General features: G+C 50.0%; 7 protein-coding genes across 17 annotated transcripts in view; 4 read left to right on the top strand and 3 right to left on the bottom strand.

Moving 5' to 3' along the window:
• The first annotated feature begins 12823 nt into the window (after positions 1 to 12823).
• Alas1 (5'-aminolevulinate synthase 1) lies at positions 12824 to 23679 on the top strand. Its single transcript, XM_090323511.1, has 11 exons — positions 12824 to 12905; positions 14148 to 14367; positions 16862 to 17095; positions 18302 to 18451; positions 19206 to 19428; positions 20186 to 20370; positions 21168 to 21347; positions 21939 to 22103; positions 22416 to 22684; positions 23097 to 23259; positions 23354 to 23679. The coding sequence occupies exons 2-11, from the start codon at positions 14169 to 14171 to the stop codon at positions 23512 to 23514; spliced, it is 1929 nt and encodes a 642-aa protein (XP_090179637.1). The 5' UTR covers positions 12824 to 12905; positions 14148 to 14168; the 3' UTR covers positions 23515 to 23679.
• Positions 23680 to 25904: 2225 nt separating this feature from the next.
• Tlr9 (toll like receptor 9) lies at positions 25905 to 31458 on the bottom strand. The gene is made up of 3 exons (XM_090323186.1): positions 31429 to 31458; positions 30370 to 30420; positions 25905 to 29126 (listed from the first exon to the last, which is right to left on the bottom strand). The coding sequence occupies exons 1-3, from the start codon at positions 31456 to 31458 to the stop codon at positions 26031 to 26033; spliced, it is 3177 nt and encodes a 1058-aa protein (XP_090179312.1). The 3' UTR covers positions 25905 to 26030.
• Positions 31459 to 31494: 36 nt separating this feature from the next.
• Twf2 (twinfilin actin binding protein 2) lies at positions 31495 to 41394 on the bottom strand. Its single transcript, XM_090323316.1, has 9 exons — positions 41236 to 41394; positions 36832 to 36909; positions 35118 to 35296; positions 34382 to 34477; positions 34105 to 34209; positions 33891 to 34016; positions 33060 to 33210; positions 32843 to 32964; positions 31495 to 32068 (listed from the first exon to the last, which is right to left on the bottom strand). Exons 1-9 carry the CDS (start codon positions 41258 to 41260, stop codon positions 31901 to 31903), a joined length of 1050 nt encoding a protein of 349 aa, XP_090179442.1. The 5' UTR covers positions 41261 to 41394; the 3' UTR covers positions 31495 to 31900.
• A 3931-nt stretch (positions 41395 to 45325) lies between these two features.
• Positions 45326 to 53604, top strand: Ppm1m (protein phosphatase, Mg2+/Mn2+ dependent 1M). Of its 3 annotated transcripts, none has more exons than XM_090323282.1 (10): positions 45326 to 45593; positions 46930 to 47053; positions 47477 to 47632; positions 48055 to 48167; positions 49110 to 49194; positions 49298 to 49416; positions 49736 to 49799; positions 49928 to 50035; positions 50176 to 50324; positions 53414 to 53604. In XM_090323282.1, the coding sequence occupies exons 1-10, from the start codon at positions 45370 to 45372 to the stop codon at positions 53583 to 53585; spliced, it is 1314 nt and encodes a 437-aa protein (XP_090179408.1). In that variant the 5' UTR covers positions 45326 to 45369; the 3' UTR covers positions 53586 to 53604. The 3 variants fall into 3 exon arrangements, with proteins under 3 accessions (XP_090179408.1, XP_090179405.1, XP_090179406.1); XM_090323279.1 differs by having other exon boundaries at positions 47378 to 47632; XM_090323280.1 differs by lacking the exon at positions 53414 to 53604 and adding an exon at positions 50885 to 51365 and having other exon boundaries at positions 45327 to 45593; positions 47378 to 47632.
• Wdr82 (WD repeat domain 82) lies at positions 53516 to 70339 on the bottom strand. The gene is made up of 9 exons (XM_090323283.1): positions 70175 to 70339; positions 66086 to 66183; positions 61981 to 62047; positions 59535 to 59634; positions 58562 to 58678; positions 58195 to 58350; positions 57768 to 57837; positions 56780 to 56922; positions 53516 to 56081 (listed from the first exon to the last, which is right to left on the bottom strand). The coding sequence occupies exons 1-9, from the start codon at positions 70333 to 70335 to the stop codon at positions 56052 to 56054; spliced, it is 942 nt and encodes a 313-aa protein (XP_090179409.1). The 5' UTR covers positions 70336 to 70339; the 3' UTR covers positions 53516 to 56051.
• On the top strand, positions 70182 to 83867 carry Glyctk (glycerate kinase). Of its 9 annotated transcripts, none has more exons than XM_090323272.1 (6): positions 78209 to 78299; positions 79141 to 79190; positions 80421 to 80840; positions 81078 to 81229; positions 81825 to 82000; positions 82438 to 83867. In XM_090323272.1, exons 3-6 carry the CDS (start codon positions 80431 to 80433, stop codon positions 83314 to 83316), a joined length of 1617 nt encoding a protein of 538 aa, XP_090179398.1. In that variant the 5' UTR covers positions 78209 to 78299; positions 79141 to 79190; positions 80421 to 80430; the 3' UTR covers positions 83317 to 83867. The 9 variants fall into 9 exon arrangements, with proteins under 9 accessions (XP_090179402.1, XP_090179400.1, XP_090179403.1 ...); XM_090323273.1 differs by lacking the exon at positions 78209 to 78299 and adding an exon at positions 78344 to 78416; XM_090323276.1 differs by lacking the exons at positions 78209 to 78299; positions 79141 to 79190 and adding an exon at positions 70182 to 70324.
• A 14052-nt stretch (positions 83868 to 97919) lies between these two features.
• Col6a6 (collagen type VI alpha 6 chain) overlaps positions 97920 to 128793 on the top strand; it is a 69953-nt gene continuing 39079 nt past the window's right edge. Inside the window, exons 1-5 of the mRNA XM_090323185.1 lie at positions 97920 to 97950; positions 122049 to 122645; positions 123349 to 123969; positions 125777 to 126337; positions 127874 to 128431. Of these exons, the coding sequence (XP_090179311.1) occupies positions 97920 to 97950; positions 122049 to 122645; positions 123349 to 123969; positions 125777 to 126337; positions 127874 to 128431 (2368 nt within the window). The remainder of the gene's footprint in view (positions 97951 to 122048; positions 122646 to 123348; positions 123970 to 125776; positions 126338 to 127873; positions 128432 to 128793) is intronic.

Raw genomic sequence — 128793 nt, 5'->3', positions numbered from 1 at the left:
ACATATGTCCAAAAGAAAGACAGCCAGGCGTGCCTGTAATCCCAGAAACTCAGGGGCTCAGGCAGGAGGATCTTTACTAAGAACAGCAGCAAAAAGTCAGTCCTGGGGCCTGGCCACCAGAGGTCGTGTCCACTCACTTCTCCTTGTCCTTAGCCCTTTCCTCCATCTGCCTTTCTTACCAGCATTTATTCAATAATTTATTAATTTATTTCCATTCTGCAGTTGACCTCCTGAACCAGATGTCTTGCCACAAGAACCTTCCATCCCCTCTCCTGGGCAAGCCGACTTGTCTACAACAGTGAGTAGCAGACTCTGACCAGGCCCTCCCTGAAGTGTCTTACCACACGCATACATACCTAAGCCTCAAACTGTGTTCCTGGATGGCCAAGCCCCAGGTAGGTTTGGTGAAATCCAAAACTGGGACGTGGGAAGAGCTGGCATGGAGATGGATATGTCTCTCGTGTGTGGAATTAAAATGTGGCCAGACCAATGCACACCAAGCCTGTTTAAATCGTGATTTGGTATATACAGTTGGCTCCTTTGTGTTACGAGTGTTCTGGATAATTTACCTTCCACGTTAGAGAATCCTTCAAACAGTCAGAACAGTGCATCAAACCTCACACGGTCTGCAGTTGCTCAACACTATTTATTCAAAGGATAATTTTCAAGTCTTGGCAACAACACTCCCAGCTTACTCAGTTGCTTGCTTGCTCACTCTTTTCTTTCTTTCTTTCTTTCTTTCTTTCTTTCTTTCTTTCTTTCTTTCTCTCTTTCAGGGCCTGGGCATTGTCCTTGGACACCTTTTGCTCCAGGCTAGCGCTCTGCCACTTGAGCCACACACAACACCACTTCTGGCTTTTTGTGTGTATGTGGTACCAAGGAATTGAACCCAGGGCTTCACGCACACTAGGCAAGCACTCTACAGCTAAGCCACACTCCTGGCCCCTGGCTCAGATATTTTGATAGGCCCATGAACCCATGTGTTTCTGATTTCATTTGATACATTCATAGTGGTAATCTTTTTCTTTTAATAATTTTTTTTTGCCAGTCATGGGCTTGAGCTCAGGGCCTGAGCACTGTCCTTGGACTTTCTCAAGGCCAGAGCTCTACCACTTGAGCCTCAGCACCACTTCTGGCTTTTTTCTATCTATGTGGTACCAAGGAATCGAACCTGGGTCTTTGTGCATGCTAGGCAAGCACTTTAACCACTAGGCCAAACTTCCGGCCCAATAGTGGTAATCTTTTATTTGTGTGGCTGTCTTTTTTCATTCTACCTCATGGTATATGCTGGACTGATGATGGTAGCTCCCGTACATAAACAAGATCCACAGTCGTTCTAGTGGCCCCTCATGCTGAAAGTTGCTGGAAGGGAAGCTGCTTTTTCCCCTGGGAGGTTCCTCTCCCATGGTATGTCCCCCAGTACTTGCACTCAAAGCACAGCACACAACATGGAGTTAGTTTGGTTCCAGGCACGGCCTCATCTCCACAAACATCCCTGGTCTCAGGAACTTCTACTTAGAAAACTGAATTTTAAGACAGGCACTGGTGGCTCACACCTGTCATCCTAGTTACCCAGGAAGCTGAGGTCTGAGGATTGTGGTTCAAAGCCAGCCCGGGCGGAAAAGTCCTTGAGACTCTTAACTCTAGTGAACCACCAGAAAAACCAGAAATGGCACTGTGGCTCAACGTAGTAAAGTGCTAACCTTGAGCAAAAGAAGCTCAGGGACAGAACCAGGCCCTGAGTTCAAGCCCCTGGACTGGCCCCCAAAAAACAAAAACAAAAGTCAGACCTGTCTGTTGCACAAATCCAGGAAGCAAACAAAGCACCATGGGTACTGAGTCAAGTGACTCCAAAATTCAATCTGATGCCCACCTGGCAGGGCCTCTCCAGGCTCCGGGAATGTCAAATTCCCATGTGGAAAGGCCACCAAGGTTAAACAAACTAACCCTTACGTAACAGAGAATTCTTGGTAACTTAAAGCAAGGCTATCTCTGACATCACATGTAAATTTTCGACAGTGTATCCTGAGTGTATCTTTGTACCCAAGGCTATTTACACCACAATTTTGGCGTCAAGGGGGAGGGCTTTTGGGATACAGCCAGAATAGTTACTTGTTGGGAGGGGGAGGGCTGGAATCAAGACACAGAATCAGATATGCTTAGGATCCTTCAGTGGAGATTGGGGGGGGGGGCACTCAGAAGAATGGGGAAGTCTGTCTGTTTATTTTTGTGCCAGTCCTAGGGTTGAACTGAGGACCTGGGCATGTTCCCTTAACGTTTGTGCTCAGGGTTAATGCTCTACCACTTGAGCCACAGCCCCACTTCCAGCTTTTTTGGTGTATGTGGAACTAAGGAATCGAACCCAAGGCTCCATGCATGCTAGGCAAGCACTCTACCACTAAGCCACACTCTCCACCCATCCACATGTGTTTCTTAAGATGAAGCAGCTATGTGTCACTGGGGTAAGATTAAACACCATGACTGGTGCTTAGGATCTCACTTTCTTCATATACATCCTTGTACCCTACCCAATAAATACCTTGTAAAATGGACCCTGGGGGTCTGAAGCCAGCCGAAGGCTTCGGGCCTCTGATACCTCCAAACCTCAATTCCACAGTCTGGTATCCATTGCTATCTTGTCCCCAGCGACAGTGGGTTGCAACAGGTAAGAATCTCATGTCTGGGTTACTGGTGGCTCAGGCCTATCATCCTAACCTTAAGTAAAAGACTCAGGGACAGTGCCCAGGCCTGGAGTTCAAGCCCCACAACTAACACACACGCACACACGCACACAAAGAACTTTCCTGCCTGGATCTGGCTTTGAACCTTGATGTGATTCTAACATCTCATCCTCCTGAGTGGCTAAGATTACGCTGATAGGCGTGAGCTACGGGCGCCTCGTGTCCTTTCTTCTAACTCTTAGGCATCTGGGAATCAGGCTCCTGCCTTTTTCTGAGCCTCTGGCTTCTGCCCCAAGAGAACCTATGTGTCCAGCAGAGTGGCTGTACAAAGCCGGGTGAGTTCAGTTCATCCGTTCTGCCTTGACCTCTCAATGGGGTACACGGCGTGCTCAGGGCAGGTGGCAGTTCAACGCTGATAAGGTTCTAGAAGCCCATCGGGCCACTCCCTCTGCTCTACTAAGGGTGCTGGGGCTGGCATGGGACCAAAATACTCCCCCCACCCAAACATACACACACACACACACACACACACACACACACACTTTTGCTTTGTTCTGTGCCATTATCCCAGCCACTCAAGCCTGAGAGGTCTGAGCTGCTTCTCTGCCAAGGCCTTGGGGCCTGTTCTGGCCTCCACCCATTGAAAAAGTATTTCTGGCCCCCACTGGGGATGGAACAGTGACCAAGATGAACTGGCCTTCGGCAGTGAACAGAGGGAAAGGCAGACGGGAGGGGGCTGGGCACGAGTGGGTCACCCCTAGAATACGAACGACTCACTAAGGCTATGATCTGAGGATCATGGTTCCAAGCCAGCTCAGGCAGACACATCTGAGAGACTTTTCTCTCCCAGTTAGCCCACAAAAAAAAAAATGCTGGAAGAAGTGTGATTCAAGGGCTAGAGAAAAAAAAAAAAAAAGGCAAGGGAGAATTCAAGGCCCTTGAGTTCAGGACTCAGTACCAGCACACACACACACACACACACACACACACACACACACACACACACAATGTGCCTCTGGCTGATCTGAAATACAATCAGTGATCTCTTGAGTGGAGAACAGAACAATCTGAGAAGTTTTCCTTGTGTGCTCTGCTAATCAACCCTATGAGAGGCACACAAAGCCTGTGTTTTAAGGATTCCCCCCTCCCCCAGAGATTGCTCAGAGAACATAGCAGCAGTACCCAAGTTGCTTCTGTGGTTTTTGTTTGTTTTTTGTTTGTTTGTCTTGTAGCGATAGAGACCCAGGCCATCATCACTCATGCATGCTCAACAAGTACCACTCAGCTTTCTCCCCAGCACACAAGTGCTTCTAGAAAACACAGACGCTGACAGGACCCACCATATGCTCTCAGAAGAACTGGTTTTGGAGACTGGGAGTGTGGTTTAGCAGTAGAGTGCTTGCCTAGCATACATGAAGCCCTAGGGTTCGATTCCTTAGAAAAAGCCCAAAGTGGCATTGTGGCTTACGTGGTAGAATGCCAGCCACAAGTAAAAAACAGGCTTTAATGAAAACACATAAAAGACAATGCTCAGGCTCTGAGTTCAAGCCCTAATACTGCCACATGCATGCTCACACCCCTCAAACAGGTTTTAAGGTCAGCTATATGTGGAAAGCCAGGCATATTCATTTTGCTTAGTCACACTCCCCTTAACCCCCCCCAAAAAAAACCCTCTAAATATTCCCTTGCACACAGCTTGCCAAAATGCACACAAATAAAACCGGCTCACCTTTGTGCAGCTCAGGTGCATATTATATAATGTACTTTCCTAACTAGCTTGACTGTAGAATGCTCGAGAACACTCTAGAAGCCTCTGATCACACTGAAAAAAATGCCAGCATGGAATATTTGGGTTTGTTTTCTCTGGCTCCGGCAACGTACCATATCGTGCCTGGCCTGGAGTCACCACTTTGCCACTGTCCTTTGAAGAATAGCCAAATCTCCCCCACAATATTGCAGAATGAACTTGGGTGTTTTTTCAAACCAACTGACCTTTCCCCAAAACTCTGAAGGGACTTGGCTACGGGCCCTGGAATGCTCACCCTTAAAACTGCCCTGGAATGAGAAAGATAGGACAACTGCTTTGATCTTACCAGACAGACACCATCTCACAAATTATAAATAGTTTTCTAGCGGCTGGGAGTTTAGCCTAGTGGTAGAGTGCGTGCCTAGCATGCACGAAGACCCGGGTTCGATTCCTCAGTACCACATACATAGAAAAAAAAGCCAGAAGTGGTGCTGTAGCTCAAGTGGTAGAGCTCTAGCCTTGAGAAAGCCCAAGGACAGTGCTCAGGCCCTGAGCTCAAGCCCAGGACTGGCAAAAAAAAAAAAAGTTTTCTACCACTCCCATATTATATATAGAGAGAGAGTGTGTGTGTGTGTGAATGAATGTGTATATGTGTGTATGTGTGTAATGTTCTGGGTCTGGCACTTGAACTCAAAGTGTGGGTACTGTCCCTGAGTTGTTTTTACTCAAAGCTGGTGCTCTACCACTTGCGCCATCACTCTTACTTGCCAGAATTTTTTTTTTTGTGCTTAATAAGAGGTGAGAGTCTCACAGACTTTCCTACCTAGCTGCCTTTTGACTGCGATCCTCAGATCTCAGCCTCTAATACAGCTTCTCTAGAAGGTATTTGTGTCTTGCCCTGAGACACCTCCTGCAGGCCCAGCTGATGAGTTCTTTATAGAGGCTTTGGGGGAGGGTCCTGAGGAATTAGGAATACTTGATCTCCTTTGCCCAGGAACACCTGGCTAGTGACCTGTTTTGGTGTCTTGGTATCTTGTGTCCCCCTCCTACAAATGCTGGAAGAATCCTGGAAACAACAGTTCCATGTCCCCTTTCACAGGTAGAGAAACTGAGGCCCAGAAAGGAGAAAGGTTATAAGGGCACATGGACTGACTACCAATATCTCTGGGTCTATACTATAATCAGTTTGAAAAGGTTTTGAACTCAGGACCTGGGCGCTGTCCCTGGGCTTTTTTGCTCAAGGCTAGGGCTCTACAACTTTGATGAGCCATAGCACCAGTTATTTTCTGGTAGCTCATTGGAGATTAAGAGTTTCACAGACTTTCCTCCCTACCCTGGCTTTGAACCTCAATCCTCAGAACTGAACCTCCTCAGTAGCTAGAATTACAGGCATGAGTCACTGATGCCCAGTAGTTTGGAAGTTTTCAGGGGTTTCCAATGCTATCCAGACAGCCCTGAGCCAGGGGGCTACAGAGCAGGCAGGCAGGGGGTTGACAGCCAGATTTTCTGATAGCATGGAGTCTGTGGGAGCTCAGGGACAACACCCAGGCCCAGGGGTAGGGTGGTAGCCTAACCCTTTGGAGCTGAAGAGCTCTGGGACAGCATCTAGGCTGAGTTCAAGCCCGATGACCCAGAAAAAAAAAGAATGAAAAAAAAAAAATCCCATGGAATTTTTCTTCTGCAGCTGACTTCAAAGCTGACCCTCAGATCTCAGCTAGGATTACAGGCCCAGCTTTTGCTAACACAACCTGCACACAGATTGCAGGAGGCCTGAAGGCTCATTTCCTTCTACATTTATCCCTACACATTCCCACAGCGAACTTTCCTGCATCTGCATATGCATTCAGTAAGTGCCCTTTGACCCCTTCCATGGGCTCACCAGCCCTATTCATCTCCCCTGTCCCCCAAGTCAGAGGGTCTCAATGGACCTCATATGGAATGGCTTCATCAACGAGGAACCAGAAGTGCAGTAGGCTGGTGGCCGTTAGCGGAGCTGATGTCACAACTCAGTAAGTGCCCCAAGCCGGATGGGCTCTCAAGTTGGGTAAGTCACCACTGAAAGAATCTCCAGCATGGGTCTTCGGCACAACCATTGCACCGCCAAGGCCCAGGAGTGAATCCAGACACAACAGAACATTCCCTACCTCTTCTCCCTTGGTCCCACATTTCCACCAGTCTCTCAAGACCACCATCTCTTGGAGACTTGGGCTTTGTTTTCTTCTTCATGCCTTCAGCCAAGCCTCCTCCAGAAATTTGGGGTACCCAGGAGCCTGCCACCTCCCCCTCCCCAACTTATGTTGATCCCTAATCCATGACTCAAAGGGTTTAGCTTGCTGAAGACTGCAGGGTTAAGGAAACCCTAAGGTTAAAGGTCATGATTTAGCTAATATGTCTTATTTTGTTTTGTGCTAGTACTGGGGCTTGAACTCAAGTCCTTGTGGCTCTTGCTTGGCTTTTTTTTTTTTTTTTTTTTTTGTGGGTCATGGGATTTGAATTCGGCCTGGGCGCTGCCCCTGAGCTCTTCAGCTCAAGGCTGCCACCCTACCCTTGAGCCAAGCCCCACTTCATGTTTTTCTAGAGGTTAATTGGAGATAAAAGTCTCAGGTCCTTTTGTGCCCAGGCTGGCTTTGAACCTTATCTTCAGATCTCAGCCTCCTGAGTAGCTAAGATTACAGGCTTGAGCCAAGTGCCCAGCTGCTTGGCTTTTTTTTTTTTTTTCTGCCCAAGGCTGGCACTCTATCCATTCACTTTCAGCTCTTTTGCTGGTTCATTGCAGATAAGAGTAGCTAGGACTTGTCTGCCTCAAGCTCTGAACCTCAGTCCTCAGATCTCAGCCTCCTGAGTAGCTAGGATGACAGATGCGAGCCACTGCACCCAATACATTAGCTACACTTCACTGTCCGTTTCCAAGATTGTTTCAAGACCATGATTCTCTGAGGACAGCTGGCATGTCTCAACCAACTGCTCTTGCACAAGCAGCATTAGCCCAACTGTGCCTCTGGTTTTGGGTCATGCTCCGGTGCCTAAACCAAAAAGAAACAGAGATGGGGGTTGGAGTGAGAGTCTTAGGAGGGAGAGAGATACCCATGGCCCATTGAATACTTGGGTAAGAAGGCAGGAAATAAGGATAAAATGAGTGATTTGAATGTGGGACAACAGGCCTGTCTGGAGTCCTGACTTTGCTCTGAAACCTTGCCAGATTCCTTTTTCTTTTCTTTTTTTTTCCTTGTTGGCTGTGTGGGGCTTGAACTCAGGACCTGGGTGCTTTTCCTAAGCCTCTTTGTGCTCAGGGCCAGTGCTCTGCTGTTTGAGCCACAGGGCCACTTCTGGTTTTTGAGTGGTTAATTGGAGATCAGAGTCTTAGGAGGACTTTTCTGCCTGGGCTGGCTTCAAATCGTGATCCTCAGACCTCAGCCTCCTGAGTAACGAGGATTACAGGTGTGAGCCACCAGTGCCCAGCAAGAGTCATTTTTCTGCGTTTCTGTTCTACCATATGCAGCCATCACGTAACACTGCCTGGCTGCCATGGTTCTCCTCTGTGTCTCAGTGAGACTTCCCTTCCACTCAGCAAGTGCCAGGGTCAGCCTGGCACTAGTGTCTCACACCTATAATCATAACTACTCAGGAGGTTAAGATCTGAGGATGGAGTAGTTTCGAAGCCACAGAGAAGTCCAGGAGACTCTTATCTCCAATGAAGCCCCTCCAGCACAGCTGGAAGTTGGGACTCAAGTGGTAGAGTATTATCTTTGAACACAAAAGCTCCGGGACAGAGCTTGGGTGGTTCAAATTTAAGTTCCAGGACTAGCATTTTAAAAAAATAACCATTTTCTATTCATCATAGGTCAATTCCAAATCCCTTCCCTGAGCCATCTAGACTAAGTATTTAAGCAAACAATCACATGGCCAAACCACATAATATCTGACCACCACAGAAAGTACCACTCCCTGTGTATGAGGAAGTTGAAGTTTGGAGAGGTTGTGCCTGCTGCTTCAGGGTAGAGGAAAGTACAGGTCCCTGAGACTAGACTACAGGTAATTGTTTCATAGGATGCTTGGGAGTTATATGTAAAACATGCACTCTGGCCTGATGCTAATGGCTCATGCCTGTCATCCTAGCTACTCAGGACGCTGTGCCCTGAGGATCAAGGTTCAAAGTCAGCCTGAGAGGGAAAGTCTGTGAGACTCTTATCTCCAGGGAATCACACACGTAACCAAAATCTGGAAATGGGGAGCTGTGGCTCCAATGGTAGAGTACTATCCTTGAATGAAAAAGCCAAGGGACAGAGCCCCAGTATGAACACACACACACACACACACACACACACACACACACACACACACAGCTAGAAATAGCTCCTGTGGAACAAGGCTTGACATTTTCCTACTGCCTTGACCCATGAGCTGGTACAATGTTCAGTGACCATGACGTGGACCGGATGAGAGGGAGAAAAAGCCACTGTGTCATTCCTATCAGAACAACCTTGATTGAACTCCAGGGGTTTGGGCTCCCTCTCCCAGGGCCAAGGAAGCGATCAGATGAGTTTATATACTCTAGCTCTGAGCAGGGAGGGAAGAAGGAAGGAATAGAGAGATGAAAAGCAAAAAAAAAAAAAAAAGAAGGGAGAGGGAAAGAAGAGGCAAGAAGACAGGAAGAGGAGGGGAAGCAACAGGCCTGGAGAGATTGCAGTGGGATCCCATAAACCTCTTCCCTTGCAGTCTCCTCTCCAAGAGATGAGGCACACAACTCTCACTCCGGAGATATGAGCCAGGCTTTTGCCAGGCATAACTAGTGGCTGTAGATCTTAGCTATTGAGGAGGCTGAGAGCTGAAGATTGCAGTGCGAAGCCATACCAGGCAGGAAAGTCTTTGCGACTTTTAACTCCAATGAACCTGCCCCCCCCCAAAAAAAAGCTAGACTCAAGTGGTAGAGATATCAGCCTTGAGCAAAAAAATAGATGAAGGACAGCACCCAGGTCCTGAGTTCAAGGCCCAGGACAGCAGGACAGCACACACACACACACACACACACACACACACACACACACACACACACACAGAACTCATGGCTTGACTGGGAATGTAGCTTAGTGGTAGAGTGCCTCTCTAGCATGCATGAAGCCTTGGGTTTGATTCCTCAGTACCACATACACAGGAAAAGCTGGAAGTGGCACTGTGACTCAAGTGGTAGAGTGCTACCATTGAGCAAAGAAGCTTAGGGATAATGCCTAGGCCCTGAGTTCAAGCCCCAGGACTAGCCAAAAAAAAAAAAAAAAAAAAAAGATACCCTGCCCTTACTATACCGAATGATATGACAAAAAATATACAGATTCCAAGGCCAGAATAAAAAATGTATGGCCCATGGAATCTGCATTTCTGTGTACTAGTACTAGGGCTTGACCTTAGAGCCTGGGCATTCTCCCTTTGCTTTTTTCATTCACCACTACTTGAGGCACAGTTCCACTTCTGGCTTTTAGTTGGTTAATTGGAGATAAAAGAGACTTACAGACTTTCCTGAACAGGCTGGCTTTGAACCACCATCCTCAGAACTCATTCTCCGGAGTAGCTAGGATACTGGTACCTTGGCTACATGTGCGCCCTCCTGCTGTGGGTTCAGGGCTAGCCTGGGATGCTCTGTGTGTGTGTTACTCCTATGTGGCCTCTCTGGTCTGACTTCCTGCCTCAACTCCTGGCTCAGTTCCTTGAACTCAGCTGTTGAGGCTGACTCACCGCCCCCCACCCCACCCCATACCCCACCCTCACAGACTTGGGCCTTTCCCATTGCACACTTTGCCCAGAAGTTTCCCAGTGTTATTTGGATCCACCCTTCCAGCCAGCCAGCACCCACATCTTTTCTGGACATCTTCCCAGTGGTGGCTGGGAATCTCTCTGGAGTGTGTGTGAGAGGAATAGCCTCCTTTTCCACCTGCAGTTGTTTAACCTCTTTCGACTTCATTTTCCTTCTGAGTCCAGCCTTTTTCCCAGCCTTTCCCTACAATTAAACAGGAAATTCCCAGTGGGTTGGAGCTATAAACAATAAGCCTCTGCAATCGATGACTTCATCCTGCCAGTGACAAGTGAGTGACAGGGCTGGGAGCGGTGGCCTGTCCAAGCACAATCTAGTGCTGGCTTTTCTACATTTCATGTTCCAGATCGCTTCAGTATTCAGTTCTTTTCTTTTTCTTTCGCCCGACCTAGGGCTTGAACTCAGGGACCTGTCCCTGAGCTTCTTTGGTCAAGGCTAGCACTCTACCCCTTGAGCCACAGCGCCACTTTCAGCTTTTTCTGTGTATGTGGTACTGAGGAATTGAACCCAGGGCTTCATGCTTGCTCGGCAGGCACTCCACCACTAGGCCACCTTCCCAGCCCTTTCTTCCTGTTTCTGTGTTGCCAATTATCACCCACAAACAGCCTTGTGAGGCAGAAAGACTTCATTGGCCAGATTAAAAGAGAAAAGAAAAGGAAAGAAAGAAAGCAGCTGGGCAGCCAGGCACCGTGGCTCATGCCTATAACCCTAGCTACTCAGGAGGCTGAGATCTGAGATCTTCGCTCAAAACCAGCCCTGATAGGAAAGTCTATGATATTCTTTTTTTGTTGTTGTTTGTTTGTTATGGGGCTTGAACTAGGCCTAGGCACTGTCCCTGAGCTCTTCAGCTCAAGGTTACCACCCTACCCTTGAGCCAAGCCCCACTGCTGTTTTCTAGAGGTTAATTGGAGATGAGTCTCAGGTCCTTTTGTGCCCTGGCTGGCTTTGAACCTTGATCCTCAGATCTCAGCCTCCAGAGTAGCTAGGATTACAGGTGGGAGCCACCTTGTCTGGCTCTATGAGATTCTTATTTCCAACAAACCACCAGAAAACCGGAAGTGGCACCGTGACTTCAATTGGTAGAGTACTAGCCTTGAGCACAGAGAGGCCCAGGGATAGAGCCCAGGCTCAGAGTTCAAGCCTCAGGACTGGCAAAAATAAAAAAAAAGAGCTCCTATTTGGTTCCCACTTCTACCTTCCCTTTGGTTGATGGCTACTGCATGTGAGTCTAGACTTCCACACCCCTTGTCCTGTACTGATCCCAGTGCCACTGTGAACTCAGATGCCTTCTCTGCAGGTGCCGACTCATCTTGGCAGCCTTTGTAGGTGCTGGAGTTCAGAGGGAGGGAATCAAGAAGGATTTGGGCACTCCTTGATCTCCATTACACTGGACTTTGTTCCTCTTATTAAATGCCTCGCTGAGGAAGGAGCAGTCCTTTAGGTGGAGGAAGGCACTTCTGAGCCTGGCACACAGGCCCAGTCTAGCCCAGTCTGGGCCAAGCGGAGAAGAGTGTGAAGCAAGAAGGCCCAAGTTGACATTCCTGAGAGGGGTTTGCCAGGCCCTGCTGTGTCAGGTATGATCATAGAAGACTCCTAAGAAGCAGAGCTCAATTGTGAACTCTGGGATGGTGTTCTAAGCCACCCAGGTGGCTGGTACCCGGGGTGGGCAGAGGCCAGTTTGGACCACAATTGATAGAAAATAAAAACAGGAATATATATATATATATGTATATATATGCTAAACTCTACAGATGTGTTAGAAGCTGCTGTGCTACCACCCCACCCCCAGCTCAGAGCACCATGGGTTCCATCCAGCCACCTTCCTTGATCTCTTCTGCATTGTTTCAGTTTTGGAACAAAAAGAACCAAGAGCTCCGGAACTCTTGGTTCTTCTTCCTCTTCAGTCTCTATTTCAGCTTTCATATTCCCACAAAGGATCAAACTACCAGGAAAGGGTGGGGGTGAGGGAGAAGCATGGAGGAAAGAAGAGTGAACAAATACAGTCATTCTATTCCATGTGCATCGTGGCCAAGTGGGCCTACATAACCTGAGGGTGTGGTTGGGGTGGGGAAAGGTAGGGGAGAAGGATGGAAGCGGTGACATTGATAGAGATGCATCGTATGTATCATTTGACCTGTAGAATTGAAACCTCTTGGTATACCTGAATTTTTAAAAGTTAAATAAGAGATTTAAAGGAAAAAAAAAACAAAACAACTACCAGGACCACTTCACTGTTGGTAGATGCAGCAGTACAAAAACCACACCTGCCGAATGTAACTGTAACCCCTCTATACATTATCCCCACAATCAAAATAAAATCCTGCAAAAGACCCTGGCCAGGGACCTTTTGCATGTCCGGGACATTCATTTTCATTAGTAGAGGCCCCCCCATACTCCACACTGGGGGGGGGGTTGCATGCAAGGTTCTGAAGCTTTCCCGCCCCGCCCACTCGGCCCGTGCGCGGTGCGCGTGCGCAGCGGGCGAAGCCACGCCCACCGCCGCCCCGAGGCCGCGCCCCCGCCGCGCATGCGCAGCTCGTCCCCCCCTCCCGCTGGTGGTATATCAAGGCGCCCGCGGGGTCGCGGCCTGAGAAGGCTCCTCGCGGCCAAGGACGACGGTTGGCGTGGCGAGCCCGCGGGTCGTGATTGTGGCCTCCACCTCCTCCCCGTGCAGGTGAGAGCCCGCTCCGCGACGCCGCTCCGACCGCAGCGGGAGAGGATGAGCCCGCGCGGCCGGCCCGGCCGGGACCCCTCGGTCCACCCCGGCCGGCCGGGGCGCCCGGGCCGCTCCGCCCCCGCTCCGCCCCCAGCCCCGGCGTCCCCTCCCCCCCCCCCCCCCCCCCGCCTCTCCTAACCGGCCATCCCAGGGGTTGGAGGGTCCCGTGTCCCCCCCACACCCCAGCCCCTCCATCCAGGCCCTGCCCCGAGTCCCGCAGGCTCTCCTCCCTCCCCTCTCTCCCCTCCGCCTCTTCCTGTAAAATGCTGGAGCTCAGGGGCATGACCTTTGGGGGGGGGCTTGGTGGCCTGGAGGGAAAGCCACCATTCCCTAAGAGTCTTCACTGGGAGCCTCCTGGGAAACTCCTACCCCTGTGTGTGTGTGTGTGTGAAGGAAGGGGGTCTTACCTGCACTGTGTGTCTCCTAGGATCCTCTGACTCCCAGACCTTCCACCTGCCCTGATGATTAAGTGGTCAATGTTTACTTGTATTGGGGTGTGCGTGTCCCAGGGACTCGAGCTCAGGACCTGGGTGCTGTCCCTGAGAGTTTGCATTCCCAGCTGGGTCTCTACGGCTTGAACCACCGCTTCACCTTGGCGATTAAGAGTCTCACAATCTCTCCTGCCCACCTGGCTGGATTCTCAGAATCTCAGCCCCCCTGATTAACTAGACGTGAACCATCACTCATGCCCAGCTATGGGTATTCATTCTCTTTTTAATAAGTATCGTGTAGTACACTATCCAGTGAAGAAGTTGATAGAACGGTGCCAGTTAACCCAGCTGCCCTGGTACTGTCCCTGAGCCTCTCTGTGCTAACGCTAGAGTTGTACCACATGAGCCACAGCACCATGTTCAACTTTTTCTGAGTAGTTCATCGGAGATCAAGTCTCACGAATGTTTCTGCCCAGGATGGCTTTGAACCATGATCCTCCAATCTCAACCTCCTGCGTAGATAAAGTGACAGGCCTGAGCCACCTGTGTCCCCCCATAGGTGTTTTTCTCTGTAGCAGGATAAATGAGGCTCTCCTCATTAAGGCTGACATCAGAGCTGTCCTTGATTGATGGATGGATTGATTTAAAGTGGCGTGTTGGTAACACAGGACACCCTTGCCAGTGCCATCAGAACCTTGGAAGCTCTCGTGGTTGTGCTGGCCTGGTTATTAATAAGCGTGGCTGTCACTCATCATCCATCTTCCTACAGGAACCAGCACATTTTCTGAACATGGAGACTGTAGTTCGCCGATGCCCTTTCTTATCTCGAGTCCCTCAGGCCTTTCTGCAGAAGGCAGGCAAATCTTTACTGTTCTATGCCCAAAATTGCCCTAAGATGATGGAAGTTGGGGTGCAGCCAGCCCAGAGGGCCCTGTCCACTTCAGCAGTACATGGCCAGCAGATCAAAGAGACCCCTCCGACGAATGAGAGTAAGTACGGTGGCTGGGAAGGATCAAGGGGAACGTTGGTTCTCATCCTTACCAGGTTTGCTGTGAGTCAGGCTGAGTTCCATGTATGGATTGTCTGGCACCATTGCCAGTCTCACCCCATAAGGAGGGCATTTTTTTGGTGTTCTTGGCTTGCAAGGTAAAAATGACTCAAGTGGTAGAGCACTTGCCCAACAAGGGCTAAGGCCCTCAGTTCAAATCCCACTAGGAACAAAAGTAAAATAGTGGCTGGCATTCCTCTCACGGGTTTCTGGGTTGAATGAATCAATTAACATGTCAATATTTCCTCCCAGTCTCATGAAAATACTCAGTAAACTTGTTCTAGTCCAGCTTTTCTCTAATAAGTATTTGGTCTTTGGCTTTTATTTTATTTTTTTGCAAGTACTTGGTTTGAACTCAGAACTTTGCACTTGCTAGGTGAGTACTCTACCTTTTTGATTATTGTGTAGCTAGGACTTGTAGTTTTTCCCCATTTAGTCTTCTGACTACAATCCTAACTCCTCCCAAATTGCTGAGATTATAGATAAGTGTCACCACACACACACACAACACACACACCCAGTTGGCTTTTTCTTGAGATAAGTCTCATCGACTTTTTTTGTTGTTGTTTTTTTCCCCCTGGCTGGCCTGTAGCCAAGATCTTTCTTTCAATTTCCATTTCACAAATATCTGGGATTATAGGCCGTCGCTGGGCCAGGCTAGGCCTGTGTTTTGATAGTTCTGTGGTAGTTGTTGTTCTTTTTTTTTTTCAGTACTGGAATTTGAACCCAGGGCTTCATAAAATTTTCTAGGCTGAGTGATTTATTCTGCTTTTCATTGCAGTAAAATGCACACAGTACAAAATGGATCATTTTGGCCATTTTTAAATATATAATTTAAATGGTATTGAGTGCATTTAAATTAATACACAACCACCACCAGCACCATCATCCCCAGCTCTGGAACTTTATCTTCCCAAACTAAGACTCCACATTAACCTGCATTTTCTTTCCTCAGTTCCTGGCAACCCCTCTTCCACTTTCTGTCTCTGTAATTCAGATGACTGGGGGAGGGGGTGATTCCTGTAAGTTGCCTCAGGAGCTGTTTGTTTGTTTTGTAAGTCTCCAGGATCAATTTCCTACATTAGTCCTTTTGTTTGTTTTTAATAAGCAGATCAGAGTGGAATTATCCCGATCTTGTTCTGCTATCCTGTTGTTCTGCTGGGAAAAGGAGGTGCTTTAGTTTCCACTTACTCCCAGAAAACAGTTTATATGACAAGGTTTGATTAGATGTGGGCCTGTCAGAAAGAAGTATCTTTTACTTTGATGTAGGAAAGATTTAATGGTGAGTGGGAGTGTGTTGTCTTCAGAGGCATGCTTGTAATGGTATTGCACTAAATCATAGGACTTTTTTTTTTTTTTTGGCAGTCCCTCAGGGCCTGGGCACTGTCCTGAGCTTCTTTTGCTCAAGGCTAGTGCTCTGCCATTTGAGCCACAGCGCTGCTTCTGGCTTTCCCTGTTTATGTGGCACTGAGGAATTGAACCCAGGGCTTCATGCATGCTAGGCAAGCATTCTATCACTAAGCCACATTCCCAGCCCCAAATTGTAAGACTCTTGTGCTAGTCTTTCTCCAGCAAAGAAGTATATAGTGACTATGGAATTTCCATTAGAAAATGAGGAAAAAAAATACTTCCTAGAAAATTATAATGAAAAACTGTGTTGAGTCACCTTGAAGAAAACTCCTGAGTACACATTTTAAGAAAGGCTGGCCAGTGACTCACAGGAGGATTCTAAAATGATGAAGACTTTTCCAGAAGAAAGGTGAACAAACCTGCTTCTTTGAGGGGAGACTCGTGGTGCTAGAAACGTAATTACTAGGCAACCTTGTTAGTAGAATTTAGGGAGAAAGTAGGGGAGGTTTGTGGATATGATTTACCTATATCTTCTCTCTCTCTCTCTCTCTCTCTCTCTCTCTCTCTCTCTCTCTCTCTCTCCATCTCCCTCTCCTCCTCCTCCTCCTCCTCTTCCTACTATTCTCTCTCTCTCTCTCTCTCTCTCTCTCTCTCTCTCTCTCTCTGTCTCCTCTATCTCCCCTCCTTCTCCCCCTCTCTCCTTCCCTCCCCTATACTAATAGCTTGAACTCTTATTAGCAATCTAAAGACCTAAGTATTCGTCTGATGTCTTTTGTTTAGAAGAAAACCTAGCTACTCAGGAGACTGAGATCTGAGGATTGCAGTTCAAAGACAGCCTGGGGACAAAAGTCCATGAGACTCTTACCTCCAATGAACCACCAGGAAACCAGAAGGAATACTTAGACATTAATAACCTGAATATTTCTATTAGGTTCCCAGGACCTAATGAAACTAAACATGAGGTGTGATTACGGATAGAATAGATGCAGACTTTATCCAAGAGGCAAGGGGAGAGGAAGCGTCGCTAGGTTTCTTGTGTACTGTTCAACCAGAACTATGGCTCATATTTTCCATTTCTTCCTCAGCTGCCAAAACCACCCAAGCCAAGGTCCAGCAGGCTCCTGAGGGATGCCAGCCGATTGCAGATGCTTCACAGCTGCCAGCTGGGCACCCTTCTTCACCAGCCCCAAACCAGGGCTCTACGAGCAAGTGCCCGTTCCTGGCAGCCCAGATGAAGCAGCAGGGCGGCAGCGGCGTGTTCCGCAGGGCCAGCCTGGAGCTCCAAGAGGACGTTCAGGAGATCCAGGCCGTGAGGAAAGGTGAGCAGAGACTCGAGCCCGCCAGGAAAGGCCCCACGGGGTTCCTGGGCCCTGAGACTTGTATGAGGAACTATTATTAGAGTGGTAGTTATATAAGTGTCTTCCCCTTTGAGGTCCAGTGAGAAAGATCCCCAAGGGAGAGAGCTGGATTGCAAAAGATAGGACTTCCCTTGTTCCCTGGGTAGAGTCACCCGACTTTCATGTCACTGCCCTGAGCTGCCCTCTCACCCTGGAATAAACCACCAAGTAAGGCAATCATGGCTGGGAATGTGGCTTAGTGGTAGAGTGCTTGCCTAGCATGCATGAAGCCCTGGGTTCCATTCCTCAGTCTACAGGAAAAGCCGGAGGTGGTGCTGTGGCTCAAGTGGTAGAGCGCTAGCCTTGCGCGCAGTGAGGCTCTGGGCCAGTGCCCAGGCCTTGAGTTCAAGCCTGGCAAAGGAAGGAAGCAAGGAAGGAAGGAAGGAAAGGAGAAAGAGGAGGAGAAAAAAAAAATGTAGCAGTCAGAAAACCAAAAGAAAACACTCAATTACAAATCACTTTAGTCATAATCAGATTTTCTTTTCTTTCTTTGAATTATATTATTTGCCTTTTTGTTTTTATTACCCTACCTTAGGTGGACAAGGAGGGTTTCGTTGTGACATTCCCATACCAGTGGCATCCAGCCCCTCCCAATCGGTCTTACCACGTTCCCTCTCTTCTCCCTTTTTTCTTGTGGGTCACAGGGCTTGAACTCGGTTTGAGTGCTATCCCTGAGCTCTTCAGCTCAAGGCTACTGCCCTACCCTTGAGCCAAGCCCCACTTCCCGTTTTCGAGAGGTTAATTGGAGATAAAAGTCTCAGGTCCTTTTGTGCCCTGGCTGGCTTTGAACCTTGATCCTCAGATCTCAGCCTCCTGAGTTGCTAGGATGACAGACATGAGCCACCGTGCCTGGCTTCAGTCATCTTTATTTCTATTCAAACACTTATTTGACCTGAGAGAGTTGTGAGTGCAACACATATTTTCAGTAGAAAGCCCAAGCGAGCCATCTGGTATCTGTATGAAGATCTAGCTATATGCCTGCAGGATCACCATTTACAAATAGAATTGGCAAAACCACTGCCACCTCGAGACTCGTAATAAGCTATTTTTGTACAATGTTCCTGGAAGGCATTGTGACCTTAGAACAGAAGGGTCCGTCCCATTCGCCTCTAATTATTTTGGTTACAGAAGTTGAACAAGCGTCAGCCAATGCCAACGTGGTCTCGGTGAAGAGTGAGGGAGAGGATCCGAACGGTCTGTTAAAGAACTTTCAAGATCTGATGCGAAAGCAGAGGCCAGAAAGAGTATCTCATCTCCTTCAGGACAACCTGCCCAAGTGTGAGTCTCCTTATCCCTTGCCCCCCCCAGGCAGGTGATTGGCTGTAAACAAGATGCATGATGAGTTAATGATTGAAAGAAAGCATGCTCCCTACATTAGCTAGTATGTGCTGTTAAGTCTTAGGTCTTAGTGACTGTAGGTTTCCTTCCTTCCTTCCTTCCTTCCTTTCTTTTTTTTTTGGTCTAAGATCAAGACTTGAACATGGTGCCTAGAACATGTTTTTGCTCATTGGCTGGCACTCTTCCATCTGAGCCACTCCTCCAGTCTCAGGCCTTTCTTTTAATACTGACTGTCTACATACTGGGCGTTGTGCCAGACATTTGACACACATAATATGAGGAAATCAAGAAACTAGTCCAAAGCCAGGCTCCAGTGGCTCATAGCTTCTCGGGAGACTGAGGTCTGAGGAACCAGTTAAGGCAGGAAAGTACCGGAGTGGGCCAGAAGTGTGGCCTAGTGGTAGAATACTTGCCTAGCATGCACAGAGTCCAGGGTTCGATTCCTCGATACCACAAATACAGAAAAAGCCAGAAATGGTGTTATGGCTCAAGTGGTAAACTACTAGCCCTGAACACAAAAGTGCCCTGACTCTGAGCTTAAAATCTGGGACCAACACACAGACACACAAAAGACAGAAAGAGAAAGAAACTCATCTGGACTCAACCCTGCTAAGAATTAAACATGAGCTGGTACTTTCCCAGCCCCCAGCTCTGCTTCCTAACCATCTATACCGCTCTTATGTTTGGTTTTCAGCCGTTTCTACTTTTCAGTATGATCATTTCTTCGAGAAGAAAATTGATGAGAAGAAAAACGACCACACCTATCGCGTCTTTAAGACCGTAAACCGGAGGGCACACACCTTCCCCATGGCCGATGACTATTCGGATTCCCTGATCACCAAAAAGCAAGTGTCGGTGTGGTGCAGTAACGACTACCTGGGCATGAGTCGCCACCCACGGGTGTGTGGGGCGGTTGTGTAAGTAGCATTCAGCCTTCACGTGTGACTACCACTGTTTGGCAAGGCACGGGTGATTTATTTGGATTGGATCCCCTACAGTGTTTATATTGAACAATGAAAGTTTGCTATCCCAGGGGTGAGAAGGTAGCTTAGAGGTAAAGTGCCTGCCCAACATTCATGAAGCCCTGGATTCGATTCCTCAGTACCCCGCACACAGAAAAAGCCAGAAGTGGAGCTGTGGCTCTAGTGGCAGAACGCTAGCCTTGAGCACAGGAAAAGAAGCTCAGGGACAGTGCCCAGGCCCTGAGTTCAAGCCCCACGACTGGCAAAAAAAAAGTATGGTATAGTAAAATGCCGTTGAACATGGCCACTGATGAGCTGAACTGATGTGCTGGCAGTTGGCAGAGCACTGGCTGGATGAGAAGTGGACCTGCAGGCTCATTCATGAAACGTGTCGCACGGTCCGCCATAAATGTGCTTGGCGCTTGTGGTGCTTAAAGGCTCAAGTGGTAGAAGGCTAACCCTGGTTTTTGTTTTTCGTTGGTCGTGGGTTTTTTGTTTTTTTTTTTTTTGCCAGTCCTGGGCCTTGAACTCAGGGCCTGAGCACTGTCTTTGGATTTTCTCAAGGCTAGAGCTCTACCACTTGAGCCTCAGCACCACTTCCAGCTTTTTTTATGTACGTGGTACTAAGGAATGGAACCCGGGTCTTTGTGCATGCTAGGCAAGCACTTGACCACTAGGCCAAACTCCCGGCCCTAACCTTGGTTTTTAACAGGGAGACTTTGAAGCAACATGGTGCTGGAGCAGGTGGCACTCGGAATATTTCTGGAACAAGTAAGTTCCATGTGGACCTAGAGCAGGAGCTGGCTGACCTCCACGGCAAAGACGCGGCCCTCCTTTTTTCCTCGTGCTTTGTGGCCAACGACTCCACCCTCTTCACCCTGGCCAAGATGATGCCAGGTAAGGAAGCTTGGATGTCTCAGGGGGCTTGGGATTTCTTTGTGGGAACCAGGAAGGCCAAATACAACGTCACCAGCTGAGAGTAGGGCCCAGGAGTGGAGTGTGGCCTCGTGGCAGGATGACAGGTGGAAGCCATCGAATGCAGCCTGGAACATTTTGTTCACCTCTGAGTATCAAGTCCTGACTGCGCATTCAGAGTCTAGAGCAGGAGGTCAGTGAAGATTCCAACATAGGAAATCATGTGTGGAAGCTAATTACCACCTTTGCAACAAATCCCTTAGGTATTTTTTGTAGCCCAGAGTCAGTGGCTTCCACCTATAGTCCTAGCTACTCCGGAGGCTAAAATCTGAGGATCACGGTTCAAAGCCAGCCCAGACACCAAAGCCCATGAGACTCTTATCTCCAATTAACCTTCAGAAAACCAGAAATGTCTCTGTGGCTCAAGGAGTAGGGTGGTAGCCTTGAGCTGAAGAGCTCAGGGACAACGCCCAGGCCCAGGGTTCAAGCCCCACAACTGACAAAAAAAAAAAAAAAAATGGCTGAGACAGGAAGATCAAGATTCTAAGCCAGACCAGGAAGAAAAGTCTGAGAGACTCTCCTCCTCTCCAGTTCACCAGCAAAAGGCTAGTAATGGAGGCCTGGCTCAAGTGGTAGAGCACCAGCCTGCAGCTTTGTTACGCGCGGACCCTTTCATTGTTCAATGTAGTGTTGTCAGAAAAATGGTCTGTTGTCTTGGTCAAGAAAACTCAGTTGTCTTTGGTGCAGATGGCAATAAAATTACATTTTCCTCACACCAGGGTGTGAAATTTATTCTGATTCTGGGAACCACGCCTCCATGATCCAAGGAATCCGGAACAGCCGCGTGCCAAAGTACATCTTCCGGCACAACGACGTGAGCCATCTCAGGGAGCTGCTGCAGAGATCCGACCCCGCGGTCCCCAAGATCGTTGCGTTCGAAACCGTCCATTCCATGGATGGTAAGTCTTCACCGAGGGTATATCTGTAATGCCTGCGCTGGGGAGACTGTGGCAGGAAAGTCTGTTGCAAGTTCCAGGCCAGCCAGAGCAAACTAAAAGCCTGGTGTTGGCAGGCTAGAAATGTAACTCAGTGACTGGACAATGTGTGCCTAGCATGCACGAAGCATACACACACACACACACACACACGCACACACGCAAACCAAATCATTGTGCTGTTTTTAGGTTTTTCAGTGTATTTTCTTTTTGCTCTCTGCTGAGAGAATTGGAATTGTAGATTTCTATTGTGGTTTTTGCATGGCTGGAAGACCCCAAGGTACACTAGAAATTGGGAGAAGTTCATTTTCTTCCCAACATTAAAAGTGACAGGCTGGGTATTGTGTAACTCACGCCTGTCATTCTAGCTACCCAGCAGGCTCTGAGGATCCTAGTTTGAATCCTGCCCACGTAGACGAGATCCTGAAAGAGACTCTGATCTCCAGCCAGCCAGCAAGAAGCTGGCGGGGCTGGGAGATGGGGGGTGAGACGGAACATGAATGAGTTCTTTCCTGAAGCGGTGAGTCCCTCACACAAGGCGTGGTTGGTCCTCAGGAGCCGTGTGTCCCCTGGAAGAGCTGTGCGACGTGGCTCATGAGTTTGGGGGGATCACGTTCGTGGATGAGGTTCATGCAGTTGGGCTGTACGGGGCTCGAGGTGGAGGAATCGGTGACCGGGATGGAATTATGCCAAAAATGGACATCATTTCCGGAACCCTCGGTAAGTATACTGTGTTCTCTTCACAGAGCCATAGAACTCACTCTTCTACTGTGGGGCTTGAACTCAGGGCCTGGGCGCTGTCCTTGGGCTTTCTCAAGGCTAGCACCCTACCACTTGAGCCACAGTACCGTTCTGGCTTTTTCTGTGTGTGTGTGGTATGGAGGAATGGAACCCAGGGCTTCACGCGTGCTAGGCAAGCACTCTACCACTAGCCCTCGCCTGGAGATGAGTCGCAGAGACTTTTGTGTCCGCGCTGGCTTTGAACCCGCAGCGCACGCTGGAGGCTGATGTGCTCTCTCTGTCTCCCTGCAGGCAAGGCGTTCGGCTGTGTCGGGGGGTACATCGCCAGCACCCGCGCTCTGGTGGACACGGTGCGCTCGTACGCGGCCGGCTTCATCTTCACCACGTCCCTGCCCCCCATGCTGCTGGCCGGAGCCCTGGAGTCCGTGCGGGTCCTGAAGAGCGCCGAGGGCCGGGCGCTCCGCCGCCAGCACCAGCGCAACGTCAAGCTCATGAGGCAGATGCTGATGGACGCCGGCCTCCCGGTCATCCACTGCCCCAGCCACATCATCCCTGTGCGGGTGAGGTCTGCGGGGCGGGGCGGGGCGGGCTGCGGGGGGGGGGTGCAGGGACGACAGGGCAAAGGAAGCCTTGGAACCCACCCCTTCCCCAGACACCAGCTCTAACCACACAGCCACACAGCCCAGGACTCTCCACATGCCTGAGCATCGCCACATTTGGTTTTGGTTTTGGTTTTGCCCATCCTGGGGCTTGAACTCAGGGCCTGAGCACTATCCTTGGACACTTAGCTCAAGGTTAGCGCTCCACCACTTGAGCCACAGCATCACTTCTGGCTTTTTCTGTGTAGGTGGTTCCAGGGAATCGAACCCAGGGCTTCACGCATGCTAGGCGAGCACTCTACCGCCAGGCCACACTCCCGGCCCTGGATCTTGATCTCGGTCTGATCTTTTCTCCTGCTGCCTTTGCTTTTAGGTCGCGGACGCAGCTAAAAACACCCAAGTGTGTGATGAATTAATGAGCAGACACAACATCTACGTCCAGGCCATCAATTACCCCACGGTGCCCAGGGGGGAGGAGCTGCTGCGAATCGCCCCCACCCCCCACCACACACCGCAGATGATGAACTACTTCCTGGGTGAGTCCTGTGCCGCTCAGTTGCCGGGGCCTCCCTGGCTGGCTCTGAACCTGGACGGAGCCTCGTAACATCTGGAAACTCTTTCTCCTCGCAGAGAATCTTCTGGCCACATGGAAGCGAGTGGGACTGGAACTAAAGCCGCATTCCTCGGCCGAGTGCAACTTCTGCAGGAGGCCACTGCATTTCGAAGTGATGAGCGAAAGAGAGAAAGCCTATTTCTCAGGCATGAGCAAGATGGTGTCTGCCCAGGCCTGACTACGACCCCATCGTTCTCCCTGAGTCCCAGCCCCCTCCCCCGCCCCCACGCCATTACCATAGCCACGTAGTCTCCACAAGTTGTCTCTGTATGTGAATTAAATTATATTAAATGTTAATCTATAGTTCAAACACGGTCCCTGAAATAAACTCTTGTTTAATTGATGGCTGTTTCTGCTCTTGCCTACTGAATGAGAAAATGGTGACGATTATGGTGTAGGGATGTATAAAGTAGAACCGGCAGGACCCCTGAGCCCAGAGCAGCCTCCCCGTAGCACCCCTATAATTGAACGGGGTCATATATTCCCCAACTCTACATTTATTTCTTAAATTCCTATTACTTTCTGGTGGTGCTGGGGGTTCAAACTCAGGGCCTTGCACTCGCCAGGCAAGCGATACAACTGCTAGAGCTGAACAAATGAAAGGGGACCCCCCCCCCAGTGAACCCCCTCCAAGCCTACTGGAGAACAAGCAGGCCACAGAAGCACCCAGCAGCTGGCGTGAAGGAGACTCAGGGCAGTTATATGCTTGGGCTGGCTGGAACTATAAGCATGGCCACTGTAGGTAGTTGATGGAGATAGGGCGTCTTGATCACTTTCCTTTTGGGAATGGTATTGAGAAAGACTCACCCGAGCTTTGTTCCCATCAGATAAAAGTGCTCATGGGGGCCTTCGGTGGTGGGGTGGAAATCACGTCACCTGGGAACTTTCCTGCTCGGTTCCCTCCTGCACAGCTTGCCCGGCTCCCATTCCCACACCTGGAACACCCTCTGCCTCCTCCTCCAAATGGCATGATGGCTTCCCGTGGGGACAATGTTTGGATGCTGGTGCTCTGCCCTGGGTTCTTCCTTTCCTGTCCTGGCGTGTCAACCGCCAATGGCATGTTAGATAGAATGGCTGCATGCATGCATGGGTGTACAGACGAAGGCATGTATACACACATGCATTAATGGATGCATAGAGGGCTAGATGGATGGGTAGATGCATGGATGAATGGATGGATACATGGATGGATGGGTGGGTGTATGCATGCATGGATAGATGCATGGATGGATAAATGCATGGAGAGAAGGATGGATGGATGGATGGATGGATGGATGGATGGATGGATGCAGGGGTGAAAGATGCATGGACGGATGGTTGCATGCATGCATGGCTTGATAAGTGGGTGCACAGATGGATATATGGATGAATGAACAGATGTGTGGATTGACAGGTGGATGGACAGAGATTCTACTTAGAGTTGCCCCAAAGGTAGACTTGTGGTCCCGAGGAACGGTCCAGTTGTGTCCAAAGATACAGTGCACTGGCCAGAGTCCAACTTCCTGCTTTTGCTTGTGGGCCTGAACAGTCTCACAGAGCTCATTCTCTACCCCTCCCCTGGGCCTCTTTTCTTGCTTGCTTTGATTTCCAAGGTGATCCAAGGAATTCAACAGGTCACTTCCTGTGATTCCTAGGTTGGACAGAACTTCCTATGATTCCTAGGTTGGGTGGGACTTCCTGTGGTTTCCTAGGTTGGGCGGGACTTCCTGTGATTTCCTAGGTTGGGCGGGACTTCCTGTGATTCCTAGGTTGGAGAGCATCCGCCTGCTTTTCATCTGAAAATAAAAGTCACGCTTCATGTTCATGAGCGGAACTTCCAGTGCCTAAGACAGAAAGAGGAAGGAGGCTACTGTTTCCCTCTCAACTGCATCCTCAGAAGAGGGAGGGAGAAAATATCACACACACACACACACACACACACACACACACACACACACAGCTACCAGCATCCAAGCTGCACCATAAGCAGATGGCTGCAGATCGCTGTGGTCAACGCCAGCCCTCCAGGCCCTTAAGCAAGCCCTGGAGGCAAGCCCTGAGCTTGCCTGGTCCAGACAAACTGGTTTGACTCTCCTGCCCTGCTAGACAGAGGACCTGTTTACCCTCTGCTGCCCAAAGGGAAGGTCTGGTTGTGGCCTTACCAAGACAGCCAGACCAGAATGAAGTATCTTCAGGACCCAGGCATGACATGGTCGACTAGAGGCCTTATGGCAGGATGCCTCTGCCCAGCATGGCCAGCAGAGGGCTCAGTGATCCCTCTAAATTCACTCTCACCCACCTCCCTCCCCCATTCCCTTCCCACCCTTCTCTCTTTCTCTTCCTCCTTCCTTTCCCTCCCTCCCTCCTTTCTTCCTTTCTTTTTGGTTCTGGCCTTGGGGCACCCAGCCTATCCATGAGACTCACCTCCAATTACCCCCTAGAAAACCAGAAGTGATGCTGCGGCTCACGTAGTGGAGGGGCTAGCCTTAACAAAAGAAGCCCAGGGACAGTGCCCACGCCCTGAGTTCAAGTCCCATAACACACATACACCCAGCTCTCCGTGAAGCTTAGAGCTAGTCGTCTGGGAGTATTTATTGAGCTCCTGCTGTATATCCAGAATGGGCAGGGGCAGGGAAAGGAAAAGCAGTAGGCTTGGGCAGGTGGCCAAGCATGACAATGTGGCTGTCCCTCCACTGACCGGTCACTTGCCCTGAACTACTCAGCTGTGGGTCCACGACAGAAATTCCTGTTATAGAAATGGTGATTGTCCCTGGTCAGTGCTATGCCCAGCTGGGCCCAGAAACTTCTCTGACCGCTGGGCCGGTGGGGCCAGAAGAGGACACTCTGGCGACACAGGCGCCGGCGCAGCTGCACGTAGCGGGAGCGGTGGACATCGGGACGCAGGAGGACCAGGACGAGGACATCTTTGCGCTCCTCTAACAGGCGCTGCTGGACCAACAGGAAACCAGTACGCAGGAGGCCACTGACGCGATCGGTGTGGTCCAGAACAAGCAGGGTCTTGCGGCTGCCATAGATAGAGGCCCAGAGGTTCTCAAAGAGAGTTTTGCCAGGGAGCCAGTCCCGTTCCTCCAGGCACAGGCGCAGTGCCCGCCGTCCACGGCGTTCTTCCAGCTGGACCCGCAGTTCATTGTACACCCAGTCAGCCACGGCGTGCTGGCTCTTGTCAAACACCACAAAGGCGTCATAGGGTAAGTCGTGGACACTGTGTCGTCTCCTCCAGGGAAGCCATGCCTGGCACAGGTAAAAACAATACCAGATATCCCAGCCATAAATATTCTGAAGGATAGGGACTGTGAGACCCAGGGCCACAGCCAACAGGGAGAAACCAAAACAAGTCCAAGAGAGAATCTCATCCAGGCAGAGACGCAGATCCTGGGCAAAAATGCTGAGACCTTGGAGCTGGTTGGGACTGCCACATTTTACTTGATTGGACAGGCCCGGAACAGCATGTTGAATCTCTAGTAAGAACTCCACAAAGGAAGCACCACAGGCACAGTGCAGAGGGTTGGTGCGTACGTCGAGGATTTGGAGGGTGCTCGCCAATGGACCGAACCAGGAAGCTTCCACCGTCTTGAGCCAGTTGTCACTGAGATTGAGTTCTCGAAGTTCTACAGCCAGGACAAAGAAACCCGGTTCTACAGAAGTGATGCAGTTGTCACTGAGGTCTAACGTTTGGAGGTGGGTACCATTAGGCAATGTATCATTCGTTAAAGCTTTCAATTGGTTCCCTGCTAGATCTAGAACTGTCAGACTGGGCATGTAGACCAGTCCCGTCCAGTTGAAAAATGCCAAGGAATTATCACGAAGATGCAACGCTTTTAGGCTTTTGGGGAGATTGTCCAAGGTGTGGGGCAGAAGGGTATGTAAACGGTTCTTAGATAGATCTAGCTCCTGCAGGACTTCCAGGCCTTGAAAAAAATGGAGGTACAGGTCTCCTTCAGCCCACATGCGGCTCACGTCATTGCCACTGAAATCCAGGATCTGCAGGGAGGTGCTGTGAAGCCGGGGGGACACTCGGCTGTTGATATTGTTGTATGCCAGGCTGAGGCGGCGCAGTTTGGGCAGGAAGGCCACAAAGCTGAGATTGTGGCCTATGCCTTGCATGCCAAAAGCCTGGCTGTTATAGCTCAGGTCCAGGGCCTCCAATCGGGGCAGCTCCGTGAACGGGTGGCTGTAATATAGGTCCAGCTTGTTATAGGACAGGTCTAGAACGCGTAGATTGGTGAGATTCGTGAACTGAGAGCCGTTGACTGCCTGGGAGATGGAATTGTGACTCAGGCTCAGGCATTGGAGATGAGACAAGCGCAGAAACATTTCCTGTTTGATTATCATCAGGTTGTTCCGAGATAGATCTAACGTGAACTGGAGCTTCTTACAGCTGGACATAAAGTCTTTAGGTGTGGGGGTGTCCAGCGGGGCTGGGAGGAAGTCCTCGTGGTCAGGTGCCAGCCGTAACCGCTCTCCTTCATTTTCTCCTCCACTGGGGGCCACCATCTTGGAAATGCCGCTAATGCGATTGTTGGATAGGTCGACAAAGCGCAGACTAGGGAAGGGCCCGAAGATGCTGAGTTGAGCCTCGTTGATGAAATTCATTTGCAGATTCAGAGTGTGGAGATGGGGTAGCCGGGCCAGAGACTTGAGCGTGTGTTCGTTGAGCGAGCGAAAGAAGATTCCATTCATATGTAGTTCCCTCAACGACGTGAGGTTCTCAAAAGAAGGTGCCAGCCATAAGTGGGCAAAGGACACCCTCTTCCGGTAATTAAAGGACAGGTTGAGCTTACGAAGTCTTGTCAGGCCCCGAAAAGCCACGGTATTGGTGATACATTCATAGAGAAAATTCTCACTCAGATCCAGCACGGAGAGGTGAGTTAGCGCCTCGAACCATTTGGGGTTCAATGTATAAAGAGAGCTGTCCTTCAGGACGAGGCCTTCGAGGCGACTCAGGTGGGTGAAAGTTTCAGGGAGCAGGTGGAGAGAGCGGTGAGGGCATTCCACGCAAGGGTTCTGGGCATGGTCGCAACGGCGGCAATTGCCCCCCACATCTAGGACACGCAAGGCGGTCAGATTAGCCAGATCTTGGGGTCCCAGCTTGGTGATGTGGTTGTAAGACAACAGGAGGTATTTCAAGCTGGAGGGCAGTTGACCAGGGAACTGGGTGAGGTTGTTGTACTTGAGTGACAGGTGAGTGAGATTGTGCAGGCCCGAGAAGGCACCCGGGGCTACGTTCAGCCGCTTACTGCAAGGATTCTTATAATAACAGTTGCCATCCATGTAGAAGAAGCGTAAGGCTGGCAGGCTGGCAAGGCTGGTAGAATCCAATACCAGGATGTTGGTATGGCTCAAAGTCAGATTCACGAGGGAGCTGGGAAGGGGAGGCACCGTGGTGATGGCATTGTAGCTGAGGTTCAACTCTTCCAGGGTGGGCACAGCCAGGAAGGTGTTGTGTTCGATGGTCAGGTGGCAGGAGAAGTGTTCAGGGCTCAGGCTGCGGGGCGGACAATTCCATTTGAGGTTGAGCCGTCTCAGTCTGGGAAAGTGAATGAAATCAGAGCTGTGCAGGTGGTGAATCCGATTGGACAGCAAGGAGAAGCTGGTCACATTGGCTCGGGGGGCGGCTTCGGAGAAGTGGGGGACAGACTTCAGAACGAGCCAGTTGCAATTCACTAGGCCATCCTGGGGCTGGAACACACAGGGCAGGAAAGCTGGCAGGGACTCCAAGCCCAGCACCTCTGCCAGCACCACAGCCTGGATAAGGAGAGACAAGGGGTGCAGGGCCCAAGAGCAGGGACCCTGACAGGGCCAAGGGAGTGTGAGTACCTACCCTGTGCCATCTTAGGGTGGGGGGCTTCAAGTCTTGTTCCTCCTCACTGAGCCTTCTGGCTGCTGAAACATCCCCTCCTCCCCCTTTTTTGTTAACCAGTCCTTGGGGCTTGAACTCAGGGCCCGGGCACTGTCCTTGAGCTTTGTCAAGGCTAGCAGTCTCTCACTTTTGAACCACAGCACCACTTCTGGCTTAGACTATGTACGAGATACCGAGGAATGGAACCTGGGTCTTTGTGCATGCTGTGGCAAGCACTCTACCACTAAGCTACACTCCCGGCTGTTGCTGAAGCCCTTTCCCGTGCTTTAAGATCTATACAGGAAGTTCAGCTTGGAGGCAGGCCAGCCTTGGCCTGAGCAAGTGGTCTTAGAACCAGAACTGAGTCTGGAAACACCCTCTTCCCACTAAACTCCAATGCTGGGCATTAGTGGCTCATGGGTTCAAGCCCTGACTCTGGCACCAAAGTTCCCCCTCCAAAAAACCCAACAACAACAACAACAAAAACCAGCAACTAGTCCTCAGCCTGACAGCAGAACTAGAGAGGTCTCTCCTAGGGTCCTTTCTCTTCTCAAGACTGCTTCTCTTTCCTCCGGAGCAGAGTCACCAGATTCCCCTCTCCCTCTTCCTCTAGGGCCTCCCTGAAATCTCCCCTCTGCCCCCACCAGCCCCCTTCCCCTCTGCCTTCCTCTAGCTAGTTCTCGAGAGGACAGCACTACCCCGGCTCTTTTCTCCCTGGCCTGGCCAGGTCTCAGCCTAACCTATAGGTCACAGCAGACCGGGGGGTTCAATGGACAGCAAAGGAGCAGCCAGAGATCCCCAGTGCTCACAGCCACGCCTAGCCAGGGAACCCTAAATCCATCATGAACTAAAATCCCAGGCGTTTTGCTTTCTTTTTCTTTTTTTGCCAATCCTGGGGACTGAACTCAGGATGTAGGCACTCTTACCCTGGAGCCGCAGCACCACTTTGGGCTTTTTCTGTGTATGTGGGTTCCGAGGAATCAAACCCAGGGCTTCGTGCATGCTAGGCGAGCACTCTACCACTAGGCCACGCTCCTGGCCCCCCAGACATTTTGCCTATCTCACTATCTCAGTGCTCACAGCTTCTGAGAGCAGGGAAACGACAGTCACTAATATCCGTGTCCTCCATGCCAGCTCCCACCACCTCGCGTCTGCCCCGCCCCCACCGTCTCCCCACGGTGCAGTGCCACCTACCATGTCCGTGGTTGCCGCGGGGGACTGTCTCCAGTGGGTCTGGCAGGCTGGCTGATGGTGAAAGCAAAGTTTGCACCTTACTGGGGTCCTTTAGACAAGGGAGGAAGTGAGACTTTCTCTCAAGGCCTAGACGCCGCTAGCTTTCCCCTCCGCAACCTGACCACACACACAGACACAGACACACGACAGGTGTCCTGCGATGAATCACAGGCCGTTTGCATACTCAGATGGCAGGGGCTGCCCCGTACCCCTTCCTCTTTCTACCCACACCCCCTACCTCCCCTCGGATAGCCTGTGACCCATGAGGGCCTCACATCTGGTGTATGTGCAGAGGTTTGAGATTCAGATTTCAGGGGTGACTGAGTGCTGTCGCCCTCCCCCCAACCCCAAACTACGCCTCTCTCCTGCCCTTCCTGTCTCTGTTACAGGACATTTGCTATTTCCTGCTCCCTGAAGGCTCCATGTTCTCACTCTGTGGGGGTTTTTTTGTTGTTGTTGGTTGGTTGTGGTCATGGGGTTTGAACTCATGGCCTAGGCACTGTCCTGGACTCTTTTGCTTATCTAGTGCTCTGCCACTTTGAGCCACAACTTCCTGGTCCAAATCCTTCCGTGACTTGTCTCCAGAGTCAGCTCCAGTTGATTGGTTGCTGGTCCTGGGGCTTGAACTCAGATCCTGGGCACTATCTCTGAGCTTCTTTTGCTCAAGATTAGCATTCTACTACTTGAACCAAAGCACCACTTCCAGCTTCTTTCTTCTTTTTCTTTTGCCAGTCCTGGGGCCTGAATTCAGGGCCTGGGCTCTGTCCTTGGACACTTTTGCTCAAGGCTAGTGCTTTGCCACTTGAGCTACAGCACCACTTCTGACTTTTTCTGAGTATGTGCTACCTGGGAACCGAATCTAGGGTTTTGTGCATGCTAGGCGAGCACTCTACCACTAGGCTATGCCCCTGGCCCATTCTAGCCTTTTCTATTTATGTGGTACGAGGAATTGAAGCCAGGGCTTCATGCGTGCCAGGCAATCACTCTACCACTAAGTCACATCCTCAGCTTCTCAGCTACCCAATTCTCAGGGCCAGAGGCACAATCCATTACTCCGAGCCAGGCAAAGATGTTGATTTAAAAATACTTTATTCTTTAGAAAATACAGCATTCAATCAATCATCCTGTCTTGAGGACAACTTTACCCAGTCCTTAAGTGACCCCGCCCACTGTAGCCAAAGGCTTCCAGCCTGGGTTGGGACCCCAGACTCCATTTCCCAGGATGCCAGTCTCACCCCACCCCCACCCCATCTTCCTTGAATCAAGCCAGATGGGCAGGGTTCCTGGGCACACAGATGATAAGCAGGGACAGTGTAGACAGAGAAGGGGCACAGAATGCCAGCCCAGTGACGTTCAGAAGTTGGGAGAAATGACCCCCAGCCCTCCTGTCCCTGTCCACAAAGGAGGGACTTCCTGAAAGCCAGGCTAGGAAGAGGGAGGTGACCAAGGGATGGGAACAGACAACCCCAGAGTCTACAGAAGGCCCAGCCTTCTAGCTGTCTTCTCCGTTCTCTCCCGGGCCTCGGATGAGGCGCTTGTGGCCCCGTTTGCCTCCAGGACCCCTGGGTTTGGCGAAGGCCTGCTTGAAGGCATGTTGCTTCGGGTGTACTTCATCATACAGGAACTCGGCCGTCAGCTCTGCCCCGTCGCCGATTTCAATCTACAGGAAGGCAGGGATAGGGAGCACCCCCCCATTATTGACCACTCTGGGGGCGACCTCCTTCTGACCTCTCCCACCACAGCCCGGGGGAGGGGAGGGGGACATTTCTGTTTTCCTGCATGCCTGGATTACTCCTTCCCCATCCTCCAGACCCAAGACCTGACGGGACAGGATAGAGTATGGACTCCATTGATGGCTGAGATCCATGGGGTATGTGGTGGGCCTGGGCTTCAGGTCCCCCCGCACCCCAACAGCAGGACCAAACTCTGCACAAAATTTGTGTGTGGGGGGCTGGAATTCAGTGCCTAGGTGATGTCCCTGGGCTCTTTTGCTCTACCACTTGAGCCACAGCTCCATTTCTAGCTTTTTTTTTTTTTTCTGGTAGTTCATTGGAGATAAGGATTTCAGGGATTTTCCTGCCTGGGACTGGCTTTGAACCAGGATCCTCAGGTTTCTTTTTCTTTTTTTTTTTTAGGTCTGTCATGGGGCTTGAACTCTGGACTTGGACGCAGTTCCTGAGCTCCTCTGCTCAAGACTAGCACTCTACGAGGCTCTTTGAGCCATAGCGCCACTTCTGGTTTCCTGATGGTTCACCGGAGACAAGAGTCTCCCAGACTTTTGTGCCCGGCTGGTTTTGAACCATGAGCCTCAGCTCTCAGCCTCCTGAGGAGCCAGGATGACAGGCGTGAGCCACCGGTGCCTGACTGTCTCCACTGGATTGAGGACTACAGCAGGTCCTACCAAGATCAGGAAGCCCAGGGGAGAGCAGAGTACCTTCTTGGAGATCTCCAGTTGAAAGTCCTGTTCTACGGAGTCCAGGAGACGGCTCTTGCAGCTGGAGTAGAGCATGCGCTCTTTGATACTGCACTTATACCCAGGCATGGAGTAGATGAACACTGAGGGGTGGGGGTGGGAGGTGAGTGAGTCTGCACACCTCCCCGCCCCCACCACAGTGGGTCCAGTTCCCACCAACGCTCTGCCCAACACTCACCCACAGACTCCAGGAAGTCACCCTCGTGGGTGTGCTTATAGAGGAAGAAGTGATAGCGAGCTGCATCTCGGGGTACCCTCGACGGCAGCTGGGCCACATCTGTGGGCTGGGTGTGCACTAACTCGATGGTCTCCCGCTCCAAGTCCAGTTTCTGCACAGGGCGGGAGAAAGGGTGGCATGAGCAGGGTGCTACCCACCGGAAGGCCGGAAATAGGACTGGCCTGGGAAGTAGCAGCCTGGATATGATCTCCCTTCCTAAGGAAGCCCCTTACTCTGTCCCTTTACGCCTGCTACAGGAGGTGGGCACTGGCTCTCTTCTCTAATCCTAGCTACTCAGGAGGTTGAGATCTGAGGATTGGGTTTCAAAGCCAGCCTGGGCAAGAAAGCTGGTAAGACTCTGATGTCCAAATCAGAAGTGATGCGGTGGTTCAAAGTAGTAGAGTGCTAGCTTTGAGGAAAAGAGCTCAGGGGACAGTGCTCAGGCCCCAACTTCAAGTCTCATGACCACCGTCGACAACAAAAATAATAATAACAAATGATGTCTGTGAGACTTTGAAAAAGCCACACCAGAGTGAAAGGCTCAGTGAAGCCTGGATCAGAGTGAGCGGTAAGGAGGCTACGGACGGGAGGATGGGAGAAGGAGGCTGGGCCTTTCGAAGGGTTTCAGGACTGGACTGGTGCTGTGGTTCACACAGACACAGGGCTTGCCCTGAATGCAGGGGCAGGGATAGGGCGTGTTTCCCTAGCACAGGGATGGGCTGAAGAGCTGAGGAGATGGAGGTGACGCAGAAGGGGCGGAGCCTGGGCAGGTGTGGGGGGCTGAGAACCCACCAGCTGGATGTAGTTGACCGTCTTCTGCTTGAGTTGCTGTAGGGCCCGCTGAGCCTCAGGCTGCAGGGGGAAGGCGAGGCCCTGGAGGGTCTGGTGCTTGCTTTCCACACTGATCTCTGTCTTTACCTGGGATGAGAGAGGACAACCATGATGCCAGAGTCACGTGATCAACCTGGACACCTCAGCCCCACCCCCGCCCGCCACACCCACCCACCTCATTGATTCGGATCTGCTGCAGTTCCCTCTCGGCTGAAGTGAGCGGGGCAGGCGCTGCACAAGAGGACAGGTGCTTCTGGTACCCGGCGAAGGACAGGTCTTCCTAGAGGAGGAGATATAAATGGACATGGCGGGGGGGCCTGAGCTTCTGGATTCCCAGAATGCCCATTTTATATCCACCCCCCCCCAAGCCTGGCACACCTAGGGGTGCCCTGCCTCCTATGGGTTCACAAATCCCCGCCTCCACCCTGTCACCCTGGCCTGGGGCGAGCTACCTTCACCGTCCCAAACAGTTCGTCCTTGATGTGACCCCCCCCAAACTCCTTCTTCACAGTGGCCCGTGTGGCTGCATACAGCATCTTCAGCCGCACCTGAGGTTGAGGATCAAAGAGGAGGGGAGGGGGGGCTGTGAGACCCATTCCAACCCTCCAATACGCCCCCCCAATAGGATAAACTCCCCCAAAGCAAGCAGAAGCCCTGCGAGGGTAAAGCCGGTTGTTGCACTGTGTTTGTACCACCAGCAAGGGGCAGGGGCGGGAGGGGGGTGAGGGAGGCACACGCAGGGTGATGAAGCTGCTGCAGGGTGGCCCCTGCCCACAAGGGGGAGCCCTTGCCCAGCCCAACCTCAGCCTCTTAAGAGCCAGATGGACTGGAATTCAGGAGGCACTGGGCTCCAGAGAAGTCTCTCCGACTTGTTAATTAATCAATTAATTTACTTATTTATTTTGGTCCATCATAGGGCTTGAACTCAGGGGATTAGGCCCCATCCCTGAACATTTTTTTCAAAGCTAGTGCTCTACCGCTTTGAGCCACAGTGCCACGTTCAGTCTTCTGGGTGGCTGACTGGAGGCAAGAGTCTCATGGACTTTCCTGCCTTGGCTGGCTTTGAATCATGATCCTCAGATCTCAGCCTCCTGGATAGCTAGGATGACAGGCGTGAGCCCGCTGGTGGCCTGGTGTGGGGCCATTAGCTCTGAACCCTGGGCTGGATAGAGGTTCCTAAAGACTTACAGGGGAATTATCAGGTGACCAGGCGAGAAAGAGCCACTCGAAGCCCTGAGCATTCTGGGAGTCGAGGCGGAACAGCAGGTAGCAGGGGTGCTGGGCATCTAGCAGCGGCAGCACACCTCGGTCGTAGTCCTGGTCCCAGCGACCCACGGGTTCCTGCGAGGCACCCAGCACAAGCTGTTCTGGGGGACAGAGGCCGGGTGAGCTGGGGTGACTACCTCCCACCCTCCCTTTTTGTGTGTGTGTCTGCCTTGGGGCTTGAACTCAGGGCCTGGGCACTGTCCCTAAGCTTTGGTGCTCAAGCCTAACTGAGCGACAGCGCCACATCTAGCTTTTTTGGGGGGTCATTAATTGGAGATAAAGAGTCTCATGGACTTTCCTTCCCAGGCTCGCTTTGAACTATGATCCTCAGATCTCAGCCTCCTGAGTAGCTAGGATGAGAGGTGTGAGCCACCAGCACCCTGTTATTCATATTTTTAAGCCAGAATGTTTACATAAGCAGAACTCATAGCTTCCCTAGAAAAATCAGCATCTTTGGTCTTATTCTGTTACATAGAGGATACCCCAATAATTGTCATGCAGAAAGAGCCTGTCCATAGATTGCTCCTGCTTAAATCCTTCTGGTTGGAAGAGCACAGGGAAGGCTGAGCACTAGAGCCAAGGGGAAGAAGGTCTTACTTATGACCTACCAGTGTGACCCCTATCCAGCCTGGAAGGGCATCTGAATTTGGGGACCCAGAACCAAACCCAGCACTCAACTGTGATTCTAAAAACTGCAGTGAGGGGCCGGGAGTTTCAATTCCTCGGTGTACCATGTACATAGAAAAAGCTGGAAGTGGCTCAAAGGGTAGAGCTCTAGCCTTAAGAAAGTCCAAGGACAGTGCCCAGGCCCTCAGTTCAAGCTCTAAAACTGGCAAGACAAAACAAAACCAAATCCTGCAGTGAACTCTTGGCTGAGCAGCCCCAGATATATGCCGACCACCAAAACCACGGCTACTGAAGGGCTGGAAGGGCCCCTTGGGGGGGGCAGTTAGCCCACCCCCATTCCAGTATCTGTGCCCTCGATTGGAGCGACAGTCCGTTAGCATGGAGAGAAAGAAGGAAGAGAGAAGTCGTTCTTTCTCAGTCTTCCAAGCTTGCCTTGGGAGAACCCTAATCCTCAACCCCTCCCCAATCCAAATCTCAGCTCAAGCCCCACACCCTAAATACCATGCTGTATGACTCATAGGTCCCTAGGTTGAAGGCCAAAGTCCTGCCAGGCCTAAAAGTTCCCCCTATCCTGTTCTTAGAAGGAACTAACTACCAACCCTTCTCCCCACCTTATAAGGTATTTTCCCAAAGGAAGGTTTGCCTCATCTCCTTATGTCACACCACATCTGTCACCCACAAACACATGCACAGCCTATATGTGGCAGTGAGCTGGCTACTCTCTGCCCTGCCCACTGCCTGTCCAACCAGGAATCCTGACAAAATCCATCTCTAGTTTAAGGGGAAAGCTGGAGAGAACCCCAGAACGAGACTGTGCAGGACAGGGTTACCAACAAGCATACACAATTCCTCAATAAACATCCCTCTCTGAGTAGCCCCTGTTGCAACCCCAGATGGGGAAACTGAGTCTTCAGTGGAATAGAAGACAATACCCACATTTCCTCCAATATCCAGAAGCCACAGGGTCCAATCTCTAACATTATGTCCCAAGCCCATGGAAGACACTCACCGTTCTCAATGACAACTTTAATGAGTCGGACGGAGCCAGCCCGGGCCTTGGCAAAGAATTCCTTCAATTCCTCAGTAGCTACGAGAACAAGAAACATGGTGAGGGAAGCCAATGAGTGAGCAGAGTGAACAGGAACGAGTGTGAGGTCTTACTCTGTCCTGTGGGTTCTGGGAGCTGAGCTGGGAAAGCTGGTTAAAAACGATCTGCCCATGTGACTGGGAACCTGAGCCACTGAACACAAGCTCCCAAATTAGCCAGCAGGAGTGGCAGGCGGAGGGGACAGGATGGAACTGGTGCTAGGACAAGCCAGGCCAGGCCAGAGTAGATAAACCCCTCTAGCCTCTGCCTCTGTGAGGAACCGGGGGGCGACGGGGGGGGGGGGGGTGGAAGGCTGATTCAGTAATGTCATATCTATACAGAAACAGAAAAATACTCCAATTGTACACTGCGTCCAATCACACACATATACACAAACACACCCAGTTAAGTCTCACATGATGGTAACACACAACAGTGGGAGGCAGAGAAAAGTAGAAATGTGAACGCCCTCGTTAATAAACACTTACCCTATAGATCAACATAAATATTGTTTTGTTTTGTTTCTTCTGTGCCAGTCCTGGGGCTTGAACTCAGGGCCTAGGTGCAGTCCTTGAGCTTTTATGCTCATGGCTAACGCTCTACCACTTGAGTCACAACTCCATTTCTGGCTTTTTTTTTTTTTTTTCTGATTAATTGGAGGTAAGACTTTCATGGACTTTCTGGTTGGGGTTGGCTTTGAACCAGCTATGAGATTCTCAGATCTCACAGCTAGATTATAAGTGTGAGCCACTGACACCTGGCTGCAGGCGTTTTCATTTAAAGACAGGACCATACAGACAGGTACAATCTTGATAACGCACATTCACATACACACACATACAATGTAAACACAGAAACACACAGATCAGAGTCTCAGGATACAGAGGTGTAAACATAGACTCAGCCATACCCAGCCCAGCCAAACAGGGGGCAACAAGTTCTAGAACAGGGAAAAATAGGGGAGATTTTTTTCTGGAAAGAAGAGGGGCTCTTAAGAGATCTTGAACTTTGAGCCACAGAACTGGGAGATGACAGCTAATGACCAAGGAAGGACCCGAGTGAAGGTAAGTGAAGACTGTGGTCAGATTTTAGGGACCCTTGGAGATTCTCCAATCTACTAGTGGTGACAGGCGAGAAACCATGATCCAGCAAAGTGCTGGTGGCTCACGCCTGTCATCCTAGCTATTCAGGAGGCTGAGATCTGAGGATCATAGTTCAAAGCCAGCCTGGGCAAGAAAGTCTGTAAGACTCTTATCTCCAGTGAACCAACAGAAAACCGGAAGCGGCGCTGTGGCTCAAAGTGGTAGAGCGCTAGCCTTGAGCTGAAGAGCTCAGGAACAGCACTCTGGGCTTGAGTTCAAGCCCCGCCACTGGATAATCAATGGATACAAAGAAAACTATGACCCAAGTGGGGAAGGGCTCTCCCTGGATCTCTGGGTGAACAGAAGTCAGGCCAGCATGACCTTGAGGCTGTCTAGGGGTCAGGAGGATTCCAACGGGAACACAGCTGGAGGAGAGCTGAGGTCAGAGAATATTTATAGGGCTTGCAGTGGACAGCTCAGGAGCTAGGAGGAGGGGGGGTGGGGACTTCAAGTAAATAAACTCTGGTCCTGACCTCAGGTGTCCCCCTGTGGCTGAGTGACCCTGAGGCTTCGGGCAGTGCACCACCCTCCATGGCCACGAGGTGGCCAGGGACTCACTGAGCCCAACAGTTTGTGTGCGTGTGTGTGTGTGTGTGTGTGTGTGTGTGTGTGTGTGTGTGTGTGTGTGTGTGTGTGTGTGTGTGTGTGTGTGTGTGTGTGTGTGTGTGTGTGTGTGTGTGTGTGTGTGTGTGTGTGTGTGTGTGTGTGTGTGTGTGTGTGTGTGTGTGTGTGTGTGTGTGTGTGTGTTGGAGACTGAGAAGTCTCTCTAAAGCTTCAGGCCTGGGCGCTAGGACTTTCCCTTGGTTGTATGACCCTTGATCTCTGAACCCCAACCTCCCCTATAAACAAAAGAGATAAGAAGCTGGACTCTAGTAATCATAACTACTCAGGAGACTGAGCATCAACAGTTCAAAGCCAGCCCAGGCAGGAAAATTCATGAGACTCAACTATAAAGAAGCCGGAAATGGAAGTGTGACTCACCTTGTAGAGTGCTAGCCTTGAGCAAAAGAGCTAAGAGACACCATCTAAGCCCTAAAGTCAAGTCAAATAGGGTAACACACAGGGCCCCTGTCATCCTAGCTACCGAGGACGCTGAGATCTGAGGATCATGGCTCAAAGTGGGGCTAGAGAAGAAAGTCTGTGAGACTCGAACCTCCACAAAACTACCAAAGTAGGAAGGAGAGCTGTGGCTCACGTGGTAGAATGCTCGCCTTGAGCGGGGACAGCACCAGGCCTTGAGTTCAAGCCTTAGGACCAGCACACATCAAAAAAAAAAAAAAGGGAACTAAAGCTGGAAGCTGGCGGCTCACACCTGCCATCCTAGCTACCCAGGAGGCTGAGAGCACAGCTAGCCTGGGCAGCAAAGTCCCTGTGAGACTCTGACTTCGAATTAACCACTAAAAAAACCGGAAGTGGCACTTTGGCTTAAGTGGCAGAGCACTAACCTTGAGCAAAATGTGTTCAAGGACAAGTGCCCAGGTCCTAAGTTCAAGCCCCAAGACTGACAAAACCAAACCAAACAAACCAGAAAACCAACAAGGCAAAGCCACGCTAAGCTCTCTCTTCTTAGCTGTCTAGACCTGGGAGGGAGGCTAAGAAATCCCCCTTGGGACAGACAGACAGACAAGCTCCTTCTAATGTTACGAGGGCAAACTGACCCCTGAGCAGAGGAAAAGACATCCCCTCCCCGATGCCTCTCCAGCCACCATCAATAATCCAAAGCTAAGCCTGGGACATCTGAGCCTCCAGCATCAAAAATTCATGACATCCCCCCCACACCCCTTTTCCCCCTGTACCCACCCTCCCAACTCAGGTTTCAGTCCTTCCCCTGCCCCCCTCTGAGGTCAACACTTCCACTTCTGTGTCCAGAGAAAGGCTGGTGTGTGATCCTCTTGTTGCTCCACAAACAAACAAACAAACAAACAAGGAAATAGGAAACAGCTTTGTTCATAGGCAGGAGAGCCGGGGCCAATGCCTTAGGCAGACTAGTCTCTCTGCCCAAGAAATAAGGAAGGGGATGGAGTTCTGCTCACAATGTGGGGGGGTGGAGGGGTGGGAGGAGACAAAAAGTGGGGGGAGAGGGAGGAAGAGGCCTCTTGATGGAGCTCACCCGTCTAGTTCCTAACCCAAGCCTCTCCATTACCTGGGTTCAGCAGGGTGGTGGAGGGAGGGGGGGTTGGGAGGGCAGGCAGGAGGTGAGGAAAACCCTGGCCACTAAGTGGCCACAAACACCAAGCTGAGACTCAGGAGGTGTAGCAGCAGGTCGATGGTGGTGTCCCTGGGCAGGGGATCACCATGTGGTCACGGGTGTGGCTGGAGTCCAAACCAGCCAGCTGTCTGGGCCAGAGGCCAAGAAAACCCTCCTGGTGTGGTGATGGCCTGAGACACTAAGGTTATGGTAGGCCAGGCCTCCTGGCCTCAGGACATTGCCTCTCTCTGCCTCCAGGGGAAGGAGTGCTGGGTGCGAAGATGCTCTGGGCTGTAGAGTGCAGGGCCTAGACTTTCCGCACAACCCCTTTATCTAGGCCAACCCCCCCCTTCACTTCCACCCCTTTTCCAATGCCAGCCAGGGCAGGTTCAAGGGATCACAGAGGAAAAGAGAAGGGAGCTCAGAGGCCAAGGTGAGACGGGCTTGACTTAGGGAGTGGGGGAAATCCCTGGTTTCACCCCCGCCCCCCAGGACCCCTAAGGAGAAAGCAAAAGTGTGGGATCCCTAGGCCCCATACATCCACAGCCTCCATAGCATCCCAAGACGTGGCGTGCGTGCAGCCATGGTAACCTGCACACCCGGGAATCCGGGCACACATGCACATCCCACAGACATGTGCCCACTGCCAGAAAGCAGGCGGCCCCAGGCAGCCAGGGGGGGACACCGAGGGTCCTGAGACACGGGGAGGTGCGGGCACACCGGAGTGTCCTCCCCCCAGTCACCCCAGAGGTGCACATCCGGGTCACACCCACACCCCAGAAAGGAACAAAAACACAAAGCCACTGGCACAGCCGCCCCCGTGGCTGTGCACACACACACATGGGCACCTCCGGGCACCCCACCCCCCCGGGCGGGCCCACCCCAGGCTAGAAAAGGAGAAACAGGAAGCTTCCCCCCCCCCTCCGCCCCGGATGCAGCGAGGAGGAGGAGGAGGAGGAGGAAGGGGGCCTGACAAGCCCCGTCGCCGGCCCTCACCGTGGATGCCCGTCTGGTGCGCCATGGCTCGACGTTCCTCCCGGTGCTGAACCACTTGGTCCTGGCCCGGCAGGAGCAGGAGCAGGAGGAGCAGGAGGAGCAGGAGGAGCAGGAGGAGGAGGAGGATGTGGCGGCGGCCGCCCAGCCTCGCGCAGCTTCCCTGGGCGGTGCCGCAGGACACGCCCCCTACGCGGAGCCCCGCCTCCGGGGTGGGCGTGGCCTCCGAATGGGGCGGGGCGGCATGCGCGCGTGCGCACAACCTACACCTAGAGGGGGGCGCGAGATGGGCGTGGAGGATGGGTGATCCGCCTCCGCGGCGGGCCTGGGTCCCCTCCCCGCCGGGGCTGGGAGCTGGAGGGGTGGCCTGGGCATCCGCGCACCGCGATCCTGGTGGCAGGGTTGCAGGGGTGAGCGTGCATGTGGGGGGAAGGCTGTGCGCCCCTTTCCTAGATGGGTTTGCCAGGTACAGAGGCACCCCAGTTTGTGACAGGGAGGGGGGTGGCAGGGATGGGGAATGTCTGCCTGCGTTTTTGGTTTTTTTTTCTTTTTCTGCCGGTCCTGGGGTTTGAACTCAGGGTCTGGGCTCTGTCCCTGAGCCTCTCTGTGCTCCTGGCTAGTGCTCCACCACTTGAGCCACAGCATCACTTTTGGTCTTTTTTCTTTCTTTTCTTCTTTGGTGAGGGTTCATTGGAATAAGAGTCTCATAGATTTCCCCCTGCCCAGACTGGCTTTGAACCCCCATCCTTAGGTCACAGCCTCCAGAGTTGCTAGGATTACAGGGGAGAGGTCTCCCTCGCCAGGCTGGGATGGATGCCTGTGTGTAGATTTCTTGCCCAGGGGCCATTTCCTGGACACCAGTTCAGAAAGGTGCAGCCCCTTCTCTCATTGATGGGGGACTAGATGGACCTTTCAAAGGGTAGTCTGGTATCAGTGGAGGCAGGAGCCCTATTCAGAGACTACAAGAGGACATTGGGAGGTGGTACATTTGGGTGGAATCTGGGAGGAGTGGTAGAATGACTCAACAGAACAGAAGTTGTGTTTTGCTTTGTGTTTTGTTTTGCTGTGCTTTGTTTCTAGAAGAGAGAACTGCATATGCAAATAGCCAAGGGTTGTTGAAGCTGGGCCAGGTGAGACAAGTTTCTCAGCCCCTAATGAACTTGGCTCCTTCGTGTTTCTCTCCAGTAGCAGGATCAGGCTGGCGCCAGCCAATCAGCACAGTGTTTTCTCCTTCTGGCCACTGTGACTGAACCATGTAGTTTGTCCAATCAGACTCTGGCCTGAGACTTTGGATGGAAAATTGGAGAGGAAGCCACTGTTTCCTGTTGGGGTTGTTCTGACATGATAGGAGTGTACATGGCCTGTATCTAAGGCAAGTGTGCCTCTGTGCTTTGTACACGCTAAGCACATTTATTTCATCTGATGACAGCCACTCAGGTAAGACATAAAGATCATCTCCCCATCGTATGCATGAAAACTGAAGCTGACAGAGGTGAAGTGACTGGGTCACAAAACCTGAGTCTCCTTTTCTTAAGAAGTTGGAACAAGCCAGGCGTGGTGGCTCAGGCCTGTAATCCCACCTACTGAGATCTGAGGATCCAAGTTCAAAGCCAACCTGGGCACTAAAGTCCCTGAGACTCTTATCTCCAATTAACTACCAGAAAATGGGTAGTGGCGCTGTCTCAACGGGTAGCTGAAGAGCTCAGGGACAATGCCTAGGCCCAGGGTTCAAGGAAGAATAAGAAGAAAAAGAAGGAGGAGGAGGAAGAGGAGGAGGAGGAAGTTGTGAGCTGTTTTGTTGTTGGGGGTTTGGCCTCAGGACCTTGTGTTTGTAGGACAGAGGCTCTAAACATTTGACACCCTTCCTGTTTTATTTTTTCAGACAGGATCTCAGGTTTTTAAACCCAGTTTAGCCTCTAACCAGGATCTTCCTGCCTCTGCCTCCTCCCCCTGCTTTCTCCTTCATAGCTGGAATTACAGGTATGAACTACTCCACCCAGCCAGTGATGAAGGTTTTACCTAGAAAAGAGAATTCCCAGGAGCACCAAAGCTGGTGCCCAGTCGGTCCTGCTCAACTTTTCATTCTGAGGTTGGGCAAGGAGCCCAGGCGACAGCAGGGTACCAAAACAAACTCCATCTCCCAGTCAGATCTGGTTGCAGGCAGAAAGGTGAGTGGATTGCCTGTCCACTGCTTTTCCAATGTGTCCACGGGTGAACAGAGAGCACTGAGGGGACAGACTGGTTGACCCCTTGTATCTGATGTTTCTCAATAAAAAGAGGCATTGAAATTGTTTTGGCAGGAGGATCAAAGGCATTGTGTGTGTTTGGGGGTGGGGAGTGCCAATCTTACGACTTGAACTCAGTGCCTGGGCATTGTACCTGAGCTTCTCTTTTCCCTCTCTCTCTCAAGGTGAGCATTTTACTACTTGAGCCATAGCTCCCCTGCAAGGTTTTCCTTGGTCAGCTGGAGATAGAGTCTCATGGATTTTCTTGCCCAGGCTGGCTTTGAACCTCAGTTCTCAGATCTCAGCCTGCTGAGTCGTTAGGATTATAGGCCTGAGCTATCAGTGCCCAGCTAAACAGATTTTAAACCCGGAAAAGTAAGTAGTGAGGGCTAAGAATGCGGCTTAGTAGTAGACTGCTTGCCTAGCATGCATGACACCCTGGGTTTGATTCCTCAGTATCACATTCACAGAAAAACCCAGAAGTGGCGCTGTGGCTCAAGTGGTAGAGTGAGAGCTTTGGAGAAAAGAAGCTCATGGACAGTGCCCAGGCCCTGAGTTCAAGCCCCAGGACTGGCAAAACAAAATAAAACAAAACAAAAGACAGTTCAATAGACTGTCAACACAGGTGTCCTTGGAAGGAAACTTTCTCTGAGCTTTGACTCTTTCCCCTGACAGCTGGCTCAAGCATTATGGAGCAAGACTTCTATTTGGGGAAGGAGGGTACTGGGTTAATCAGGCTTGTTCAGCTGGTGTTCTATCACTTGAGTCACACCGCCAGCCCTGCTTTTTGTGGTCAGTCATAGGGCTTGAACTGAGGGATGTGGCACTGTTCCTGAGCTTTTTCTCACTCGAGGCTAGCACTCCACCTCTGGTGCCACTTGCAACATCCACGTTCTACCAGGACTTCTGTTGCTGATTTGAAAGAAGTGCTAGTGTCTGCTCCTATAGGGCCTTTGAGTTGGCTTCTTGGAGGCGGAAAGGGGAAGAAGGGGTAGTGGGACTGGGTAGTTTTGAGTCAACTACAGTCATAAATGGAAACAAGGGAGCCATGTCAAACTTCCCCTCCATGGGTGAGAGTGCTCCATTATGAAACGGAAGTCATCTTGCAATAGAACCTACACTGATCCAAGAGTGCGGGTGTGACAGGGGACTACGGCTGAGATCCTCATGAAAAGTAGCCAGAAGAGGGCTTGGGGGAGTGTGGCCTAGTGGAAGAGTGCTCGCCTAACGTGCAGGAAACCCTGGGTTCCATTCCTCAGTACCACACACACAGAGAAAGCCGCAAGCAGCGCTGTGGCTCAAAGGGTAGGGACAGTGCCCACCAGGCCCTGAGTTCAAGGCCCAGGAGTGGCAAAATAAAGAAAAGAAAGACCATCTCGTAAGTTCGAGGTGGGTATCCGCGAGGCCGGCCTCTGATCCTAGCTACTCAGGGAGCTGAGATCTGGGCAGGAAAGTTTGAACCACCCAAAAAGTGTCGCCGTGGCACAGGTGGGACAGTGAGCAAAATGACATGAAAAGCTCAGGGACAGAGCCCAGGCCCTGACTTCAAGGCCCATGGAGGTTGGGGAGGGTCGCCCACGGATGGAGCATGAGTGTGGGGGACAGGGCGGGTGCGGTGACAGGCGCTTACCCCACACTCCGGGACAGACAGCGTGTCCCCACCTTTCCCTTGCAGGGCCCCGCGGGGGGGGAGGTCGAGGGGCAGTCCACGCGCAGTGCTTAGGGTGGGGGGGTCTGGGGAGGGGCGGGGGAGGGGGAGGCTGGGGAGGGGCGGGAGGCGGGGCGGGAGGCTGGGGAGGGGCGGGGGGAGGCGTCGCCGCTCCGCCCCTCTCCCCGCCGCTTCCTCCTCCCTGCTCCCCGACCCCGGGGCGGGCTGCGGGCCCCCCGCGCGCTCCGAGCGCCCCGCCGCGCCATGTCCGCCGGCTGGTTCCGGCGCCGCTTCCTGCCGGGGGCGCCGCTGCCTTCGCCGCGGCCTCCCGGGCCACGCGCCAGCCCCGTGCCCTACCGACGGCCTCGCTTCCTGCGCGGCTCCGGTTCCAGCTCCGGCCTCGCCGACGCCTCCCACCGCCCGGACGCCCGGCCCGTGCGCAGCCCCGCGCGGGGCCGCGTGCTGCCCTGGAACGCGGGCTACGCCGAGTGAGTGTGTCCCCCCCCCCCCCGTCACTGCACCCCTGAACCCCCCGGCCCCGCCCTGCACCCCAGATCCCCCGGCGCCCGGGCCCCGCCCCTCGCCCCTGCACCCCAGATCCCCCCAGCACCCTGGGCCCCATCCCTGCGCCCGGGCCCCGCCCCCTGTACCCCAGATCCCCCAGCACCCTGACCCAGCCCCCTGCGCCCGGGCCCCGCCCTTGCGCCCTGGCCCCGCCCCGCGCCCTGAACCCGCCCCTGCGCCCGGGCCCCGCCCTTGCGCCCTGGCCCCGCCCCGCGACCTGACCCCGCCCCCTGCGCCCGGGCTCCGCCCTTGTGCCCTGGCCCCGCCCTGCGCCCTGGCCACGCCCCGCGACATGACCACGCCCCTGCGCCCGGGCCCCGCCCTTGCGCCCGGGCCCCGCCCCGCGCCCTGACCCCGCCCCCTGCACCCGGGCCCCGCCCCGCGACCTGACCCCGCCCCCTGCGCCCGGGCCCCGCCCTCGCGCCCTGGCCCCGCCCCCTGCGTCCCTGGTTATGCTCCCACCCCATTCCTCTGGTCCCCATACCCCTGTGCCTTTCAAATCTGGGGTTCTGGGCAGATCTAGAAAACTGTCCCAGTAATCAAATGACACCCCCTTCCCGCCGGCGGCTCACCCCTGCTTGTGCTCACCTTGGACCCCCCTGAGCCCACCCTTCCTTTTCTTTTTTTTTTTTTTTTTTGTTGGTCATAGGGCTTGAACTCAGGGCCTGGGTGAGGTCTCTAAGCTCTTCAGCTTAAGTCTACCTCTTGAGCCACAGTGTCACTTCCTGATAGTCCTTTTTTCTTCTTTTTGCCAGTCCTGGGGATTGAACTCAGGGCCTTGGCACTGTTCTTGAGCTTTCTCAAGGCAAGGGCTCTACCATGTGAACCACAGCACCACTTTCAACTTTTTTCTGTGAGATAGGAAGGAATCAAACCCAGGGCTTCGTGCATGCTAGGCAAGCACTGTACCCGTAGGTCACGCCCCCAACCCCCCTACAGTCCTTTCTTTGTCTCACCTAGCGCTGTCCGAACCTCCCTAAGAAGGTTGGGCTTTTCTGCCTAGGCTGGCTTTGAACCAGGATCCTAAGATCTGTTTCCTGATGAGCTAGGATTACTGGAGTGTAGAAGGTTATCCCCTCCCCTATCTCATCCTGGGGGGTTGGCCTCCTACAAAGCAGGTTTAGGAAGAAGACAGGAATGGCAGATCTAACCTGCCCCTTACCTCCCAGCTCTGAGTTCAAATTTGGGTTCCAGAGGGCACTGTCCCTGTGTCCATAGATCCATAGAGACATAGATGAGTTCCCATTTCCCTGACCTCAGAATCATCAACGCAGAGAAATCGGAGTTCAACGAGGATCAAGCCGCCTGTGGCAAGCTGTGCATTCGTCGTTGTGAGTTGGAGACAGAAGAAAATCAAGAGTGGCTGATGTTGTGCCCAGAGGAGGTGAGGAGAGCCTAATGACTAGATCCCTCTTTTTTTTTTTTTTGGTCCATCATGGGGCTTGAACTCAGGGCCTGGGCACCGTCCTTGAGCCTTTTTTTTTTGGTCTAGGTTAGAGCTCTACCACTTGAGCCACAGCACCATTTCCGGCTTTCTCTGTGTATGTGGTAGCGAGGAATGGAACCCGGGGCTTCGAGCGTGCTAGGCAGCCCTCTACCACTAGGCCAGCCCTCTTACCTTGTTGTTTGCATCCACATTTGGGGCCGGGCAAGAGAATAGCTGGGCTTAACGCCAGGCAGAAGCTGATATGGACTTCTTCTCGTGCAGTTCCTGACTGGTCATTACTGGGCACTGTTTGATGGGCACGGGGGTCCTGCGGCCGCCATTCTGGCTGCCAACACCCTCCACTCCTGTCTGCGTCGGCAGCTGGAGGCCGTGGTGGAAGGCATGCTGGCACCTCAGCCACCCATGCACCTCAGCGGCTGCTGCGTCTGCTCCAGTGACCCCCAGTTTGTGGAAGAAAAGGGGATCAGGGCAGAAGATTTGGTGATTGGGGCTCTGGAGAACGCCTTCCAGGAATGTGTGAGTGTGACAATTAGGGAAGCACAGGAGGCTTTGTCCCTCCTCTCCTCCCCCTCCCTCCTCCTTTTCTTGCCGGTCCCTAGGCTTGAACTCAGGACCTTCACACTGTCCCTGAGGCTCTTTTGCTCAAGTCTAGCGCTCTACCACTGAGCCACATTCCTAGCCCATCACTGTCATTCTTACCTCCGCCATAGCTTCAGGCCCTGTTAGGAGCCGATTGCCTCCCATCCTGGCATTCACTGAACAAGCTTTGACCCTGGTGCAGGGAGGGAGTGGGGAACTGGTTTCTCTTCCTCTGTTTTGCGTAGCACTTCCTTTGTCTAGGTCTTCCAGCGGTGGGGGGGGGGGGGCTGCAGGAAGAGATTTGTAGGGGTGAGGGGTGGTGGTGCGGTAACAGCTGAGAGAGTCTCGCTTTGCATCAGGATGAGGTTATCGGAAGGGAGCTGCAGGCGTCAGGCCAGGTGGGTGGCTGCACTGCCCTGGTGGCTGTGGTTCTGCAGGGAAAGCTGTACGTGGCCAACGCTGGGGACAGCAGGTGAGTGAACCCTTGGAAGGGGGGCGGGCAGGATGGAGTCGGAGTCAGGCAGCTGTGAGGGCACCAGAGGCAGTGGGGAAGTGCCGGGGCCAGCCGGCAGCAAACCAGGGTTCGCGGATTGGGATTCCTGAAATAGGGGCAAGGACTAGGAAAAAATAGAAGAGAGACAAACAGATGGAGTTCGGGAGGACTACAGCCCAAGTCAGCAGTCCAAGAAGACTGTGAGCTCCAGACTGCCGCCTAAGACTCTCCCATTTATTTTAAGTTCCGACCTTAAATACTCTTCTTAAAACTAGGGAGTTGCCAGAGGCTACATTCATACAAAATAGTAAACAAATCACATATAGGATAATTGAGAAAGGATTAACATTGCTTAAAGTCATCATGATAAGAACTGATTGACATAGCTTAAAGTCATCCTGATAAGAGCTGATTGGCATTGCTTAAAGTCATCATGATAAGAGTTACTTCCTTGTGTAGGTCCAAGGTCAGGTCCAAGGTCATTGACCCCACAGTCGGTCCCCAACAGGGAAGATTAGAAACGAGAAACGTGGGGCCGGGTAGGTGGCTTAGTGAGAAAGTGTGGGCCTGGCACGCATGAAGCCCTGGGTTTGAATCCTCAGAGAAAAAGCCAGAAGTGGTGCTGGGGCTCTTGTGGTAGAGCTCTAAGGCCCAGGCCTTAGCACTAGCTCAAGCCCTGAGTTCAAGCCTCAGTCCTGGCACAATGAAGAAAAAAAAAAAAAAGATATGGGAAACATGGGCTGAGTGTGGACAGTCGATGCCAGGGACCTTCTACCAAGCTAAAGGGTTGAATTGTCACCCTGCAGGTCCTAAGCAGTCACGGAGGGCTTTGAGCAGGGCAGGCTGCTGGTGGTGTGGACAGCTGGCATGGTTTAGGAGACTGCCTCATCACCCTCCTCCTTCCCTTCAACCCCATCTCAGGGCCATCTTGGTAAGGAGAGATGAGATCCGGCCTCTGAGCTTCGAGTTCACGCCTGAGACAGAACGGCAGCGGATCCAGCAGCTGGTAGGTTCTCTTGGTAAGGGGAGACCCTAGGACTCCGTCCTCTAAAATCCAGGGCCACAAAGAAGGAGCCACGCTTACCTGAGCATAATCTTCCTCACTCTAGGCCTTTGTGTACCCCGAGCTCCTGGCTGGCGAATTCACCCGCTTGGAGTTTCCACGGCGGCTGAAAGGAGACGACTTGGGGCAGAAAGTTTTGTTTAGAGACCACCACATGAGTGGGTGGTGAGTAGGATGGGGGGTGGGGGGGTGGACATAGTGGGGGAGGGAGAGGGCCTATACAGATGGAGCCGGGGACAATGAACTTTTGGTTGTTGTGGGACTTGAACTCAGGGCCTGGGCACTGTCTCTGAGCTTGCTGAAGTCTAGCGCTCTACACTTTTGAGCCACAGCTCCCTTCCGGTTTTCAGATGGTTCTATGGAGATAAAAAGACTTTAATGCCGGGGCTGGCTGTGAAGCTTCATCCTCAGATCTCAACCTCCTGAGCAGCTAGGGTTACAGGCGTGGGTCACCAGCTCAAGGCGTTGCATTTACTTTTGACAGGAGCTATAAACGAGTGGAGCAATCGGATCTGAAGTACCCGCTGATTCACGGACAGGGTAGGCAGGTAAGTGCCTGGACCCCAAGAATTTCCTCTTCAGTCACTCCCTAAATGGACTCGGCCCCCCCAGGATCTGTCACTCTGTGGAACTGTGGAACCATGCGCCATCCCCTCCTGCCTTTTGTTGCCACCAGGCACGGTTACTGGGAACACTGGCTGTGTCCCGGGGCTTCGGGGACCATCACCTTAGAGTCCTGGACACAGACATTCATCTGAAGCCCTTCTTGCTTTCCACTCCACAGGTAAGGGGAGACAGGGGCCACGGGGGGTGAGGGGGAGAAGAGGCCCCCCTATGATGATAGTTCAAGATCTTCAGGGCGGTCTCAAAACTAGAGGGAGCTGGGGAGGGGAGCACAGAGGGTTCCTCAGGCTTGTCTCACAGGTGACAGTACTGGATGTGGACCAGTTGGCCTTGCAGGAGGAGGATGTGGTTGTCATGGCAACCGATGGGCTCTGGGATGTCCTGTCCAATGAGCAGGTAGCACGGCTGGTACGAAGCTTTCTCCCTGGGAACCGTGAAGACCCACACAGGTATTGTAGCTGCTTGGGAGGTTTTCCTGGGTCTAGGATGGTGCTAGCAGCAAAGCCAAGGAATCATAGATGAGGAGACAGAGTGCTATATGGAGTTCAACTTAGGTCAGGTGGCCAGGCTGAAGGATGTAAGTTTCACAGGGGATTGAAAGAAGTTGCAGTCAGGTTCCAGTGGCCTCACGCATACGATCCTAGCTACTCAGGCGGCTGAGATCTGAGGATCACAGTTCAAAGCCAATTGGGGCAGCAAAGTCCCCTTGAGATTATCTCCAATGAAGCACCAGAAAAATCTAAAGTGGAGCTGTGGCTCAACGTGGTACGAGCACTAGCTTTCAGCAAAAGAGCTCTGGGACAGTGCCCAGGCTCTGAGTTCAAGCCCAATGACTCCCAAAACAAACCAAACAAAAAAATGGGGTTTAGATTCCAATAACCCAGCTTCTGGGCCTCCCACTCTGGTTGCTTGCTTGGCCTGCAGTTGGGAGTGAATTTGTGTGTGTGTGTGTGGGGGGGTCTCGCTGTAAAGTGTCCAGCTGTTTACATCTGTTGGTCGGTCTTCACAGGTTCTCAGAGTTGGCCCGAATCCTGATCCATAGCACACAGGGGACAGACGATGGCGCCCCAGGGGAGGTGTCGTACGATGACATCTCCGTGTTTGTGATTCCCTTACACGGCCAGGGCTGAGGGGGTAGTGGCTCGTGAGCATGCAGACTCTGTGGTGTAGAACTTCTTCAGAGCCAGCCGACATCTTTTTAACACTCCTCCACAGCTGTATGCTCTTGGCGTCTACCTCTGCTGTCTTGGAATACAAGTCAGAAATGGGAGAAGTCCTGCCTTTTTTGCAGTAACATTGTCCTCTGGCAGGGGAGACTTTTGAGGGCACTCTTCAGCAGACTGAAATGCTGAGTTTCAGGCAAAGGGCTTAAACTCAGGGCCTTAGGTGCTGTCCTTGAGCTACTTTTTTTGTGGCTTTTTTTGAGTAGTTTGTTGAAGAGTTTCATGGAGTTTCCTGCCCGGGCTGGTTTCGAAGTGTGATTCTCAGATCTCAGCTCCTACTGAGTAGCTGGGATTATAGGTATGAGCCACCAATGCCTGGCTGAACAGCCATCTTGAGGACAGCTTCTGAGAACCAGCCCAGCTCCTGTTTTGCCACTGGAGGGCACAGACCCTAGGGAAGTTGTGTGGAAGAAAAAGGAGGCACTTTCCAGCTGGTGAGGGTGGATGCTCACCTTATCTCTTGCCTGGCCTTACTGTAGCTCCCTAACCCAGCTCTCTCCACCCTTTATTAAAAAAGGTCTGCCCTGCAGAAGAGCTTGCGTGAGTTGTGTGTACAGCATGGCTAAACATGTATATGATTTTTTTTTTTTTGCTAGTTCTTGTGGCTTTCTGGTGGATTCCTCTTAACCTCTCTTACATACACATAGGCTGGAAAGGTGGTCTAGCCATAGAGTGCTTCCTAACATCCACGAGGCCATGGGTTCCATTCCTCAGTACCACATACACAGAAAAAGCCATCGGAGGTGCTGTGGCTCAAATGGTTGAGTGCTAATCTTAAAAGAAGCTCAGGGACAGTGCCCAGGCCCTGAGTTCAAGCCCCAGGATGGACAAAAACAAACGTGTATATAAAAGTGTATATAATTAGGCTTGTCCATTTTTTTCATCTCTCCTACTCCACCTCCCGTTGGCAGGAAACTCAGAAAACACAAAGCCTTTACCAGCCTCTGTGAGCTGGAGGTACTACCAGAAGGACTGCTGTTTCACTTGCTTTTGAATGTTTTTTGTTAGGTGATGCTAGTTTAAATGCAGGGTGTTGCATGCTTGCTAGCAGCCCCAGCTCCAAGCCTGATACCAATGTCTATAAAATTATTAGATTTAGCTGTTAACTCTGGTTTGTCTTCACCATTTCCGTTTTCCAGCTTTATCTGACTGTCCTTGACTCCTACAGTGGCGGTAGTCAGGCATTAGCATCTCATGGCTGACATCCTAGCTGCTCAGGAAGCTGAGATCTGAGGGTCATGGTTTGAAGCCAGCCAGGGTAGGGAAAGTCTATGAGACTATCTCTAGTGAACCACCAAAAAGCTCCAAGTGGAACTGTGTGTGGCTCAAGTGGCAGAGCACTAGAAGCTCTCATCCCTCCCCTTTTCATCCCCTCCCCCCATAACCTGTCCAGGGAAGAAAAATTGTAGCAGCGAGGCCTGGCTTTTCATATAGTTGGGGATCAGTCTAGAATGTGTGGGTTGGAACCTGTCTCCAGTTGAGCCCCAAACTGCTGTTCCCCTGGAGCTATGGGCTGGTAAGGCTGGCGTACTCCCCTTGCAGGCTGTAGTGTGCTTTCCTCCTTTCTCAGCAAGCCCACCTGACCTTCACAGAGCAAAGCATGGCGCATCCTGTGCCTGCCTCTTAGCCACAGGCCTACCGCTCATCTCCCTGTTCCTGCTCCTCCTTACACAAGGATAAAGGACTGTGGCCTGCCTGCCTACAAGGTTGTGTGTGTGTGCACGTGCCAGTCCTAGAGTCTGAATTCAGGGCTGTGCTCAAGGCTAGCACTCTTTATCATTTGAGCCATAGTTCCACTCTGGCATTTTGGTGATTAACTGGAGATGAACCTTATGGACTTACCTGTCCTGGGGTGGCTTTGAACCGCATGCCTCAAGATCTCAGCTTCTAGTTGCTAGGATTAAAGGTGTGAGCCACTGGGGCCTGGCTAGAGGGAGTCAGAGAACCTATGAATGGACCAACATATCCTATCCAAAGTTTCTCTGTGTTACCCCCATCAGTTCTTAGCCAAACTCTGGTGGCAAGTCCAAGGTTTTCGGGTCCTATCTGGGGTCACAGGTGGCAAACAGGTCCTGCAGCTTTGGGGATGCTGACAGAAAAATAGGCTCCAAGAACTTGCCAACTCCTTACCCAAGCAATGAGCTATCACATAACTGGCTAGGCCTTCTGCTAGACCACTCTTCTTGCTTCCCATAAGCCAGGGCTTAACAGGAGAAAAGTGAACTTCACAGTTGCCAATCTGATCAGTAATGGGGTCAGATTTGCTTTTCCCCACTCACTCACTTCTGCTCTTATGGCTGTTTATTAATATACAGGGAGGCACCATCTATCCAAGCCATCCCTCTGGAAACCAAGCAAACAATGCTACAGAAACTCAATGGAAGAGGCCACAATCAGAAAATTCTGATTAAGACTGATAACATGGAAAAGAAAATGTTTATTATATGTTTTAAGTACAAAAAGGACATAAAATTGTATGTACAGTAGAATAACAACCATGTAAACACGGCAAAAATCTCTGCACAGAAATGTCTAGTGAAACATTTAACACCAAAAGATTAACAGTGGTAATATGTGGGTTGCCGATTTTTTAATTCTCAAATTTTCCTTAGTAAGCAATAATTGTGATCACAACAGGGAATCATTTAAAAATTAAAAACAAATTAAAAGGGTGGAGACCCCACTTGCCTAGCAAGTGTCAACATCCTGGGTTCAATTTCCAGTACCTTAAAAAAAAAAAAAAGGAGGGGGGAAGATTAAAACCAAACGGGCATGATAGCGAATGCCTAGGATTTTGCACTTGGGCAAGCCAGCCTGAGCTTATAGAGACCTTGCCTGTACACACACACACACACACACACACACACACACACACACACACACACACACCCCCACTAGCGCAGTATCAGCCATTGCATAGAAGCAGTGGCTACCTGCGGCTACTTCTAGCTTGTCCCCCCAACTCAAGGCCAGCCAGCTGTGCAGTTTCAGGGCCAGGGCTTGTGGAGATGGCATGTTTCTGGAAGACACGGCACCTCCATTTTTGGACACACAGGAAGTCAGATACAAATGATTTTCTTTCTTGATGCTGGGTAAAGTCAAGTCCTTTCTCTGAAAAGACTCGGAAGTGTTGTGCCGGTGTGCAGGCAGCACCTCCGTGCCGGGAGAGGCACAAATCTCCTCTACTAAGCGGGCACCACACCACACCACAGGCAGATTGCAGTCTGCTGTAACCAGGGTGTGTGTCTTTTCAGCGTAAACACAAAAATAATTGCTTTAAAAAAAAAAAGAAAAAGTGCTAGTGATTCATAGCCTATGATTGCCACTCAACATAAGCACTCATGGCATAACTCCTGGCAGTTGTGTACCCCAGGGTGATTTACAACCTCAGTTTCTCCATGTGCAGGGAGTGCTACCCCTCTCCCCCCGCCAAACATTCTGGGTGGGAACTTAGCCACTGACTCTGCTACAGCTCTTCTCAACCTGGCCCTTTTTCAAAAGAAAGTGAGAAAGTATGAAGAATCTACCAGCGAATGGGAGTAACCTATTAAGTTGGCAAAGAAGCTCCAGACAAACGAAGAACACTGGTTCTAGCACCCTGTCTCCAAATGTGGCAAGCCAGGCACGGAAGCCATGCAAAAGTGACCGACACACAGACACAGGCGCACAAGGAGCACAACCAGGAGAAAAAGAGACTAATACTGTAGAGAGGGCCCGAAGTGTGGGCTGACGCCCACGAGGGCCACCCTCAGTTAGCTGCCGAGGAAAACAGCAAACACTAGAAGCTTTGCTTCATCCAGTCTCCCGAAGGGAACACGGAAGGGAAGGAAGGGAAGAAAGAGGGAGGACTAACACTGGTGGGAAACACTTTGAGCAAGGGTGCAGGCCTCCCTCCTTCAGCTGGACTCTAACTATGTACAAGAGGGGGAAGGCAGATCCCTGCACAAATATATTTAAATGGAGGTGAACACACTGTGCTAAAATACAAACAATGCAAAGGTGGTATATAAAAAGGCTAAATAGAACATATAACACAGGCCTAGAACCAGCTCACCAATGGGAGCTGGGAGATCTCTCCGGGTGTCGTCTGCACACTATGTACACGATGGGTGGTAGGCAGGGGAGGAAGGCATCCATGTAAACACCTCAGACTCCTCCACAATACTGGCCCTTGGCAAAGTGGGATGCACTGCAGGGACAAAGCTAGGCTCCCGCCTCGCTGCTTCTGTCCGGAGCCGGCGCAGCAGGCCCCGGAAGCACAATGGACTTGGCCTGATGCGGGAGGACTGCTGTTAAACCTTCTAGCCCACAAACTCACCTGTCACCTTCACCTACCCTACCCAAACCTGAGGCCTGCCCACACTGCCCACCCCGCACTGCTTCCTTCCTTCCCCATGCTGTGCCCTCCTCAGACCCCTGATGCACGCGAAGACCACACTTCTGGACATGTTTGGCACCTAAGAAACACGATGGCTGTGGAGAAATGCCACAAGTACAAAGGGAGATCTCAGTAACAACACATGCAGGGTGAGGGCAGGGGCACATGTGCTCCTGGCATCTTGAAACCACAACGGAGGCTTCCCATGCATTTATCGGGGTAGAGAAGGGATGTGCAGAACGGACCTCGTCCCAGCTCCTCAGCAGCAGCAATTCCTTTCCAAGGTCCAGGTGCCAGGAAGCCCCGATGGCCCGGCTGTGAGTGTGCTCAGCTCACAGGAGCAGCCGATGCGGTGCTGGCTGGAGAGTTCCAGGTCCCAACCCAGTCTTCAGCACCAGGGGCCTTGTGGAGAAGCTCCGCAAATTTTTGCGTTCGTGTGCAGCACATCCGTGGGAAGGCATGTTGGAAAGATGGTTTCTAGCACGGAAAATGATCCCATCCAAGTCAGCTCAGTTCCGTCTGAGTTCTTCCTGCCAGCACCCTCACAGCACACAAACAGCCAGGCGGCCTCAGGGTCAGTCATCAATGGTGGGCAACCAGAAGGCCTACAGGGAGATCATAAAGAAGTTTAGGCAGCCAGGCATCGCCTCACTGTGGGCCTCCCCAAAGCTGGGGAGGTAGAGCCCGTGTCCCCCATCCCATCCACCGGGGGTCTACAGTGCTGCAAGTGCTGTACCCTGGGAAAAGAACCTTTGCCACCCACCTGTGTCACCCACAGCATTCCACTACTGTAAGGGGAAACACGAGTGCTATGGGGGAGGTATGGCGTGGAGGGGGAGAGTTTGGCATGCTAGAAGCACTGAAGAAAAAAAAAAAATTGAGGAATTCAGTGTAAACAAAGGAACAGAAGACTGAAAGGTTGTAGTCAAGTATTTTATAAAGCAAAGAAGCCAGATGCTGGTGGCTCAGCGCCAGCCCAGGGAAGAAGTCTGTGACTCTTAAATTTCCACCAGAACGCTGAAAGTGGCGCTGTGGCTCAAAGTGCCAGAGCACTAGTCATGAGGAAAAAAGCTCAGGGACAGCACCCAGGACTTGGGTTCAAGCTCCATAACTTGACTGACCCGTCATCTCCTGGGAGCCCACGGGCGGCAAGCCTAAGCCACAGCCCAAGCAGAGATCCCATGGCAAGGTAAGCCAGTGCAGAGACGGGAACTCGGTGCTTTTACTAATGGGCCATGCCGCTTGCTAGGCTTGTGGAGGCACCACTGCAGGGGCCCGTGTGAGCAAGACCCTGCTCACATACCATGTTGGAACATGCGCTGGCAAAGGTCATGAACTTCGGGTTGAACTGCAAACAGGTAATGGGGCCGGTGTGTTTGCCATCCAATACAGCTACTTTTATGCCACTCTCTCCATTCCACACGTGGATCTTGCCATCCTCAGAACCTAAAGAAAATGAGCACGGAAATGTATTAGTAGCTCAAGTCATAACACAGACAGGTGAGACAGACAGACAGACAGACAGACAGACAGACAGACAGACACACACACACACACACACACAGAGGCATCAAGGTCTAGCGAGAGGCCATCCATCTTTAGGACTGGTTCTCAGCAGGAATGAGAGCCAGGAGACAGTGAAGAAAGGAAGTCTTGGGAAGTGATTTTTTGTTTTGGTTGGTTGTGGGGCTTGAACTCAGGGCCTGGGCATTGTCCCTGTGTTCTTTCTGCTCAAGGCTAGCACTTTAGCTTTACCACTCAGAGCTACTGGGCCACTTCTGGTTTTCTGGTAGTTAACTGAAGATGAGTCTGTTTTATGGACTCCTACTTGGGCTGGCTTTGAACCACAGTCCTCAGATCACAGCCTCCTGAATAGCTAGGATGACAGGCGTGAGGCACCAGCACCGGGCTTAGGAATTGATCTGGACTCTGGTTATTGGTCCTGGGACAAACATATCATTTCCTGTCTCTCTCCTTTTAAGATAGGGTCTTATAATATAGCCCAGGCAAGCCCCAAACTCCACCCATTTTTGCCTCTCCAAGGTATAGAGGAATCTTTAGCACACCTAGCTAAGTCATCTCCCATATAGTGACTTTTTTGAGCCACAAAAGGCCCCAATACCATTAACTTACCAATGTCACAGTCAACAGAAGGCAGAATCATACCAAAAAGTAATAACACTAGCAAGGCAATGCTTTTAGAGATGAATTCTAATATTCACCCGGGCCGGACCCAAGTCAGAGTCTGCTCTTGGGAAGACCCCTGCCTCATGAGCATTGGAGGTGCTCACCGATCATGATGAACTGGGAATCTGGAGTAAACGAAGCCTCCAGGGTGACAGCCTTGCTGTTGGCATAACCCTAAAATGAGAGTTCTTTAGTTGTTACAGGGCACTAATGAAGACAACGGCTACAAAATCCAACCCAGCAAACGCAACATCCCTTCTCTGCAACAGCCCGTCTTGCAACATTCCCAATATGGCTGTCACTCTTTATATTCTACGCCTAACTCCATATTCAAGGGGGTGAGAAAGCTAGACAACTACTGTTAGAATTAATTTCCAAAAGAGAAAAGCTCGTGTGCAGGAAGAAAATGCAAACCTATGTCCCAAGTTAACTGGAGGTTGCTGGCGGTTCTTTCCCCATCCAGCTAATAACCCCATCCTCAGTGCAGGAGGTACAGGCATGGAACAGCCATACTCTAAGCCAGGCACTCACCCCAAACGTGTGCATCACCACACCCTTGAACGCATCGATGAGGCGGATGAAGCTGCCATTGGTGGAGATGAGTATGAGTTTGCCATCATTGCTGAATTTAAGCCCTGTCCACTCACAAGTCCGATCGTACTGCATCTTGAAGGTTGCAAAGGGTCCCTGCAAATGATAAAGACAGCAGTCCCCACCCCCGACCAAGACATATGAATAATGAGATGCTGAAGAACTACTCATAGAACTTGAGAATTATTTGATCCCCTTCGATTCCTTCTCAAGGGAGAAAGCAAAGGATGACATACTGCATTGCACCAGAAAATACCCACCCATCCTGAAAATGATCACGACACCAAGAGAGCCCAAATTCAGTTACCTTATCAAAAGAACGAAGATCATAAAGTTTGACCATTTCAGAGTTGACACCTGCAGCAAAAATTAGCCCTTCTGGATCAAAAGAGCAAACTGGTTTGCCTTGTAGATGCATGAGACCCTAAAAGAAAAGAAATGAATGAATGCCTGCCACTACATAATTTACTCTTCCCAATGAAAAGTAATAAAGTGATAAAAAATATCATGGCGTAGGGTAGAGACTTCGGTAAAAAATTCACATCCCAGGGCCAGGAGTTTAGCCTAGTGGTAGAGTGCTTGCCTAGCATGCACAAAGACCAGGGTTCAATTCCTTGGCACCACATACACAGAAAAAAGCCGGAAGTGGTTCTGTGGCTCAAGTGGTAGAACTCTAGCCGTGAGAAAGCCCAAGGACTGTTCTCAGGCCCTGAGCTCAAGCCCAGGACTGGCAAAAAATTAAAAATTCATACCAAGAATTGTGCATATCCCACAAAGAATAGGGGGGAAACTGGTTGGGAGGAATGAGTGAGAATGTTGAAAGATATATTGCATTAAGAAGTTGCTTTGTGGAATGGCAACTCCTTTGTTCAGCTACTAAAAATACCCAAAACAAATGGGGTTGGGAGTTTGGCCTAGTGGTAGAGTGCTTGTTTAGCGAGCATGCTCGAAGACCTGGGTTCAATTCCCTAGTACCACACACACACACACACACAGAAAAAGCTGAAGTGGTGCTGTGCAGGCACAATATTATAGACAATTTCCCAGACTGGTAGCTAGAAATCCAAGGTGCGACCCTGTCCACCAGATAAAAGGTAATCTACACTGGATTGGGGTATCTGCTTACTAAGTGGGAGCCTACTGAGAGGCTAGCTCTGATGTGGTAAGAAGACTCTGGGATTCCAGCATAGAACCACTTCTTCCTCCCTTCCTTGAGAGGGCAAATAAACAATGTCTTCCACAGAAAATGCTTAGACAATACAACTCTGAGGTACCATTACCTGGCAGTTAGGAGACCGGAGATCCCAGAGTCTGATGGTCTTATCAAGAGACCCAGAAATGAAAGTATCATCCACAGGTGACATGGACAAGGCCACCACCCTGCAACACAGTAAAACAAACAGGAGGTGAAGCAAATGTGAGCGAAAAACTGGAGGTAAACTCTAACCCAACACTGTCCATCTACATATACCTGTCCTCCCCACACTGCCATTCTAGGGAACATGCACTACCATATCCAGATAATCAAGGGCAACTCAGAAACCTTAGATTTATTTATTTTTTTTAAATACGATTATAATGTGAACCAAAATTACCTTTTGCTGACATATACAAAAACAGCTGAGTAGTCACGGAGGCTCACACCTATAATCCTTGCTACTCAGGAGGCTGAGATCTGAGGATCAAGGTTCAAAGCCAGCCCAGGCACAAAAGGACTTGAGACTCTTATCTCTGATTAACCTCTAGAAAATGGGAAGTGGGGCTATGGCTCAAGGGTAGGGTGGTAGCCTTGAGCTGAAGAGCTCAGGGACCAGGTTCAGGTCCAGAGTTCAAGCCCCAGGACTGAGTAAACAACAACAACAAAAAAAACATAAAAACAAAGAGAATATAAAAGTTGATAACAAATGCTGGTGAAGAGGAAGGTGTGAAGAAATTAGAACTTTTATTCTCTTAAAACAATCCAGAAGTGAAAATGTCTATGCAAGATGATGTGCGCGGGGGTGGGGGTGGGGGGAGTGTGGCCTGGTGGTAGACTGCTTGCCTAGCATGCATGAAGACCCAGGTTGATTCCTCAGTGCCTCATACACAGAAAAAGTTGAAAGTGGTGTTGTGTCAAGTGGTAGATTTCTGGCCTTGAGTAAAAAAGCAGCTCAGGGACAGTGCCCAGGCCCTGAGGTTAAACCCCAGGACTAAGAACACAAAGTCATATCAAGACATGTCATATCAGCATTATTCATATTAACCAGAGTAGGAAAAAAAAACCTAATGTCTACTAACTAAAAAAATGGATAAACAGAACACAAAATACAGTACTATAGATAATAAAAAGCAATGGAATACTGAATCATGTGACAATATAAACAAACCTTGGAAGCATTCTAGTAATAAAAGCTAGACACAAAGGAATACATATTACCCAATTCCATTTACACAAATATTTATAATAGGCACATCTATAGAGACAAAAAGTAAATTAGCCAGGGGCTGGAGGTGTGGGGATTGCTAGTGGGATAAGGGTTTTTGTTTGAGGTAATGAAAATAATATGGAATTGGTTTTGAAGGGCCTGAACTGAAAGAACGGGGATGATGAATTAGTCAAAGAAATAATGGTAGACAAAAGCAAAGGGGGGAAAAAAAACACAAAAAAAACCTTCAAAAGACTCCAAGAGCCCTGGGAAAGAACAGAAATGCTCACAAACTAAATGCTCACTTGACTCCTGACTTTTCAATAGCAACAGTGGCTTTGAGAAAATCTTCACAAACCCAAATTTCTGTGTGAGGTTAATTTAACACTTATGAGTTGCCGTGGTGGCTGAAGCCTATATTCTTGGCTATTTGGGAGGTAGAGCTGTGGGGTGAGGGGTAATCAAAGTTCATCAGACCTTATTTTGACAAACAGCTGGGTATGGTAGTACCTGCCTCACCCCAGACACTCTGGAGGTACAAGTGGATTGTGGTTCAAGCAGTCTCAAACAGTAAGAGGCGGCCTTTCCACCAAGCAAGAGGCTGTGGAATGACCAAGAAAATGTTTAAACCTTGGTGCTTAAGAAATTCCCCAAGCTAGAGGGTCAAGTGGTCTTAGGTTTTGGAAGCGGAACTATGTCATGTCAGGATCTTCCTTTCGTTGATACAAATGATGAAGCCGAGAAAATAATCACATGGCTTGAACAACTTATAAAGACTTGGAAGGGTAGATTCTAGCTTATCTGGGGATAGAATATTACCTAAAATGTTGGTTATGTTAAAGTATTTATAAGATTTTTTTTTGGTGCCAGTAGCAGGACTTGGACTCAGGGCCTGGGCACCTTCCTTGAGCTTCTTTTTGCTCAAGGCTGGGATCCTATACTAGAGCCACAGCACCATTTCCAGCCTTTTCTGTTTATGTGGTACTGAGGAATTGAACCAGCGTTTTGTGCATGCTAAGCAAGCACTCCCACTGAGCCACATTCCCAGCTCCTCCCTGAGCTTTTGTGTTCAAAGCTAGTGCTCTACCTTTTGAGCCACAGCCCTACTTGTAGCTTTTTTTATTTTTATTTTTTGGCAGAGATGAGATTCATGAGCTTCCATGCTGGGCTGGACTTGAACCACGATCCTCAGATTACTGCCTCCTCTGTAGCTAGGGTGACCTGTGCCTAGCCTTATTCATATCTTAACACAGATATGGGTTATCGCTGCTTCCACATCAATATTAACTCAAAAAGATAAAATTCTATATTTAGGTCTTACCTTTTGCTATGTCCTGGAAAGTATCTGATATATTTGTTGTCATGTAAGGACAAGTAACGAATGGTATCTGAAAAAAGATAAATAAAATCGGATGATAGTGTACTTTTTTTTTCTTTTTGCCAGCTCAGGCCCTTGAACTCAGGGCCTGAGCACCATTTTGTGCTTTCTCAAGATTAGAGCTCTACCACTGGAGCCAGAGCCCCCCCTTTTTTGTCCTCCCTATGTATGTGTTACTAAGAAATTGAACCCAGGTCTTTGTGCATACTAGGCAAGCACTCTAATACTAGGCCAAACTCCTAGACCCATTGTACTATTTAAAGACTGCATCCTCATTTTGAAAAGGCAAGGCAGAGAATCCATTACCATCCATCGTCCAAGAAAAGTATGGGAAAGTAACAGTTCTTCCCAAATGAAGGGTGTGCATGTGGAGTCACGGAACTCACTGGGCAGCACACATGTGTATATTACTCGCTGAGGGGGATGGGGGGAGAGAGGGTATATCTGAGGTGGGGAGACTTAACTAGCCCCTGTAAGGAGTCCTAGATTCAATCCCAGAACAATAGTTTCACTACCAATCTGTCTGGCTCATTAACTACTATTCCAGTGAAATTTGCCCTGAAAATATACCTTGGCCAGGAAAAAATGAACAAGAATCCAGTATTTTAGAGACCTGGGTCATTAACAGTATCCATAGACAGACAAAATTTCTTGCTCTCACTGGCTTTTTTTTTTGGGGGGGGGGGGGGGGGTTGAAGGCTGGTTGGTGCTCTTCTACTTGAACCACATCGCCACTTCCAGGTTTTGGCTAGATGTAACTGGAACTAAAGAGTCTCATAGATGTTTCTGCTTGGGCTCATATCAAACTTCAAATCCACAGATCTCAGTAGCTAAGATAACAGGCATAAGCCATTAGTTACTCAAGAGAAATAACATCTTAAAAGACATTCTGAAAATCAGATGCGGGGGTGGAACGTGGTTTAGTGGTAGAGTGCTTGCCCAGCACGAATGAAACCCTTGGTTTGATTCCATAGTACCATACAAACAGAGAAAGCTGGAAGTGCTGTGGTTCAAATGGTAGAGTACAAAAAGCACTCAGAGCAAAAGCAGCTCAGGGACAGTACACCTGGCCAGGCACTAAGCTCAAGCCCCAGGACTGGCAAAAATAAAAAAAAAAAATAAAATCGGGCCAGGAGTTTGGCCTAGTGGTTAAAGTGCTTGCCTAGCATGCATGAAGACCCGGGTTCAATTCCTCGGCACCACATACATAGAAAAAAAGCCAGAAATGGTGCTGAGGCTCAAGTGGTAGAGCTCTAGCCTTGAGAAAGTCCAAGGACAGTGCTCAGGCCCTGAGCTCAAGCCCAAGACGGGCAAAATAAAATAAAATAAAATCATTGTAAATGATGGAGGCTACAATCCTAGCTACTCAAGAGGCTGAGATCTGAGGATCAAAGGAAGTCTGGAGAAGAAAAAGGTCTAAGACTCTTATCTCCAATAAACTAACCAAGATGTTTGGGGAGTGAGGTGGGAAATCAAATCTAATATACTGGGAGTTTGGCCTGATAGTACAGTGATCGCCTAGCATGCATGAAGACCTGGGTTCAATTCCTCAGTACCATATACATAGAAAAAGCCAGAAGTGGTGCTGTGACTCCAGTGGTAGAGCGCTGGCCTTGAGGAAAGCCCAAGGGCAGTGATCAAGCCCCAGGACTGGAGGGGGGGGGGTGAGAAACAAAAAACAAAAACCCACCATACACACATACACACAAACCCAACACCAATATACCAAAGTACAGCAATAAGATTTTGATAGTTTCAAAGAAAGGAATAATAGATTTATGCTTAAGGGAAGTAGGACGCAAATCATTTGATTAAAAGTGGAATGAATCTGACAGGTGCTAGTAGCTTACACTTATAATTCTAGTTACACAGGAGGCTGAGATCTGAGAACAATTGCAGTTCAAAGCCAATCTGAGCAGGTGAAGTTCATGAGTCACTTATCTCCAATTAACCACTAAAAAGCTAGAAGTAGAGTTGTGGCTCAAATAGTAGATCACCATCCTGGAGAGAAAAATCTACGGGAAGCTCTCAGGCCCTGAGATCAAGATCCACTACTGGCACAAAACAAAAGCAAAACAAAACAGTAGTGACAAGAGAATGAAGTACCCTGAAGAACAGAACTGGAGGGCTGGGGATATTGGGGGGGGGGAAGGAAAGGGAAACAAAAACATTACAAAGTAGTTCCCCATGGTGCTTTCTAGTCAGAAGATAGCGGATCTGGAATAGGGGCAAAGGTCAGTCTTTTCATGCTCTATAACACCTTCAAGCCACAAAGTATTCGTAGATATTCTAGTTCTTGAGAATGACTCACCTGCCCTAAAAAGGAAAGACTTCCTCCCATTACCTGTATTCCCAGGGATGAGCAGGGCTTCGCCATCCTCTCTGCCCCGCTTGGTAGCTGGCGCGCTGTTCCTGGCAAGGCAGTGGCCTGTACAGTTATCTCCTGTACCGGGTGGTATTATAGACCCTCAAACTGTACAAACTACTACCTCAGCCTGGAATCAGGCAAAAGGAAACGGAGCACTGGAAGAACTCTTCAGGAGGCACCTGGGATGCAGCAAAGCTGCACAGGACACACATGTGCCACACATACATCTCATCTGTACCATATCTCAGAATCCCCACTTCATTGCTCAGAAAAGCAGTCCAATAGAAGAAATACACCAGTCATTTAGATGATCATATTCATGCATATTCCTCACCACCCTAATGTTTTATCATCTTGTCCAAAAGCATTCATCACACTACTTGCTTAGAAAACTGCTTCTGAAATATAGGCTGAATTAGAAATGATACATTATAAAATTTTAGTATAGGTAGAGAAGTATTATTAAAGGAGAAAAACAGGTGCTGTGACTCCTGCCTGAAATTGCAGCTACCTATGAGGCAGATACCAAGAGGATCAGAGTTCAAGGAATATTCTAGGCAAAAAAAACCCCAAAAATAAACTTCCCCTACATAAAACATGTGAGATCTCCATATGAATCAATCAATATGCCTGGCATGGTGGTATGCAGGTACGACAATCTGCAGCTAGCTACATACAAACTGTAAGGCCCTACCTGAAAATATCCAGAGCAAAAAAGAACATGGCTCAAGTGTTGAGATCACCTGCCCATGAAGCACAAACACAAGGTTCTGAGTTCAAAGGGCCAGTACTAAAAAAAAAAGAAAAACCCCTATTAACCTACACTCAGGTGAAAACAGCAGTAGCAATAAATGACATTAGAATATGCCAACTTAGAAGGACTTAACCCAGGGGGGAAAGTAGGTAAAAATACGCTACTACAGGAAAAAAAATAACTTTATCAATAATCCTTCGTTCTTCAAAAAATTTTTAGTTTCTTCATTGCCAGTCCTGGGGCTTTAACGGAGGTCTAGGAGCTGTCAATTAGCTTTTTCACTCAAGGCTAGGACTCTACCACTTGAGCCACTGCTCCATTTCAGTTTTGGTTTTTTTTTTTTTTGGGTGGTTAGAGGTAAGAGAATGAATCTTCCCTGGCTGTCTTTGAACCAATGATCCTAAGATCTCAACTTCCTGAGCAGCTCTGATTACAGGCAAGAGCTACCAGTGCCTAAGAAGGTTTCTCTTATTTATTTTGTATTCCTGGCTAGCCTAGAACTTGTGATATTTCTTAGCCTCTTCAGTGCTGGAATTAGAATAACTTGGATCAAGTACACATTATTTTGAATGGGGAGGTCCAACAGTTTAACCACTTGCTGTGTCTAATAGTCTTCCCTTCCATTTGTTTTAAAAGTATTCTTTCAAGTTTCAAATTCCAACTGTGAGCTGAGATTTTTTTTTTCACACTTAGTTTTTCAAGTCTTTCAAAAGTACTAGTGGCTGGCTTCCAGCATTCCTTCAGCTTTAACAATGTTAATTAGCACATCATAGGAAAATATGTAAACTACTTAATTAGCACGTCATAGGAAAATATGTAAACGAAAGAGAAACAGAAGTCATTTACTAAGATTCCAAGACAATTTGAGAAACCACAATCCAAACTACTTAACAATGACCATAAACTAAAACAAGAGTCTTGCTTACCATCAATTTTGTTAGAGCTGTAAACAACTGTGTTCGCTGCATGGGTGTATCTGATAAGGTCCACGCCATATTTCTTACTGTACAGGGTTCTCTTTGGTCTGATGAAGAGACAGGACAGGGGGAAAAAAATCAAAATCCTTCACAAAAATCTGATGTCCATATCAACAATAACACTTGAATGATGTGTCAGTGGTGAGATTTGGTAAATCATTTCTTAAAAAATTCAATCAATTCAGTTCTCTGCCTCTTCATTAGTAAGTGGAAGGATGCATCAGAAAATAAAATACTCACTTTCCATTAGGAACTTTTGTAAAAGAATACCATGAACAAATTCTTTAGTATTCGATGTTTCTGGACATTCTCTTTGATAACAAATTTTAAAAAGAAAAAAAAAAATTCAATCAACCAAGGGGTGTGGCAGCTCCTACCACTAGCTACTCAGTAGGCTAAGGTTAAGAAGATTGCTTAAGGCCAGGATATAGAGATCAGCCTACATACCACATGGAATCGCTATCTTTTAAACACCCCCCCCCCCAAAAAAAAAGTCCCAAGTTAGGAAGAAATTAAATGTCAGGTGTTGACTTACCAGCTCAAGCCCTGGCACTTGCAAATAAATAGGAATACGAAAGAAAATACCTCAAGCAGTCATTTCTCTTAAAGCTGTTACAGTAGAAAGTTTTCTTTGGGAAAGACTATATGATTTATCCAAACAAGCCAACTGCAAATGGCTTGCTTTAAGGATATGATTTTGCAGGTCCAAAACACTAGCTGAACCTTTCAGAAGGTAAAGTATAACTCTCCATACAAAACTAGTCTTTATTTCTCCTTTTAGTGTAAAACTACACTTGCGTGTAAGACTCCTAAGTAAGGGAGTACGGTACTATATACCTGCAATCTCAGCACTCAAAAGTTGAGGTAGGAGGATCCTGAGTTCAAGGCCAATCTGGTCTATGTGAGAAGCTCCTGCCTCAAAAAGCCCAAACAGCAAATCCCAAAAATCTCTGAAAAACTGGATCTCAGTGTTAGCTCAACTCTCTATATGCACAAAGTAGAAAAACAAGACTTCATCTCTAAAAACACAAAAACTAACCTGAGATTTGTTTCTTGTGAAAGAAATCTATACCAGGCATTAGTGGCTCACACCTGTTAATCCTAGCAACTCAAGAAGGAGGCCGAGATCTGAGGATATCAGTTCAAAGCCAGCCTGGGCAAGAAAGTCTGTTAGACTCTCATCTCCCATTAATAACCAAAACGCTGGAAGTAGAATTGTGGCTCATAGTAGAGTGCTAGTCTTGAATACAAAAGCATAGAGATAGTGCCTATCCCTTGAATTCAAGCCCAAGAGAGCTACAAAAGAGAAAAAGGGAGAAAAATCCATTACCCCCTTTCATTTTCTAGTTGAAACCAAGATTGTAATGTATTAGATATAATGTCAAGGGATTTACGTATTAGATATAACGTCAAGGGATTTACAAAGACTATGATAGTTTTTCAAGTATCATGGTAAATTTTCCCTCTCTCAAGTTTCCTGGGCTAATTTACCACTTGAGCTACACCTCCAGCCCTGCTTTGTGTGAGTTATTTTGTTGCCTGGGTTGGTCTTGAAGCCTAATCCTCCTGTTCTCAGCCACCTCGGTAATTAGGATTACAGGTATAAAGCCACAGGTGCTCAGCTAAAATTAACCATTTCATTTTCCTCTCAAATCCTATCAGCTGGTAAATGTATTCCACCTTCCAAGAAAACGTTTTCTTCTAACACTGCCCTAGACAAGTGGTAGTTTTTGTTCATTATTACCAGTTAAAATTGCGAATACCAGCCTAACTGCTAGAGATCTTGAATCCAAGCCTAGTTGGGGGGAGAGGGGAGAGGAACAGACACAAGCCTAGTTTTTCTTTTTTTTCAAAAGAGTTCTTTGAAACACCAACACTTCATGCAAATCTGCAATTCAGTAAAATGGCTACAGGTATGAATAAACTTATTTTGTAAAAAGGCCATTCCACTCTTGTAAGAGAAGTCTCTTTTGTTTTCTCTATTACCTTTCCCAGACAGAAATTATGCCACCACAGAGATAAGCCCTTCAGAAATGCTACTCCTTAGGCTGGAATGTAGCTCAATGGCAAAGTACTTGCCTAGCACATGCAACACCTGAGTTTGATTCCCAGTTTCAGAGAAGGAAAGAAAAACTACCTCCAATGTCTACACTCTTTGAATAAAGATGCACATTTCCACCATCAGGTTTTGGGGGAAGGTTCTATTCCATGCACAAACCTACATGTGGCAAACAAACCAGCTTCAAATAACTTGTGTCTCCAGGTTTCCACAATCATGCACCCCCTTACCCCAGCTTCATTTAGCATTACTTCTTCCTTCTTCCTCTCCAAACAGGCCCAAGTAGACAGACATGGACAAAAAGCCATCTACTAATTGAACAACACTGACTTAAATAGGCTTCTGTGCAGCTGTGTCCCTCTCTCCCCCAGGACCACCTCTACAGGCACCTCTTCCTCATACCACAGGCAGATCCAGAGCCCGTTACATAATACTTTCTCATAGCTCCAGTGGGCAAACAACTGGGGAGAATATTACAGGTTAGTCTGAAGCAGCATTACTTTAGGCAATTAAATTCGCAAATGAGACAAGCTCCAAAAAGGGAGTTAAAAGCATCAGAAAGACAAAAACCCAACAATACAAAAAGATGTGGAACAAGGTTATAAAATGTGCCCACTAAATTAAATCAAACACCCTCTGCTTGGGAAAACTGGCCTCCCTGCCATGAACTTGCTTCATACCTATGCATGAAAAAGGCAAAGTGATAGGGGTATAAGTGGTTCTACAGCACACAACTTTCATGACCAGATTCAGAGAGTATGGGAATGTGGTGAATCACATGAGTGTTTTTGAGACAAGATTTTTAGGGATGTATTTTCTTTAGTTTGTCTTAAAGTGAGCTCACATTCAGGTCGGGATGGGAAAGTTAAGTCTGTTTGCATTTGGCAAGTTAGAAAGTTTTAGGGATGTTTAAAACTTCATTACAGCCAGGTGTTGGTGGATTATGCTTGTCATCCTAGCTACTCAGGAGGCTGAGATCTCAACTGAAAACTAGCCCTGGCAGGGGAAGCCCAAGAAGATCTCCAATTAATCACCAAAAAGCTGCAAGTGGAGATGTGGCTCAAGTGGCAGAGTACTTACTAGCTTTATGCAAAATAGCGTCTGGGCAGAGCTCAGGACCTGAGTTCAAACCCCAGGACCGACACACATCCAGGCCACCTAAGCATAGGGGTCTCGAGAAAATACTGAACCGGGAATTAAAGGCCAAGGGGTGGGAATGGGGGAGGAAGGCTTGCAAAGCGTCTCCAGGACTCCAGATTGACACCTAAGGATCACATCCCGCGCTGGCATGGATGGGCAGAGAAAGGCCGCTTGCTCAAGGGAGCAGAGGGTCAGGCCAAGTGCCAGCTCTCAATCGAGGTCACCGCGGGGGAGAGAGATCGAGAGGGAGAACAGCCTCTTCCAGTTCTGCGTGGAACTCGGGGAGGCGTTCTGCACCTCCTGACAGTCTTTAAAGGCGCGGCGGGGGGGGGGGGGGGAGAGGGAGAGGGAGGTGAGCCAGAGAGGCTTTAGAAGACCCCCCCCCCTCTCAGTGTGCGCGCGAGAGAGTGCTAACAGTTCTAAAGGTCAAGGTCAAGGTGGGGTCGGGCCAGCAATGCTGGGGAGGAGGGGGGGGGGAAGGAATGGATGATGGTGAGGGGGGGGGGAGGAGAAACCAAAGACGGATAAGATCCTCATGTCACCGCGCTCACAATCATTATTTAAAAAAAAAAAAAAGCAAAAAAATGTTAGAAAGGCAGACCTCCACCTTGTGGTCGAGTGCAAACGCAAATACCTAACTCTCCGTGGAGAGGTGCTGGGGCCGTCGCGGGAGTCGCAGCGCGCGGGAAGCCGTGAGGGTTTTTTTTTGTGTGTGTGTGTTTTTGAGAGCGTGGGGAGGGAAACGCAGGGCTGGGCCGCGGCGGGGGTGTGCGGGGAGGGTCGGGAGGGGAGCGGGGTGGCGGCGGGGTGGGGGACCCCCCCCCCAGGGCCGCACTCACTTGCCCTCCTGGCAGTCGTACAGCACGATGGAGTCGTCGTCGCTGCTCGAGATGACGGTCTCGCCGTTGGGGCTGAAGTCGAAGCAGTTGATCTTATCCGAGTTCTCGCGGAACACCTTGGCGACGCGGAAGCTCCGCAGCACGCTGTCGGTCAGCTTCATGGCGGCGGCGGTGGCGGCGGCGGCGCGGGGTCCCCGGGCGGGGCGGGGCGGGGCCCGGCGGCGGCGGCGGGGCGAGGGAGCGGCCGGGCTCCGACCGCGGGCCCGGCGTGCGGGCGACTCGAGGCCGAGCGGGCGGCCGCCTCAAGGCCCCGAAGCCTCCTCGGCAGCTCAAGGCGCCGCCCCACTCGGCGGTACCGCGATGGCGGCCGTTAAGTCAGGCCTCCTCCTCCTCCTCCTCCTCTCTCTCCTCCTCCTCCGCCTCCTCTTCCTAGGCTGCTCTGCGTTCGGCTTTCCCTCGCGCTTCTCCCTTCGGGAGTCTGGGAAGGACAGGGTGGGAGGTTCGTCCACCTCAGAGCCAACCGCCGCGGCGCCGGCTCATTGTGTCCGCCATCTTGGGGGCGACGCCGAGGCGAGAAGCCGAGGTTGAAAAGGAGCTTCGGCTGCCGCCGCCGCCGCCGCCGCTGCCGCTGCTGCCGCGCGGGCATGCTGGGAAAAGGGGGCGTGGCGGGAGCGGAGGCGCGCGGCCCGGGGGCGTGGCCGGGTGACGTCACCCCGACCGCCTGGCCCCGGGGAGAGCTCCGGCCGCAGAGTCGAGGTTTGCTCCTCCTCCGCCCCCCGCACCTCACCCGGTGGCGGGAATCGCGGTTCCCCGGGACGGGAGGGGGGGGATCTGAACCCCACGGAGGGGGTAGGTCGTGACGCGGGGAGGGGACCTTTCCACCGTCCCTCCCCACCCCATCCCCACCCCACCCCACCCCGGGATAGCCAGGCGCCTCCTAGGCCGCAGGTGACCACCCTTAGATGAGGTTGGAGTGTGTTGGGGGCGGGGGGGACTGGAATTCTTTCATCAGTACTGTTATTTTATGGGAATGGAGGGGGCCCTGGGGCTGGAACTCATTTGATATATTCGCCAATCCTAGGGCTTGAACTACTCAGGGGCTGAGCACTGTCCTTGAACTTTCTCGACCATGTGAGCCATAGCACCACGTCTGGCTCTCTTTCTGTGTATGTGGTACCCAGCAGTCCATCCCAAGACTTAAGCAGCCGCAGAAGAAATATTTTAAATGTACAATCTTAATTTTAAATGCCCACCTCCCTATGTTTCTGTGCATTTGCACGCGTGTTGGTACTGAGGCCTGAATGCATAGGGCTTTTTGCCCTCAGGCTCTACCACTTGAGCAACTCCCACCGCTTCTGGCTTTTTTGTTTAACTAGAAACTTGTGAGTGGATTCTTCCAACTTTGATCTTCAGATCTTACCTTCCTGAGTAGCTAGATTACAGGCTTGAGCCAGCAGCACCTGGCTTCTCCATGTGCTTTTTGTTTTTAATAAACAGAAGAGACACTCATCTTGAATGTTTTAAAGTGTTGTTTTCAAGTCTTAGAGTGTAGCTTAGTGGTAGAGTATTTGCACGGGTGATTCTCAGGAAAACACTGGATAGGAACTCAATGGCCAAAGCAGGTTTATTTAGAACAAACCTACAACAGCCACCTGCCACTGAAGTGAATAGTCTTTGACAGGCTAAGTTTTTAGGGATTATGTAGAAGGGAAAATGAGGACAGAGGCAGGGACCTGCTGTTTGCAGTTTGGCTTCAGAGGCTGAGGACACAGAGAAGGAGATGAGTTGAGCAAAACCTAACCGTCAAATGCCATTTTATTTTGCAAAACGGCGTCAGACTGGTCCTGATTCTATCAGGTGAGACTGGTTCTCTCCCACACTGGAAACAACATTAAGAAGGACTGTGAGATATTTACTCATTGAGCAGAGGAAGGTATGAATGATATTCAGATACTACCTACAAACTGAGTAGTGGCAAAAAAAGGGGGGAGAGGAGTTGTATCCTATCCCCTCAGGTAAAGAGAGAACCAAGGTTTGAGGGAAATCTGGATTGCTTCCTGCAGCCAACTTCTGGTTACAATTCATTCTGGGATCTGGAAAAGGCTCGTTTAAATGCAACCTGAATGGATGGCAACTTTCCAAATTATGATGCAATTGAAGGAGAGTCCTCTGTGCCCCAGAGTGAGCTGGGGAACACTCATTTCTCAGGGCCTGGGCGCTGCCTCTTAAGCTTTTTTGCTCAAGGCTAGCACTCTACCACTTGCACCACAGCTCCGTTTCCAGCTTTTCAGTGGTTATTAGGAGATAAGAGCATGGACTCTTCTGCTGGGCTGGTTTCAAACCATGATCCTCAGTCCCCGGGCCTCTTGAGTAGCTAGGATTACAGGGTGAACCCCACTGCCTGGCCTGTAGTGTCTTTGGGACAGAGGCTAGAAAGCATGATATGATATAGAGTCTGCCCTGAATATTTTCTTTTTCCTTTTTCTTTTCTGTCAGTCATAGGATTTGAACTCGGGGCCTGGGCGATGTCCCTGAGCATTTTTTTTTTCTCAAGGCTCATGTTCTACCAATTTGTGCCTCAGTGCTATTTAGTTTTTCTGGTGGTTGATTGGAAATGAAGAATCTCATGGAGACTTTTCACCCAGAGCTGGCTTGTGAGGCTCAGAATATGACTACCCTTCTAGAAACCCCCAAAGCTAAGAATATTCTATTAGAAATCTATTTAAAGAGATTGCCCTGAGCCTGATGATCAGTCTTTTAATCCTCAGGAGGCTGAGGTCAGAGGATCTCTATTTGAAGCCAGTCCTTGTTGGAAAGTCCATGAGATTTTTTTTTTTTTTTTTTTTTTTTGCCAGTCCTGGGCTTGAGCTCAGGGCCTGAGCACTGTCCTTGGACTTTTCTCAAGGCTAGAGCTCTACCACTTGAGCCTCAGCACCACTTCTGGCTTTTTTCTATGTATGTGGTACCAAGGAATCGAACCTGGGTCTTCATGCATGCTAGGCAAGCACTTTAACCACTAGGCCAAACTCCCGGCCAGTCCATGAGATTTTTATCTCCAATTAACCACCCCCCAAAACAACAACAACAACAACAAAACTCAAAACAAAAAGACCCCAGATATGTGGAGTTTGAATGGCCCAAAATGGTATGGACTATTGCCTTACAAAAAGTATCAGACTGGGGGCCAGGAGTTTGGCCTAGTGGTTAAAGTGCTTGCCTAGCATGCACGAAGACCCGGGTTTGACTCCTCGGTACCCCACATACATAGAAAAAAGCTGGAAGTGGTGCTGAGGCTCAAGTGGTAGAGTGCTAGCCTTGAGAAAGTCCAAGGACAGTGCTCAGACCCTGAGTTCAAGCCCAGGACTGGCAAAAAAAAAAAGTATAAGACTTAATTTTTATGTCTTTTAAATAAAAAATGCTATAATAAAGGTGATATACAGAGGAGTTATAATTATGTAAGTCTGGATGAAGCTGGATAGACAAAGAAAAAATGAAGTGTAGTCAGATTACAGCAAATACAGGAGATCATTCATTCATTTATTTCCCTTAAGATGAAGGGACCAAAGTCATTTAGGGGGAAATGAGGCAGGATAAATTGAGCAAAATGAGGCCTGGTAAAGGAAACTCAGAAATATGATATTTAGAAACATAGACATGCCTTCTGTATTTCACAGAGGGACAACAGGATACATTCCTTTCTGAGGAATTCATTTCGCCCTGAGAATTAACAACTTGTCTGACAGTATGTCAGACAAGAAAATGCTTTCAGATAACAGGGCACCTGCCTGATCTCAAGGATAAAGATCTGTTTTATGGCAGGATGCATTCTTACCTGGAAAAAGTGCCCCAAACATCCAGAAATTAAGAAAGTAACACCAGAAACCATTGGAACAAAGATACCACACCTAGCTTTGAAGTCAGACCCCTGCCTTTACCATAAAAATACCCCTAACAGCCAAGGAGCTATGTGTGTATTTCCATTTTCCTTAGAGAGCATCCATAGTCTGTTAGTGTGCCCATGTACTTGTCTGCTTGTTTGTTGCCTGCTTGCTTATTCGCTTCACAAAGTTTCTTACTATTGTGACTTGTCCAGAAATTCTTATTCTGCCATCCAAATCAAGGACCGTAAGTGAAGTCCCTACATTTAAAGGGAAACTTCACTAACCCTTACCCTGTGTCCTGTGACAAGGTGTTGAATATATTTCTCTGTGTGTGAGTTGGGCAGGGCCTAGATGCTGTCCCTGAGTTCTTTTGCTCCAGGCTAGCACTCTACCTTTTTTTTTTTTTTGGCTAGTCTAGGGCTTGAACTCAGGGCTTGGGCACTGTCCCTGAGCTTCTACCACTTGAGCCACAGCGCCACTTCAGGCTTTTTCTGTGTATGTGTTACTGAGGAATGAAACCTAGGATCTCACGCCTGGCAAACATCTACCACTAAGCCATAGTGGTGGAATTATAGATTTGCAATCCCAAACCAGGAAATTTATTTGCCTTCCTCACGCAGAAAGCTCCTGGATTCTAATTGCTGGGAGTTCAGTTTGTGACTTTGAATGCCCCCAGGCACAAGGCTTCCCGACAGTTTGGTTAACTTCTGGGTAGAGCCTTGAAATAACTAAAATCAGGTGACTGTGGGTGTGGGTGTGGATACTGGGGCTTGAACCCAGGGCCTACGGTGTGGTTCCTTTTTGCTCCCCATTGGGTGCTGAACTTGAACGACACTTCCACTTCCTATTTTTTTTTTTTTTGCTGACTAATGGGAGGTAAGAGTCTCCTGAACTTTTCTCTTCCAGATGCCTCTGAACATTTTTTTTTTTTTTGGTGTGGTGGTAGAGTGTGTGTGTCTGCGTGTCTGCCCGTTTGCCTGTATGTGTCTGTGCTTCATGGTAGAACATTTGCCTATCTTACGGTACCTAGGGTTTGCTCCAGTAGTGAAAATCACCAACCAGTCAAACAAAACCCAGAGAAACATAAATCAGAACACTATTGCAGCCATACTCATTTTGTACCTCAGTGCTTCAACGCACCATGTAGACTCTCCTGAGGGACTAGGAAAAAATAGAAGAGAGACAAACAGATTGGGTCCGGGAGGTCTGCAGCCCAGGTAAAGAGTGCAGCCCAGTTTATTTCAAGTTCTGACCTTCAATACACTTCTTTAAACTCGGGAACTGCCAGGGGTTACAAACAGTATCAAGTCACAAATAGGTTAAATGAGAAGCTATTAAGTCCCAAACTGGTTAAATGAGAAGCTATCAAGTCCCAAATAGGTTAAATGAGAAGTGATTGACACAGCCCAAAATCATGATAAGAGCTTACTTTCTTGTGTACTCAATTGTGCCGGTCCAAGGTCACTGACCCCACAGTCGGTCCCCAACACCTGACAAATTGATTTGCTAAATGAATGCTTCCATTTGCTTCCCATGAAGGAAAAGTTCTATCACAGACTGTGGAGCCCAGATAATGTTTTGTATCACCTCAAAATGGTAACCTCACAATGTCTTTTATTGTGTATACATGCATGAGCACACACACACACACACATACACCTACACCTGCTGTTATAGTTTGCACTGCTGGTAACTGAACCCAGAGTCACATAAATGCCAGGAAAGAGCTCTCTAGCCCATCCTACTCTCCCCTTCCCTGACTTTTAATTTTTAAAAAAATGTGTGGGTTTTTTTTTTTCAATTTGTGTTACTGGGGGTGGAAAAACTCCAAGGGCTTTGGTTGGCTCCAACACTTGAGCCACAGGCCCCCTGGGGAACCTTATTTTAATGATACTCAGAGGTTCTGGGTGGTTAAGTCACTTTCTCAAGGTCACTTAACTGGGAGGAACTTTCTGCACTGCTACACTTGTATCCTGTGGGAGAGTAAATAGCCATTCACTTTAACAAAGTCCTTTGTGGAACATACAATGCCTTTTTGTTTGAGAAGGGCAAGACTGGGGCTTTCTCACTCAACCTGGAGAGCTTTGGAGTTGAAGGAGTTGTCAAGAGGCCAAGGATCTGTCAACGTCCTCTGCCAGAGGCTGTATCTCTTAAAATTATAAAGATGTTTCCAAAGGTTTTCATGCCTTTTCTCACAGTGCCACCTACAGTCTTCTCAAGAATTCCAAATCTACCTATGACTGGACCCATTTAGGCTGTGTGGATAGGGTTTTTTTTCCCTAGGTGCTGTTCCTGAGCTTTTTTTTTTTTTCTTTCCCTCAAAGCTGATGCTCTGCCACTTGAGCCACTTCAACTTTTCAAAGGTAAATTGGAAATGAGAATCATGGACTTTTCTCCCTGAACTGGCTCTGGATGTTGATCTTCAGCCTCCCGAGTAGCTGGCCAAGGGCTTTTCTATATCTCCTTAACAATGCAGTGACAACTATTGAGCGTTTACATTGTTAGGACTTATAAGTAATGTAGAGGTAATTAAATGTAGATAAAGAGGTGAGGTGTTGGATTCATGTTTAATGGCTTCAGTCCCCGTGGAGAGGTTGTGGAAACACTCTTCCGTGGGTATTGGGGCAGATCCTAGGGGCCACTGAACTTTGCTCTAGTGGTTCATCAGTCTCTTGTCTGGTAACACCTGAGCTGGTTCCAGGTTAGCAACTTACCCTTCTACCACGACGCCTACCTGTGGTCTCCTACTGAGGGACCTGTAGCTCTCCATCCTTCCACAGAAGTAACCAGAACCTTAAAACCCTACTTTTTCTTCCTTTTTTTCCCCTACTTATTAGCCCAACTTTCTCCCTCCCCCCCCAACACACCCTTCTCTATTAAAATATCCTCTATTGGGCTGTGAATGTGGCTTAAATGGTAAGAGTGCTTGCCTAGCATTCATGAAGCCCTGGGTTCGATTCCTCAGTACTACATAAAGAGAAAAAGCTGGAAGTGACACTGTGGCTCAAGTGGCGGAATGCTAGCCTTGAGCAAAAGCTTAGGGATAGAGTCTAGGCCCTGAGTTCAAGCCCCAAGATTGGGGGAAAAAAAAATCCTCTATTACAGAGAAAATTACAGAAACACACACATGTAGAGAATGGCTTGCGGATGTGTGGAGAGGTGCGTTTGAACAAGATTTTTAGGGAATTCATCCTGTGATTTGTGGTACAGCTCCTACCCTAAACTCCATCCGTCAATGCAGAGTGTATCCCTGCCCCACCTACTGTCGGTGAACACCCGTGTCTTGTTTTTTTCTTGCTGCTTCTGTTGACCATGGGGCTTGAAATCAGAGCCTGGACGCTTTTTGCTCAAGGGCAGCCCTCTAACCACTTGCAGCCACCGTGCCACTTGCGGTTTTTCCGGTGGTTAAACTGGAGCTCAAAGTCTCACGGGCTTTCCTTGCTCGGGCTGGCTGTGAGCGGGGATCCTCAGAGCTCGGCCTCTCGAGTCGCTGGGTTTACAGACGTGAGCCAATCTCAGCATTTCGAGAGGCCGAGGCAAGGGAGATGGGGAATCGGAGTGACACCCCGTAAATACGTGAAAAAAGAAGAAATGCCTCCCAAACAGGGGTTGGAGTCGGAATCTGCTTTATGAACGTAGGACGGCAGCAGCGAGCGGGGGCGGGGGTGGAGAGGCCGGGGCTGGCTGAGGAGCGGTGACGGCCCCTGACCTGAAGCTCGGGGTGTGGCTCACGTCGGCATCCTGCGGGAGGATCAACACTGCGGCCGGGGGGAAGCCGCCGTCCAGCTTTCCCCACCCGGCAACGCTCGGCCCTCCGCGCTCATCGCCAGCGTCCACCGCTTCCGGTCCCGCCCCGCCCACCCCCACTTCCGGATTCTGCTTGCCCGGGAGTACTTCCGGTCCCTGCAGCCTGCGAAGCCCGGCACTTCCGGAGTCGCTGGGCGGTGAGTCTACGTCGTCCGGAACCCCACGGCTCCTTGGGAACCATCCTAGGCCCGCAAGACAGCAGAAGGGTCTGCAATGGCAGATCTTCTAAGCTAGCGTCGGCCGGCATGTCGCGGCGGCCATTTCTCTGAGGAAGAGTCGGGGGCTGAGCCTGAGGTAACGTCATTTCCGGGCCTTCCGACCGGCCTGACCGGAAGTGACGTCCTTTGGGCGCGCCGGGCGCGTGGGGAGGTGAGGAAGGCTTGGCCTGTTCAGTTGTCACCGCGCAGGTTTCGGGAGTGGAGCGGAAACCTCGTCTGGTAATGGAGTTGGAGGCTTCGGGATATTAAAAACCCACCCAGCATGCGCGAAGCCCCCAGTTCGAGTCCTCCGTACCGCCAACACGGAAAAAAGCCGGAAGTGGTGCTGTGGCGCAGGTGGTCGAGCGCTAGCCTGGAGAAAGCCCGAGGACACTGCCCAGGCCCTGAGCTCAAGCCCTAGTCCTGGCCCCCCACCCAGAAAAATCCCCGCCCCGTTAAATTCTAATTCATCCGCGAATCATTCCCAGTTCGTGTACAGGGCACACCGGTAACTAAAAGTTACTTAGCTGAAATTCAAACTTAACTGGCTGCCCTGGATTTCAGGTCCACCTTGAGCGTCCCTCCTGCTCTAGATTCTGGTATCTGGGGGATAGTGACAAAGTTCGGCTGGGCTGTTGAAAAGAACATTATTTTATATATATATATGCTGTGTGCTCTTACCTTCAATCAACAGTCCCCAGTGATCCTCCTGGCTAAAGCTGAGTCCCCCATGGCACTGCCTTCTTGGTGACCTTCAACAGGAGTTGGGCAGGGCTAGAGTTTCGTGGGAAAAGCGGAGATCCGGTTGGCTAAAACTGCCAGGTGTCTGAAGTTTACTAGTATTTCTGGGTGTGAGATAAACTGATGTTTGATGTTCAGTGCTCTGCCACAGAACCCGCATAGCCAACTTCTGAGAACATTAGGCTTAATTGCATTCCACTTCTCATTTTGTTCTGGCCCAGGGAGAAAAATGGCGATTCCCTAACCACTCACATCTAGTTAGCTGAGATAGGGAAGGATGCTTACTGTTCCCAGCCGGGCCAGGCAGAAAAGTTCTCAGAAATCCTTTTATAACCAACAGGTGCATGCCATCACACCAAGATATCTTCCTGACTTGTAGAGGAGGCTGAGGTACGAATGACCACAGTTCTTTGCCAGCCCATGTTGAAAAGTCCATCTCAAGTGAAACTGAGGGTGTTGGTTCATACCTATTATCCCAGCCTCCTTCCTCTGCCTCATCCACACTGGCGGATACAATCAGTGTGCAGCGTTAATGGTAGGCATTGATTAAAATAGAAGCCTTTTTAGGGGACTCAGTGGTAGAGTGGAAGAAACATGGGAGAAATCTCTGGGTTCCATCCTTAGCATATGGTCCCCCTTCCCCCATAGATGAACATTTTGTGGCTTTGGTTTTCCCAGAGCCCAAAGCTTCTCTAGTATTTTCCTTTGCCCAGTGGGAGAAATGACTATTTGGGCTAACTTTATGGGAGGCTACTCCAGCCATTGGCTTTTCACCACTGTGGGTGATAGGACTGAGGACTTGTTTTGCTATCTCAGAGCCAAAAGCCGTGTTCTTGGCAAGAGTGGGCCTGGCCAGCTCTGTAGGTAGAAGGGCACTCCCCCCCCACACACACACCCTTGTTGTCAAGTAGATTGAACCCCATAGCACATGGCCTCTTGCAGTGTCTGGGGACATTGCTAAATTTCCCAGCCCTCTGAAAACAACTCTCAGAGAATTAGACGACTTTGCTACTTTGGATTTGAACCTGACCCGCTTGCTGGTCTGAGCTTGTGATTGCTCAGGCCCTGTGTCTTAGGGAACGTGTGTAGCCTCCCAACACAAACCCAGTTATCATTCTCAGTCCAGTTCCAGGAGCTACCGAGTGAGAACAGGCTGGAGGTCAGTGGGCTCAAGGTTAGTGAATGGGATACCCAACAGCCTGCTGGCAGCAGAAGTGGTGAAGAGGGCAGGCAGGAGTGCTACCAAGGGCATCACCCCTGGTGAGGGCTTAGAAGTGCTTGCGATGTAAAAGAGGTGGGGTGAGAGTCTACTGGTAGGAATCACTCCCCTGGTGAATGATTAACTCCCAGCCCAAGAAGAGTGACCTAGGAGGAGGGTCCAGTTAATAGGAACTTTGGACTTGGGGTGGAATGTCCAGGGGACCAGTGTGTGGTCTGCAGTAAAGGAAGACCCGGCTAAGTGGCCGGGCTCTAAGGATTGGTGGGAGATCAGGTAGCTGTGGGTGTCAGGAAGTCTCCTTGAACTGTCAGATGGTTCATTCTCACAGCAGTGGCTGTGGGGTGGCTGCCGGGGTGCCTCCCGTCTCTGGCCTCATTCCTGTACTTTTTCCTCCCTCTCAGGCAGCTATGGATGCGAGGTGGAGCTGAGCACAAGGCAGGGGGCATGACTGTAACCCTGCAGGTCCTGCCCTGTCTGGTCCGAGCTTCCCCACGTCCTTTCTCCTGGAGGGCCCCAGCGGCCCGGCTGGCCAGCGGCATGGCCTTGGCAGAGCAGGCACGACAAGTGTTTGACAGTGCTGTGGGGGCCGTGCAGCCGGGCCCCATGCTGCGCAGGGCGTTGTCCCTGGATCCCAGTGGCCAACAGCTGAAGGTGCGGGACCGGAGCTTTCAACTGAAGCAAAACCTCTACCTGGTGGGCTTCGGCAAAGCGGTGCTGGGCATGGCGGCGGCAGCCGAGGAGCTTCTGAGCCAGCATCTCGTGCAGGGCGTGATCAGCGTCCCCAAGGGGATCCGAGCTGCTATGGAACATGCCGGCAAGCGGTAAGGAGCCGCGGGGGGCCGCTCCCCACTGCCCATTGGGAAGAAAACCGCTCAGGTCACCTAAGTTAGACTCTTCCCAATCTTCCTTTGCTCCTGGGTCTGACCTTCCACCCCTTCTGGGTGGGTGTTGCTGCCACCCTTGCTTATGCCTTTGTGCCCCCCCCACACCCCGTAACAAATCAGGCCGTAGGAGGGGTGTCTACTCCCACTCTCTCACTGGGTTCACTTCTTCCTCAGGGAGATGTTGCTGAAGCCACACAGTCACATCCAAGTCTTTGAGGGTGCTGAGGACAACTTGCCAGACCGCGATGCCCTGCGGGCTGCCCTGGCCATCCGGCAACTGGCTGAGGGACTCACTGCCGATGACCTGCTGCTTGTGCTCATCTCAGGTTTGGGTGACAGATCTAGCTCAGGGCAGCCGGCCGGGCGGGGCAGCGGGGGAAGTTACCCCAAGTACCAGGTTATTCAGCAATTGGTCTGAGCTCTGAGGTCGTAGGGAGGGCGGTGAGATGCCTGGACGGTACCACCGGGGTCACCTTCGGCTCCCCTAAGCTGTGAGGTTCCCCTTCTCAAATTGACCTTGTTCAGTGATGGGGAAAGGGGCCTGACACAAGGCCGCGAGGGGTCAGAGTTCTTGGGAAATGTCACTGCTTTTGGCACTGCCTGCATAAATGTCACCCAGGGTTGGAACCCCCTCTCGGAACCTTCTCCTGGGTCCTCCGTCGTTTCTCCCCGCTCTGAACCCCATTCCAAGTTTGTAAGGATCCGTTCTTCTTGTGTCTGCTAGGATCTCGGGTACTTTTGTAGCCAGGGTGTGGTGCCTGTGTACACTCACTTGACGTCCACAAGGGGGTGCTCAAGCCCCATCTTCCTTCTTGTGCTTGTCTGCCACAGTCTACCTTGGTTTGTGGATTGGGAAGTGTCTCTCTCTCCCTGGCTTCCCCCTCCCCATCAACCTGAGGCCCTCATTCACTGACTCTGCAGGTGGGGGCTCAGCCCTGCTGCCAGCCCCCATCCCCCCAGTCACATTGGAGGAGAAGCAGACGCTCACCAAGCTGCTGGCTGCCCGGGGAGCCACCATCCAGGAGCTGAACACCATCCGGAAGGCCCTGTCCCAGCTCAAGGGTGGAGGGCTAGCTCAAGCTGCCTACCCTGCTCAGGTGCACAGATCCTGGGCTCCCCATGCGCGGCGGGGAGATGACAGCCTAGACCAGAGTCCAGGTTGACAGTGGCCTCGTGTTGAGGGGCCTGGAGTGGGGTGGGGGGAGCATTCTGAGAGAGGAGGGGTTTCTTCTGGTTAGAGGTTGTGTGAACCTACCCCAGTGTGGTGTGCAGGAGATAGGGATGGAGGTGTGGTTCAGGTGGTAGGGTGCCTGCCTAGCAATCGCAAGGCCCTGAGTTCAGACCCAAGTAATACAGGCCCTGAGTTCAAACCCAAGTAATACGCCACCACCCCCCCCCCCCAAAAAAAAAAAAAGAAGTGGCAAAGGATATGTGTGGAGTGCTGCATGATTAGGAGCAGTTTGTTCTTAAGAATGGCAGGGCAGGGGAGGAGGCCGGACTGAGCCCGAGTCATGGCCCCACGGCCCTCCCCTAGGTGGTAAGCCTGATCCTGTCTGATGTGGTTGGGGACCCCATGGAGGTGATCGCCAGTGGTCCTACCGTGGCCAGCGCCCACAGCGTGCAGGATTGCCTGCACATCCTCAACCGCTACAGTCTCCGTACAGCCCTGCCACGTTCCGTGAAGACCGTGCTGGCTCGGGCTGACTCCGACCCCCGGGGGCCACACGCCTGCGGTCACGTCCTCAATGTCATCATCGGCTCCAACGTGCTGGCACTGGCCGAGGCTCAAAAGCAGGCCGAGGCGCTGGCTTACCGGGCGGTGGTGCTGAGCACAGCCCTGCAGGGGGATGTGAGGATCGTGGCCCGCTTCTACGGGCTGCTAGCCCGCGTGGCCGCGGCCCGTCTCACCTCCTCCTCCTCCACCCCTGTTGGGGCTTCCATGGAAGAGGAGGAGGCCAAACTCCACAAGCTGGCCTCTGAGCTGCAGCTCCGCGACCTGCAGCTGGAGGAGGCCCTGGGGTTCGTGACTGAGGCTAGGGGCCCCGTGTGTCTGCTGGCCGGGGGAGAGCCCACGGTGCAGCTGCAAGGCTCCGGCAGGGGCGGCCGGAACCAGGAGTTGGCCATGCACGTTGGAGCTGAGCTGGCAAGGCAGCCGCTGGGGCCTGTGGAGGTGCTGTTTCTGAGCGGTGGCACCGACGGGCGGGATGGGCCCACGGAGGCCGCCGGTGCCTGGGTGATGCAGGAACTCTGCAGCCAGGCCGCCGCCCAAGGCTTGGACATGGCCACCTTCTTAGCCCACAATGACTCGCACACCTTCTTCCGTCGCCTCCAGGGCGGCTCCCACCTGCTGCACACGGGGATGACCGGCACCAACGTGATGGACGTCCACCTCCTGTTTCTGCGGCCTCAGTGACCGCACAGGCCGTGTCCTGAGGCCTGGATCCAAGGGTGGCGAAGGTAGTCTCCAGGCCTCCCCAGGGTTTAGGACCGCTGTGCTCAGCCGTGGCCGCTCCGTTGTCTCCTCATCCCATCCCACGCATTCGTTGGGTGATGGGGACGGCCGGTAGTGGCTGCGGGTAACCCTGAGTACCCAGCCCCTAGGACCATTCTCTTACCCTCCTCCACGCTTAGCCACCTTCCCCCAGGCCTGTCTCCTCTGTGGTGGGAGACTGAAAACATAAAGGACCAACCTGCGGGTGTCCCTTCCCTCAGAACTCATTTTTACCTAAACCTGAAGGCAGGCAGTGGTGGCTGAGATCTGCGGATCACAGTACAAAGCCAGCACAGGGCAGGAAAGTCCTTGAGATTCCTTCTCTCCAGTTAACCAGCCAAAAGCCAGACATGGAGCTGTGGCTCAAGTGGTGCAGTGTCAGCCTTGAGTGAAAAAGCTAAGGGAGAAACCCCCAGATCCTAAGTTCAAGTCCCAGTACTTTCTCCATAAATAAATAAACAAATAGCAATCTGTGCCTGTGTGTCTGCATCAAGGGAGGTTGAGTCAGACTCCCAGCATGCTCTGTGGGAGAGTCAGGCCTATGGACTGCTGCTGCTCACATTAGATTTTTTTTTTTTTTTTGGCCGGTCCCCAGGCTTGAACTCAGGCCTGGCACTGTCCCTGAGCTTCTTTTGCTCAAGGCTAGCACTCTACCACTTGAGCCACCGCACTACTTTGGGCTTTTCCTGCGTATGTGGTAGTGAGGAATGGATGCTAGGCAAACACTCTACCACTAACGCGTATTCTCCATTCCTCAACCCCATTTTCCCCAGATCTTTTAGCTCAGGTCTGATGTCAACCAGGACCTCTCTGGCACTGGGGTAGTGGGTCAGGACAGTGAAAGAGTCCAAGCTCATCACCTCTAATCGTAGCTACTAAAGAGGCTAAGATCTGAGGCGGCAGTTCTAAGCCAGCCAGGCTGGAAGGTTTTCTGTGAAACCAAAAAGCAGGAAGTGGGGCTGTGGTTCAAGCAAACCCGCCTCCCCCCATACATGGTCCTCTCCTTCCTCCTGTCCTAGCTGGTGGTAGGAAAGGGGCAAGTAGAAAGGAGGGTAGCAGCAGAAGGGCTCCTGGTTCCTATCTGGCAGCCACTGCCTGACTCCCCCTTCTAGAACCTTCTTGCTCAGTTCAGGCGCCCTCAAGTGTCAGCCGGCTATCCTTGCCGTGCGCCACGGCTCCAATCCCTATATGAGTGAGCAGTAGAATCACATAGGAATAAAAAGCCATAGAGAACAGCGAGGTATCGAGGTGTGGAACTGCTCCTATGAGCCCTTCCTCTCCCTGGTGGCTGCAAGGGATGCCAGGCCAGGCCTGGCCCACCCTCCTCCTGGGAAGGCCTCTGTCCCCTTCCTGGGCACTGGACATCCTTGCTGGCAGGCGGTTCACTAAGTGGGGGAGCTGGTCCACCCAGGGTAGTGGGGTGTACCAGCTGGGGACCGGAGGACATTCTTCCCTGGTGTCTAGGGTCCCCATCTCAGGTGACACTGCTTTACATATGAGTGCCTACATCCTGAGGGTCTACCGGCTCCATTCTCACTTTTGAGACTGTATTAGCACTGGATGCCAGCTTGCAGAGGACGAGGACTGGGGTCTGAGGCCTATGAGCTGTGTCCTCTGTGTGTGGGGGGGGGGCTAGGCTTGCAGAGAGGGCCAGGGCTTCCATGAGTGACCCCACAGGTGCTGTGCACAGGGTGTGGCTGTTCCTTGTGGTCTCAGGTCACTTGTCCTTGCTGAGGACTTCAAGTGGAGGCTAGGTCTTGCTAGAGGCTCCACTGCTCTGTTTTGTCCCCTTCTTTGTGACCTGTGTTTGTAGAAGCTGCAAGGGCAGGTCCTCAATTGTCCATCTAAATTATCTTTACTTTTCGGGGAGGGAACTGGGGATTGAACCCAGGATGTTGTACTTGCTAGAAAACCAGTGCTTTCTAGCATCTCTCTGATACTGACTCCTCTTTTTCTTTGTCAGCCAGGGGCTTGAACTCAGGGCCTGGGTGCTGTCTTTGAGCTCTTTTTCCTTAAGGCTAGCGAGCACTCTACTACTTGGAATCACTGTACCACTTCCGGTGTTTGGTGGTTAACTAGAGATAATATTCTCACGACTTTCCTGCCTGAGCAGGCTTTGAACCACGATCCTTAGATCTTATTCTCCTGAGTACCTAGGATGACAGACCTGAGCCACCAGCACTGAGCTTGTGTGTGTGTGTGTGTGTGTGTGTGTGTGTGTGTGTGTGTGTGTGTGTAGGGGTCTGTCTTGTCTTGTAGATGATTAAATGAGATAAGGCACCTTTCCCCCGCCCCATGGTGAATATTCAGTAGGACTCATTATTTGTTTCCTTCCGTGCCTACATTATAGATCATTAAGGTAATGGCTTTTCTCCTGGCTCAGGTTGCCCCTCGCCAGGCACCCACTTCATCTCCATGCCCTGTAGTTTTCCCTGGCTAGCGGATTTCACTGCCATGGTGCTTGGCCACTGCTCCATGCACCCCTGGTAGGCTCTTCCGTGCTCGCCACTTGGCGTGATCTGAGCAGTGAGCTTATAGCAAACCCCTTTGTCCTATAGCGGAGGACACAGAGTGGGCGTGGCCTAACCGGGGCTGCCCAGCAAGTCAGCCACAGAGGAGCAGGTCCTTAGGACTTGGCTGGTTACTCTTAGCACCCTCGAGGCCCGACAGGAGCTCGGCTGAGCTAGGGTTACACTTTGACCCTTCCTTGCTGCTCCTCAAAGTTTCAGGGGTGGCGGCGTGACCACACGCACCTGGCCTTGCTAGGGCTGGAGCGGGAAGGCACCTGCGGTCTGATCCGTGTGTGGGTGGAAAGGAAACCTTGGGAGCTGAGCTTCTATGTCCAGGTGTGTGCCTGCGTGAGGACCTGTGTCGATGCGTGTGCAGCCCACCAGCAGGCACTGAGCGCAGGAACTGCACTGCCTCAGCCCAGGGTGGTGACGCAGTGGAGTGGAGTGGGAGCGCTCGGGGCACTGGGGACGCAGGTTGGTCCATACAGGCCGGTAGAAGTGAGCTGGTGAGGGGCCCTGTGCTGCCTGGCACAGAGGGTGACCCTCATGAGGATTATGTTGGCAGGGAACAATTCCACGGGGAGGAGCACCTTCCTTACTGGGGGTGGGGGCGTGATGGTATCAACGCATGCAAAAAGACAGGAGGGTCCCAGGTGGAGGGACTCCAGGAAGCCCCTACTCCCACCTCCCTATCTCCTATTCAGCCCCTGCCTTGTAGCCTTTTTTGGGGGGACGGGAGTCAGTCTTAGAGCTTGATCTCAAGGTTAGTCCTCTACCACTCGAGCCACAGCACCACTTCTGGCCTTTTCTGGGTATGTGGTACTTGAGGAATTGAACCCAAGGCTTCATGCGTGCTAGGCAAGCACTCTACCACTAAGCCACATTTTCCCAGCCCCAGAAGCCCCCATCTTGCAATGCAGGGCCATGTGAGAGCCAGCAGGGCACTGGTGTTTTATGACTGAGGTCAAGCAAGCAATTTATATCTAGCAGTGACCTGGCAGGCCATGGAAGTAGCTGTTTTGTTCTGTCATTTGTGGATGCCTAGAATGGTGTGTATATGTGTCAGAACTCTAGGGTCTCACGTATGCTAGGCAAATGCTGTATCGTTGAACTGCACCTCCCATCCAGGGTGTGGTATTGGAGGCTCTGATGACAGGTCTGACCCCAGTCTGCAAGAGAACTCCCTTCCCCGCCCCGCGACCTCAGGAAAATAGTCATGACAGCCTGCCTCCCTCTTGGTCTGGGGACTTGCATGAGGGACATGAGATCCAGACCGGGGCGGGGGGGTGGGGTGGGAGGTAAGAGAAGAGGGCTGGATTGCCCCCAAGCTGAGAATGCCCACATGAGTGAGAGGATTTGGGGTCGGCTGAGGACGGTGCATGATACAGAGGGAAGGCAATTGAATGACTTAGGCTGGCTGACAGGGACTGGGTGGTGGTGGGGATTCAGTGCTGTGAGCTGGGACAGCCTTTTCCCAGATGACAGGCAGCCAGATCCCTCGGCTTGGGGGCTTTGACAAAGCTTCAAGTCCCCAAGGCTTTGCCCGATCCACTTTCCCTGGCTCAGGCAGGACCGTAGTGGCTGGAGGTGGTGGGCAGTCCTGTACCAGGCTTCATCCACCACCCTCATTCTACTTCTTTGTGCTGGTTGGTTCCAGAGTGTGTGGGTTGTGGACGGGAGGAAGGTGGGAGATTGTAATAGCAGGTACCATCCTGCTTCAGTAAGGAAGTTCTGGGCAAGAATAAGGGAGAGTTGGCCCTATATCCAATGTGCCCCCACCCCCAGTCACCCCCCCAGTGCAGGGAGGAGGTGTGTAGGTTCCTTAAAGAGAAGCCCCCATCCTTACCAGCTCTGCCTTACGGGACCAGGTCCACCAACTCATAGGGCCCATGGATGGCCCCTGGATTTTCAGGGGCCATGTCTGACCTGGCCAGTGCCTCACCCTGCTAGCCTGGGGTGGGGCGCTCAGGATGTACCCAAACAGAAAGGGTCTCCCCCCACCGCCACACACAATGTGGCCCTCCAGCTGAGAAGGGGGTGGGGCTGCCACCTCTCCTGCCCTTTAGACCCCTCCTACCCGCCCAGCTTCAGGCTGCTCAAGCATCTTCCCAGTGGCTCAGGGTCAGCCCAGAAAGTCACTTGTGGTCTCACTCAAGAGCCAGGGCTCTGTCTTCCTCCCAGACCCCTGCCCCATACCACCCCTGTTCACAATATCCTCTCCCCCCCCTCCCCTGCTCATCCTCAGCTAGCCTAGCTCTAGGAATCTGAAATGCAACCGTTTGCAAGGGAGAGAACCACAGCCCTGAAGATCTTGCCCGGGGTGTGACCCTGGGATCTGGTCAAAGACCACCACCTCCCCTTCCAAGAGAGGAAAAAGAAAGAAAGAAATACGTCCCTATTGCCCCGTGGGAGTAGTGTGGAGGAAATCAGGCAGCCTGTGGCAGGGAAAGGCTCTTCCTCGGCCCCGCCCCTCTACCTGGGTAGCCCCGAGGCTGCACATTTTGACCCCTCATCCAACCCCCCTCCCCCCCGCAGGGACAGACACTTGTGTATATGTGGGGGGGGGTCCTAGACCAACAGGATCAGAGCTGCCGCTGTCACTTGACAATCTCATAGCCACAACCCAGCTAGGAGCAGGAGGGGCAGAGTCCTGGGCTCCAGGACTGGACACACTCAAGAGATTCTTCAAGAGTGGGGCAACCCCAGCCCTTGCCCCACTCAATCAGGTCCCCCCCACCTCCTGCAGGAGTCAGGCACTAGAGCAGGGACAGCCCGCCAGCTCCTGGCCAGCCTTAATTCCTCCACCCTCCTCTCTGGCTGACCACAGGGGGGCTGGCACTCTTGTGGCTCTCCTTGCCCTGGGTAGAGAAGCCACATGGGTAGGGACTGCCCACTCTCCCTACCCATGTCTTCCCCCCCACACCAGGTTCCTGATGCCCCATACCCCCGTCCCCAGCGCCCTCCCCTCCAGCTCACCTCAGTGGCGCTGGCTCACCGGAGGCACTGCAGTGTGGGTACTGTCCCGAGGAGACGGTGGTTCTCAGCTGAAACAAAGAGGTGGGGGGAGAAAGGGGGGCAGGCAGGAGAGGGAGAGGGTGAGTGAGGCTGGAGGGGAGAGAGAGAGAGAGAGAGAGAGAGAGAGAGAGAGAGAGAGAGAGAGAGAGAGAGAGAGAGAGAGGATGAGACAGAGAGAAGGGAGGGAGGATAACAGACCGCTGCCACCACCAGCGGCCACCCAGATAAAGCCTCACTGGGGGCGGGGTAGGGGACACACACACACACACACACACAACTGAAGGACCAAGAAAGGAGGGAGGAGGAAAGATGCAGGAGTGGAGGAGGTGGGGGTGCAGACTGTTAGGGAATAGATGGGGGAGCAGGCACAGGGTGAGGAGGTTGGGGCAGGGAAAGGGGGGCGTGGTGAGAGAGGCAATGGTGTGGCTGGTTGGGGGGGTGGGAACTGAAGACCCCACCCCTGCCTGCCCCCACTCCCTTATGGCAGGCTCTTGTCTCAGGGGAAGAAAGCCAGGACTTGAGTGAGTAAAAGGCCACATGCAGAAGGGGGCGAAGCCCTCCCACCCCCCAGAAGGGACCACCCAGGCAAAGAGGCAAAGAGCTGGGTTCGCCCCGCCACAAAGGCAGCGCCGGAACAAAGGTGTCTGAAGGGAGGACGAGGGCACCCCACTGGCCAGCCAGCCGCAGGTGCACTGGTGGTGGCCCCTCGAGTAAGGGGGGGTGGGGCTGTCCTGAATGGACTGGCGGGTCCACTTGGGGGTGGGGGCGGGGTGTGGTGGGGAGTCACCCGATTGGAGTGGCAGCTTGTAGTCCAGCAGAGTGGAACTAGGTTGGGTGGACAGACAGACAGAGCTCCCCTCTTAAGAGCTGTGAATACACCACCCCTCCCAACACACCCTGCCACATACTATACATCAGGATGCTCCTATCTGCTTTCATTTTGTGCATTTCTCGTTTGAGGAAGGGGCTGGCAAATGGGACAGGATCTAGCCTGTGACGGGACTGAAGCCATGGCTAGGGGCTGGGGTGGGGAGCTGCCTCCTAGGAAGAAATCCTGGAGCCCCCTCCCTGTCCCCCAAGAAATGAAGGGAGGAGGATGGATGGTGGGCAGACAGAGGAAGGAGAGACATGGAGAAGCAAGAGGCCGTGGGGTTGCAAAGAGGCCACGGGGGTGGTATAGAGTTGTCCCTTGTCTCTAGATCCACCCAAAGCAGCTCTCCCAACTTCACACCCCACAATTCTTAGGTTGCCCATAGAATCATGATCCACCTTCTCACTGTGACTCTCCCAGCAGCTAAGTGCTCGGCTACTGGCTTTGCCTTGGGGAAGTGTAGTGTGGTGGCCTGCACTGGCAACCTAGGCTGGGCCAACCCCCTTCGGGTTCCATTTACCCTTCTTACCCCTGCAGGTCAGGGGAAGCTCTTGCTATCCCACCTCACGCACATTTTCTAGAGAGCCACAACAGGGGACAGAGTCTTAGGCTAGGTGTCCCAGGGAGACTAGGGAAGGAAGAGTCAGTCTCCTAGTCCTGCCTGCTTTGCAGGGAAGAGCAAAAAGACGCTCAAACTCTGCCCAGGCTCAACTGCTATCCCCTCCTCTGAAAAGCACTCCTGGCTTTCTGTGGCATACCTTGGCTGCCATGGCACCAAGCTCTTGCTCCAGCTCTTTTGATTCCTCAGTCCCACATACTCAGTAAAAAGCCAGAAGTGGGGCTGTGGAAAAGTGGTAGAATGCTAGCCTTGAGCAAAAAGAGGCTGAGGGACAGTGCCCAGGCCCTGTGTTCAGGCCCCAGGACTGGGGCTCAGGTAGTAGAACTCTAGTCAGTCATATATCAAATTTGAATCCTGGTCTTGGGGTAGCCAGGAGGAGAAAGTGTGTGTGTGTGTGTGTGTGTGTGTGTGTGTGTGTGTGTGTGTATTTATTTAATATATATTATAAAACACATGCATATATTCTCCAGGACATATCTTGAACTATTTTAGTATTTTTCCCTTAAAACTTAAAAAATGTTATTATGAAGTTAATAGAGGGATTACAGTTGTATGTCAGGTAATAAACACATTTCTTTCTTCTTTAAAAAAATTTTTTTTTCTGTTGTTGCTAGTGAGGCTTGAATTCAGGGCCTGCCTGTCACTGTCCCTGGGCATTTTTGCTCAAGACTAATGCTCGACCACTGAGAGACACAGTGCCACTTCCAGTTTTTTGAGTAGTGTATTGGAGATAAAAGCCTCACGGGGCCTTTTCAGCCCAGGCTGGCTTTGAACCTTGATCCTCCTATCTCAGCCTCTTGAATAGTTAGGATGAGAGATGTGAGCCACCGGTGCCTGGCTCTGGAGTTCATTAAGGCAAATACTATTTTTATATGATCAGAATCTAGTGTTAATACTCAACAATTACTAGTATTTTGCTCCGTTTTCTTTCTTTCTCTCTCTCTATATACACATGCATACATACATTTATTATTATTTTTTTATTTTTTTTTATTTTGGTTTTACTTTTTGTATCTGTCCTGGGGCTTGAACTCAGGGCCTGGACACTGTCCTTGGACTTTCTCAAGGCTAGAGCTCTACCACTTGAGCCTCAGCACCACTTCCGGCATTTTTGTATGTATGTAGTACCGAGGAATCAAACCCGGGTCTTCATGCATGCTAGGCAAGCACTTTAACCACTAGGCCAAACTCCCAGCCCCACATTTATTACTTTTTTTTCCTGAGAATGTTGCGAACCTTTGAAAGTATCTCTAGAGCCCGCACCATGTTGTATTAATGAATGAATGAATGACAGCGTTGAGCCAGGTGGTGAATGAATGTGTGGATGTTACAGGTTGGGGACCTCAGCTCTGGGGCTTGGCTCAATCCATCCTGGGAGCTGGGCCAGTTCGGGTTGGGGTGCAGGAACTGGAGGAGGCTGGTAAGTGAGCGGGAGGGAGGGAGCGTGCTCACCAGCGCGAGCATGTGGTGTTTTCCGGGTGTGGAGCTGTGGCATATGTCTGCGGAGATGGCAGCAGGCAGACCGGATGGAGCTGGAGAGCCGGACGGCCACACAGAGGCGCCTGGCATCCGTGGGAGAACATGAAGTGTGTGAAATGACCTGAGGACAGGGCAGGCATGGGGAGCTCTGCTGGCTCCTCCATGTTGAGTTTTTAGCGAAGAAGATGGTGGGTGAGTGGAGGGCTTGACTGCGTTTTGGGCACAGCTAGCATGCAGTCAATTTTTGTTTATTTTTGTGGCAGGACTGGGGCTTGAACCCAGGACCGGGGTGTTGTCCCATAGCCTTCTTTTCTTCAAGGTTGGTGCTCTACCCCTTGAGACAGACCTCCGCGTGGGGCTTTTTGCTGATTAACTGGAGTCTCAGGGAATTGCCGGTCCAGGCTGGTTTCAAATTGCCACCCTTAAATCTCAGCCTCCTAAATAGCTAGGATTATAGATGAGAACCGCTGGCACCCAGCCCCTCCTCCCCGCCTCTCTCTCTGAGATAGGGTATCCCTGTGTGGCCCAGACTGGCCTTGAACTCACAACCCTCCTGCCTCAGCCATCCTAAGTACTGGGATTATAAACATGGAACCATCACACTCTAGGCTGACATTCATGCTGTACCCTCAGTGTTCTCGAATGGCCTTCCTTCCCTCATCCTCCCCCTACCCCATCCTCACCGAAGATCAGAAGCGTGGCATTTAGAAGTCACACCTTGAGAATGACCTGGCCTCTGGAGAGCTCTCTTCCCTGCCTTGTCGGTGTAGTCTCGCTCCTCTAGGAAGCCTTCCTGACTTCTTCAGCGTACTCTGGGCCCCCATGAGCAGAGGAGAAGGCTTGTTCAAAATCACCAGCCTACTTGGGGTCAAGGCAGGCTTTTGGCCTGCGTTTACTTCCAGTACTTTTTTCTTCCCCGGAAGCACGGGCTTCCACCCAAACCCCACCGAGTAACACTAGATATGGGGCTTCCCACTCCCATTTACGTGACCTTTACCCCACCCATGGGAAAGCCCAGGGGATATGGAGTCCCTCTCCAAGAACTCGTAGCACCCCCCCCCAAAAAAAAAGAGATTTCAGCCAATTAGCACATACAGTATTTACTTAATTAGGGTAATGACATAATTAGTGTAACTTGGGCTCCATCACATGGCTTCAACATGCAATTAGGAACTGTCAGCGGGAGGCGACATTGTGAAAATGCTCATTCAATTCCGATGGCAGCATGGAGGCCTGGCAGCTGTCTCGGCTCTGGAGGGAGGCCGTGGGGTGGGCAGCAGGCTTGCTGTGAGAGTGAGGGGACTGCAGGCACCCCACAGCCTAGCATACAAGAATAAGCCAGGCAGAAAGGCAGTTTCTGGAGGGTTCGTGGAGTCCCAGACCAAGCCTGTTCACCTCATAAATCAATGGGCATTGCCACTTCCAACCGTAATATCAGGACAAAGCTGTCGCGGGGGCTTGGCCGGGAGGGTTGAAGTTGGCTTTTTCACTCATGACTACAGCTCTAGCAGGGGAACCACACTCCTTCTCCTGGCTTTTCTTGGTTGGTTAATGGGAGATAAGAGCCTCCGACGTGGTCAGGCACTGGGGTCTTAATGCCATCACGTCACCCTAGCAACTTTGGAGGCCGAGACTCTGAGGGAATCCCGGTTCAAAGCCAGCCTGGCTCACTATGTACAGTCAGTGAGACTGTAAATATGGCTGACCACTGAGAGGGCTCGATGTGTCTAGGTTAATATTAAGACACTGGAGTGTCTCATGTGGACTCATTGTCTTCCACTAAATGTCCTCAGACTATATGTCATTGGTTTATGCTTAAGTCCTTGGCAGATCTTCAAAGCAAGGGACCCTCTAGAGACTAGAGAACCCTATGAACCTTCCTTTCTTCCTCCCTTCCTCCCTTCCTTCCTTCCTTCCTTCCTTCCTTCCTTCCTTCCTTCCTTCCTTCTACAAACATCACTGTTAGGGTCTGTGATCAAAGGAACGAGTCTGACACAAAGCGGAAGTTGGAAGTTAAGTTAAACAGAGTTTTTTTTTTTTTTTTTTTTTTTTTTTTGCCAGTCTTGGGCTTGAGCTCAGGGCCTGAGCACTGTCCTTGGACTTTCTCAAGGCTAGAGCTCTAGCTCTTGAGCCTCAGCACCACTTCCAGCTTCTTTCTATGTATGTGGTACTGAGGAATTGAACCCGGGTTTTCGTGCATGCTAGGCAAGCATTTTAACCACTAGGCCAAACTCCTGGCCCCTTAAACAGAGTTTTATTCCGCACCTAGCATCAAGAATCATACTGACCGGTCAGGGCCGCCTCTAAGATGTGAGAAAGAGAGAGCAACCCCGCCTGCTCTCACAGGCTACTTTTATAGGCCCCAGCCATGTGGCTGGGCTGGCCATACACAGATGGCCAATGGAATTCAGCATGGTTGATTGCTGGCTGGGGCAACCACCACACCTTTGCTGTTTGAACATACCTATCATCTCGGTGGGCCTCTGGCGCACTGTTCTGACGACAAAGGAAGGGGAGGGAATTCCCTGGCAGGCCAAGGGGGGTGGGGTGGGGAGGAATTCTGGTAACTCCACCTGGTTTAACTGCTCATGTAATCTGAGCTGTTATCAGGGATTCTGCAGCCCCTGCCCTAGGTCAAGTTCTCCTTTGTCATAAAGATGGGAAATGCCTATAGGAGATGGATTTTGGGGAAGTCAAGAAAGGGTCCCTTCAATCACCACCACCACCTCATGCTCCTGCTTGGCTTTCTGACTCAAAGAAGCCTGGTACCCTAGCCACATCTTCACTTCCAGCATTTTTGCTGGTTAAGTGGAGATAAACTTTTCTGTCCAGGGTTGGCTTTGAACCTCAACCCTCTGACTTCAGCCTCTTGACTAGCCAGAAGGACAGACGTGAGTCTCCATCGCGTGCAGCAGCCCCTCTCCTTTTTGTAGCCTGGCCTCTGGGTTGGAGGAGGGGGAGGGGTTACCCTCTGAGCCGCTCTCCTGCCCACCAGAAATTGGTGGGAACAGAAGCCAGCCAGGCCATGCTGGCTGGCAAAGGCCCTGGTTTTCACCCTTGCTCAGTTAGGCAGGGCAGCCAAAATGATAGAATGGCAGTGTGGCTCCTGCCTCACCCCACTTCTAGGGCTTTATAATCATTGTGTGTGTGTGTGGGGGGGTTCCCAGACAGCTATTACTTGTAGGTGACCAAGCCTCGTGGGAGAAGAGGCCATCGCCCCTCCTTACCACCAAAGCCATTCTCCGGGTTCCGTGTTCTTCCATGCCAAGCACATTAGAGGATAATTAAGTAAAAATAGGCCTTCCGACCAGTGTAGCTCATTAAGGCCTAATTAAGTTAATTAGTTCCAGGTGTGGATGGTGAGGCTCAAGCGAGGCGCCTGGCTTGTTGTTTGCTGTAATTGCCATTTTCCAAGCAGCAGTGGTGGTGATGATGGTAATGGTGGTGGCTGGGTTGTGGCACTATGGCACTCAGGAGGCTGCCACTGAACTGAGAGGGGACAGAGAAGAAGGAGGGGAAGGCTAGAGAGCACTTGGAAAGAGGGGGTGCCTGGAGGGTCCCAGTCTCCCAGGCCGAGGGAGATAGTTATTCTCTCTTTTTTCCCTTTTATAAATTGTGGGGTGTGTGTGTGTGTAAGAGAGAGAGAGAGAGAGAGAGAGAGAGAGAGAGAGAGAGAGAGAGAGAGAGAGAGAGAGAGAGAGAGAGAGGGAGAGAGAATAGACTGGACTGGAACCCGGGCCTGACCACTGTCCCTGATACCCTGTGCTCAAGGCTGAAGCTTTACCACTTCTGGCTTTTTGGTAGTTCATTAAAAATAGAGTCGCAGGACTTTCTTGTCCAGGCTGGCTTCGAACCATGATCCTTAGATCTCAGCCTCATGAGTAGCTAAGATGACAGGAGTGAGCCATCGTGCCCACCTAGGCAGACCAGCTAGGTGTATTTGTCTACTCTGCCTCAGTGCTGCTTCTGCCAGGGATGGCTGTGGTATTGGCGGTGGCTGGCCCTCTAAACTCAGGATTGATTTTCTGTTTTTCATTGTGGTCACAAAGTGGCATTGTTCAAAGAATATGTGACGAGGAGTAGATAAAACCCACATTTCCCACCTTTCCCAGGACCCTGTTCAGCTCGAGTCTCCTGTGCTTTCTCCTAGGTGTACGGATCTTTTTCTCTCTTGGTGTTTTGACACTGAGTACTCAGTATGTGGCTTAGGCTGCCCCTGAACCCTGAAGCTGTCTGCCTCTGGCATGCTGGCATAGTGCGAGTGCGTGTGCTCGTGTGTGCGCGTGTGTGCACACACACACCTTGAAAGGTGGACGCAAGCTATGAGCCAGGCGCCAGTGGCTCCCAGCTGTCGTCCTATTCAGGAAGCTGAGGTCAGAGGATCACAGTTCAAAGTCAGCCTTGGCAGGAAAGCCCATGAAACTTTTTATTTTTTATGTAGTACCATGGAATCAAACCCAGGGCCTCATGCATGCTAGGTAAGCACTCCACCACTAAGCCACCTTCCTAGTCCCTCTGGGGCTTTTTTATTTGGATAGTTCAGTGGAGATGGGAGTGTCAGGGACTTTCCTGCAGGGACTGTCTTTGACCGGTGATCCTCAGATTTCAGCCTCCTGAGTAGCGAGGATGGAGGAGAGAAGGTGGGCCATGGCCCCATCCGCAGGCAGGAGCACGAGGCTGAGAGATGTCTGGGGAGAGCCTGGAGCCCAGCTCATTCATTCCACGTCCACATAGAACCCGCTCTGAGGACAGGACCAAGCAGCGGGAGGAGGCGCCAGCCAGGCCCCATCCCTCCTGTTTCTTTTACCTCTCTCAGCCCTACCCCAGCTGAGGCAATGGGCTCCCTTCCCCCCACTCCCCAATTATGGCTGGTCACAAAAGCTGGACCATGACCAGACAAAGGGACAGGGGATGCGCGCGCTGGTTGTCATGGTAACCTGGCAGGGTTGCAGGTGGGGGAGGGGCCTTGGCTGTGTGCCTGAGCCCAGGCATCCCGGGCACCTCTGAGCGTGAGCCAGGGTGGCCTGAGGACCCCCAGAAATCCCACTCCTGCTCTGGCCCAGTGGAGCTAGGGTATACAATGAGAAACTCGGTCCTCTCTCCACCTCCACCCTCTAAGCAACACCTGCTCCCTGGCCCTCCCCTGGTGGCCCCATTATCCTGCACCTGCTGCCCCCCTCCACCTGCCCTCCCCCATAGCCCTCCCTGCCCAGCTGCCTGTTCTGATGGCCGGCCAAGGGGTAGCAAGGGCAGGGGCAGAGGGTCCAGCTGCCAAGTTGGCTGTGCCTGGCCAGCAGTGTCTGTCTGTGTGTCTGTGTTTATACTCCACCCCGGTCTTATCAGCTGTGATTCCTATCTTCAGGGCCTCCCTGGCCGGCCTCTCCCTCTGTTTGGGAGGGGGACCTGAGGCCCATGTGTCCTTAGAACTGAGACACAGTAGACAGCCAGAGTTGGAAGAGAAGAGGGCAGGGGTTTGTCTCCGGCCACACTGTCAGGACTGCCTCAGTTCACAAGACCCGAGTCCTTTTCTATACCCTGAAGAGTCACTGCTCACCTCACTGCTCAGGCTGGAGATGATGTATTTTTATTATTTTTTTGGCCAGTCCTGGGGCTTGAATGCAGGGCCTGGGCACTGTCCCTGAGCTGCTTTTGCTCAAGGCTAGCGCTCTACCACTCGAGCTACAGTGCCACGTCTGCCTTTTTCTGGGTCTGTGGTACTGAGGAGTCAATGAGGACTTCATGCATGCGAGGCACACCCTTTACCACTAAGCCATCTTCCCCGCCAAAGGCCATCTTTTCTTTTAGCCCCACTCTTTGTGAAAGCAGAACACGAGACAGGGCTTCGTGAAAAACGAGGGCTGGGATGGATTTTTAGTTTGGCCATTTCTGAGGGGAGGGGGAGGAGGGTAAGTCAAGAGCGTTTCTAGCTGGGAGCACCCTCCTTAGAATTGGCTGTGACCTGAGGTGTCAGGTTTGTTGTGGGCCCTGCGTCTGGGATCTGTGGGAAGACTGGGGTGCGGATGGAGGCGCGATGGCATCTTCAGCCCACAGAGAGGCCACCAGTAGGCCAAGAAGATGGGAGGTGCAGCTCATACCCCCGTGCTGGGCTCTGATGGCCTATGACTGTCATCCTAGCACCTCAGAAGGCTGAGCTGTAGATCCTGGTTCAAAGCCAGCCAAGGCAGGAAAGTCAGAGGGGATTTGTGTGTCTGTCACATTCTAAGCTCCATTTTCTTTCTGTTCTCTCAAGCAGTGGGGGAAGAAAGCCCAGAGAACCTCACTTTTAGTTATGACTTGACAACTGGCTGTCAGCAGAGTCTCTGTGATTTTTTTTTTTCCCTTTGTCAGTGTTGGAGTTTGAACCCAGGGCCTTGTACTTGTTAGGCAGGTGTATTACTTGAGTCACTCCCCAGCCCTTTTCACTTTAGTTATTTTTCAGATAGGGTCTCCATACCGTTTACCCCCAGGGTCAGCCTTGAACTGTGATCCTCCTGCATTCGGCTTCCCATGTAACTGGGATTGCAGGAGCATATCACCACATTTGACCCCCAAAGTTCTCTTTCTCTCCTCTTCCCCTCTCCTCCCCTTTCCTCCTCTTTCCCCTCCCCTCTTCCCTTCTCCTCTCCTTCATTCTTCCCTCCTTTTCTCTCCTTTACCTTTTCCTCCCTTCCTTTCCTCTTTCTCTTCTCTCCTTTGCCCCCCCCCCCCCCAGCTCTCCCTCTCTCTTCCCTTCCATTCTTCCTTTGTACTGGGGCTTGATCTCACAGCCAGGACACTGTCCCTTAGCCTTTTCATTCACGGCTGATGCTCTTACCACACACAGATCCACTTCTGAGGTTTTTTTGTTTTGAAAGTTTTTCTGGTTAGTGTCTCTTCAGTTTTCCTGTCTGTTTGTTTTGAACCTTGATCCTCAAATCTCAGTATCTTGAGAAGTTAGGCATAAGCCACAGGTGCCTAGTCCCCCTCCCCCCTTCTTTCTCTCTCTCTCTTTTGTCAGTCATGGGGCTCGAACTCTGGGCCTGGGCACTGTCCCTGAGCTCTTGAGCTCAAGGCTACTGCCCTACCCTTAAGCCACTTCTGGGTTTCTAGTGGTTACATGGACTGTAGTGCCTGGTTGGCTTTGAACTTCGATTCTGAGATCCCAGCCTCCTGAGTTGCTAGGATTACAGGCGTGAGCCACAGCGCCTAGTGCGCTTCTTTTTTAAAACAAAACCTTTTTTTTTTTTTTTTTTTTTTTTTTCCAGTCCTGGGCTTGAGCTCAGGGCCTGAGCACTGTCCTTGGACTTTCTCAAGGCTAGAGCTCTACCACTTAAGCCTCAGCGCCACTTCCGGCTTTTTTCTATGTATGTGGTGCCGAGGAGTTGAACCGAGGTCTTCATGCATGCTAGGCAAGCACTCTACCACTAGGCCAAACTCCTGGCCCAAAACAAAACCTTTTTTTTCAGTGTATTCTAGCTATACTGAGGGGGGTTCATTATGACATTCCCATCCATGCATGCAAAGTACCCCAATCTAACTCATCTCCCCCATCCTTATTTGCCCGTCCTTTGATCCCCCTACCACCACTGTAACGCCACATCTTGTTTTGCACCCTGCTTGTATGCACAGTGGCCGGTAGGTGGCACTCGCAGACTGTTGGCAACTTTGAGAAGGCCAACGTGAGCTCACGCTGATGGGGTGGCGGAGTAGGGGATTTTACTGGGCAATCACAAAGCTATTCATTAAAAGAGCAGGCGGTGTTTGCCCCCCCGCCAATAAAACAGAATTCTAAAATGATCTTTATAAAGAAACCATGCGAAAATAAGCACCACATTTTTATTTCTCACTGCCAACTTTATCAAAACAACAACAACAACAACAACTCTCGGTTACATTAACTTAGTTATCAGCTTTTACAGGCAGGGTAGGCTTGGGACTTCGTGAAGCAGGCCTCTAGGGAAGGCTAGGTATTTTCCATATTCTTGATCCTCCTGTCTCAACCTCCTAGGTGCTGGGATTACAGGCATGCCCTCCCATGCAAGGTTTGCTTGGGGTATTGCAGTAAAGAAAGGCTCACCTGCAGGAGAATCTTCACATGTGTTGGGAGACATCTTCCTGGGATTCTTTCAAACCTGCGCATTGATTACAGACCTCAGCCTCCAGAGTGGCTAGAATTTCAGAGCCCTCATCCATGTTGATTTCTCCCCCAGTCAGTTGGAAAGCAACCGGTAGATCTACGGGACATTTCAAGGGGGTGTTGGCTATGGTAGTGGCTCAGAAGTTGCCCTGGGACCAGGCCCCAGTGCTTACAGCAAGGAAGTCTGCCTCAGCAGTCCCTCCCGTGGACCCCTAAGGTCTTAGACTCCTCTCTTCCTCACTCTCCCTCCCCAGGATTATCTTCCAGACAAATCACTTGCCTCCAGGCTCTTAGGACTACAGGCTTTGTTCCATCTAAGATGCCTGCCTTTTCCCAAGTTTGAACCCCACCCCCTCCCCCCCAGGCAGGATGCAGATCCAGGAGTTGACAGGCTGTGAGTGAGCTGGATCCACCTGCTAGGGTGCTAGGCCACAACCCTGGGGGCTCAGCAGTCTGAATTTTGATCTAAGCCCTAATCAGAGAGAGGAACAGAACTGTTTGCTCTTTGCTCTGGCCCTCAGGGATTCCGTACTAGCTTTGAGTGAGAGCTTTGCTGCTGAGTTGATACCATGGTGATCAGAAGCCTGGACCAGTGGCCTTTTTATCTCTCTCTCTCTCTCTCTCTCTCTCTCTCTCTCTCTCTCTCTCTCTCTCTCTCTCTCTCTCTGCAGCATCCACCTCATCTCTCCATTCCTAAAGGGGAAGGAGCCTTTCCCTTTCCAGCATCCCTTGCACCCCCTGCATACCTCCATCTTGTGCAGGTTAGCAGCATGCTCTCCTCAAAAGAAATGCTTTGCTGTCTGAACCATGTGGCTGTATCCTTTCAGTGAGCCTTATTCTCAGGAGGCTGAGATCTGAGGACCGTGGTTCAAAGTTAGCCTAGGCAGGAAAGTACAGGAGTCTCTTATTGCCAGTCAACCACAAAAAGCTATCAGTGGAGCTGTGACTCAAGTGGTGGAGTGCTAGCCTTGAGCACAAAAACTAAGGAATAATACCATGCCCTGAGTTCAAGCCCCGGGACTAATGTCCTCTCCTCCTCCTCCTCCTCCTCCTCCTCATCCTCCTCCTCCTCCTCCTCCTCCTTCTCCTCTTCCTCTGCCTCTTCCTCCTCCTTCTGTACCAGTCCTGGGGTTTGAATTTAGGGCCTGGATGCTGTCCCTGAGCTTTCGTACCCAAGGCTAGTGCTCTACTGCTTGAGCCCCAGCACCACTTCCAGCTTTTTGCTTAACTAAAGGTAAGGATGTCAGACTTTCCTGCCCAGGCCGGCTTTGAGCCACGGTGCTCAGATCTCAGCCTCCTCAGTGATCCACTGATTAGTATTCTGTAAGACAACCAAGCTTTAATCTTTGGGGACTCCACTAGACAGGGAGAAGCTCCTTTTTCCATTGAATGAAATTTAATCTCTTCTCGAATCCATAAAACAAATGAGTTCTAATCAGTTGTGAGCAGTAAGTCAAAGAAAGTGACATTGCCGAAGACTCGGCATGCCCTAAAGCATCTTATTAGGCGTCACTGGAGTGTGGCATAAAATGTCAAGCAATCAACCTTTGCTTCATTTCCAAGCTTTACAGCATTTTTACTTAACAGTTTCTTTTGCTCAAACCTCTATCCACAAGTGACCTGTTTTCCCTCTGGGGGGACTGTTATGGTAAATTTCCAGAAATATCTTCCCCAGACAGACACCCCCTCACTTCTACAAGTGTCTAAGGTTGGCTCTCAGCATGTTGGTACCTCACGTGTTGCCTAGCTTTTCGTCAGTGGCCAGATACACGGTAAATGCCTACCTGTAATCCCATCTGCTCTGGAGGTGGAGACTGGAGAATCACAGTTGGAGGTGCCAGCACCGTGAAAAACAAATTACAGAGGCTGGCAGTGTGGCCTAGTGGTGGAGAGTGGCCTAGTAGAGTGCTTGCCTAGCATACACGAAGACCTAGGTTCAGTTCCTTGGAACCACATTCATAGAAAAACCTGGAAGTGGTACTGTGGCTCAAGTGGTAGAGCTGGGAGCTGATGGTTCGCGCTTGTCATACTAGCTATTGCTGAGGCTGAGATCTGAGGATCACAGTTCCAAGCTAGCCTGGCCAGGAAAGTCCATGAGAGTATTCTTTCTAATAAACTACTCAGAAAAAGCTGGAAGTGGTGCTGTGGCTCAAGTGGTAGAGGGCTAGCCTTGAGCAGAAAGAGGCTCAAAGACATTACCCAGGCCCAGAGTTCAAGCCCTAGGACTGGTTAATGTGTGTGTGTGTGTGTGTGTGTGTGTGTGTGTGTGTGTGTGTGTGTGTGTATCATGGACTTCTGTCCTGGTTGGCTTTGAACTGAAATCCCAAAATTCATCATCCTGAGGAATCAGGATTCCAGGTGTGAGCCAATCGCCATTTTTTGCCTCTACCCCCTGAGCTTTAATATTTTATTTATTTTTGTCAGCTTGTGGGGTTTGAACTCCGGGCCTAGGCATTGTCTGAGCTTTTGTGCTCAAGGCTACTGCCCTACTCCTTGAACTACAGTACCACATCTGGTTTTTCTGGTGGTCTATTGGAGATAAGCGTCTCCTGCCCTAGCTGGCTTTGAACCACGATCCTCAGATCTCAGCCTTCTAAGTAGCTAGTATGACAGGTGTAAGCCACTGGCACCAGGCCTGGCAGACATTTTCAAACCCACTGGAGAACTGGAGTTAGCTCTTGAGCCAGTGCCTTGACCCAGCTCCTCAGAACAACCCACACGGAGAGCCCTCATGAAGGGATGCAGAGGCTTCTACAGTAGTTTACTTTCAGGTGGATGGGTGGATGTTGATCCACATCCTTCAGAGGCACCCAAAAATCTAATGTGCTGAAGATGTCCTAAGCCACCCTTTTCCCACACTGGATTCCATTGCTCAAGGCAGAGAGGCCTGTACTGTGGTCCAGCTAAGAGCCAACCAATAGATTTGCTAGAGAAAAAACTCATGTGTCTTGGGTCCAGTTTCCCGGGATTTTTCATTGGGGCTGAGTTCCAGTGGCCCACCAGGGATAACTTGGTTGATAACACTCCCTTCATTGGCTGTCTTCCCTTTCCTATCTCGATTCTCCTCCTCCCCCAAGCTGTGTCTTCCAGAAACATCTCCCACTTGAATCCTTATCACAGGGTTTTCTTGAGTGCGAGTAGAGAGGGAGATGAAAACTGGAATCAGTTTTCTGTTTCCAGTTTTCCCCTAGCATAGTAAAGATAGTAAAGTTCTTTCTTTCCTTCTTTTTTTCTTTCTTTCTTTCCTTCCTTCCTTCCCTCCCTCTCTCCCTCCCCCCCTTCTCTCTCTTCTTCTTTCCTCTCTCCCCCCCTTTCCTCTTTCCTTTTTGTGCCTGCCCTACAGCTTGAACTAAGGGCCTGGGCACTGTCCCTGAGCTTTGTTGCATGGCTAGCACTCTACCATTTGAGCCACAGCTTTTGGTGGTTAATTTGAGATCAGAGTCTCTCAGACTTTCCTGTCTGGACTGGCTTCAAACTGCAGTCCACAGCTCTCAGCCTCCTGGGTAGCTAGGGTTAAAGACAATGGCGCCTGGCAGTGAAGCTGTTTTGTTTTTGTTTTGCCAGTTCTGGGGCTTGAACTGAGGATCTGGGCAGTATCCCTGAGCTTTTTTTGCTCGAAATTAGCACTGTTATCATAGTACCACTTTCAGCTTCATGCATGCTAGGCGAGCACTCTACCACTAAGCCACATTCCCCGTCCAGTGAAGCTCTCTAATTGAATTGCATAGATAGACCTGTGGGAGATATTGTGTTAGCCGTCTTTGGAAAGACAATCTCCCCCTTCTTTTTGTACATTGTCTGCCTGCCATATTGATGGCCTGGTTCGGTGTTTTTTTTTTTTTTTTTTCTGGCCAGTCCTGAGCTTGGGCTCAGGGCCTGAGCACTGTCCTTGGACTTTCTCAAGGCTAGAGCTCTACCACTTGAGCCTCAGCACCACTTCCAGCTTTTTTTCTATGTATGTGGTACCGAGGAATCGAACCCGGGTCTTCATGCATGCTAGGCAAGCACTCTACCACTAGGCCAAACTCCTAGCCCCCAGATTCGGTGTTGTAAGTGTGAATCTTGGCTTTGGTATCTGTGCAACTGCATTTGTATTGCTTTAGCAATAAAGGCAGCTATCTTTATATATAAAAGACAAGTTTCACGTGGACTAATGGATATTGGTGTTTACTGTTATTCTCTGAAGTCTTTAGGTGGGACTGTATTTCCTTGGGTGTGATTTGGGAATGAAGAGAGAGCTGGGATCTTCATGGAGCAAATGGGCAAGGTAAAATACACAGGAGCTTTGGGTGGGGGTGAGGGGGTGAGCAGAGGGAGAGAGTACTAGCAGTTCATAGATGAAACAAATCTAGAGGTCAGTGATCAGATTCACCAAGTCTAGGTGACCACTCCATTGCTAGAGGCCTAGAGAATGACAGATTGGTTTGATCAGAGGAACTGGTGGTTTGACTTAGGGGAAGTCAGAGAAATTGTATTCCTTTATGGGTCTTCTTGTGGGTTTTCTATTTCTTGAAACACAGAATGTTTGCCATCCCGAACTGAAAAGAGAATTCAGAAAGTTTCTGCCGAATTCTAATTATACTCTAATGACCTCTCATAAATAATACAAGTGGAAGAAATCAGACAATGAAAGGATCTGGCTGATGACTGTGGCTTCTAAACATTTATTTGACGAGAGAGAGAGAGAGAGAGAGAGAGAGAGAGAGAGAGAGAGAGAGAGGGAGAGAGAGAGAAATCTTTCTTGATTCTGGCTTCCTGGCTGGCTCCCAAATCTCAGGATTTGGCCACATATCTGTCGGTGTGAATGACTTAAGTAACTGACTGTACCAGGCCCCTGATAAGATGAGTTAAGTAGAGTCTGAAAATGAACTGTGTAAAACTCAAGGTTGCATTAGTGTGAAGTTAATAAAAACACTACATAATATTTTGTGTGCTAGTTGGGGCCTTGAACTCAAGGCCTAGTCACTGTCCTTCGGCATTTTTGTTCAAGGCTAGTGCTCCACCACTTGAGCCACAGCTCCACTTCTAGTTTTTTGGAGACGACAAGAGTCTCATGGACGTTCCTGCCCGGGCTGGCTTTGAACTGCAAGCCTCAGATCTGTCTCCTGAGTAGCTAAGATAACAGGTTGGGAGTCTCAGAAGCCCTCAGAAATTGGGGAAGAGCCCAGAAGGCTGGGCTTGGGAAGGTCACCCAGACATAGCCACCATTGTAGCCTGGGTATGAGTAGGAGACTTGAGCGGTGTTGAGTTTTGGAGGTATTTCCGAACCTGGCAGGGGTCTTTCCAGAGAGTAGCTGGCTTTGTCCCAGAGGCTTGGAGTGGGTCTGGTCCTGCCTCCCTGACGCTCTGTTGTCATTGTTATCGTTGTCTTCCTCCTCCTCTTCCTCCTCCTCCTTCTCCTCCTCCTCCTCCTCCTCTTCCTTCTCTTCCTCCTCCTCCTCCTTTTCCTCCTCCTTCTCCTCCTTTTTCTTCTTACTACCACATAAACAGAAGAAACCAGAAGTGGCACTGTGGCTCAGGTGGTAGAGCACTAGCCTTGAACAAAAAGAAGTTCAAGGACCGTGCCCAGTCCACGAGTTCAAGCCCCAGGACTGGTTAAAAAGACATCGCATGGATTTTTTTTCCCCTAAGGCTGGCTTTGAACCTTAATCCTCAGATCAGCCTCTTGAGTAGCTAGGATACTAGGCATTGAGCCACCAGCACCTGGTTCTGTTTTTAAGTGTATAACCTGTACATTTGACACTGTTCTATTCTGTACTCCGAATAACAAGCGAGTGTACACTTCAGCTCACCTAACTGCCTCCTGGTTTACATTTTTCTAGGTGTAGTATTAGGGCATATACCACAGGTTTTTTGTTGTTGCTGTTGTTTGTGGGTTGGTTTGTTTATTGGTGAGGGAGTAGTAGTATTTGAACTCAAGACCTTACATGTTTGTCTTGCCTGGCCTCAGATGATGCTCCTCCTATCTGCTGGCCTCCTTCATAGCCAGGATGGACCACAGATATTTAATCCTCTGTGCCTATGTTATTGATTGAGATGGCATCCCATGAACATTTTGTCCAGACTACCCTGAGCCCTGAGCCTCCATCTTTCCAATCTCTACCTCCAGGGTAGTTGGGATTACAAGTGTAAAAGCCACTGTGCCCAGCCAAATAGCAAGTTTTTATTTATTTTTTTTGTTTGTTTTTCTTTGCTCTTCTGGCGGTGGGGCTTGAACTTGGGCCTGGGCTCTATCCCTGAACTCTTCAGCTCAAGGCTAGCACTCTACCACTTTGAGCCACAGCGCCACTTCTGGTTTTCTGATAGTTTATTGGAGATAAGAGTCTCACAGACGGGGCCAGGAGTTTGGCCTAGTGATTAAAGTGCTTGCCTAGCATGCATGAAGACCTGGGTTCAATTCCTCGGTACCACATACATAGAAAAAGGCCGGAAGTGGTGCTGAGGCTCAAGTGGTAGAGCTCTAGCCTTGAGAAAGTCCAAGGACAGTGCTCAGACCCTGAGCTCAAGCCCAGGACTGGCAAAAAAAAAAAAAAAGAGTCTCACAGACTTTGATGCCGGGCTGGCTTTGAAGCTTGGTCCTCAGATCTCAGCCTCCTGAGTGGCTGGGATGATAAGCGTGAGACCTGAGCCACCAGTTCCTGGCTAAATAGCAGGTTTTGAAACTGGTGACTTCCCTTTGCTTGGTTTCCCTCTTTGCCTGGCTTTTGACTCCACCGAGGGGTGAAGCTCCTTTTGATGACCTCCTCTTTCCAGTTCTGTGTCGTCCCTTATCCCGCCTGGCTCTTGACACATATTTTCTTTCCATTCTGTGCCATCCAACCAGATAGGGTGCTGAGATCTCACCTTCCTGTAGGTGGGTATGCATTGAACTCTTTTTGATGCAAGTCACATCCAGATAAAGAAATGATCACTGAGTAGAGGCTCTCCTGTGGGATTCCCAGATTTGGAGCAGAGGGGCCCCTGCTGGATCTTGGTCTTTTAGGCAAGAAAAAAACATCATAGTTCTTACTATCCAAAGACCCCTGGATGATCCTATCTTGCTCATAGACAATTCACAAAAGCAGACAAGGCAGCCGAAGGACCCTACTTTGTGCTGTTGTCCGTGCGCCCTAAAAGCATGCTTATCTGTTGGGGGCATGGAAAAAACCAGACACCAGGATCACCCCAATTTCCCCTGCCCTCAGTTTCCTTCGAGGGTCACCAGCTGAGGGTTGGACATAAGCCTGGGTGTGTGTGTGTGCAGTTGTAGCCCCCACAGAATAAGCAGGCACTTGAGTCACATCCGTTAAGATTATGCACTACTCTCCTCTGGGGGCCCTCAGGGGCGGGGAGGGGTCTGGCGGGGCGGGGAGACCAGCGCATATATATCCAGCTGTGCAGAGGGGTGTGGGCTCTGCAGCTGGCAGGTCCTGCCTGGTCTGGATATCAGAGGCTGGTGGTGCCTTGTGTCCTTTGCCGTCCCAGAGCCAGGAGAGTGCACAGCTTGGGGCTGCGTGAAAGTCCCCCTCCTCCTGCCAAGCCCAGAGGTAAGTGTGGGGATGAAAAAACATAATTGGCAGGGACAAGAGCTGACATAGTGAATAGTAGCTGGTGCCAGCACAAAGGGATGGGGGGGGGGAGAGAGAGAGAGAGAGAGAGAGAGAGAGAGAGGGAGAGGGAGAGGGAGAGGGAGAGGGAGAGGGAGAGGGAGAGGGAGAGGGAGAGGGAGAGGGAGAGGGAGAGGGAGAGCGCACTGTTTGGGCATATCTGTGGAGAGGAATCTCAGAGGTTCATAGTGGCTAGGTTTGATTTTTCTCTCCAACCCCCACCCCTTGTCTCTTGTCTACCTCCCTCTTTTACTTTTTTTTTTGCATCCAAAAGCTTGGAGAATGCATGGCACATTATATTATTATTTTCTGCTTTGGGTGCCAAGTTCCTCCACTTGCACGGCTGGGTGTCTCCAAGCATAGGAGGCGTCTCCCCCAATATCCTCCCTTCCCCCGTGACAGGGGGCTGGCTGGTCCACATAGGAACCAGTCCTGCACATTCCCAGCTCCTGTATCTCTTCCAAATCTATGAGACACAGAGTTGAGTTTGTCAACTCTGGGAAGGCAGGGAAAGTAGGAAAAAAAATGCACATCTTAAAAAAAAATACCTCCATAATATTCTACTGTGTGTGGAACTGTGACTTGTCTTTGGCGTGAGATCAATTGTGCAAATAATTTTGATGGGAGGAGGGATAGCCGGGTACTGTGGCTCATATCTGTCATTCTAGCTACTCAGGAGGCTGAAATGTGAGGACTCCAAATCGAGCCAGCTTGGGCAGGAAAGTCCGTGAGACTCATTTTATCTCCAGTGAACCACCAGAAAACAGGTAGTGGAGCTGTGGCTCAAAGTGGTAGAATGCCAGCTCAAGCAGAAGAGCTCAGGGATGGCACCCAGACCGAGTTCAACCTTAGGACTGGCAAGAGGAGAACGAGAGGCTGGAACAAAATCGTATTTGTAATCAATGCTGGTTCACAGGGCCAGTCTCAAAATCTAGGTTGAAGATCAAATCTCCGCTTCTACTTATATTTCTATATGTTTCGTGAATTATACAATTTTCTCCAGGGCGATTCTGTGTTGGCTATATATGTTTGATTGGTTTTGTCATCCTTCCTTTTTTTCTTGATTTATAAAACAAGAGCTAGCTTAGCATTGTTCTTAGATAGACACATGAGCGTGGCCAATTCACCTGAGCTCTCTGAGTGTTAACTTTTCTTATCTGCTACATGGAGTACTGATGCGTACTTCCATAGCTATAAAGTAGGAGAACTACTGGGTGCCAGTGGCTCAACGCCTGTCATCCTAGCTACTCAGGAGGCTGAGATCTGAGGATTGTGGTTCAAAGCCACCCCGTGCACAAAAGTTGCCCAGAAAATGGGAAGTGGTGCTGTGGCTCAAGTGGTAGAGCTCTAGCCTTGAGCTGAAGAGCTCAGGAACAGTGCCTAGGCCCAGAGTTCAAGCCTCTCAACTGACAAAAAAATAGAACCCTGTAAAATGCCAAGTGCAAGGGCCTTTTCTGACTCAGTGAGGGCATCAGTGATAATGAAGGCCTTCGGTAAACCTTAAGAATCAGGCAAATGGAATTATTTGCAACCATTCAGTTGTTCCATATTCCAAAATATGGAAATATCTCGTTTCCATGGAGTCTAACACTAGATTAACAGAAACAAAATGCTAGCCAAATTTTATCAACTGTGTGTATGTGTATGTGTATGTGTATGTGTATGTGTATGTGTATGTGTATGTGTGTATGTGTATGTGTGTATGTGTATGTGTATGTGTGTGTATGTGTATGTGTATATGTGTGTATGTGTATGTGTATGTGTGTGTATGTGTATGTATATGTATATGTATGTGTGTGTATGTGTGTGTATGTGTATGTATATGTATGTGTATGTGTCTGTGTCTGTGTATGTGTGTATGTATGTGTATGTGTGTGTGTATGTGTATGCATATGTATATGTATGTGTGTGTATGTGTATGTGTGTGTGTATGTGTATGTATATGTATATGTATGTGTGTATGTGTATGTGTGTATGTATGTGTATGTATGTGTATGTGTGTATATGTATATGTATGTGTGTGTATGTGTATGTGTGTATGTGCATGTATGTGTGTATGTGTATGTATATGTATATGTATGTGTGTGCATGTGTATGTGTGTGTATGTGTGTGTATGTGTATGTGTATGTGTATGTGTGTATGTATGTGTATGTGTGTGTATGTGTATGTGTGTGTGTATGTGTATGTATGTATGTGTATGTGTATGTGTATGTGTATGTGTGTGTATGTGTATGTATATGTATATGTATGTGTGTATGTGTGTGTATGTGTATGTATATGTATGTGTATGTGTCTGTGTCTGTGTATGTGTGTATGTATGTGTATGTGTGTGTATGTGTATGTGTCTGTGTCTGTGTCTGTGTCTGTGTATGTGTGTATGTATGTGTATGTGTGTGTATGTGTATGTATATGTATGTGTATGTGTATGTGTATGTGTGTATGTATGTGTGTGTATGTGTATGTATATGTATATGTATGTGTGTGTATGTGTATGTGTGTGTATGTGTGTGTATGTGTATGTGTGTGTATGTGTGTGTATGTGTATATGTGTGTGTATGTATGTATGTATATGTGTATGTGTATGTGTGTGTGTATGTGTATGTATGTATGTGTATGTGTGTATGTGTGTGTGTGTGTATGTGTGTGTGTATGCCAATTCTGGGATTTCAGCTCAGGAGCTAGGTGCTGCCCTTGAGGGTTTTTTTTTTTTTTTTGCCAATACTGGGCTTGAACTCAGGTCCTGAGCACTGTCCTTGAGCTTTCTCAAGGCTAGTGCACTACCACTTGAGCCACAGCTCCACTTCTGGCTTTTCCTGTGTATGTGGTACCCAGAAATCGAACCCAGGTCTTTGTGCATGCTAGGCAAACACTGTACCACTAGGCCAAACTCCTACCTGAGTTTTGTTTGTTTGTTGTTGTTCAAGGCTAGTCCTCTACCACAGCTCCACTTCTATCTTGTTGGTGGTTCCTTGGAGATAAGAGTCTCACAGACTTTCCTGCTCAGGCTGGTTTTGAACTGTGACCCTCAGATTTTAGCCTCCTAAGTTGCCTGGGATGGCAGGTGTGTGCCACTGTACCTGTTGTGATTTTCTTGTAGTTCTCTGAAAGTGTTCCAGCTGATAAAGATCCCTGCAGAGAAGACCTCTACTCAGGTACCCCTACATCCTGGAAGGGAAATAGGGAAGCGAAAGTCTACATTGAGTTATGACATCTTTTATTTATTTATTTTATTAATTAACTAATTTTTGCCAGCCCTGGGGTTTGGACTCAGGGACTAAGCACTGTCCTTGGGCTTTCTCAAGGCTAGATCTCTACTACTTGAGCCACAGCCCCATTTCTGGCTTTTCCTGTGTATGTGGCACTGAGGAGTTGTGCGTGCTAGGCAAGCACTCCACCACTGGGCCAGCGCTCTTCCACTAGTCCACATTCGCAGCCCAAGTTATGACATCTTTTTTTCATATCAGGTTACTTTGCATTTTGAGGACACGCTTTTCCCAGAGAAAAGTGAATTGTTCCTGTAGGGAGGTGGCTTTAAAAAAGTAAACTGCGCTCAGTGTTTTTTGTTGTTATTTCCATGGATAGTGATGCTAAAAATAGCTTTCTACTTTAAGCAGAAAGAATTGGCTGTTAAAATTTCAAAATGCTAGCTGACAAATAGTTCTTGTGTAAAACTGGGGCTAGAAGTATTTAGAAAATTCGATAATATGTAAAATTTTAGAGCACTTTTAAAATCCATACCAGGCGTATTTATAATTTTAGAAGTGTGTGTGTGTGTGTGTGTGCTGTTACTGGGACTTGAATTGAGAGCCTGGCCACTGTCCGTAAGATTTTTTGCTCAAGGCTGTATCACTTGAGCCACAGCTCCACTTCTGATTTCCTGGTAGTTCACTGGAGGTAAGAGTCTCATGGACTTTCCTGCCTGTCCTCAGATCTCAGCCTCCTCAGTAGCTAGGATTACAGGCGTGAACTGGAAGAGATCACCATGAGTAGAAACTTGAAGTGTGGAGGAAAGAACACTTTTTTTCCCCTCACAGTACCTGGTGCCAGATAAATACCTGATCCATGAGTTGACTGTGATCCTTATCACTCGGGAGGCTGAGATCTGAGCATTGCCATTCCAAGCTAGCCCGGCCAGGAAAGTCCATGAGACTCTTCTCTCCAATAAACGACTCAGAAAATGTCCTGAGTAGCTGGGATTATGGGAATGAGACACAGTGCCAGCTTGGCTCTAAATCTTATTGCCTTTATGAGTTATCTTGTTTGACCGAGATAACTCAAAAATCTGTCTTTTATTTTTTTAAAGTTCCAAGTCACAAGCCTAATGAAATTCACTGATTTAATTTTTGCATGATGAGAAAGACTTTTCCCCTTCCAGATGCCCAAATGGTAGAAGAGAAAAAAGGAAAACACACACACACACACACACACACACACACACACACACACACACACACAAAAGAATTAACTTAGTTTTCATGAATGTAAACCTCAATATTCCCCTTAAGCCAGAAATGTTAAATAAATAAATACTTATTTATTCTTTAACCATCAGCAGTTAAGAGTTTCGGCACTGGTTTGGCTTTAAAATATTGTGTGATGCACTACATGGATTATATGCCAGATGTTAGAGGAGAAAAAGTTTGCTAAGGTTACTTCTCAAACACATTTGTGTTGGCTTGCAAAACGGCAAGCTAATCCCTTACTGCGTCCCTTAGAAACAGCTGGGTTAATGTTTGGCAAGAAATTTTTACCAAAAGTCTCCCTTCTGTGAGTCCAAATGCAGTTAAGCTTTGAAGATCACGAGCAAGTCAGCAAGCCAATTAGGCCAGGTTTTTTTTTTTGTTTTGTTTTGTTTTTTTCCGGTTCTGGTCCTGGGGCTTGAACTCAGGGCCTGAGTGCTGTTCCTTAATTTGGTTTTGTTTTTTGTTTTTTGGCTCAAGTCTGGCACTGTACCACTTAAGCCAGAGCTCTTCTGCTGACTTTTTTGGTGCTTAATTATAGATAGAAGTCTCATAGGGGGCTGGACGTTTGGCCTACTGGTAAGAGTGTTTGCCCAGCATGCACAAAGACCCAGGTTCGATTCCTCAGTACCACATACATAGAAAAAAGCCAGAAGTGGTGCTGTGCCTCAAGTGGTAGAGCTCTCGCCTTGAGAAAGTCCAAGGACAGTGCTCAGGCCCTGAGCTCAAGCCCAGGATTGGCAAAAAAAAAAAGTCTCATAGGCTGCTGGGCACAGTGGCTCACACCTGTAACCCTAGCCACTCAGGAGTCTGAGATCTGAGGATCAAGGTTCAAAGTCAGCCTGGGCACAAAAGGACCTGAGACTTTTATCTCCAGTTAACCTCTAGAAACCGGGGAGTGGGGCTTGACTCAAGGGTAGGGTGGTAGCCTTGAGCTGGAGAGCTCAGGGACAGTGCCCAGGCTGAGAGTTCAAGCCCCATGACTGTCCAAAAATCAAAACAAGATGTACCAGGCATAGTTTTCTTTTTAAATTTAAAAAAAAATTTTGTCAATCTGGGGCTTGAACTCTGACTTGCAACTTGTTTTGAAAGACAGGCAGCTGCTCTACTTAATCTTCATACAAGATGTTAGGCACTGGTGGCTGTGAGTTTGGCTTAGTGGTAGAGTGCTGGCCTAGCATGCACAATGATCCTGGTTTGATTCCTCAGTACCACATACATACATAGAAAAAGCCGGAAGTGGTGCTATAGCTCAAGTGGTAGAGCTTTAGCCTTGAGAAAGCCCAAGGACAGTGCTCAGGCCCTGAGTTCAAGCCCCAGGACTGCCAAAAAAAAAAAAAAAAAGATGATGTTAGCCATTCATAAATGTCCACTGTCCCACAGAGGCATTGTGGGTACAACTGGCCAAGCCAGCTCAAATCAAGAGAGGGAAAGAACAGAGAGAGCAATCCAATGCTTCCTCAGTTCTTCTGAAAGGAAACTGCAGCCCGGAATGCAGCTTTCTCAGGCTTTGAGCCTCTCCTTGGCCTCCTGCCTTATTCTAATTAAATTCCTGAGAGATAAGGATGCTGCAGTTGATCAACAGCTGGGGAAATTGGATTCTTGCACTTCCAAATTTCTGTGTGACTGAATATGAATATTGAACTCCAGAATATAAAAGGAGGACGTTAAATCTAGGTATATTTCAGCATCTGCAACCTTTGAAGTTTCATCCATTTTGGTCTATACCATCATTTATTATTTTCTCTTTTTTATTTTATTTTATTTTTTATGAACTCAAGGCCTGAGTGCTATCTCTTAGGTTTTTTTTTTTTTTTTTTTTTTTTTTTGCTCAAGGCTAGCACTCTACCACCTTAACCACAGCTCCACTTTTGGCTTTTTTTTTTTTTGGGTGATTAATTGGAAATAAGAGTTTCCTGGACTTTCCTGCCCCAGGCTGACTTCAAACAGTGATCTTCAGATCTCAGCCTCCTGAGTAGCCAGGATTACAAGCATGAGCCACCGTGCCTGGCTTAACAGGTGAATCTTAACGATGCTGATCAGGGCCCTCACAGAGGAGAAGCAAGGTGCAATAAAGTGCTGGATGGTACACGTGGCCGTCTTTGCCTTGTCTGTACTGTGCCTGTTCAAGCACACTAGCGAGCAGAAAAAGCACTCGGAAGAAGTGGGGGATCTCTAGGGGTGTCCATACCCCACCCCCAACACTTGCGTTGTCACAGAAGCGTGGTTTGCCTCGCTGCTTTTTGTGTTGGCACTCAGCCCCAAATTGGAATCACCAGGCTTTCCCAAACTGCCCAGCAGGCCCCTTTGATCAGGGAAACTGGTGATTGGTAAGTTTGGTTCTAACGTGAAGGTGATCATGAAAGGTGTGGCTTTCACTGTCAGACTGAGTCCTGGTTCTGTGGCATACAGACTGGCTGTGGAGAGTCTGTCTCGAGTCCTCCCGGAGTCTCATGTACAAATGGAGTTGATAAAAGAGATGTGTCTGCAGTCAGGTTAGAAGAGAAAGAACGGTCACGCTTTTATCTGGAAGAGAAATTCTTCAGCTTCTCCAAGATTTCCTCTTTTCATCTTAAAAGCAGGGACAAACTTGGCCTTATAAAGTTGTGTGTTTTTCCTTTTATTTATTTTTTTAAAATGCTTGTGGTGGGGCCGGGAGTTTGGCCTAGTGGTTAAAGTGCTTGCCTAGCATGCATGAAGACCCGGGTTCGATTCCTCGGTACCACATACATAGGAAAAAGCCAGAAGTGGTGCTGAGGCTCAAGTGGTAGAGCGCTAGCCTTGAGAAAAGTCCAAGGACAGTGCTCAGGCCCTGAGCTCAAGCCCAGGACTGGCAAAAAAAAAAAAATGCTTGTGGTGTTGTTTGTGGTGATGTATTAGTTTGTTTTTAAATGCTCGTCCTGGGGCTTGGCTCTGTCCCTTTGCTTTTTTGGTTGGCGCTCTACGACTTGAGCCACAGCTCTATTTCCAGCTTTTTGGTGGCTCACTAGAAATAGTCTCATGGCTTTTCCTGCGCAGCCTGATTTTGAATCACAATCCTCAGCGTCCAACTTCATGAGTAGCTAGAATTACTCTTAGGAGCCACTGGTTGGGTGAAGATAGTTTTTAGATGCAACTGACCTTTAATTCAGGGGATTCAAAGTGCAAGATTGAGTGTGTGTGTTGGGGGCTCACTCAGCAAGTGGAAAGCTGTTGGGTGGGATCGGGGAGGGGAAGCCTGAGATCCTTAGAAGAGGAAGGAGTTTGGATTCCAGCCAGGCTCTCAACTGGTGAGTGTAACTTCATTCCTGTTAGATATCCAGATCCTGGTGAGTAGATTCAATTAAAAAAATTTTTATAAAGGTGTACAGAGAGGTTACAGTTACATAAGTCAGTAATACATTACTTCTTGGATATGCTCTCTGTTTTTTTCCCTCCCACAAGTTTTGTGTAGTTCATTTTCAACATAGTGAGTATGAGTTGATTTTTTGAAATCAGTTTCTCTCTTCCTCCAACCTCAAATACATATTGCTTGTTTCTTGTTTCTTTTTTCTTTTTTTTTTTGCCAGTCCTGGGCTTGAGCTCAGGGCCTGAGCACTGTCCTTGGACTTTCTCAAGGCTAGAGCTCTACCACTTGAGCCTCAGCACCACTTCTGGCTTTTTTCTATGTATGTGGTACCGAGGAATCGAACCCGGGTCTTCGTGCGTGCTAGGCAAGCACTTTAACCACTAGGCCAAACTCCCGGCCCCCATATTGCTTGTTTCTTTGTGAAGATTTTGGAGCAATATATGTTTTGAATTTGGAGGACTGGGGCTCTTCACCCAAATAATTTCTCTACAATTGATACTCGTGTGTGGGAAAGGCTGTTTTGAAGGAGACAGTCCTACCCAGCTTTCTCCCCACTAGACGCCAAGAACAGCCCCTTCTGAGTTGAGCAGTACAATTTAAAAAAAAAAAATTATCCAAGCATGGCGCCTACAGCCCATACCTGTCATCCTAGCTACTCAGGAGAGATTGGCGGATTTTCCCAGCCAGGGCCAGGAAAGTTATTGGTTTATCTAACACCTGGCTGTACCGGGGCTGACTTTCTCCCCTGGACCTCAATGTTATCTTCTACACTTGGCTGTAGTTTCTCCTCTGGCCATTGGTTTATCTTAGACACCTGGCTGTATTAGTTGTGGCCTAGCTTCTCTTGTCATAAGTTTTTGGGTGTTTTTTTTTTTTTTTTTTTGGTCAGTCCTGGGGCTTGAACTCAGGGCCAGTGCACTGTCCTTGGGCACTTTTTTGCTCAACGCTTGAGCACTCTGCAACTTGAGCCACAACACCACTTTTGGCTTTTTCTGTGTATGTGGTTCCAGGGAATCGAACCCAGAGCTTCATGCATGCTAGGTGAGCACACAACCACTAACTAGGCCACACTCCCAGCCATGGTCAAAGTTTTATCTTCAGTGTCTGGCGAGGGTTGGGATTTGGTTTTTCCTCTGGTCATTTTTACTTTGTCAGCCATGGGTTTTGAACTCTGGGCCTGGGCGCTGTCCCCGAGCTCTTCAGCTCAAGGCTACCACTCTACCCTTTGAGCCACAGCCCCACTTCCCATTTTCTAGTGGTTAATTGGAGATAAGAGTCTCACAGTCTTTAGTGCCCAGGCTGGCTTTGAACCGTGATCCTCAGGTCTCAGCCTCCTGAGTTGCTAGGATGACAGGCGTGAGCTACTGCGCCGGCTTGGTCATTGATTTATCTCCTAACAGTTGGCTCAGATTGCCAGCCCTGGACTGGCAGAGGGCAGTGGGAGGAACCAGATGGCATGTCCCAGCCTCACCCTGTAGGTCTGCCTGGGGACATGGCCTGGGACATTCTTTGGGGTATAATAAATTCTAGGGCTCACCCTAGACCTCCAGATGCACCCCGTTCCTCAGCACTAAATGGCGCTCAGAACGCCTACCATAGGCTTACTAACCCTCTCGTCTCCCCCTGGTCCCCTCCCCAGCTTTTCATCCGTTTTATCAGCTTTCATAAGCTCAGATACCTGTGCTTTATAGACCCCTTTCTACAGAACCTTCTAGAAGTCGGGTGGCCCTGAAAAAGGAGGAAAGAACTGGGTTGTTTGGCAGCTTGTAGCCTGTGGGGGAGTCAGTGTTGCTGTGTGCGTGTTCAGTGTTCAGATCTGGAAAAGGGAGAGAATTGCTTACCCTTGTGCTGTTATGTGATGGTTATAAAGTAAAACGAAGGCCTGCACTGGTGGCTCAAGCCTGTAATCTTGTGCGCGCGTGCTCGCACGCACACACACACACACACACACACACACACACACATACACACGCACGTGCGCACGCATGTATGCTGGTACTGGAGTTTGGACATGGGGTTTCTTGCTCTTTTCCTTTCAAAGCTGCTACTCTAGCACTTGAACTATACCTCTGCTTTTTTTTTTTTTTTTGCTGGTTAATTGGGGATAGTCATTTCTCAGATTTGTGTGCCTGACTGGCTTTGAAGCCTCATCCTCAGATCTGTCTTCTAAGTAGGATTGCAAGATGTGAGCCCCCAGTGCTTGGCTTTTGTATTTCACTTCTGCCATGAGTGGTCTATGTTCGTTAAGCTGGCTAAGGTATAATCGATCTTATTATTGATTCTATTTCCCTCCTAAAATTCAGTTTTTGTGTCTTCCATTTTATTTCTTCTCTAATGCATAATTTGCCTCAAATTTAATTTTGGCTTTTTCTTGTTTCTGAAAGTAGAAGATGAGATGACTTTAGATCTGTCTTCTTTATGTGAAGAATTGAAGCCTTAGCCTGGCACTGGTGGCTCACACTTGTCATCCTAGCTACTCAGGACGCCGAGAACTGAGGATCAGGGTTCAAAGCCATCTCTGGTAGGAAAGTCTGTCAGACTCTTATTTCCAATAAATTGCCCTCCCCCTACCCCGCAAAAAAAAGAAGCCCAGAAGTGGAGCTGTGACTCAAGGGGTAGAACACTTAACCTTGATCAAAAAAGTTCAGGGATGTGCTCAGGCCCTGAGTTCAAGCTCCAGAACCAGGAAAAAAAATCAGAGGTTAAACAAACAAGCTTCTATGTTAAACACAGTGGCCAAAACCCAGTGTTAGCCTTATAGTAAAACAGCTGATAATGTTCTTATTTCTGAAGAAAAGGAAATTTATTACTTAAAAACATGTTGTGTCGTCCATGGTTCATTTTAAAGGAAAAGAATGACATTTGTCTTCATTGTGTTGAAGGCTGTGCTTTGGGCTCGAAACATCTTTTGCACAGAGCTGGCCTAGATTAACAGCTGGTTTTTGTAGGGCAGACATCTCCCAAAGTCTTCAATTCCCATAGCCTCATGAGAACACTTGTCCAAGTTTTACACACATTCTAGGTTTGCAGCCAAGGCCTGGGTGGCTCGGCTTGTTCCTGCAGCTGTAGTTTTAATGAGAAACAGTCTACCTTCTCAATAGGAATTTTGTAAGAAGCCTAGATTTTGAAGGATTTTTTTTGTCAGTCATGGGGCTTGAACTTGAGGTCTGGGCACTGTTCCTGAGCTTTTTGTCTTCAAGGCTAATGTTCTACCACTTTGAGTCACAGTGCCACTTATAGTTTTTGAGTGGTTCATTGAAGATCAGGATCTCATGAGGGAGAGGGGAGGGCAAGAGCAAAACTGTTGCCTAGTGGTACAGTGCTTGCCTAGCATGCGTGATGAAGCCCTGGGTTCAATTTCTCAGTACCACATACATAGAAAAAGCCAGAGTGGTAGTGGCTCAAGCAGTTGAGAGCTAGCTTTGAGAAAGTCAAGGACAGTGCCCAGGCCCTGAGTTCAAGCCCCAGGATGGGCAAAAAAAAAAGTCTTGTGTATTTAAATTTACTGGTGATTTATCTTAAGTTTCTTCTTCATTATCCCCTCAGATGACTTTTTAGGTGATCAGGTTTTTTCAAGTGTGAAACTTCTGCTTCTCTCTGGTAGAACAGCATACAGAGCATAAGCACTTTTTTTTTTGTATGTTTATTCCACTTGCTAAGCAGGTGCTTTACCACTTGAGCCACAATCCCCACACTTTTTGCTTTCTTTATTTTTCAAACAGGGTCTGTGTATATGCCTCGGCTGACTTGAACCATGAACCTTCTGCCTGTACCACACTGTAGCTGGGATTATAGATACACACTACCACAATTGATCTGATTAGTTGAGACTGGGGTTTCATGTTTCCTGGGCTAGCCTTGAGCCAGAATTTCCTGTTCTTGGCCTCTTATCGAGAGCTGAGGATCAATGTTCAAAGCCAGGCCAGATGACAAATCTGTGCTACTCTTACCTCCAAGGAGCTAGCAAAAAGCAGAAGTGCCAGTGTGGCTCAAGTGGTAGAGCACCAGCCTTGAGTGAAAAAGCCAAGTAAGAATTTGAGGCCCCGAGTTTAAACTCTGATAGGGACACAAAAGAGAGAGTGAGAGAGACAGAGATTACTGTATCATGCAGTTTCTAGAAAGAGAGAGGAGGGGTTAAGGGAAGGGGACAGAGGAGAGGGGGCAGCGGGAGGGGGGAGTGAGAGAGGGAGGGACTACTGCTTTGTGTAAGTTTTAGGTAGCTGGACACAAGTTGGAATGTCTTCCTCTAAGAAGCAAGATCTGGAAAGTCGCTACTCATGTTTTTCTGTCTTCAATGACATTTCAGAATAAAAGAACATTGTTAGGTTTCTGGCGACAGGGGAAGAGGAGGGGGGAAAGAAATCTGGACTGTGTTTAGGAAGACTGAACTGTGGAAAGCCTGTTCACCTGTTCGTCGTGGTGCCGCCAGCTTTAGACTGTGTCTCGAGTTGTCATGGCAACAGGCGGGCAGGGGCTGCACATCTGGGATGTAGGGAAACATTTCATCTATGTGATGCCTTGTTTCTCTCCAAGGAACTTCACAAAGGAGTTGGTTTACGAGCCTCATCCATCCCTCATATGCTTCTGCACCCCAGTGTGTTATATAAAATTTGGGGGTTTTATGCATGTGAGTCTTAATTCCCGAATGGCATCTACAGTGATCTTATTTATTTTAAGTAGTTGTTCAAAGGGGTTTCAGCTCAACAAGCTGGATTATGTGTACAGTGTCACCCCTTCCACCATTCTCCCCCAAGTTTTCCAATCCCACCCTGCCCTTAATACAATGATTCCCCTCCCCCACCGCCAATGTGTATTCTTTTGTCTTTTTCAGATTTCAAGGTGGAGATTTTTCAGGTCCCAATATGAAAACGCTGGCCATTTTATTTCTCATCATCATTTGGCCTTACATTTGTGTGAACCAAGATTCTGGTAAGGGAAAACAAAACGGAGATGTTTTTACATATAATAAATAGAAAATAAGTGAGTTTAACCCAGTTAAATGGTAAATTCACCTTTTGATTTTGATGTGAGAAAGGGTAACAGCTTTCTTCCTTCCTTCCTTCCTTTCTTTTTTCTATCTTATCTATCTTTTCTCTTTTGCCAGACCTGGGGCTTGAACTCAGAGCCTAGTTTCTTTTGCTCAAGTCTAGCACTCTACCACTTGAGCCATAGCACCATTTCTGGCCTTTTGTGTATATGTGGCACTGAGGAATCGAACCAGGCCTTCATGCATGCTAGGTAAGCACTCTATCCCTCAGACAAATTCCAAGCCCAAAAATCTGGCATTTTTTGCTGGGCACTAGCAGCTCAGGCCTGCAATCCTAACTACTCAGAAAAAGGCTGAAATCTGAGGATTGTGGTTCAAAGCTAGCCCATGCTGGAAAATCCATGAGACTCTTATCTCCAGTTCACCACCAAAAAGCCAGAAGTGGAGCCACGACCCAAGTGATAGAGCACTAACTTTGATTAAACAAGTCAAGTGAGGAGCCTGGGGTCCTGAGTTCAAACCCCAGTACTAACAGCAAAAGAAAAGAAAAAAGCAAGCCATCTGGAATATTCACTTCTGATTTCACCCATTTTAGGTCTGCATGGTGGTTATGTGGAATTTCTGTGGCTATTAAGTTCAGGTCTCAAAAATCTGTAATGTCTCTGCTTCCTTGGGGCCAAAAGGTCATCTTGATTCCATGGGTAGATTTTTATATCAATGGTACAAAAGTGTTTCCTGTTTCTTGTAAGGAATAGTCACTCTTGTGTACACTCTGAAATGTTTCTAGCTGTCTACCATCAACAGTTGTGGTCAGTGGTTTATGTCCAGTGGAATGAAACTGAGAATATTTGGGTTGCCCTTCTCCACTTCTACCTCCTCCTCCTCAATGTCCTCTTGTGCTGGCTCCTTCCTGACCAGCCTCACTAAATTGACTTTTGTGCCTGACCCAGTGACTTTGGCTTGGAACACATTTTTGTGAAGACATAAACTAGACTGAATGCCATCCTGGTTATCTCACTGGGCCTTGAGTGGTGTGTGTGTGTGTGTGTGTGTGTGTGTGTGTGTGTGTGTGTGTGTGCGTGCGTGCTGGGGTTTAAACTTGTGGATCTGGGCATTGCCTCTGGGTTGGTTTTTTTTTTTCTTTTCACTAAAGGCTAGTGCTCTACCACTTAAGTCACAGCTCCCATTCTGGCTTTTTGGTCGTTTATTGGACATAACAGTCTTAAAGACGTTCCTGTCCTGGGCTGGCTTTGAACCCCAATCCTCCTATCTCAGCCTCCCAAGAAGCTAGGATTTACACACTTAAGCCCACCAGCACCTAGCCAAGTGGCTAAATAAATCTTCGTGAATCTTCTATGGAAGAAATAAGCCCAAGACACACATCTTTTCCTCGAGGAAGAAGTATAGTTTCGAGCCATTATTTTCAGCCTATTGGGATGTGACAACAACAAAAAAAATGGGTCTGGGAATGTGGCCTAGTGGTAGAGCGCTTGCCTAGCATGGATGAAGCCCTGGGTTCTATACCTCAGTGCCACATTCACTGCCACATTCACAGAAAAAGCCAGAAGTGGTGCTGTGGCTCACTAGCCTTGAGGGCTAGTAACTGAGAGTTTCCCTTTTTTATCCTTCTTACTATTGGCATGAAACTTTTTTTTGCTTTATTTGCATTCCTGGCTCTTCAGATGCTGAGTCTATAGATGTGGTGTTTCTGGTGGACAGCTCTGATCACCTGGGACGTAAATCCTTCTCTCTGGTGAAAACATTCATCAACAGAGTGATAAACAGTGTCCTGACTCAACCCAATAAGTACCGCGTGGCGCTGGCCCAGTACAGCGACAGCCTGCACAATGAGTTCCACCTGAACACTTTCCGGAGCAAGAACCCCATGCTCAACTACCTCAAGAACAACTTCACCTTCCGTGGTGGCTCCCTGAAGATAGGAAATGCACTGCGGGAAGCCCGGCAGACCTATTTCTCCCCGTCCGCCAATGGAAGAGACAAGGAGCCAGCTCCCCCCATTCTGGTGGTCCTGGCTTCAGCCGAGTCCGAGGACGATGTGGAAAAGGCTTCTGAGGCTCTACGGCGAGACGGGGTAAAGATCGTCTCCATGGGGCTGCAGAAGGCATCGGAGGACAACCTGAAGGTCATGGCCACCTCGGGGTTCCACTTTAACTTTCGGACCGCCAGGGAGCTCAGCACCTTCTCTGGGAACATGACCCAGATCATCCAGGATGTCACCCGACATCAGGAGAGAGCAGCTGAAGACAGCCTCGTGGAAGGTAGGCCCCAGCTGCCTGTGAGGGAATGCTGGGGGAAAAAATCCACCTGGAAAATCCAACATGGTGGAGGATGGAAACCCTACAAATGACCCTTCACCCCCACCCCACCCCCAATGGGCTACAGTTTGAGATGTCCATTTGTGTAAGAGGTTAAAGATGGTGTGTCCCTTTGAAATCCAGTGCATTCCCAAAGCTTTTCATGTTCTATATTTTTGCTCAACCATCTACTTTTTTTTTTTTTAAATTTTTGTCAGTCGTGGGGCTTGAACTCTGGGCCTGGGCGTTGTCCCTGAGTTCTTCAGCTCAAGGCTACCGCCCTACCCCTGAAGCCACAGCCCCACTTTCTAGTCTCCAGATATTAATTGAAGATAAGAGTCTCTAGGGCTTTTTAGTGCCTGGGCTGGCTTTGAACCACTATCCTCAGATCTCAGCCTCCTGAGTGGCTAGGATGAGAGGCGTGAGCCACTGTGCTCAGCTAACCACTATTTAAAAAAACATTATTATTTGTTCACCTGAGGAGTCTCATTAACTCTTCCATAGCTGACCTCTGGAGGTAATCCTCCTTTTCTCTGCCTCCCCAGTGGCTGAGATACAGGCCTGGAGCTCCCATGCCTGGCTACCTTGTTGTTTCTTTCTGTCCAGCCCTAAGGTTGGGTAGAGACAGCCTGATGTTGAGCTGTACTATTCATTCCTCTCCACCCAGGGTGCCAAGGCCCTTTGGTGGCTGACCTGGTCTTCCTGCTGGACGTGTCCATCAACGGCAGCCAGGAGAACCTTGACCACCTCAAAGCCTTCCTGGAGGAGAGTGTGTCCGCCCTCGACGTAAAGGCAAGCTGCACGCGGGTTGGCCTGGTGGCCTACAGCAACAAGACCAGAGTCATCAGTGATCTCAGCGTGGGCATGAACAAGTCAGAAATTCTCCAGCGCATAGAAAGCCTGGCTCCTGAGATGGGGCTGGCCTACACCGGGGCTGCCATCAGGAAAACCAGGAAGGAAGTGTTCAACAGTCAGAGGGGCAGCCGGAAGAACCAGGGGGTGCCCCAGATCGCGGTGCTGGTGACCCACCGAGAGTCAGATGACAATATCACCAAGGCGGCCCGTAGCCTCCGCCGAGAGGGTGTCACCATCTTCACGGTGGGTGTGGAAGGGGCCAGCAGATCCCAGCTGGAAAAAGTGGCCTCTCACCCCGTGGAGCAGCACGTCTCCATGTTGAGTACTTTCTCCGACCTGGCCGCCCACAACCAGACGTTTCTGAAGAAGCTCCGGAACCAGATCACCCACAGCGTGACCGTGATGTCAGAAAGGACGCAGTCGCTTAAATTTGGTGAGGCCTGCTGGACAGCAGGGATTTGCAGCCTGCCTTCCTTTCTTCTCGGTGGTCTTGGGAGTATTTACATATGCAAGAGAAGGACTGGTGAGGAGTGAGTTGGGTGGACTTGATGGACTCACTCCTTCTCAGCCTCACAATTTAATCTGGTGTTCTACTCCTGGCCCTTTTCTTTTTGTGGAGGGGGGGGCCCCCGTGGGGAGGTAGTCAATTGTGGGGCTTGAACTCTGGGCCTGGCCACCGTCTCTGAGCACATTTGCGTTTGAGGTTAGCACTCTACCACTTGGTGCCTCTTCCAGTTTACTGGTGGTTTATTGGATGTGAATATCACAGACTTTTCTGCCCAGTGTGGCTTGGAACCATAATCCTCAGATCTTAGCCTCCTGAGTAGCTAGGGTTACAGGCAGTGTCCACTAGTGTTCAGCTTTATATTTTATATTTTTATGTGTGTGTATGTGTGTCTGTCTGTCTGTAAGTGCTCTACCACTGAGCTACACTCCCAACTCTGTCTTCTTCCTCTCCTTCCCTTATTTCCAAATTCCAACATAGAGAATAAACAAAATTTAGACAGCAAACAAGCACTTTAAGCACTGGTTGAGTCTGCAGTCAAGAGGCAGGGTGATATATTTTGTATGGTTGCTATATACATGGGTCTGCATGTATGGTATGTAAATATTTCTAGGAAGGGGTATATACATCCATGTGTATGTATAAATTCCACAGCAATTATTTATAGCATGTTTCCTCTGAATGTGTCATGGATGAGAATCACCATCATTGTGTGGAGAATCTTTTATAGGAAAGGAGAAACCACTCACCAGCACAGCATTCAAGTAAGAATTCTGATGGAAACTGTTTGGATTAGATCATGAAATTCTCCTAGAAGTGTCATCAATTCTTCCTTCCTTCCCTCCTTTTTTTTTTTCTCTCTCTCTCTCCTCCCTTTCTTTCTTTACTTTTTTCTCTTTCTTTTTTCTCCTTCCCTCCCTCTCTTTCTTAACTTTTCTTTGTCTTTCTCTCTCTCCCTTTCTTTCTCTCTCTCCTTTCTTTCTTTCCCTCTTTCCTTTCTTTCTTTCCCTCCCTCCTTTCCTCCTTTCTTTTCTTTTGTATTCTTTTCTTTCTTTCCCAGGACCTGGGGCTTGAACTGAGGGCTGTGTGCTTGTCCCTGAGCTTTTATGTGCAAGACTACCTTTTGAGCTACAGTTCAACTTCCAGTGTTCTGGTGGTTCATTGGAGATAGGCTCTTGTATTTGTCTGGGTTGGCTTTGAACCATGATCCTTAGATCTTAGCCTCCTGAGTAGCTAGGATTACAGGCTTGAACCAACAGTGCCTGGGTTAGATTGTTCTTTTCTTTGTTCAATTAAATGATAATATAGTTTCTTTCACAAAGAAGGTTGCTGACAGTGTCCTACTGTAGTTAAGGAACTAGGCATGCATGAGGATAATCCTTTTTATTTCTTAAAAAAATGTGTGGCAGAGGGGCTCGGAAGCATGGTCTAGTGGTAGAGTGTTTACCTAGCATGCATAAAGCCCTGGGTTCAATTCCTTGGTACCACATACACAGAAGAAGCCTGAAGTATTGCTGTGGCTCAAGTGGTTAAACATTAGCCTTGAGAAAGCCTAAGGACATTACCCAGGCCCTGAGTTCAAACCCCAGGACTGGCCAAAAAACAAAAATAGATATCCTGCCTCATCCCCATTCTAGCCTAGCAGAGCAAGTGGCCTGCATAAAAAGCCCTGTGTCCTTTTCTGTCCATTCTTCTCCTCTGAACCCATTTCCCCCCACTTCTGGTCCCATTTCAGCTTGCATGGACACAGAGGAAGCCGACATCTATCTGCTGATCGATGGCTCGGGCAGCACCCAGGCCACAGACTTCCACGAGATGAAAACCTTCCTGTCTGAGGTGGTAGAGATGTTTAACATCGCTCCCCATAAGGTACGCGTTGGGGCCGTTCAGTACGCCAACAGCTGGGACTTAGAATTTGAGATAGACAAGTATTCCAGCAAACTGGATCTGGGAAGAGCCATTGAGAACATCCGGCAGATGGGGGGTCTTGCCCACACCGGTGCAGCCCTGAATTTTACCCTGAGCCTGTTGCAAAAAGCCAAGAAACAACGAGGAGACCAAGTGCCAAGTCACCTGGTGGTTCTGACCAAGGGCGCCTCAGAGGATAGCGTTCTGGAGCCCGCACGCCAACTGAGAAAGGAGAACATCTGGGTTTATGCCATCGGGGTCAGGGAAGCCAACCGAACCCAGCTGCGGGCAATGGCAGGCGGGGAGAAGAGAGTGTACTACGTGCACGACTTTGACGCCCTGAAGGACATTCGCAATGAGGTGGTGCAGGAAATCTGTACCAAGGAAGGTAAGAGGAGACAGAGGGAGGGGTGGGCGGGGAGGGAGTGTCACCCCCCACGCCCCCAATGTCAGCCCACATGGGGGTCGCTGGTCAGTCCTTGGTGGTGTTGACTGGTTCATGCCTGCCGTCCCCAGCAGCTCAGGATGCTGAGCTGGGAGGACGGTGGCTCGAAGCTAGCCCAGGCAGAAAAGTCCATGAGATTCTCATTTCAGTTAACCAGCAAGAAGTTGCAAATGGCGCTGTGGCTCAAGTGGTAGAATACCAGCCTTAAATGAAGAAACCAAGCAACACTCTGCAGCTCTAGCTTTAATCTCAGTACACGCGTGTGCATACACAAGTGCACGTGCACAGAACTTATGGGAGGACGGTGCCAATATCACTGTTTAGGTATTCATAACCACTTTAGGTATTCATCAGCATTACAAGGGGTTCTTGGTTGTACACTAGAGAGATAATTAGTCAAGTCAACAGATCTCCACATAGGAACAATTTTTTTTTTTTTGGCCAGTCTTGGGGCTTGAACTCAGGGCCTGAGCACTCACTGTCCTTGAGCGTTCTCAAGGTTAGGCTCTACTACTCGAGCCACAGTACCACTTCTGGCTTTTCTGTGTATGTGGTACTGAGGAATGGAACCCAAGGCTTCATGCATGCTAGGCAAGCACTCTACCACTGGGCCACATTCCTGACCCCCAATTTTTTTTTTTGTTCTAGTTCTGGGGCTTGATCTCATACCCTGGATGCTGTCCCTGAGGGCTTATTGCTTAAGACTAGCATTCAGCCACTTGAGCCATGCGTCTTATTGGTGTTTTCGTGGTTCATTGGAGAGGAATCTCATGAACTTTCCTGCCCAAGCTAGTTTCTAAGCATGCTCTGATCTCAGCCTCTTGAGGTAGTTAGGATTACAGGTGTGAGCTACCACACCTGTAAAATAAAAACAAAAGTGCCCTGCTCTTTTATTGCCTTTTTTTTGGGGGGGGGTTGCTTGTGGGGCCTAAACTCTGGGCCTGGGTGCTGTCCCTGAGCTTTTTTTTTTTGCTCAATGACTCTTACTTGAACCACAGTACCACTTCTGGTATGTTCTGAGTAATTTATTGGAGATAAGAATCTCATAATGCTTGGTACTGTTGGCTCACGCCTGCCATCCTAGCTACTCAGGAGGCTGAGATCTGGGCATTGCAGTTCAAAGCCAGGCCAGGCAGAAAACTCCCATGAGATTCTCATCTCTACAGAACCACTCAAAAAACCAGAAGTGCTGCTGTGGCTCACATAGTAGAGTGCTAGCCTTGAGCACAAAGAGGCTTAGGGACAATGCCCAGGTCCTGAAGTTTAAGCCCCACAATTGACCCTCCTCCCCAAAAAATCTCTTGGACTTTTCCTTCCTGGGCTGGCTTTGAACCCTGATCTTCAGTTTCCTGGCTTATTTGCCTTTCTTTTTGTTACCTACTAAGTACCACTCCAGAGCAGTGTTCTTCAAAATAGCATTCTTTGCGGGTCGGATGTTGAGTGGAGTTGAATAACGCTGGGATGTCTTGGCCCTCACAGCCTGTAAGGACATGAAAGCGGACATCATGTTTCTGGTGGACAGTTCTGGCAGTATCGGGACTGAGAACTTCCAGAAGATGAAGCTCTTCATGAAGAGTCTAGTGAACAGATCTCAGATCGGGCCCGACCAGGTCCAGATTGGGGTGGTCCAGTTCAGTGACGTCAACAAGGAAGAATTTCAGCTGGACAAATTCAGGACCCAGAGCCACATCTCCAGCGCCATAGACCACATGCCTTACATCGGAGAAACCACCTTGACCGGAAGTGCCCTGACCTTCGTGTCCCAGTACTTCAGCCCAACCAAGGGGGCTCGGCCCGGTGTCAGGAAATTTCTCCTCCTCATCACAGACGGCGAAGCTCAGGATGCGGTGAAGGAGCCGGCCGAGGCTCTGCGACAAAAAGGCGTGGTCATCTACTCGGTGGGGGTCTTTCACTCCAATGTCACCCAACTGGAGGAGATCAGTGGCAGGCCAGAGATGGTGTTTTATGTGGAGAACTTTGACATTCTGCAGCAAATCGAAGACGACCTCGTTCTGGGCATTTGCAGTCCTCAGGAAGGTAGGCCCGGGTGGAGACACATCTTGAACTCTCTCTCTCAAGACTGTGTCTGGGATTCTTTTTTTTTCTTTTTTTCTTTTTTTGGTCAGTTGTGAACTCAGAGCCTAGGCGTTGTCCCTGAACTTTGCAGTTCAAGACTAGTGCTCTATCACATTGAGGCCGCAGCACCACTTCTGCTTTTCTAATGGTTCATTGGAGATAAGAGTTTCATGGACTTTCCTTCCTGGCCTGGCTTTGAACTGTGATCTGCAGATCTCAGCCTCCTGAGTAGCTAGGATGACAGGCGTGAGCCACCGGCGCTCAGCCCAAGCACTGGGATTTGAACTCTGGACCTTTTGCTTAATAAGCAAGTGCTCGACTCA

This window comes from Megascapheus bottae, chromosome 32 (assembly GCF_031878675.1).
Source record: "Megascapheus bottae isolate mThoBot1 chromosome 32, mThoBot2.hap1, whole genome shotgun sequence".
NCBI classification, from domain to species: Eukaryota; Metazoa; Chordata; class Mammalia; order Rodentia; family Geomyidae; genus Megascapheus; species Megascapheus bottae.
The sequence above is the reverse complement of the archived record's forward strand: the minus strand, read 5'-3'. Positions and strand labels throughout refer to the sequence as shown.

What these genes read in the sequence shown, in the direction of transcription:
- Alas1 (XM_090323511.1), top strand. Translation starts at nt 14,169, where the DNA reads ATGGAGACTGTAGTTCGCCGATGCCCTTTCTTATCTCGAGTCCCTCAG. An exon ending in AACCGTCCATTCCATGGATG is followed by an intron (nt 21,348 to 21,938) that starts GTAAGTCTTCAC and finishes GTTGGTCCTCAG; the next exon opens with GAGCCGTGTGTCCCCTGGAA. An exon ending in GCCACATCATCCCTGTGCGG is followed by an intron (nt 22,685 to 23,096) that starts GTGAGGTCTGCG and finishes CTTTGCTTTTAG; the next exon opens with GTCGCGGACGCAGCTAAAAA.
- Tlr9 (XM_090323186.1), bottom strand. Translation starts at nt 31,458, where the DNA reads ATGGATTGTGCCTCTGGCCCTGAGAATTGG. An exon ending in CCTCTGGCCCTGAGAATTGG is followed by an intron (nt 30,421 to 31,428) that starts GTAGCTGAGAAG and finishes TTTCACCATCAG; the next exon opens with CCAGCCTGCCAGACCCACTG. An exon ending in CCGCGGCAACCACGGACATG is followed by an intron (nt 29,127 to 30,369) that starts GTAGGTGGCACT and finishes TGGCCCTGTCAG; the next exon opens with GGTCCCTGCTCTTGGGCCCT.
- Twf2 (XM_090323316.1), bottom strand. Translation starts at nt 41,260, where the DNA reads ATGGCGCACCAGACGGGCATCCACG. An exon ending in GGTCACCTGATAATTCCCCT is followed by an intron (nt 34,478 to 35,117) that starts GTAAGTCTTTAG and finishes CCTCAACCTCAG; the next exon opens with GTGCGGCTGAAGATGCTGTA. An exon ending in TGACTTCCTGGAGTCTGTGG is followed by an intron (nt 32,965 to 33,059) that starts GTGAGTGTTGGG and finishes CCCACCCCTCAG; the next exon opens with TGTTCATCTACTCCATGCCT.
- Ppm1m (XM_090323279.1), top strand. Translation starts at nt 45,370, where the DNA reads ATGTCCGCCGGCTGGTTCCGGCGCCGCTTCCTGCCGGGGGCGCCGCTG. An exon ending in TGATGTTGTGCCCAGAGGAG is followed by an intron (nt 47,054 to 47,377) that starts GTGAGGAGAGCC and finishes CTTCTCGTGCAG; the next exon opens with TTCCTGACTGGTCATTACTG. An exon ending in AACCGTGAAGACCCACACAG is followed by an intron (nt 50,325 to 53,413) that starts GTATTGTAGCTG and finishes ATTAATATACAG; the next exon opens with GGAGGCACCATCTATCCAAG.
- Wdr82 (XM_090323283.1), bottom strand. Translation starts at nt 70,335, where the DNA reads ATGAAGCTGACCGACAGCGTGCTGCGGAGCTTCCGCGTCGCCAAGGTG. An exon ending in CAGCTCTAACAAAATTGATG is followed by an intron (nt 62,048 to 66,085) that starts GTAAGCAAGACT and finishes ATCTTTTTTCAG; the next exon opens with ATACCATTCGTTACTTGTCC. An exon ending in TTCCCAGTTCATCATGATCG is followed by an intron (nt 56,923 to 57,767) that starts GTGAGCACCTCC and finishes CATTTTCTTTAG; the next exon opens with GTTCTGAGGATGGCAAGATC.
- Glyctk (XM_090323269.1), top strand. Translation starts at nt 78,343, where the DNA reads ATGCGCGAAGCCCCCAGTTCGAGTCCTCCGTACCGCCAACACGGAAAA. An exon ending in GAAGTGGTGCTGTGGCGCAG is followed by an intron (nt 78,417 to 80,420) that starts GTGGTCGAGCGC and finishes CCTCCCTCTCAG; the next exon opens with GCAGCTATGGATGCGAGGTG. An exon ending in AAGCTGCCTACCCTGCTCAG is followed by an intron (nt 82,001 to 82,437) that starts GTGCACAGATCC and finishes GCCCTCCCCTAG; the next exon opens with GTGGTAAGCCTGATCCTGTC.